Below are 144,179 nucleotides of genomic sequence, written 5' to 3'. Positions count from 1 at the left end.
TTCCTATTAAGAAGGTTTGTGACCATGGTCCAAGTCCTCTACCTAAAGATCCCTTAAGTAAAGTTAGGCTCGATTCTGTGGGCCGAGTCTCCACCCTACTTCCTGAAATTAGGAGCAAGGCTGGGTCATGCTTCCAGGCTCTCCAGTCGAGTTCCTTACAAAACAGTTCAGGCTTTGTGCCAGGTCTCTTAGTGCCCAAACTATGTTCTCTTAGCAGGAGAAAGGCTTGGTGCTGTAAGGTATGGTCACCTTTTCATAATTGTCTCAAAGGAAAATTGATGACTTGAGACCAGGTTGTGCTGAATGTACTGTTATGATGACACAGCATTAGTGCCATCGGCCTAATTTCTGTTGTCAGTGGTTAAAGGCAGGACAGTCTTGGAGTCACACATCGAGTCCTCCATTCTTCCTCCTCCTAGGAAATGGCAGCTTGGTTCTCAAGGCCAAGGTGTCCAGAAGAGTTTTAGGTAGCAAGGCCCAGGCTGGATGTTTGTGGGTCTTCAGACTGGACGTTGTTACCAATTGGATGGTCTTGACGTTATGTGTCTGGGCTTTAACTACTTCCATTTACATGGTTCGGGCTTGGTTCAGATTTCCAAAGTCTCTCTTATTTTTTCTTCTATAAAGAAAGCTTCTGCTTGGAGCCTCGCACTCCAGGCAACATTTGTTTACAGAGAACAGGTTTGGGACTATGGGCTTACGCCACCCTTTCAGTGCATGTCGGCAAAAGTTGGAAGAAATGCAGAGGGCTAATTTCTCAGATCGACTTCCTGGAAATAGGGGTAAGGATTGGAACTGAAAACCAAGGTCAGCACACTGGTTCCTAATAGGAAATACAGTCTAGGGACAAGGTCCTAGGTTTCGAGATAAGACTCAAATTACATGAGAACAGGTTTGCCCTCTGGGTCAAGTTCTCCTATCCCCTAGTTTTCAGAGAGGATAGACTTAGTGCCTTGGGTCCCAGTCTCCCTTCTACTTTTTGTTTGATAAAGACAGGCCTTATACCTTGGGCCCATGTCACCAATCCACATCCTCAGAGAGAAGTTGATGTAGTGCTCCCTTTGCAGTCACGAGTGCATGTCCCTGAGCAAATTCACTGCAATACTGAAAAATCATTAGTATGCATAGAACAGAAAGTGGCCAAGACAGACTCCATACTGACCTCCGTTTGAATGTCATGTCCACATGACAAATCTTATTTGAGGTCAACAGTATATGCAGCAGTCAATGATCTCCAACTGGCCTCTAATTTTGTCTTTTTTTTTTCAGGAAATCTGCCTTATGTCCACAGAGGCAACAGTTGCACTTTGGCAGGCTTGATAATTGAGGCTGAGTGTGCTGTGAGGAAGCAACTGGATAGAGGTGAAAACTATAGCCGCCATTTTGCTGTCTTATAGAAAAAATGCTGTCATTGTGAAGATACCTCTTGATTATGGAAAGTATGACTGCCTCGGAATTTCTTGATAGCAAACTTCAGACTACAAATTTTGAAAGGGACTGCCTTAACCGCCAAAGGAAGGAAACTGAGATATTGACATTGAGGCTGTTCTATCAACATGTACTAAAAAGGCTTGTTTTAGCTGAGCAGAGGAAAATGAGGTGGAAGTAACCTGGAAATCTCGTAACAAGAATTAAGGAATCTCGTGAAACTCATGAGGCTTTCGGCTGGATTCACGCGCCCTTCAAGAGACAGGCCTGAGGGCATCACAGGGAGATCACATGTATTGGGTTGATAGTGTGGCACTCACTTTGGAGTGATCCTTCTACATTCTCTGGTAAAATTCAGATAAGCACTGAGAAAGTACTTGTGTAACACAGCAACCTAATGTCCCTTCAATCGAAAGGTCATGTCTGCATGAGGAAATTCACTTGAGGACAGCGGCGTAGGGTAAAAGACAATTGCTGTGGGTTGACTGGCCTTTTTAGGTTTCATCTGTAGCCAGGTAACCTGCTTGAACAAAATTGGAGTGACTGTTGAACATTACCTACATCAATATTTGGAGGCTGAGAATGCTTGACGAAGCTACTTTAGAGCGGTGGAAACTGTAGGCGCCATTTCGCTGTATTGTAGCAAAAATGCTGAGTCATTGTGAGTGTAACTCTGAATGGCTTCATGTGGGTCTCTCGCACTATTCTTGAACGTGGACCTTAGGCATGGACCTGCGTGGTGCTATGTAGTTATCTCACATAAACCGGGTTGAAATTAGGAAGCTGAGTCTGAATGACGAAGCTATTTTGGAGCATTGGAAACTCTAAGCGCCATCATCTTGTATTGTAGCAGAAATTCTGAGTCATTGTGAAAGACCTGTGTTATTCTTGTAGGTGGACCTTAGGCCACTACTCTCGAGAGGCAATTTTTAAAGGCCAATGACTCGATACTGAAATATTGAAAATATAAGTTTATGAGACATGTTTCGAAAACACTTGTTTGAGGGTAAGGGAAGAGGAATCAGATGGAAGTCACCTGAAAATAACATAGTATACAACAGGAAATCTCATGGAGGTTCGGTGAACATATCGCAAGATTCACGTGGGTCTCAAGGAAGACCTCGCAGGAATCTGGTATCTACCAGATGACTAGTCTTTTTGCTGTCACCATAGGATTTCACTTTAATTTGTAGAATAAACCAGACTTCAGAGCGTGAAACATTTTGCAAATGAGTTTACCTTGTAAATGAGACCGGTGTAGGGTTATGTTTTCAAACATCTACCCAACTTATACTAGTTACAGCAGAGGGCTACATCCTTGGCCATGGACTTCCATTGATGTTTTATTTTTTTATCAAGGTCTTGTTACTATGTGCCATGTCCTGTACCTAAGAATTTGTTATGTAAATTAAGCTAGATTCTGTGGACCAGGATCTTCAATCTACTTCCTGGAAAATAGAGCAATGCATGGCTGTGCTTTCAAGCTCCCTAATTGAGTTCCATAAAGAAAAGTCCAGGCTTTGTGCTAGGTTTCCTAGTGTCCACAGTACCTTCTCTTAATGGAAAAGGCATGATGCTGTAAGTTATGGTCACCTTTTAATAACTGTCAATAAAGAAAATTGGTGACGTGAGACTAGGTCAGGCTGAATGTACTGTTAAGATACACAGGGTTGGTGTCATCAGCCCAATTTCTATCTTAAATGCTTTAAAAAGAGGACCGTCTGGAGTTGAGCACTTAGTCTTCCATTCTTCCTCCTCCTAGGAGATGACAACTTGCTTCTGCAAGCCAAAGTGTGGGCAAGAGTTTCTGGTAGAAGGGGCCAGGGAGGGCGAGTGTGTCTAGGTCTTCAGACTGAACTTCGTTACCAATTGGATCGTCTTGACGTTGTGGGCCTGGGGCGGTCAACTAGTTTAATTTAGATGTTTCAAGCATGTTGCATTTTTCCTCTATTTGTTCTATTTTGTCTTGCATAAAGAAGATATTGCCGTGAGCCTAGGACTCCAGCCAACATTCGTTCACAGAGAACAGGCTTGGATCTGTGAGCTTATACCGCCCCTTCCATCTATGTTGAGGAAAGTCAGGAGAAATGCTGTGGTTTAAACTCTCAGCTCTACTTTCTAGAAAAAGGGATTACAACTGCAAACTAATGTCAGAACACTGGTTCCAAATTAGTAATGCAGGCAGGGGATAAGGACCTAAGTTTCACGATACTACTCTCTTACATGAGGTCAGGGTTGCCCTTTGGGTTAAGTTCTCCTATCTACTTGTTTTCAGAGATGACAGGCTTAGTGCTTTGCATCCCAGATTCCTTTCTACTTTTTGTTATGAAAACACAGGCTTTGTCCCTTGGGCCAATGCCACCACTCCACATCCTCACAAGAGGAGAGAGTGTTGCTGATGCAAATAGAAGCCTTTATTTTTCTTTTCTTCTGTGATGCCAGTTTTGATTGTGGGTCATGTACTCCTCATGACTTGCTATGAATAGTGGATATCCTCGGTGTAGTTTAAGTAGTTATTTCATCTAGTCTCTTATAAATTGGATGGTCTTCAACTTTGGTGCGTGGGCCTGTACTCTAATTTTTATGAGGAGGTCAGGCTTGATATCACAGGACTGTCTTTATTCTCATTTCCTGTGCATAAATATGGACTTGTTGCTATGGGCCTAGTACACCTCTCAATTTTCATTCATGGAAGACAAGTAGTCAATTCAGTCTCTGTTAGGAAAAGACAGAAGAAATGCTGTGACTCAAGGTCTCAGCTCAACCTCCTGCAATAGGTGAAGAATTAGACCAGCAAGCCAAGTCTTCATTCTTGCTTCTAACAAGATGTCTAGGCCTGGAACCAAAGATCTACTTCTTCAAAAAATATAGTCTTTACAGAGGAGAGTCTGGCCTTGTGTTTTAATGTTTCCAATATTCTAATTTTCAATGAGAACATGCTTTTGTCTTTCAACCAGGGCTCTGTTGTATTGGTGTTAGAAAGAAACCAGCTTTGTCTCATAATCATCTGTCCCTCAGTAAACTTCCACAACATGCTAGACATGATTCCCCTCACCTTTCTGTCTCATCTGTCACATTCATGCCCCACCCACCCCACCCCCCTCACCCCCACCGTCTAAACATTGAAGATCCCTGTGGGGAAATAAGAATACCTCTCACTCTCATTTACACATCGATACATGCAGAAGACACTTGATTTCTCTCAAGCCAATTGGCCCTCACATTAGAGCAGACACACAACAGCCCCTCATCTGCAAACACACATTAAAGCACAGAGCGACAGTCATAGTTATTTTCACAGACACATGCATACAGACACTCACTCATTTACACATGCCTGGACAGCCACTGCCAGGCAACTCATTCACTGGACACACCTAGTGCTTTTTTGAAGTCAGTGTTCAAGACTGTGAATGTGGCACAGCTGTGCAATAGCCATGGCAAGATAGGCCATGAAGGTGGGCCATGGCTGTTGTCCCTGTCTGACACAGTTCCATCAAGTTGCCCAGAGTCAAGCAGGCTTTCAGGCAGGCACATCCTCACCAGAAGGATTTCTCTTCAAATTACTCTTTGACACTACACGTCACACACAGTGGCTTTCTGTTTTCCTTGGCAAAGAAAGACTGTATAGGAAAGCTGTTAGTGTGCCGCTACTGCAAACTACAAACAAGCTGCCACTGTATTCCTACCTGCTCACGCATTCTAGGCAGATGGCAAGATCAAGAGCATGGATGTCAAGACCATTTCCTACCAGCTCTTTGGTACTGAAAACAGGACATGTCAAGGCAGATTTGCAGTTATGTCAGACTGGGATTGAGCATCACTCATGTCAAAAACAATGGGGATAAGAATTTGCTCAAATCAAAAATGTATGACCCAAAGTAGAGGTAAGAACTGCAGTTCCTTTCTGTACATTATTAGAGTGCTGACTTACTTCACAGCATACATCAATACTAGCACGAAATCGTTGACTTGCGCTTCTGGATTGCAAAAGTCAGGCATTCAAAAATGAGTTTCCTTTGCATGTGCTGCATACTTTCTCTAAAGTTTATAGTATTTCTCTTTCTTTTTAATGGCAACATGTGAACTGAAGTATTGAAACACCATACCACATTGTTAATCGCAGCAGTCTAATGTCTTTTCAGCATATATACTCTCTTCTAAAACATGGCAGCCTGAACCCACTTCGTCGAATTTCCACTATGAAAACTGTCAGTTTTCCCTAATCGCTTTCACACTATGTAGATGTTGGAAAAGTCCAAGGTTGCTTCATACACTGAAGATATGAAATCGCCACTTAGAACATACAACAAGCTATTCAGATAATCTATGTATATCTTGCATATAGGATGTGTTTGGAGCACTACACAAAAACAGAAGCCTGCAGCGTGGAAGCGGCTGACCTCAAAGCTATTGCCTCATGCATTTTTGCTTAGACTGATCTAACTTCATGATTGAGCACATTCGTAATCCAGTTTTAAGGCTCCATCAGTGTGTCAGCACCTCTTCGGCACCATCTTTGGGAGACGGTTTCAATTTCCATATGCATTCCACAACACCTTTAGTGTTAATTTATGGAAGGGTGTTCCTGAGGACACAGATTATAAGCATATTCTCACTGGAAAGATTTCTCATCTCATTCACCTGTGACACTACATGCAAGACACAGTGGCTTCCATTCTCTTCGGCAAGGAAATACTGTATAGGAAAACTCTTAAAGAGCTGCTACTACAAACTACAAACAAGCTGCCACTGTATTAGTTCCTGCTATGCAGCCTGTGCAGATGGTAAGTTTGAGAGCATGGATTTCTAAAGAGTGTTTCCCACCAGCTCTTTGGGACTGAAAACAGTTTGCATCATAAACAGACTACAGTTGTGTTAGATGAGGATTGAACTTTACTCTGGTCAAGACACTGGGGAAAAGATCTTGCTCAAATCAGACATGTATTACACACATTACGGGTAAGAACTGCAATCTTTTCTTCCACATTGTTCAAGTGTCACCTTAGACTTCACAGGATACAGCAATACTAGCATCAAATCATTGTCTGTACTTAAAATTACAGAATACAGGTATATGAAAAATTATGTTTTTTTTGCAGGTGCTGCGAACCTTTTAATGTTTATAGTATTTCTATCTTTTCTTCATGGCACAAATGAATCACAGTATTGAAACCCCATTACAAATTATCGATCACAATGTTTTCAGGTCTCGTCAACATATACACTTCTTTTTAAAACATGGCAGCCAGAACCCGCTTCATACGAATTTCCAATATGAAAAATGCAAATTTTCCCTAATCACTTTCCATTTTGTAGATGTTGGAAGAGATCAAGTTTGCTTCACAAACTGCAAATGTCAAGTCACCTCTTAGAACAATATTGCAGGCAATTCAAATTATCTATTGATCACTTGACATATAGGACATGTTTGTAGCACCAAGGTGAAACAGAAGCTTGAAGAATGTAAACAGCTCAATGGAAGGCCATTGTTTCAAACATTATTTGTCAGAGTGATCTAACTTCCTGATTATGCATATTTGGATCCTAAACTTAGAGCTCCACCAGTGTGTCAGTGCCTCTTCTGAAACATCTTTGGAGATGGTTTCAATTTCCATATGCATTCCACAACACATTTACTGTTAATTTATGGAATGGCATTCCTGAGGACACGGATTACAAGCACATTCTCAACACAATGATTTTTTATCACTTTTGCCTCTGACACTACACGCAAGACACAGTAGCTTCCATTCTCTTCGGCAAGAAAATACTGTATAGGAAAGCTCTTAAAGAGACACCAATATAAACTACAAGCAGGCTGCCACTGTATTAGAGCCTGCTCATACAGTCTATGCAGATAGTAAGTTCGAGAGCATGAATCTCTAAAGAGTGTTTCCCACTAGCTCTTTGGTACTAAAAACAGGTCTCATAAACAGAGCTACAGTCATGTCAGACCGGGATTGAACATTACTCTGGTGAGGACACTGGGAAAAGATCTTGCTCAAATCACAAATGCATTACACACATCAAAGGTAAGAACTGTAATCCATTATACTACTTTTTAGTGTACCACCTTAGACTTCACAGCATACACCAATACTAGCACCAGATAGTTGCCATAAAATACAGGTATTCAAAAAAATGTTTCCTTTGCATGTGCTGTGGACCTTCTCTAAAATTTATAGTTTTTCCATCTCCTCTTAATGGCACAAATGAACCACAGTATTGACACAATGTACCACATTGTATATCACAATGATTTGAGGTTCCTTCAGGATATACGCTCCCTTCAAAAACAAGGCAGCCTAAGCCCACTTCGTACAAATTTCTACAATGAAAATTGACAGTTTTCCTTAATTGCTTTCACATTTTACAGATGTTGGAAGAGTCAAAGTTTGCTTCACACACTGCAGATGTCAGTCGCCGCTTAGAACAATATTGCAGGAAATTCAGATTATCTATTTATCACTTGGCATATAGGATATGTTTGGAGCCCCATGACGAAACAAAAGCTTGCAGCATGGAAGTGGCTCAACTCAAACCCATTGCCTCAAGCATTTTTCCTAAGAAGTGTGTTTGCATCCAAGCTTTGAGGCTCCACCAATTTGTAAGTGTCTCTTCTGAAACCTCTTTAAAAGCTGGTTTCAATTTCCATATGTATTTCACAACAGATATACTCTCAATTTATGGAAAGGGGTTTCTGAGTACACAGTTACAAGCACATTCTCACCAGAAAGATTTCTCCTCACATTCGCCTGTGACACTACATACCAGACACAGTGGTTTTCCATTCTCTTCAGCAAAGACACACTGTATAAGAAAGCTGATAAAGAGCTGCTACTATAAACTAAAAGCAAGTTACCTCTGTAGCTACATCTGCAGTCTAGGCAGATGGCAAGTTCGAAAGTATGGATCTTTAAAGAGTATATCCCACCAGCTCTTTGGGACTGAAACAGGACACATCATAAACAGAGCTACAGTCATATTAGACTGGGAATAATCTTTGCTCTTGTCAAGAATGCTAGGAAAAAGAGCTTGCTCATATCAAAAATGTATTCTAAGCATTACAGATAAAACAGCAATTTCTTCCCCTACATTGTTAGAGTGCCGCCTTAGACTTCACAGCATACACAAATACTAGCACCAAATCATTGACTGGACTTCAGATGACAGAATACAGGTATTCCAAAAAATGTCTTCATTGCATGTCCTATGGAGCTCCTCTAAAGTTTATAGTTTTTCTATATCCTCTTCATGACAACAGATGAACCAAAGTATTGAAACACCATACTACATTGTTTATCTCAATGGTTTGAGGTTTCTGCTGGTTTGTCCTAACTGCTTTCACACTTTGTAGATGTTGGAAGAGATCAACATTGCTTCATAAACTGCAGATGTCAAGTCGCCCCTTAGAATAATACTACAGGCAATTCAAATTATCTATTGATCACATGACACATAGGATGTGCTCATAGCACCAAAATGAAACCAAAGCTTGAAGAATGGATGCAGCTCAATGGAAAGCCACTGCTTCAAACATTATTCATTGGAGTGACCTAACACACCAATGAAACATATTTGAATCGCTGGTGCAAGACCACACCAATGTGTCAGAGTCAGATCTGGAAAATCTTTGGGAGAACTCCTTCAGTTTCAATATTGATTCCACCAGTCTATTTCTGTTCATTTTGGGGATGATATTGTTGAAGAAACAATTGCAAGCCCTTCCTCACCAGTAAGTTTGCTCATTACATTCACACATGATGCAACAGGCGAGATAAAGTGGATTTCTGTACTCCTTGGCAAAAAGACACTGGATCAGATGGCTGTTAACATCTTTCATCAATAATAAAGAGACTCCACAGTGTTAAGACCTGCACCTGTGGACAGTATTGATGATAAGTTCACAACGATGAATCTCTAAAGAATGTTTCCTACCAGCACTTTGGTACTGAAGATGGGTTGCATCATATGAGACTGGGTGGAACTTCATTCCGGCCTAGAACACAGAAGTCAAGAGCTTTTCCATATAGAAAATGTATTACATGAAGTCTAGGTAAGAACTGTAATCCCTTCCTCTGTATTTTGTAAGTGCAACCTCAGCCTTTCCAGCATATAGTGATACTAGCAGCAAATCATTTCCTAGATTTCTGGATTCGCAAAAACAGGTATTCACAAACCTGTTCCCTTTGATGTGCTGCTGCCTGTCCCTAAAGCTTATGGTCTTCCATTCACCTCTTTTAGGCAACAAAAGAATCATAGTGTTGAAAAACAATACATTTTTTAATACCAACTAATTGAGTTCTCTTCAGGATATAGGTTCCCACACGGCAGCCTGAACACGCTTCGTATGAATTTCCGCTGTGAAAACTGCTAGGTTTCCGTAGCTGATTTCACACACCGTAGTTGTTGGATGATTTCAAATTTGCTTCAGAAACTGCACTTCTCAAGTGGCTTCTTAGAACAATTCTTCAGCCCATTCAAAATATCTCTATCTCACTTGGTATACAGGGTGACTTTGGAGCACTGCTTCGAACAGAAGCTTACCAAATGGAAGCGACTCAATTGAAAGCCTTTGCTGCCACCATTCTTCGTCAGAGTGATCTAATACACTGAGGAAGCGTATTGGGTTCTGGGTGATGGCTTCACCAGTGTGTCAGTGTTCACTCTGAAAAGACTTTGGAGAAGACCTTCACTTACAATATGCATCCCACCAATCACTTCCTTTTCATTTCTGGCATGGAGTAGCTGAGGACATTACAAGCACATGTTCACCAGAAAGATTTCTCATGGGGTTCAACAGTCTCTCAACTGGCAAGACCCAGCAGATTGCTGTTCTGCTCGGCAATGGGACACTGCAGAGGACTGCTGTAAAGATCTGCTCTCATACATGACAAGGACACTCCCACATTATTACTACCTGCACATGCAGACTGTATGGATGATGGTAAGTCATGACAACTGATCTCTAAAGAATGTTTCCTACCAGATCTTTGGTATTGAAGACAAGTCACAAAATAAAAAAGCCACAGTGGTGTGAGACTGGATTTACACTTTCTTCCGATTTTGAACACGAGAGCAAAGTGTTAGTTCAATTACAAAATGTATTTCATGAAGTACAGGTAAGAAGTGTAATCTCTTCCTCTATACTGTATATGTGCTGCCTTAGACATCCCAAAGTACACCTATGCTAGCAGCAAATCGTATGCCAGACTTCTAAATTACAGAATGCCACTATTCAAAACCCGGTTCCCTTTTCACGGGCTGCTGAGTGACTGGACATGGTAGAGTTATCCTATCGCCCCTTTGTAGCAACTAAAAAAGCACAGTGCTGAAAAACCATATCACTTGGTGTATTGCAACTTTTTGAGATCTCCTCAGCATATACACACCCTTCTGAAACATGGCAACCTGAACCTGCGTCTTCCAAATTTACACCATGAAAACTGCCGTGTTTCCTGTAATCAATTGCGCACTTTACAAATGTTGGAAGATTCCACATTTGCTTCAGAAAATGCAGTTGTCAAGTCGCTTTCCAGAACACTACTGCAGCCCATTTTTTAATATCTATCTATCACTTGGCATACAGGATGGGTTGGGATCACTGCTACGAAACAGAAGCTTACAGAGAGAAAGTGGCTCAATTCAAAGCCTTGGCCTCCAACGTTATTCGTCGGAGTGATCTAACTTCTGAATTGAGCAAATTTGGATCCCAGCCTAAATGCTCCATCAGTTGGTCAGAGTCCCTCTGAAACATCTTTGGGAGATGGTTTCAATTTCCATATGCATTACAAAACATTTACTGTTCATTTATGAAACGGTGCTTCTGGGGACACAGATTTCTCCTACTCCCACAAAGAGATAAATCAGAAGGTCAGTCTAAAATCCTTAAGAGCACAGATATGCAAGGACATCTTTATGCAGCATAGTTTGCTGGAATACGTTCATATAATAAAAGAGAGGTGACATGTTTCATTACAAAAGGGAATTGGTTAATTCTATAATCATAAGTAATTTAAAAAATTTAGTACGGCCATTTAAGCCAATTCCAGTGGATTGGAGAGTAATTGTTATCATTACTGTAGCAGCTAACATTTACTATGAGCATCCTGTTTTCCAGGCACTGTGCTTCTAACCGGCAAAGGATACTAACTCCCTTTACAAAACATTACCCACTGTGAAATGGGTATACTAGGTCATGAAAATTTACTTACATCAATTTTCCCAGTTTTTACTGGTTTCATGCTTACCAAGTTAACTTCGGATTGTGATCTGGCCTCATATAAGTGTCCTTAGAGGAAAAAATAAGTAACGACCATATGCAATTCAAGTTTTCCATTTCCCTGGATAGGGATGTCTCGTGGGAAGTATAGAAAATGACTTTGATGATCATGTGACTCATCATCTAAGAATGCCTATATGAAATGAATGTGCTGGTTAGTCTGGTCACCGGAACAATAAATTCTTATTTTTAATTAACAAATTGGCACTCTGCTGTCTACCTCTGTTATGCATGTATTTTCGTTATTCATCCCTGGACATTAACAATGAGTGTATGGAGCTTCATGGCATTGAATCAGGTCTAACAGTCTTTATCACCACCACGTTCATCTATGAAGTTAGTTTTCAAAGAGATATCATAAAGGCAATATACTAGAGAAAAAAATGGCATAGATGACAGAGGCTCTGTTCATCCCTCTGATGACCAAATCAGAATTGTAACCGAAACAACGAGCAGCAGCAAGGAAAAATTGCCCGAGATCAGAGAAACAAGCCATACAACTGTGAAGAAATCCAAGAAAGCACCCTGCAACGGCAGAAGGTAGGATGGGGCAAGGATGCAGGGCTGCCCGGTCCCAGTCCCGAGCGGCTGAGTGAGATGGAGGCTGTGGCAGCAGCAGAAGCAGACGTTTCTTAAAGAGGCTGCATCCGCGAGCGAATTTTCTCAGCGTCGGACCTGCTGGCTCTGAGCACCAGTGCCTATTCGGCTGCACGTGGAGGCACAAGGGCTGTACAGGGAGACATTGTTGGAGTGAGGGCTTAGGAGACATTGTTGGAATGAGGGCTTAGGTGAGACGCGCTGGGTACAGAAGTGCCAGTGGTATCCACTGTTTCCTGTTGAGCCCAACCCCTCCCAGTGCAGGGATACAGCATGGCCATAGCCACGACATCATCTCACTGGATAAGAGAGGTCACTCTGCCCAGAGGATTCCCTGAAGCCCCGCCTCTCCCAAGTCATGGCCCCACCCATGGCACATCCAGGTGTGTCCTTGGTCAGACAGGGGCTTCTTGCTGAGCAGCGCCTAGACTCATACTGGAGGCAGCTGGCCTCGGTTTCTGGTGTGGCCTTTCGAGGCAACTATAAGCACAGCATCTGTGGATCGCTTGCTGAATCTTAACAGGTAGCCCTGGAGGGGCAGAGCTTTGGGCTAAATTTGGCCTGCAGCCGGACCCCTCTTGGGATGTGCCACTGGACACTTACTTCACAAATCCACACTAATAAGACCGGGAGACTTCGGAGCTTTGCTTAGTACATAGAAACAGACATGGAAAGGCAGGTAAAATGGGAAGACAAAGAAGCGGAAACTATATAAGAAAACAGAACAGATATACAGAAATCATGGAGTCAAGCAATATAACAGATGCGGAGTTCAAAAGATGCACAATGAATTTTTGGGAAGTGTAGATAAATTGAATGAGAACTTCAACAAGAGATAAAAACCATAAAAATGCAAATGGAAATTATAAAAGGGAACCCGTCTGAAATGAAGAACTCATTATCTGAGATGAGAAGTATATTAAATGGAATAAACAAAGTGAATAAAGAAGAGGAGCAAATGACCTATAGAGAGGATGGGAAAGCCAAGGACACTCAAATAGAATGGCAAGAAAAAATAACCCAAGACTATAATAATAATTTAAGGAGCCTATGGGACACCATTAAATGTAAAAATATCCATGTCACAGGGGTATATGAGGGAAAACAACATGTTGAAGAGATATTTGAAGAAATAATGATGGAAAACTTTTCTAACCTGGTGAAGGAAAGAGATATAAAACCCCAGGAAGCTCAGAGTGTTCCCAACACCAGGAACCCAAAGATGCCCGCACCAAGACACATCATAAGAAAAATGCCAAAGCTTAAAGACAAAGAGAGAATCTTAAAAGCAGTAACTTACCTGCAAGGGAGCACCCATAAGACTGGCAGCTGTCTTCTCAGAAGAAACTATGCAGGACACTTGAATATGTTGCTTGGCACAACATATTCGATGTGCTATAAATCCAGGATCTACAACCAAGGATACTTTATCCAGCAAAGCTATCATTTAGAGTTGAAGGACAGACAAAGAGTTTCCCAGAGAAAAATAAGCTAAAGGAATTTATTACCACCAATCCAGTATTACAGGAAGTATTGGAGGAACTTCTTTAAGAAGAAAAAACATGTATCAAAAACTGGAATAAAGACTGTTAACAACTATATTTCTATCCATAAGTGCCTCGATGGAAAAGAATTAAGTACTCCAACCAAAAGGTAGAGTGGATGAATGGAAAGGAAAACAAGACCCTTACATGTTGCCTATAAGAGGCTCACTTCAGATTAAAACACACGCACACAGACTAAAAAGAAGAGGATGGAAAAAGATATTGCTTTGATGGACCTAGAAACTATTTAAGTCAGACAGAGAAAGATAAACATATGGCTTCACTTATGTGTGGAATCTAAAGAATAAAAAGAACAAACTAATCAAAAACAGACTTACAAATACAGTGGACAATTTGGTGATGGACAGAAGGGAGGGGAGTTTGAGGGGCTGGGAGAATAGGGTGAAAGGTTAAAGAAGTACAAATTAGTAGCTAATGGATGGTCACGAGCATGGGGAGCACAGCATAGGGAATGTAATTAGAATGAATACATTGGCTAGGTGGAGGATGAGGAGGGGAAGGAGGGAGCAATTAGGGGGATCATTTTACAAACTGTATAGACGTCTAACCAATGTTCTGTATACTTGAAACTAATTAAAATAATTTTAGAAAAAGGCTATATACTATATGATTCCAACATTCTGTAAAAGGTAAAACTGTGAAGACAATCAAAAGATCAGGAGTTAGTGAGGAAGGGAGAGACCAATAGCTGGAGCACAGAGGATTTTTAGAGCAGTGAAACTAATCTGCACGATACTATAATAATGGATACATGTCATTACACACTAGTCAGACCCACAGAATGTATAGCAGGAGTGAACACTAATGTAAAGCATGAACTTTGGGTGATTATGACATCTCGTCGTAGGTTCACCGATTGTGAGAAATGTACCACTCTGGTGCAAGATGTTGATAGTGAGGGAAGCTACGGGTGCCCACGGGGCAGGGAGTGTATGGGGATTCTCTGTGTCTTCTGCTCAATTTTGATATGAATATAAAACTTTTTAAAAAGAGATTTGAAATTTCCATGCTTAAGCATAACTTAACAGAGTTTTAAAAATCTACAAAAAAAAAAAAATCAGACACGTGCCTGCTATGCTGACTGCACTAGCAAATGCACAGTTAATTCTATTAGAAGCAACACAAGATTGACATCATTATGCCAAGATTCAAGATGAGGAAGTGTGGTTCTAAATGTTAAATATCTTGCTCAGAGATCACACAGCAATAATAGGATTCAAACTAGTCTGTATCATTCCATAGTCTGAGCTTCATTATTAAACTATGCTCTTTGAATAGGAAATGTAAACCTCTGGCCTTTCTATGACTTGCCCTACTAACTGTGGCCACTCACCTCACTCATGTAGAATATTTATTATTCATGAAATGTTCATGATCTTTAATGTTTGAGATGGCTTATATCATTTAGTTCTCCACAATCCTAGAAAGATTAAATTATCTGTCCAAGCTTGTGTTTCAAAACCAATGTTATATGAAGTCAAAGCTTCTTTCAAAGTGATACATTTCTTGTGACACTTGAAAGTTGTCTAGTTTTTCCATTCATATCTTCATATCCACTTAAGAGGTATAAGTTATATAAATTGATATGAAATCATACTTTCAAGTTGCCATTTTTAGTCTTCATAAATTTCACCTAATCATAGGGAAAGGGGCATCATGATTTTGCTTGTATGAAGTTTTTATTAAGTAAAATGCCTTGAGTGCTTTCTGTCTAACTAGAATTATGTCGCTGAAAAATAGATTTCCTAGCCTCGTGGAGCTTAAATTCAGTAGAAATTTGACACATAATGAACATATTAGATAATGCCTTGAAGAAAAATAAAGAAGAATAAAATTTAGAGGTTGAAGAGAGTATCATCTCTTTTGGGTAGAGTAATCAAAGAAAGCCTACCCCAACAGATGACATTAAAGCAGCTAAGACATAGGCATAATTTTAAAATTTTCAGGTGTAATCAGCTATTATTTTTATGTGAGTTAAACCACTTTTGAAGATGTGAATAAGACACTGCATGATTGATATTCCATGCACAAATATTGATAATCACCTCATTCACAGGATATTTAATGTGACAGCCCAAGCTTAAATTTCATAAAATGCCCACAAATCATTGTTATAAAACACACATGCCTTTATTATAAGTGAATCACTCCTCCCTTCGTCAGTGTCTATTGTATTTTATTTGACCCACAATTACTAAGAGGTTAGTTATCTACCTGCAACTTCTCCCCGCAACTCAGAAGTGGGAGATCTTTTGCGAGAGAGAGGCAGATAAACAGAGACAATTGACATCTGTCAATCTGAACTCAATAAAAGACAGAATAATAAATAAATACCAATATAGAAATTGTGAAATGATAGCGGGCTAGGTTAGGGTAGTTAAGAGTGCAATAGTAAAGATATTTTAATAATCATTGATAGCATTCAGAATATGTGAGAACAGGTAGCTTAATAAACAATCACAACTTGAGTCGACAATAATATTCTCAATCGTGTTCGATGTAAACAGTTCAAAGGCAGAGGGGCATGGCACATATTTTAGACTAATTTAAAAGATATATTGTTTAAAATTTATCATCTGTTTTTGAAAGAATAAGCTTTAGGCATCTAGATACATCACTTTGAGAAATAGCATTCTTTAGACTAGCTGGGTTGCTTAGATAATGAGCTATTGGAAAAATATGGGGGCGCAAAAATCATGACTTATACTCAAATAATTAATGTTATGATTTATTTCTTACATGCTACAGTTGAGGTTATATTGATGCATCATTCAAAGCATTCTGAAGAATATCTTCTCACATCTAATTATCATTCCTATTAGAAAGTATTCTCAGAATCTTCACATATTTCAAATAAAGATATCTTTTCTGAAAAAGAGCAAGCTAGCTAAATTATTAAGACAGTGTTTTAAATTATGTTTCATCCAAACATTGTAATGACTTAAATGATCTCATCCAATAAAAAATTATAGCCATATGAAAATAAATATATAATTCAACAAAAATCCATTACTCGGCCAGATCTTCTTTTCTCCACTAGAGTTGGGGGCACATTTGAAACAATGATTAGCAGATCCAGCGATTGACTGCAGAGACCAGAAAGAAGAAAACAACACAATTTTTTTTGGCTTTTTTACTCATTAACACTTTTATAATTAAAAATAACTTTTATTTCTTCCCTACTATGCATAGACATTTTTAAATTTAGGAATAAATGATATTTTTGGTTACAATCTCCACTAGATGTGGGGACATGTGGAGAATGATCAACTGTTGTTACTTTAGAAGTTACAGATCCCTAAATGACTTTGACTGTTTTAGATTTTGGTGTTCGTTTCCTTGGTTATTTACTAGGATATGAGAGAGGCGTTTTTTGTTTGTTCTTTAACATGTTCTTTAAGCACACTCAGAAGAATGAAAAACACAGCCTTTAGATTTTATAAATATCATGAGATCTTTTATTCATTGTCACTAGGAATCTGGGATATGACTACTTAGAATAATTCATTTCATGTAATCATCATAGATAGTCTTTATGTCTGCTTTAGCTAACTTTATGTATGTGTTGATAAAGAGATATGTACGTAGAAATTTACATATGAGCTAAAATAAATGTCAACAGCTGTTTTTGAATTTGTTCTATTTATTTAACATCTACAGCATTCTTTCTATTCTTATTTAGAAAAATGAAGAAACTAAAAGCATTTATTCCCTGCTCTCAGCATACCCTTTACTTTTTTCCCTCGATATTCTACAGGCTTTAACTCATTTAATTCTAATAATTACCCTTGGAGTAGTTATAATTATTATTCCAATTTTAAATAAGAAAACTGATTTTTTAAAAAGTAGATATTTAGTAACTTGGATCCAATTAGCACAGGCTGTCTAACTCAGAACATGTATTCTTTCCTATTGCCCAATATGGACTAAAAAATATGTAAAGTGAAATCATATATTGTCCTGCATGTACTTGACACACTATTAAAATTTCATAAATGCATATACGTCAAGACCATAAATTGACTATTCTAGATTAAAGATATTTGTCACCCTATAGCTAAACATAACTTATCCTAGGGGATGATTTTATGTTTACAAGTTTTTTTGATATAGCTGCTCAGAAATTCTCTATCAGGAGTCACAAACTCAGTGTCTTCAAAAAAGGTACCACAGTACAATGTTAATAATTCTCCATTTCAATATGTCCTTTAGTATTTGTACAGTTAAGTAAAAGTTGATATAATTCAGAAATATTCTAATCAGCAAAATACAACTTTGCATAGAAACAATTTAATAATAGTATGTAGAGACATACAACATAGTTAGAAGGATAAAGACCTTTATAGAGGTTTTATTATTATTTTATTATAGTTACAATTTGCCAGAATTAAGAGTTAAGTAGAAGTAAGTTCACTCTTAATTTAAAAAGTGGTGTCAAATATCATGGGATAATATCTATTTAAAAATTAAGAAAAAAAAACTAAAAAAAGCAAAATGTTTCTTTTATTTTTTAAAGTTATACACTGAAAGAGTCTAAAAGAAAGCATGACAGTTCAAAATAAGAAAAACTTGCATTCTATAATAATTGATGCATTATTAAAATTTATTTTTCTTTACTTATAAAATATTTTGGAAAATAAATATTATTACCTCATAAAATATTTGTTTTGTTCTTTTCTTCATTATTGCTGATATAATAACTCATATTGTATTCTTCAATGATGCTTTAAAATGAATTCTGAAATTATTTGTTTGAACTCATTCATGTGGAAAAGATATAAATTGTGCTCTATTCTACAGAAATAGTAACAAAATGTATGTATAATTTGAACCCTTTAGTTGAAAGGAAAATTAGTTTTTAATCTTGATTTTGAATAAAAAAAATTACAGGTTTTGACTGGAAGCTTATTTATTATTAAAATGTTTAAGAATTTAAAAATTGAACTAATTCTGTAGTTATAAATCCTAAATCCTTCGGTATTCAAAGCAAATTAAATGACATGCTCACAATTTTTAACTCTCTTGTTCTACTTAGTTACATTACGTTAGAGCAATACAAACCAAATTTGTTTTTTTTTTTTCCTCAGCTCTCACCCTCTCATCTCTCTTCAGGCTACTGTACTTGTTCCTCTTTTTGTATTTCCTTGTCTTGATAAGGGCATCACCATCTATGGACTGAACTAAGCTAAAAATTGCAGCATCCTCTTCAACTATTTTATCTCACCCCTCGTTCTCTGTTTCCAGTTCATTAGCAAGCCTTCAGCATCCTACCACTGCTATAGTGCTCAGTTCAGTGACTATCCATCAAGTTGATGTTGCCCAATTTCAGGCTCTCATGTCTCTTTTTTTCTTACACCAGAAATAGTTTTAAAATAACTGATAGCTTCCTCAAGCCAGAAAATGGATGTTAAGACAAGTCCATTAAGTATTCTTAATGTGATGCCAAGTTACCATTCCAACTTCTTGCCCTGTAGTTACTGTTTCCTCAAACGATATTATCTAGTTTTTTTTCTGAATAATCTATGTTCTTTCATGATTCCAATCTTTAACACAAATGGATTCTTCTACCTTAAAATATTCCTTGTCTGTTGGCCAAATGATGTCTACTCCTGAACTATGCTATGGTGCTCACACATGTGTACATGCACATACAACCCCCAACACACAAACACGCTGGATACATGTAAAATACTGAATAAAGTAATTAAACCTCAGGTTAAAACACTCCTTTTCTGAAAACTGTCCTGACATCCCTAGGGAATGCTGCTTCCACCTACATGTTTTCAGTAGCATATTTTATATATTTTTACTATTGCATTTATGTTGTCATATTATAGTATTTATGTTTAATTACACACAAAATTTGTTCCTGATCATTTTTTTTACAGTAGTATCATGCTCAGTAAATGGCCAATAATGTTTGGCTCGAATTTAGTAGAAGAAATGTCATTGATAAATATTTAGAAGTAACAAATGTGAGATTAGTTCTATCCCCTATTAGCATATGAACATGGGAAAATAACTCTTTATGGCTCAGTTTCTTATGTGTAAAATGAGGAAAATAGGACATCCTGAATAGGCAGGCTGGGAACATGCAGTGCGTGGTACAAATTAAACAATCAAGATGATTTATTGTTGTAACTAGACTATTGCCATCTTCTCTATGAGTAGTTTGTAGCCAGTTAGCTTACCAGGTTTGCATGTGATGAGGACATATCACTTTCGACCTTTTGCACTTGACTGTAATTCATTGGGAGCAGGACTATTTTCTAATTCCTCTTTCTATCTCATAATTGTAAGTGGCCAGTGCCAGCATATAAAATGTAGCTAGGATATATTTGTGGAAAGATTAAATCTGGCACTCAGAAAGTGTATTTATTAATGTCTTTTCAATGAACACTATACTTTTTTTTTTTTTTTACTAATAGCAAAGTGAACGTATCTAAATACACAATTTTTGTCATATTTTGTTAATTGCTATAAAATTGTGAGAGATCTCCAAAGTTGGATCTCCCAACTTTTGCCCATAGTATCTTGAGTCTACCTCTACATTATACTTATGTTATAATGATGTCTCTTTTATCAAACAGTGAACTCCTTAAAAACAGCAATTCTATTTCTCATTCTTATAATTATGTGCCAGGCCTGGCTCATGTTAGGTACTGAATAATGTCTGCTAAACAATAACGAGTGTTTCCCAGTATATTATACTACTAATAGAAGTATTTCAGCAAATATTATCACTTTATTATATTTGAGTATTTTATTAAACATAAAAGTAAATCAAATAAATGGAGTCCTCATCTAGCATGTCTTAAGAATTGAACGCACAGGAATTGTTTTCCTAAATCAAATTCCAACTTAATTGTGTAATCTATCATTGTCATCTAAACTCTCCATTTTTAAGCTTAAAATATTTTATTTTATATATGACCTGAACACACAGCCTCCTTCCACAATCATCACTTTTAAGGAAATGTTCAAGAAGTAACTGAATGTGTTGGCTAAATTTTCTGAAAAGCATCAACTCACATCACTAACGATAAAAACAAAATTTTGATTATTGGCAGATGTTCCCAAACATCCAGGTAGAATAGAGTGATGCTTTTTGTGCCCTACGGGGCATATTTTATGGCCTGCAATAGAAGCAAGGACAGCTGTGACAATTTGACCTTGAGGTACAGTTCTTTAGCCTCTCTAAGCCAGTTTCTTTCTCTGCAAAATGAGATCAAAACACCAGCCTCACAGTTTTTATAGCTAAAGTTAACACTTTTGGATGGTTCTTTGTAGTATAGATTTCTGGGGCTTTCAACAGAGTTCCAGGATTTAAATAGATCCATTGTTGCAGTTCAAGAAAAGTCATAACCCTCTCTGAAAACTTCCTTCTTAGTGAGGTGAGATATTCCATTCTGTGGGAAAAAATACAACTCCATTTCTTTGCTGCCCACTGATCTTGTATCCAGGACATTTAAATTAATCTTCAATCAACAGCACAGAAATCCTTCATTTCATGTTGTCACTAGTGATGTAGCTACAATACAGACTGTTAAAAGCTTAGCTGATAATACGGAAAAGTCAGCAGGAATTGCATAAGGAACATAATAACCATTACACTCTGTGGCTTTGCTAATCATATCCATCCTTCAAATTCAAATTCTAGAAATTTATATACCTCGATAGACAATACTATTCTGGCCACCTGTAAAAATAACAACAGTTCATCTGTACAGTTGTTTTTGAGGGTCAATACAAGAAAACCTCTTGGATAGCAGTATATTCTTTGTTTTTGGTATTATCAGGAATGCCATCCACCATGTTATTTAATGTTCTTCTTATACATTAGCGAAGAACCTTGAGATGGCAGACCCATTAGTGAATATTTTGGTTAAGTACAAAAGCTCCTGAACAGGATCGAGAGGTATCACAGAGGGAAAAATGACAAACTGTGACAATGAACATTACTGAATACTTACTGTGTTCCAGATGGTTTCTGCAGAGTGAGATCTTGACTATTTATAGCTCATGATACCTTTAAAAACTAGAGAAGGTAAGAGATGGATGTAATTTGAGTCTGGGGACTTGCACATGACAGTTCAATTTTGGACATATCAACTTTGGTGAGATATGATATAGGAAAGAGGACCCAATAACTTTTATGTGCCAGCTCACCCTTTTGAACTTCAAACCGTCTCCACCAGTAATCAATATTTATCAAGAATAGTTGAAATTGATATTAGGATACAGAAGATACATATAAGATAAGTAAAAGTACCTGCCACACATAGATATTCAGTTATGTTTTAGTTTCAATTTCTACAAATCATTCTGCTAAAGGAAGTGGATCTTGCTATGGAAATAAATTCTTTTTCCAAAGACATTTATATGTTTATATGAATTCTATATTGTACTTATCATTTTTAATAAATTTAAGGACAGCAAAAATAATGTTAAGATTATCGGGAATAAATAACTGTGAATTTAAGACATTAATTACCCCAAATTATTCCATTAGAGATATAATATTCGAATATTGATGTAATATCTATTAGACTATTAACATCTTGACAAAGTCATCAGAGACCTCCATGTCATTAAGTCCAGTGGATGTTTATCAGTCCTCTTTTTACTTAACCTCTCAGGTTCGACAGTCAACCTGTTCTTCACTCTCCTTGAAACATTCCCTGTTCCTAGATTCCACGATACTATATCCTCTTCCTAGTTTGTCTTCCTATTTTTCTTCACTGCATCCATTGCAGACATATCCTTCTCTCCTTGGCCTTTAAACATTGCAGCTACTTAAGGTTCTTTCCTAGGACCTCTTCTCTACTCACCTCTACTCTCCTCCCCGCCAGCAATCACACCTGTCTCCATGAAATTATCATCTCTAATACTAATGACATCTAAATTTCTAGCTTGATCTTAGACTTCTCCTAGTATATATCCAATTAACCATTCAACATCTCCACTTGAATGTCTTAAAGTTACCTCAGATTCAGTGCGTCCAAGAACAAACTCAAATATTATCTTCTTCCAGTGTCCCCCATATCAGTAAATAGCTGCACCATCTTTCCAAGTGTGCATCCCAGAAAGCCATTCTTCTGACACATCCCATATCCAATCTATTACTTAGAACATTTGGTTTCTCCCTCCCCACTTATGCCTTTCTCGTCCATCAATTTTTATCCATTGTTACTATCACCATTTTAGCATGAGCTAAACTCATCTCTTACCACCAGTAACTGGCTAACTGCCCTTCTTGTATCCATCACGGCTCCCTTCAATTTTGTTCTCCATGCTAGAACCAGAAGAGTCTTTTTAAAATGCAAATCTTTTAATGTTAACCTTGCTAAAAATCCTAATTGATTTATCCTCAACATGTCTCAAATGTCTCTGTCAATCAATAGGCCCTTACAGACCCTCTCTATATAAACTCTTGTACTTAGTGTAACCCTTCTGCAAGTCACCAGGATTTGCTACTTACATATCTGTTAGTTTCTTTTGCTTTCAATCTCTGCCCCAAATTAGGGAAATTCGTGGAGATGCCAGAAGATTGGCATCAATTATTTAATCTCCATGTAAAGTGATTAGAAGAAAAATTTAAAATTTAAATGGAAAATGTTTTATTTGCCCCAGTTTACATTCTATACAGAGTATCTTACAAAAGGTACAGAAGCCTTGTCCACTTTATGAGGCCAGATCAAAGCCAGGTTCTGTAAGAATAAAACAAGTTCTATGTTAATGTCATCAGGAGCTCATGAGCCCTTTAAATGATATTTTCTTATGCAATATTTAAACTTTATAGGTTTAAAGATAGATTGTCAGGTTGTCCCTTTCTAGTACATAATGAAGTAGCTTTAGAATTATACCAGGTGACTTTCTTAACATCTCTAGCACTTATTTGTTTGATATATAAAATAGGTAATAGATTACCTATGACAGTTGTTTTGGGAATTAAATAACAGAAAGTATATAAAGCACTTAACACAGTGCCTGGCACATAGCAATGATCAATAGGTGCCAGTTATTTTGTTTGCAATGGTTATAAACCATTTTAAGGAAGCTCTTTTAAGTTAGATTTCTTTGGAGGAAAGGAATACTAAGGATTTAAACAATAGTTTTCTTGATGCAAATCACTGTATTATTGATTTTATTCTATCAGATAAATACACTTTTTACAACTGAAAGGTTAAAATTAATCTTACGATTACTCCTCAGAAAAGGAAAATATACACATCTTCTCTTACCCGGTGTTATTGTAAACTGATCATATGTCTGTCTTTCTGTGTCTATCTGCCTGCCTGTCTGCCTGTCTGTATTTTTGTCATATCATTTGCAGATCCTAGAATAATATTGTCATACTGGGAGTACTCAGGCATGAAGTCTAGTGCACCATTTCTGTCTGTGAGATAATTTCTGATGACAAAGGCTCTACTGTCCCCTGGTGGCATCTGCTGTCTCCCACAGGTTCAATGTTCTAGCTCAGAAAACCTCCAATTATCCGTAGATAGTCATACATTTAGCAGGGAGAGCCTGAGAGTTGCTTTTCCATTCTGATCTGTTTGTTTTGTTTAATTTTTTATTTTTATTTTTGACACTGGAAAGCTTTGCTCTTACAAAAGATGTTTTGTACAAATCTCTTGCTATGCTAGGGGTCTTTAGTTCCTGTAAAGCAAAGCCTTTTGCAACAGTAAAGTTAAGAAGAGGCTCCTTTTTTTCCCCTCTGGTGTGTGTGTGTGTGTGTGTGTGTGTGTGTGTGTGTGTGTGTGTGTGTGTGTGTGTGTGTTTGTGGTCACATCTTTCTCTCAAAACAATATGCACAGAATGCCTAGCTGCTTGGTGGGATTGGGTGATGGGTAAAGTGAATACTGGACAGGGTGATGATCTATTAATATTATCCCACCACACTTATGAGGAATGTACAGAAATAGCAGTAACAATAATAGAGCTCTTAGAGCAAATATTCCTCTGTCTAGCCAGATGAAATCATGTTCTTAGCCTTAAAAAACTGCATGGTCTTGGTTCTGTTCCTTGCTACATATGGGCAAAAAGACTTCAGAACTCAGAAGCCTTGTTTTAAGTAAGCAGACTGACAATGGTTGTCTTCTAGAAGGATCTATCTTTTTACTAGAGATCAGTTCTGGAGTGGTTTTGAAAAGTATGATTCTATTGTTCAGGTTGGTTCTAGGAATATGACAGTTTACATTACTTTGAAAAATCTAGACACAGTGAGAGTAACATTTTGTCTTTTACACCTAGAATCCTGTGTAACAGGAAGAATCATGTTATATTTCCTAAGAATGCAGAGGCATCTTCAAAACACTTTTCCAGTTTTAACTTTCATTTTGAAATATGTTGATATTAGTAATTATTATAACAAAGTGTTAGCTATTTATGATTAATAATTGCTTACTAACTTAGTATACTATGCATCAGATACTAAAATATCTAAATAATTATTCATTTAATCCCTATAAAAACCTTAAGATACATATAATATCCTAATTCACATATGAGGAAACTGAGGTACAGAGAAGCTAAATAACTTGTCCAAAGTCACAAGTTAGTATTTTTTATAGACTGAATTTGAAACCCTGAAGTCTATGGATGAGTAGAAGTGTTTAACTATGCTGCCTATTTAATCATAATGATATTAATCATGATAATATAGTTAGGAGGTTATGGCATAAAAGTGACAATTCTTGAAACAATAACTTAAAGGCTGATTATAAACTAATAGATTAGAATAAAAGTTTTAACGTGAATTTTTCATTTGATATTTGTGAGAGAAAGTTTTAGTTGCCAGTTTGCAGCCTGGAAATGAGACTGGTTTAGAGAACGATTTATTTTGACTCTTATTGGTCAGGAGACACAAAGGTTATGTGCTGAGCAGTCTTAGATCTTCAGGAAGCCACAATGAGTAGCACCATGGACTTGAAGGGCATCAACTCTTAAGAAATTAACTATTTATATTAATTTTAATTTGCCAGACTTTGAAAGGATCAGCACGAAGAGCTGATAATCTTCTCAAATTATAAATAAAAGACAAAATGAAATAAAATTTCCTGTTAACATTCTTTTATAAGCATTCTTAAGGCTATTAGCATTCTGTATAACTCATTCATTCAAAATATTTATTGAGCACCTACTATGTGCCAGATGGAAATACTGGGATAGAGCAATGAAAAAAAAAAAACAAAACAAAATCCTTGTCTATGTGTAGTTTAATTCTAATGGAAGAGAGATGAAATAAATAAGTAAATAAACAATTAGAATGTTACAAAGTGCTGAGGAACATACCACTTTTATCCAAAATTAGGTTTTATGGAGAGGTGAGTCATATATATGGGTTAAATGTTTACACAAATTCCAGTAAGGGAAAAATGGACTACGATAACGCAGTTTGTCAGGAATCAAAATTGATCTTTCTTCCGAACTCTCAGCTTCAGCTGTCCGGAGCCCTTAGCCCAGCCTCTCTCTTACTGTTAATGGATGATCAAAAAATAACAATACAGCAACGGTAATATGCAACTATTGATTAGCTACCACCAGGATGTTTCAAGCATTGTGCGAAGTGATTTACTTCTTTAATTCTTAAAACCACCCTGTGAGGTAAGCATTTTCATTCTCATTTTCCAGATAAGCAAACTGAGTTTCAGAGATGCAGTCAAAAACCAGTTAGTGGCAGACCTGAGGCTAGAATGGGGACGACTGTCTCCAAAGCTCTTCTACACCTCGATGGTAGGAAAAGCGATGAAACGCAAGCGAAGAGAATAAAAATAATGGAGGCTGCAACGTCAGTGAATGAGAAATGTAGGAGAACCTGAGGACAGAGAACACAGAGACGAAGGCGCATCGGCTCAAGTTCAAGGAAACGCCCCGAGGCGGCGGCGCCGGAAGTTGGGCTGCAGCTCGCGAACCATACGCCGGAAGTGACTCATCAGCGCCGCTGCCAGGTCTTCGCCGAGAGACGTGTCGTAAGTTTTCAGCTCCTGGAGGCCACCAGGTACTCTGAGACCGCTTCCAAACGCGACTGCAAGTCAAAATGTCGCATCCTTCCCCCCAGGCTAAGCCCTCCAACCCAAGTAACCCCCGGGTCTTTTTTGACGTAGACATTGGAGATGAGCGAGGTGAGCGGAATCTGATATTTGTGGAATGGTCCCCAGGAGGTTGGGCTTCCCGGGAATCGGGGGGGCTCGGAGGGTGGAGTGCCATTCGGGCCGAGGTCTGCTCTGTGGCTCGGAGGGATGGCTGCCCAGACTGGACCGCAGGAAGAAATTCAGGCGTTTAGGGTTGGGTCGAACCAGCGCTCTTGTACAATGCCACAGATTGTGCGGGGAAGTTTCTGGAAATTTTTGGTTCGGGGATTGTGGCGGCCTTTAGGTTTTTCTCTCCTGATTTGGTTGCATCTCCCCGCCACCTTGCACCATCAAGATGGCATAAAAATTAGTTTATATTTGCAGTGAGAGATTCAGAAAACCCATGGAATATGCGTCAGTTGGGCTCCAGTCGCGCGGTGGCTTGCCACGTGAGCTTTATCAGCAATTATAAGGTTATTTATAAATTAAAGTGACTTTTATTTGTTGCTTTTAACTTATTACTGATTCTTAACTTAGAGATCCAGTCAGATTGGTGATCATTTACTCTGTTTTGGCTCGAGGAAAATGACTTAAGGGTAGCAGAGCGGTTGCCTAGGCTACTAGTAGCAGCTCAGAAGCTCCAAATTTCTTGTGGATTAGCATATTGCTTTTTAAGTAATTTGCTGTTGTTCACAGCAAGTTAGAATTGCTGGCCAGGCTGTGTGTTTGAATACATATACATCAAGGTTCAGGGAACCCGTGGATTGTATGGACACACAGACACCCCTCCCGCCCCCCACACACCCACGTTTATGTATACATTCCCTTTGTTTTTACCTGCCTTAGGAGTTATCTAGAATGGGAACGTTGTCAGCTTTTGCTTCAGAAGCTGTACCAGGAAGTTTCCACAGAGCACAGATACAGCTATATTTTAAAACACGGCCAACCTGATCACTCAAAAGATTTTTAATTTTCTATTGGTTATTTGGTGATTGAAAATATTGAGTGCATGTTGAAGAAATTATTCAGAATGTCATATCATTTTACTTCATAGTGTCCCTTATATGGTACTAATCATCTGGCTACGGTATTTATGATTCATTTTAAGATGTAGAAAAATAATTCTCAAATTCATCTAGATGCATGACAATGTTAGGTAAACTAAATTTGAATACTAGAAAAATGATCAAAAAAGAGAACTTGGAGTCTTAGTCACCATAATTTTACCCACTGTCTTTTTATCATTTATTTATATGATTGTTTCACATTCTGACACTATTTTATTTTATTTTTTTTAAGTTGGTCGAATTGTCTTAGAATTGTTTGCAGATATTGTACCCAAAACTGCAGAAAATTTTCGTGCATTGTGTACGGGAGAAAAAGGCATTGGACCCACCACTAGGAAACCTCTCCATTTCAAAGGATGCACATTCCATCGAAGTATGTGTAAATTTTCTGAATCTTATTCTCCTTATAATCAAATCCTGTTCTATAGGAATTAGGGAAGAAACACTATGAGGGTGAAGGTTAAAAATTACTGCCAGTTTCCAAGAAGACGCTTTGACATCTGAGGTAATAGCTCAAGTTTATTTAGTTTGGGCTGTGAAAAATGCCATTAATTATAGGAGGGTGCAAAGGTTTTCTAACAGAAATGGACTCCCTGAGCCTCACCAATCCTTTTACTCTTTACTCCATTGTGATTAGACTGAGAAAAAAGGGTGTGGTTTTGATAAATAAGCAGACCTCAGATAGCTTGAATGTCAGGTGACAAAAAAGTTATACCTACTTCTTTAGCAAGATTGCTTGGGAAGGCTGCAGCTGATTTAAAGATTCAGTGTCTTGGATACCTGTACCTGGGGTGATAAGTAAGTAAAAGATGACATTTCACACTGCGTATCACATTTCATAATCATACTTTTGTTTAGTGATTAGTTAATGGTTCCCCCAATAGACTGTAGGCTCCATGAGCCAGGACCTATATCTTATCATTTTGTCTTCAGCATCTAGTATAGTTGAATAGGTACTCAATAAATATTTGTTCAATGAATAAACAAGTAAGTTAAACTATAATCATATGAGTAGTACATTTTTAAAAACTTGATTAAGAATACTGATTTTAAAATATATAAGTTGTTGATTTACTTTCACATTTAATGGAAAACCAAAATATGCTAATAAAGTATATGCAGAAAAGAGTTAACATAGCAGGCCTGAGACTGGTGTCTTTAGAAAGTTCTCCTTTGTTAAGGTGGCCTTTGTCTGGAGTTTGGGAACTCAGCACTTGAACCGTTCTCTAAATCAAAAGGTGGTTTACTATGCCTAGAATTTATGCAGATAATTTGATTTATGCTGAACACCTGCTTTCTTTTTGGTAGTCTGGAATTTTGGTATATAGTCAGCAGAGTGCTTGCATGATTATCCCCAATAAAATCTCTGGGTGCTGAGGCTCTAGTGGGCTTTCCTGGGCAAAAACATACACATGTTGCTGCATTTTCTTTGGTGGGGGAAGAATGTGCTCTATGACTTTTCATGGGAGGGCAAGAGCATAAGGAAGCACATGGATTTCTCCAGACTCTGCCTATGTCTTTTTCCTTTCTCATCCAGCTGTGTATTCTTATTATGTAGCTGTAATACAACCAAATGCTGAGTCCCTTGAGTCATAGGGCATCTCTAAATATGGGGGTGGTTTTGGGAACCCTTGACACCAGGTGATCATATTTGCTGAAGTACTCCCATTATAGTATAACAAATCTACTGGGAAAAATTGGTCCTTATTTAGTAAACATTATGGAGTGACTAATATGTGCCCAGTCATGAACATAGTTACAAGGATGAAAAACAGTCGCTGTCCTTAAGGAGTTGTTTGCTGGAAGAGAATATTATTATGATATGTGTTATAAAATGGAGTTAAAGCGAAACTAGTTGGGGAGATAAATTAGGATATCCAACTTTGGGGTGCCATTGAAAATTTTATTGGGAGGTGCCATTTTAACTAGTTCTTTGACTGTTAGTGGGGTATCAGGCAGTACAAGTAGTTGGACTCAGATTGTGAAAAGCCCTTAAAGAGTAAAGTGGTGGGAAAAGACAGGAGAGTGACATGATTAGAATTGTTTTAGAAAGTTGTCTTTATTATGTATTCATTATGTAACTTTGCTGAAGTCATCCATATCTTAGCTTCTCATAGCTATTTTCCATTTTTTTTTTTTTTTTTAGTTATTAAGAAATTTATGATTCAAGGTGGAGACTTCTCAAATCAGAATGGGACAGGTGGAGAAAGTATTTATGGTGAAAAATTTGAAGATGAAAATTTCTATTATAAGGTAAAGTAGACAGAAATGCATGTTATAATAAAGGCTATTTGGATATTTGCTGGGTTAAGACACCAATAAATGTCTCAAGTGTGTTTAGATTCTCTTTTCCTAAAAGGTGTCATATTTGTTAGTATGCATTTTTGATATGGAAAAATTTCATCCAGTAATGATTTAGCAAAAATACTGTTTCAGTGTGGTCCAGGTTTACATACTTCAGTAAAGCCAATGAGTTTTTAAGTGTAGCCACCATATGGCAAAATTGTTTCCAGGAAAAATTTTCTCAATATCAGAAGGATGGTAACTTGTGCATCTTTATGCTTGAATTTGAAGAGCAACAAAACCATCGCTAATATCCAAGATGTCAGGGGATTTGCAAACTAGAGGACATGGTTAATGTCCAAGCTCCTAAAGGACATTAGTGGTGCCTGTGCCTTCTTACCTTCATTGTCCCAAGATGTAATCGGGGTATATTGCATCATTCAAGTTATAAGAATGGACATGTAAGTACAAAAGTAAATGGTATTTTTGGAAATGAGGAATATGAGGAAGGTAACCATCATAACTTGAAAAGAAAATATCAGTCTTTAAAGGAGTATTTATTGACTACAACTATGTGTGTTTAGTATTGTCACTGGCACCAAAGGGTTTATAAAAATGAAAGGCCTTGATGACAAGGAATTTATAATCTTACCAGGAAGACAAGATTAAAACACATGTGACCACTGGAGAATAATATAATATGCAAGTAAATGCAAAATTGAGATTTTTTGTATATACTATATAAGAAAGGTATGATTTATATGTTCCAAATTATTAAAGAAGATAATGAGGAGGAATGGGTACTGAAGTTGGCCTTGCAAGGTGGCTGAGATTTAGTTAGATGGAAGCTAAAATATAGATGCCAGTTTGAAAGAAAGATGTGAGGGAAGACAAAAGCAGTAGGAGGCTAGGAAATAAAATATTCGATTTAATACCATGGAAAAAGCATCATACTTTTGAAAGGGAAAAAGGGAAGCTACCAAAAGGATGAAAACGTGATTATGTGATGATCACGCTGATCAAAAGAAAGGAGGCCTATTGAAGGGACATGTGCTTCTTGTATTCTACAAACTTGGTGGCCTTGAAAGCTGAATTACATTTAGATTGGAGGGGTGAAAGGCATTTTACGTGGAAAGCACTGTTACAAGTTACAGTGCTTGGCTCAAAAGGAATAAATTTAGAAGGCCTAAGCATAAAGTGGAAAGGTGAAGAAGAAATTGGGTTTTCCAGAACTTTTAAACATTGATGCCAAGGTAGAAATTTGGTTTCAGTGTGTACATATGCAGTGGTTTCTTTGAGGCATTCTTTGAAGAAGTGGTTCACCTGGGATGAAAGCCATATATTTGGAGTCCTTTGAGATTAGGGAAGTGTACCTAGTTGAATGTCCTGTCTAAATTGAATAACCGATCACTGTTCCCAGTTTACTGACATGAGAAGAATTATAATGCAGGCCCATAAAAGTAGGAAGACTGTTTAGTGCTTCTCAGAAAAAAAAAAAGCATACATTATAAAAAAGGGCAAAGCATAATTATTAGATTTCCTTAATGTAGCATTCTCATCTTAAAGATGAAATATAAGCATTTTCTCAGTATAGCCAATTTAGAAATATACCCTGCCTCCATTGTTTGTTACTTTATTTGGTTTCATAAACTTAAAGTTTAAAAATTAAGTACCTTACCTTTTGTGAATTAAAGATTGCAATTTATACCAAGTAAAAGTACACTATATTATTCAATCTAAATGGTATTACAGTCTTTTACTTGAAAGAACATTTCAGACTAGTACGTCTAACCTTGGTTTTACTTTAATGATTTCTATTTCTACAGCATGATCAGGAGGGTTTGTTGAGCATGGCAAATGCAGGCTGCAATACAAATGGTTCTCAGTTCTTTATCACAACAGTTCCGACTCCTCATTTGGATGGGAAACATGTGGTATTTGGCCAAGTGATTAAAGGAATGGGTGTGGCAAGAATTCTGGAAAATGTAGAAGTGAAAGGTGAAAAACCAGCCAAAGTAAGTAAAAAGTTAGAGTGAAACACATTTATTATCTTAGTTACCATCTTAAAGAATTAAGTAAAAGGATCAAATTGTTAGCTGGAAAAATGTTAGAATGACTTGGTATATAGAAGCATGGATCTCCCACTTTTACTTTTAAACTGTTTTCTACAAGGAAAAGATTAGAGTTGTTAGAAGGTTATTATTTCAACATCAGTCTTGGTGATGTAAGTCTTCCTATACCTGTAAAACTTTGTCAGAACGTGTCCTAGTACATAGTAGAAAGAAGACAGGGAATGAAAAATCCTGTCTGTATACATTCCGCCATTTACTTGGTGGTTTTGTCTTATTTAAGTTTCCTTATCCTATATAAATTACTTAAGGGTTTAGACTAGATTGCGTTCTAAATGCCTATGGGTCAAAGTGCCCATGTTACTACCCATCCCAGTTGGTAGAGTTGCGTGTGAGTAGGTATTTGTAAGGAAAATTATTTGGAGAATAAAATTTCAGCTTATTTTGTGTACACTGAGCTGCTGAATATCAATAAAATACTTTTGTAAAATAGTGATGTTGTTGTATTATGTGGAAGTATGAAAGGCTGTTCTTGTAATTAGAGCAGATAGATGAGCCTTTTAATGTCAATCATTTTAGAAGTGACTTGGACAGTGTTGCGTGTGACTTGCAAATGTATATCTTTTAAACTCAGACTTTTTTTACATGTATCATTAATATAGTAGTGCAATTCTACAATTTAGGATTATTTTTACAGTTGTGCGTTATTGCAGAATGTGGAGAATTGAAGGAAGGGGATGACTGGGGAATATTCCCAAAAGATGGTTCTGGTGACAGTCATCCAGATTTCCCCGAGGATGCAGATATAGATTTAAAAGATGTGAGTACTTTCAGATCAATTTAACTTTAATTTCTTAAATTACTAAAAATACTTATTTAGCACTAAAAGTTTGAGGTTTTTTTTGTATTAGTCTTTCTAATGATAGAACTTAGCATTAAACCATGTTACTTATTAAAGTCTGACATATTTGTATTTTATACAGGTAGATAAAATATTATTAATAACAGAAGACTTAAAAAACATTGGAAATACATTTTTCAAATCTCAGAACTGGGAGATGGCCATTAAAAAATATAAAAAAGTTTTAAGGTAATATTTTTAATAAATTACACTTAAGAACTTCAAAATTGAATTATGAAATAAAATTCAAGAATTGTTTATTGTATTTTTGGCATACTACTTGCAGAGTAACCAAATGTGTTGAAATAGTTGTATTTTTGTCACCTCCAGCTTATTTGAAAAATTTCACGATACAGAAAAGTTGAAATGAAAAAATAATACATAAAGACTACTACTCATGTATCCTGACCTTCATTCACTAGTTAACTTTGCTATATTTGTTTCTGTAGAATCATTTTGAAAGGAAGTTGCAGATACTATGACATTTCACCCCTAAATATTTTAGCAAGTATTTCTTAAGAAACAAGGACATACTTCTAGGTAACCTCAGTACCATTAAGACATCCCCAAAATAGCATTGATACAATATTATCTGATGTAATCCATAATCAAATTTCCTCAATTATTTCAAATATTTTTACTCCAGAGTCTATTGTTTTGTTTTTTGTCTCTAGCTTCCTATAATCTTTAATAGAGCTTAAAAAAACTTTACTTTTTTTATTCATTTGCATTTTGTAGAGTCTTAAGTAGGTCGTCTTATAGAATACCATCTGTATTGGATTGCTTCTTCAGGATTAGGTTTAGTTTAAATATTTGACAAGAGGACTTACGTAGGCGATGTATATATTTCCTGTGGTATCACATATTGAAGGCACATGTCAGTTTAGCCTATTTTGAGTTCTGGCACTTGATTCAAGTGTCAGCCAGATGTCTGTTATAAAAGTACCTTTTCCCCCTTGTAAATAAGTATTCTATAAGGTGATACTGTGAGATTGTATGTATATCCAGTTTCTAACTTTTCATTCAGTGGTTTTATGTCATTAAAGATCCTTGCCTGTATTAGTTATTACATTAATGGTTGCAGAACTGTGATTTTCTAATTTTATCACTCATTCAACAGTTATTAGCCAGCATGCTTCCCCTCTTCTCTCCTTTTTTAATATCACTATAAACCTGTAGTTTTTTTTTTTTTTCATTTCAACCTATTATTATACTGTTATCATCGTTTCTTTTGACACTCAAAGGGTTCCAGATTTTTCCAGTGGAAGCCCTCTTTTCTACATCCTGTTGACTTGTTCCTCTTAGTTTGTGATCACTTGACTTGCTTTCTGGCACAGGATGCTCCAGGCTCATCTTACACCTAACCTTGTTTCCAGATCCGGTATCAGCATTTTCTCTAAGGAGCCCTGATTCTTTTCAGTGGGGAATAGATTTAGGAAGCATATTCTGAGGGTCAGGTATGCTCATTGTTTCTGAGCCCCTTTCAGTGGACAGAGCTAGGAACAATATTAAATTACAATTGAAAACCAAAACTACAGAATTCTTCCCCTACATTCCATTCCCTCACAGTGAGAACCTGGTTCTAAACATAATTACATTGGGAAGTGCATAACAGACCTGGTTTTCAAAAACAAAGTGCGTAATTATCTTTAGATTGGGGATTATTCTTAAATCTACCTCTTTGAACACGGTGGGAAAAAGTTGGAACAAATAAAAAGTTATCTAAAGAAAATGTAATAAAAATATTGTGATCATTAAGAATATTAATATTAGTATTTGATGAGCATTTTATATCAAGCATAACACTTGACATAGTTAAGAAGCAGAATAAGTCTTATGTAGCATTACATGCCACTTTCATTACTGTGTTCTCCAGATATGTGGAAAGTTCAAAGGCTGTTATTGGGAAAGCAGATAAGTCGAAGCTGCAACCTGTAGCTTTAAGCTGCATGCTGAATATTGGTGCTTGTAAACTGAAGATGTCAAATTGGCAGGGAGCAATTGACAGTTGTTTGGAGGTAAGTCTGTTTGATGTCTAACTTTTTGAAAGAGATTAATATCAACTTGAACAAAAGCAATTTTATATACATTTTATATCTTATAGGACCTAATGAGACTCAAGGAAAGATAATGTATGTCATTTTATCTCTAAATATTTTGGACCTTCAGTTCTTCTTAATCCATTTACTTAGCTTATATTAATATCTATGAAAATACAACTTTTTCTTAAAGCACACATATCAGCTCATTCATTTAACATATGGAACCCCTATTATGTGCTAGGCATAGAAGACAAAGCCAGGAATGATTAAGAATGTGGGTTGTGGAGTCAGACGTGGTTTTTTTAATTAGAAATATCATACACTTAATATTTCTTTAACTTTGTGATCTTGGGTAAGTTCCTAAATTTAGGCAATATTGATTTTTTTTTTTTTATATGTTAAATGGAAATAATACTTGCCTCTTGGGATTGTTACAAAGATTATATAACATAGGTAAAACATTTAGTACAGTGTTGGGCACATGTTGAACACCTAACAGAGACTAGATATTTTAGTTAAAAGAAAAACCTATACCCTCAAGGAATTTTTTATTTGGCTCTTATATTTGGCTCTTTAAAGCCAGAAAGGTGGTAGCATTACCTTCCTTAAATAGAACAATTATGACTCTCTCCCTCTTGTATAGTTTGTTTGAAAATTTTTCTCAACTAAACTTTGTATTTTAGAAAGACCATCATTGTGGGATTCACTGGAGTGTTTAGAGAGGTTGCCTGCAGGGAGTTGCTATGTGCTGTTGACAATCTCAGTGTAGGAACCTAGTAAGAGGAGTTTACTGGAACCTGAAAGAGAAACAGCTTTCTCTTCCTTGTCCTTTTTGCACCCTCTACTGACAAAACTTAACTGGCACAGGAGAGAGATTTACAGGCCCCAGCTCCATTATCATAGAGCAGTGAAGGGTTGATATGGAGCTGACAGGCAACACATTGAAATATAACATATATTTAATATTAAGTATTTAGAAAAAATATTTTTATAATTTTTGTAGGCTCTTGAAATAGACCCATCGAATACCAAAGCACTGTACCGTAGAGCTCAAGGATGGCAAGGATTAAAAGAATTTGATCAAGCATTGGTAAATTTTGTTGTAAACTTCAATATTTTAAAATACATAACCACCTTCATAAATCATACACCTAATATTTCTTAAAAATTTTTTTCCAATTAAAGGCTGATCTTAAGAAAGCTCAGGAGATAGCACCGGAAGATAAAGGTAAATTGGTAGCTTTTGTGATAAAAATTCATTTTGTCCTTTAAGAATTCATCCTTATGAACCATTGAACTCATTGCCACTTAGATATTTATTTGTTCAGCAGATATTACAGAATGCCTGCCATTGGGCCAGGCACCGATCATACTGCATTGAGTGAACAAGTCAAGATCCCTGCCCTCAGAGAACTTCCACTCTAGTCCCACTCCTGAATACCATTCGATCTGTATCATTTCAGATTTGGTTTCTAATAACAGCACTAAAAGAGTATGGTACATTCATTGTTTGGGACCATTCCTTAAACTGAATGTGGCCATAACCTAAGTATTGTAGCTAATAGATTTATGGTTTTACAAAACATTTGGGAAGCTATGACAAAAAAAAGCCTGTCTTTCAAATAAACTTAACTATAAATAGTGATACTAGACCTAGTATTAAAATATGTCTTTGGTTTCTTTATTGCTAAAGTAAAACAGGAAGCACTTAACTGCCCTCTCTAATGGAACAGGAGAAGGCAAATCTGTGTAATTCAATTTAAATTCTCAATTGAGTCTTCTAAAATTATGCTTCATAATTTTTGTGTTTGATTACTTTCTCAGAGTATTCTGTTAATAGGGCTCAGTTACTTTATGGAGAAGAAAGAGTTCTTTATCATACTAAAACATCAGTTTGTTGGTCAACCTAACTTTATGGATAGTTTGAGAAATAACTAATACTACATATTTATTTTGCAGCTATCCAGGCTGAACTTCTGAAAGTCAAACAAAAGATAAAGGCACAGAAAGATAAAGAGAAGGCAGCCTATGCAAAAATGTTTGCTTAAATAAGGAATTCAATTTTGCTTAAATATTATACATTGTATAAAGGCAATAAGAAAACTTAAGAAGTTTGGTCTACTACTATATATAATCCCTAATGTGTTTCCTTTGATACTTCAGTTCCCCATTGTTGAAAGTTCAGGAATACTAATATGGGTTCACTCCTAATAAAAGCATTACAAAATACAGTGAAGCTCTTTTTTTTTTTTTTTTTTTAAGGCTTTCTGCATTATTTACAAAGAATACTGGTGTCCAACCTATTTTTAAACTCCTAAAAACACATCTTTTTGAATAAACAGATGAAAGTTTAAGTCTGTATATTGTTTTCCTCAGGTTTTTGATGTAGCTCTCAATAAACTGTGTTTGGCTTGTGCTGGTGCGTTTTATACTTACAGATAATACAGACATACATGTTCGGGTATCAGCATACTTTCTCTAAGGGCCAGAGAGTAAATGTTAGGCTTTGTGGACCATTGTCGTCAGCCACTACTACTCATTTCTGCAGTTGTAGCCATAGGCATGACATAGCTGTGTTCCAATAAAACTATAAGAAAAGTGTCCTGGATGCCAACCTCTGGTCTAGGAAGTACATTTATTTTTATACTTGAAGTTTTGAATTTGATGAATCAAATGTACTTTAAAGGCCAATATAGTGTATTTTGCTGCTGGTACTGAATTTTTGAAGAATTAAAGAGGTATGTAGATACATCACTTACAAAATTTTATTTAAGATAAATATTGATAATTTTTTATAGGACAGTTTTAGGCACAGTATAAAATTTCTATTTCCCTGATAATTTATGAACATTCTGATCAGTAATATGCTATAAGATATTTTGACACTTGTTAACTTCTTAACAATTTAAAGTTAGAGTTTACCATACATTTTAAAGTGGCTATCAAACTTGCCTGCAAATGAAACCAGTTGCAGTTTACATTCCATTGTAAGCAGGTCCTCCACCACCTTCAGGTACCACCCAGTTAATATTCTGACTTGGGTCTTTAATATCACATGTTTTACAGTGCACACAGTTCTGAGCATTTATCTGTAACCGAAATCCATCACCTTGTTCCAAAGGTACAAATTCATAAACTCCTGTGGGGAGAAATAATAATATGAAATACCTAATTTTTTTTAACTTTTGAAGTGCAAACAGGAATCGAAGTCCTGAAAATAGTAGGTATAGAAACCGTGAAGGTTTGTTTTCTGAATGTTTATCCACAGAGACCCCATATAGACACACACTACAGCTATAATAGCTGAAAAGACAGATCAGCCCTTACCCTCAGAGTTCATAACCCAGTGCAATGTCAGAAATGATTAAGAAATAAAGTCAAGTACCAGTGCTCAAAGAGCTTACATTCTGATCCCTCTCTAGAATGTACTGATTTTTACATATCTGAACACTTCTAATATTTGAAATCAAGTTATTTTAGAATTCTAGTTGAAAACTTAGCACTAAAAGATAACAGTATGCATGATGAATTTAAAGTTTGGGAGCATTTCTTTGAGCGAATGTGGTTATAGCCTAGCATTTTAGCATCTACACACATACACCGTGTGTGTGTGTATCAGCAGCCATAACAAATGATTTTTAAAAAGTCATGGAAAGGTATTCTTTGCTCTTCTATAATCCTTATCTTGGTCTGAGGTTAGTCACAGGCTTTTTTTTGGGAGATGTCATCTGAATTAGGCTTATCAAAAATCTCTATTTTAACATTGCTAGTTAGAGTAAGAACCAAAGGAAGCTGGATATAGGAGTCATAATTTCCAAGCAATGGAAGGAGACATTTTTTTTAAAGCACTGAAAGCATATTTCCAACACTTTTAAAGCAAATATTCATAGTTCAAGAGTGCATGGAAGTTAATTACTGACCTGCAGGGCAGAATCGCTGTTCAGGCCCATCATATATTGACAGATTTCTTTTTACAGGTACACTGTCGTCCTTTAAGGTTAAATGTGCTGGCTGGTCATGTTCGTGATTGGTACCACTCAGAGCCACAGATGACAAAAGGTCAAAACTGATCTGTCCATCAGGTTTTGGATACTCAATAGGTGTGCACTCCTTGGCTGGCTTAAGCTGATCAGAGTCAGAACCTTCAAAAGTTTTGAGGAAGATTTTTTAATAAAAATACAACCAATTTTAAAGTAGTTTAAAAAATATTTTTATAAAAACTTGAAAATATACCAAAGAAATAAGACTAGCCTTCATACTATAATATCTCTTAAAGATAATGAATTTTTAATGTCTCTTAAAGATACTGAATTTTTCATTTCTCTAAAGCAAGTTTAAAACATTTTTAAAAGTTTACTTTCTCCACTAAATGGATCGCATTCATGAATTTTTAATGATTATAACATTCATATTCTCAAACATGCTAGAATTACCTTCATGTTTTAGAGTCCATGGCTCCATTCCTCTAAATATCCAGTAAAAGATTGCAGTGTAAATCATCCCTCCGTACACCCCCAGGATTCCATGGCAGGACGGTCTGATATTTCTAACACTGTACAGCTCTTTCCACACCCATGATTTCTTCAAATTGTCCTCATACTCAGGTACATGGAGTCCTTTTATTAAAAACATGAAATGTTAAGTGTGAAATTGCCTCAAGGAGTATAAAATACTGTATCAAGTTATTATGCTACTGAAATACCTGATGACTGAATCTTAGGGAATTTTAAGAAATGTGGTCATAGAAGATCGCACCTGAATGGTTCATGTATAAATGTTGGCATCTTCCAAAAAGATAACCCTTTATTATATTTGTTATATATTTCTTATACTGATAGCATGGAAAGTTGTTTCAAAATTCAGCTGAATTTGAAAAGGAAGCTTAAGATAAAAGTTTATGCTACCTATGAAACACTTCTACCTGTTATGGGTTGACTTGTGTCTCCCTCCCTCACAGTCCTCCCCCTCCAAAAAAAAGGTATTTTGAAGTCCTAACTTCCCAGTATTTAAGATGGTCTTAAAAGGGTTGCTGCACATGTAATCAGTTAATGTCAGGTCATATAGAAGTACAGTGGGTCCTTAATCCAATGAATGACTGGTGTCCTTTTGACATAGAAGATAGGTAAAGATGGAGGCAGTTATTCTGCTGTAATCAAAGGAATGCCTGGGGCTATCAGGAGCTGGGGAGAGGCAAGAAAGGGTTCATCCACAGAGACTTCAGAGAGTATGGTCCTGCTACCACCTTGATTTCGAACTGCAAGCCCATGGAACTCAATAAATTTGTTGTTTTAATCCAGTTTGTGGTACTTTGTTGTGGTGGCCGTAGGAAACTATAACAATACCTAAAACTTGGTGCATTCGTTTAATATTTAATAGGACAAATTGGTTCTTGTTAACTCTGAGAACTAGTGACTGTACTCTTTCCAGTCACTGTTTCCTGTTCTGGCTCTATCTCCTTTTCCTTCAGGCTTTAATCTGGTCTTTGGTGATCTACTTGCTCCAGTACTGTCTATATGTATACTATGTGCAGGCAATAAGATGCAAGTGTGACTGGTGGTCCCAACAGGAAAAGTGCTTGGCAAGAAAATTCGGAAAAAAGTTACTACTCAACCATTAGGCTCTGTCTTGCCTCTTCCTTTCTCCCTCAAGTACCCTCTTGTTTTTTCTATGTTTTACCTTAATCTTCCTTCTCCCATACCCCAGCTTCCAGTCCTGCAAAGATATCTGAAGGCATAATCAGGTTGCATACTGGAGGGACATTTGTCATCTAGGATTCTAAGGGAATAAGGCTTATTTATTAAATATCTATTAAGTTGCTACTATGGTGCCAGGTATTTGGGAGTCCAAGTTCCTCTTCTGGAGTTTTCCAACCAAGAGGCAGGAGATAAAGCTGATAAATAATTAAATAGTATGCCAAAAGGTGGAAAATAGTATAGAAAAAAAGTGTGTGGGGGGGGGCGGGGTTGAGAATGGTGTGTGTATGGCAAATTGTTATGGATGATGTAAGGCCACTGTGAAACTGATATTTGAGCAAAGGTGAAGGCAGCAAGGGAGTCAGCCATGAGCAAGGACCATGAGAAGGGAGTATGTATGGCATGTTTCAGGAATGGTGAAAAAGTCTGTGTTGCTGGAATGGAGAGTAAAAAGAGAAGAAGTCAGAGGAGTGAGGAAACTTTGGCTTTTACTCTGAGAAATACTGAGAATCACTAGAGGATCTTTTTAGACTAAGGGTTTACTGAGGTCTAAATGCTATTTGTTCTTCACCACAGTGGAAGGGTAACATATACACTTGTGCCTGCCAAGCCTGCTAAGGAATAGCTGCTTGACTCTGGAGTTTGCAAAGCTGTTTTGTTTTCAGACTGGAGATACTTTAGCATTTGTAAGGTATCTTAGCATGTATATATTACATGTATTACAGTAACACAGTACTATCCAATTTGAAATCTTTTTCTAAGTAGGACACTATTGGTACTATTCTACTTTTAATATGAAGAAAACAAAATTGCTGTAAAAATCTCAGTAATTATTATTAAGAGTGGGTCATGTAGTTTTCTTTGCACAGCATACATCTTAATGCTTTGTGAAAAGGAACAAATGCTTAATGCAATTGAAATATACATTAAAAACCTAACTTCTTTTTAAATCTCTCAGTGAAGAACTTGACAATTTTCTATATTTGAATAGGAAGTTCTTACCTATCTTCTTCGACTGGAGATTTTCACTAGTTAGCTGATTAAAAATAGATTCTGCTGCCAAAGTTCCACTCTTCATTGCTGTATGGGTACCTTTGATTTTGGGAACATTCATGAAACCAGGGCTGCAACCAATTAGTAAACCACCAGGAAAGGTGAGTTTTGGTATAGACTGAGGAAAGAAACATTTAAAACGCATTTGTTAGCTCAAACTAAACAAGAAAAACTGAGCACTCTAAATTACAGCCTCTAAAAGTCTTCTAAAGCTCTAGGGAAAAACATTTAAAAAAAAATGAAAATGAATATACTGAAGGAAAAAAGTCAGAGTGAGGGTAGTTTTTCCCCCTCCCCTAAGAATGAGGATTCTTAAATAAGGATTCTATTGCTATTTTTCTAGTCTTTTTCCTTCTCCCTCCCCATGACTAATCTACTTGAGACAGATTTCAGATGAGAGGATTAACATATTTAAATAAACTTTTTATTTATACTTATCATGCCATAGTTAAAAATATTCCCTAAACCTGAATGACTATTATCTAAATTGTAATCTACTTTTAGATGTATTCCTGGTAACACATGATTTACAAAGGATGTTATCTTAACTCTATATACTTTTTAAATTTTCCTTTGAATATATTAGGGATGGAAACCTAGGTTCTAATCATGCCATCACCACAATTACCTACCCCTTAAGTACATTTTAATTAACTTAAGAAAAGTTGAATTTCCAAACTAAATTTTAAGATAGTTGTTTGGGCCTCAATATACAATTCTAATGAAAAACAATGCTACCCTATGTATAGGCAGTGTTACTGGTCCCGGCATTTTCTTAAGGAACTAGGGAACAAGGAAAATTTGCACTGAGAAATGCCGTATTCCGGGGCATTCATTTAATTAAGGCTACAAATAGAAATCCACCAGAACAGTGACTTTTTGGTATAGACTGAAGAAAGAGAAATAAAAAAAATCATGTAATATTTGTTGGCTCAAAATAAAATTGAATGTTCCAAATTAATGCCTCTTAAGAGTCTTCAAAAACTTATGGAAAGTAAGTTTCTGAATCTTTGACTAATTAAATCAGAATATTTAAAAAGTGTGGTCATCCTGCCAATCTAAAATCATCCGAGCTGTTGAAGCACACAGGCAGATGTTTTTAAATGAGAATCTGTATGTATGGTTGAATATACCAAAACCTTTATACTACATATTAAAAAGAGCAGACTTGGACTGGCAGTAGGTATTATGGACTTTATTCAAGAGTTTAAATGGACTTGAATAGTTAAGCAATTTAATAAATATTTGTTAAAATGAATTGCTACCCTAGAAACAAAAGCAAATGCACGAGAAGTAATTCCATTGCAAATGAGCTTAGGGTCAGTGTTATATTAAGATAAGATTCTAGTGATTAAATTTATAATTTAGTGATTAAATTCTAGTGATTAAATTTATAAATTTATAATTTATAATTAAATTTATGATTTTACTTGACTTCATGGATTATTGATACACTAATGAAGTATTTAGAACTTGATTTGAAAGATTAAGTCAATTATCTCCCCCACCAATTTTCTATTATTTGTTACTTTTACAACAGATTTTTTTTAAAAGATGCACAATTTCTAAAATAGTTCTAGATTCCTCACACATTAGACAGAAGGGGTCATCTTTATTTTGTATATGATCCCTTAAGACCAGAGAAGTAACTTGCTCCAGATCATTTGGCATGAGTTTTAGAGCTGGTGTTTTAGATCATCTTACCTGTCTAATACTATTTCCACAACAGTACTAACGGCTTTATCATTGTAAGCTATCTAGGTCATATTTCATCGTTCGATTAGTATATAATTAATACATTAACTGTATTTGATAAAATTTATTTTGAACATATACTAAAATTGGACAATTAAAGGTAAAATCTTAACAGAGGCCACCTAAAAGGCATGGGTGTCACCAGGTAGTTGGGATGAATTAATCACCTTTGCCGAAAACCTAGTTTGCCTTTGAGTTTCCTGCCAGCCAAGGAATAAAGGGATATATCTGAGATCACATGGTTTTAATTTTCTGGTTAAAAACAAACTAACGAAATAAAGCCTGTGAATTAACCTCTGGAAGTCAATTTATTCTTAAAACTAAATTCATGGTGTAATTTATTTAACTACAGTGTGACTCAATTTTTATAAACACTTAGGTGCTTTACTTAATTACCTAAATTTTTTTCAAAGAGGTAATTTTCTATTATTTATCTAAATGTTACATTATATTTTCAATGTTGAATAAGGAATAAAAAAGTTGGGAGAGTTACCTGAAGGCCACCTTCATTCAGAGCTCTGGCTCCATATGCAATTCTTTTCCCGCCTTCCAGCGTTGGCTGAATGCTGGCATGGTGTTTCCACCTCTGGAACTCTCTAAATGGACTCAGGTATGGATTCTGATAGTCTAGACCAACCTTACAAATTTTATATTTAAATGTGTTATAACTATACAATTAGATATTTTAATTTCAAATTATATCAAGCTAAAATGTGAACAATATTTTTCAGAAAACATATACATTAAGTTTCTTGTGATCAAAGTACTTGGAAAAACATGTACCGTAACCTAGACTTAAATAACTAAATAAAATGTTTGGAAAAGAAAGAGTAAACAAAAGATACCATGTGTTTATAATCAGCAAAACTTTAAATATTTGGAACATATTAATAAACCTTTGTGCTCTGTAAATCAAAGTCCAAATCAGAAAAATATTTGAACGTATGTTTCTATAAAAGGAGTTGTAATTATTTATTATTCATTTATTAATAACAACTCTAGAAATAAGCTATATATAGTATTACTGACGCAAAAATGAGTAGGATAGAATCAAACTCAGAAAAAAAGAGGACCAAAAATATTGAAGGTTATATTTTATAAGGCATTACCAAAGTGCCGAAATTAATAGCCTAGCCTTTTTTGCTTTGAAAAGGTTAAGTCACTAGAACAACTACACAAAGGTGATGCATTGAACACTTGCCTGGGTGTCAAATTTAACAATCTACCTAAGCAGATTTAATCATGATATTAAACTATGAAGCACCAATTCCAAGGTGCTGACACTCATTATTTTTCTGTTCCCTGTAATGTTCAAGATGTAATGTAACTTACTACAAAGACGGAAGTCGCCAAAAACAGAAAAAATGCCCATGTTTTTTAAGTTATAGGTTCAAACCCAGTGCTGATTTCATTTTCAGTGGCAGCATGCCATAGTGGAAATGGGCAATGAAGTCAGGTTCAGGTGTGAATCCTACATCTGCCATTTAATAGGTATATTTGAGAAAGTTAACTTGTTTGTTTGGACTTCAGTTTTCCCACAAGTAAAATAAAGATATACCTATTTCTTAGAATGTTTGTGAAACTTAGAATTCTCAGTGAAGCACCTATCACAATGGGTGGCTTGTAGTAGCTATAAGTACTAAAGCTATGTGTGTTTAAGTAGACTAATGTCTATAATAGCCATAAGCACTTTACAAATTGATAACATTAGAAGGTAAACTTAGCATTTTACATTCTCCAGATTCAAACCCCTCGTTTTATAACACTGATGACCGAATGACCCTAACAGTAGAACTTCATAATGGGCACACAACTTACCACAAATCCAAGAGCAACCAAGGGTTCACCTTCGTTTAAATGATAGAGGAAAGAGCCTCCGTAAGTATGTCTGTCCAAGGGCCAGCCAACAGTGTGATCGACTCTCCCAGGTTTCCACTTCTTTTCATCAATAATCCATAGCTTAAAAAAAAAAAAAAGTCCTAGAGTATTATTTAAATTTTTATGTCACCACAGTGTCTAAAACTTGCCAAGTTTCTCTTATTTATAAAAAATGACAAGTGAAAAACTATAACAACAGAAACACACAAAAAAGTACTTCAAATATCAAAGAAAATTATACCAAACTGCAGCATGATGAATCAGAGTAAATAAACAGGTCAGAAAAATTACAAACTCTTTAAGACATAAGATTCTCAAATCAATAAGACTTTCATGAGATTACAGGAAATGCCACAGAGAGATGAGGGAAACTTCTGGGGTGTTGGTAATGTTCTCTGTCTTGATCTGCGTAGTAGTTACAGAGGTGTGTTCACCTTATAAAAATTAACTGAACTGTACACTTAAGATCTGTTAAAGTGCATGTGTTATTCTTCAATAAAATATTTTATTGCTGCCTGCACTCTTTCCTCCTCAGTTGAAGTAAATTGTTCATCCTATTTTCAAAATGGTAAGTTTAAAATATTTAAAAATTTCCAGCTGAAATGTTATCTAAAAATCAGATATTATGTACAATCTACCAAAACAATTAAGTCCTTATTCACAATATAATGAACTTAGCAATACATAGAATTTGAGCGTTCCTGAGCTTTGCCCTAAAAATAAACTTAAACAAAAGGATTATAAGGAAACTTTTATACTTTAATAAGCCTAAGATGAACTGAGAAAATATACAACACTTAAACTAAATTTTAGGTTGCAGATCAATATGTTATGTCTGTGTATGTTTCGTAACTTAAATTATCTTCATATTATAATTCTAAAAAAACAATTTTTGTAGGACATGGTCATCCTACAAACAGCATATGAATAACAGGTCAAATCCTACTAGGGCAGATGGCATCATAATGAAAAAAAAATGTTACAAATATTTTCAAGTTCAAGACTTATTTTAAGCAACATTTGATAAAACAATTACAACATAAAGATACAATTTAGATAATAATAAAAATTGATTTGTAACATTTTCTCCTCTTGAAAAATATCCAAAATATTGTCACAATGAACATTTCAAGTTTACGAAAACTATAACTCTAAAATTAAATCAATATAATTACATGATAATACAAATGACTTTTGCCATTAAACAAACCAAAACAAACCAGGATACCTCCTTCAGTCCAATTCCATAGGTTTGGGGTTGGCAACTGGCCCTCAAATCAAACTTCTTATATAATTGCTTGGCTAGATGTCCATGGCAACCCTCTGCAAAAATTGTAACTTTGGCATGTAGTTCTAGTCCCCTCTCAAATGTTGTCTAAAAAATAAAAATGTTACATGGCAACACATGACAATTTAAAAAATTTTAAAAATTTTCACATTCTGGTCAGCCTCAAATTAAACTATGATTTAGGTATAGAAGAGTGTGCAAATATATCAAAAATAAAACTAACTACTGTTATAAGTGGAATTTAATTTGTTTTATAATATATCTTGTGTCTGTTATATACGTATATAGTTTTTACTTCGAAAAAATGGTAGTTTGTAAGAATTAAAAAAGCAAATAAAGTCTGCTCATGCTAAAAAAATTCTCTAAAAATAAAGAGAAAGTGAAAAATGAAAGATTGATTCCTCACTGTTCCTGGTTTTACCAATCCCATCATCTGAAGCACAAAACACTTTTAATAGTTTTCTTGTGACTCACAGAGCCTATTTATAACCTTCAAAAAAAAAGAAGACCATACTAAACATACTCTTTGGCTACCTTCCTTTTTCACTTTAATTTTACCTGTTCTCTGCTGAACGTATATTGTAAAACTGAAATTTTTCAAGGAAAAAAAAAAGCTACAATTAAAATCATTTCTCTTTCACTTTCTATATTTTTCACTTATGCCTGGCACATGCTAGGTACTCAATAAAGTTACTGAATAAAAAAATATTGAATAATCAGGAAAGTCTAATGAAATATATCTTTCCTGATACGTCCCTATTCACATATTTACATATATGTATATATGCAGACACAGTCATACAAAAAAATAGGTTGAGACTGACAATCTGTTTGTAACAGTTTTCGTATTATATTATCAAATAATTTGCATAAGGTAATATATACCAAATCAAGTATTCATTTTTAATCCTTAAATAGATTCCCCTAATTTTCCAACCAATTCTCAATAGTTGGACAGTTAGGCTGTTCCAGGGTTTCACTATTTTAAGGATTGCTCAGATGAATGTCCTTGGTGCCAAATTTTTCAGTCTAAATAGTGAGAATTATTTCATCATTAATTTAATATCTTTGGTTACTAGAGAGTTTTGAGCATCTTTCACAAGTTTATTGGTAACTTCTATTTTTTTCCCATATAGTGCTTATTCATGTCATATGTATATAATACATATATACTGCACATGCACACACATCCTACAAATAACTTTAATCAGTACCTTTCTATTTTCTTATCTCCATCCTCTCATTACACCTCACTCATCCATATAAACCATGTTAACAACCTAGTTTGTACAGTTCTACCAGAATATATATTCACATGCACATATGGAGATACAGATAAGCTTTTTGGTTTACATAGGGTCATATAATACAAACTTTTCTGAATCTTTCCTTTCTCACTTAATATTACTTCATGGGAATCTTTACAAGTCGTTGTATAGCTCAAATCTTTCTCTTTATTGGTACTGAAAATGCTATAGGTTACTCAACTATTTTGCGAATGAGTAATGGCATTCACTGTTTCCAGTTTATTTGCAACAATAAACAACATTATAAAACATTCACCTTTGTTTATGTACATATATCCTTACAATATGGGTGCTTTTATTATTATAAGATAGATTCCCAGGAGTGGCACTGTTAAAGGGCACAACTATTTGTATTTTATTAGATGTTTACCAGATTGCCTTCCAAAAAGCCTGAAGCAATATTTCCACCAGCAGTGTATAAGACCCTTTTCCTTATAGTCCAGCTAGTGATAGATATAACTTTCTTTTACATTTTTGCTCAGTGTAGTAATACCACTGCTATTTTAATTTGCATTTCTCTAACTACTGTTTTCAGCATCCCTTTTTTGTTTCAGAAAATATTAAACGAATACTACAATGTTCTAAGTTCTATGCTAGACACAGGGAATACAGAGACCGGTAAAAAAAAAAAAAAAATGTCCCTTTTCCTCAGGCTGGTCACAGAGTGATTAAGGGCTATGAAAGAAAGTGCTGGGTGCTATGAGAAATGAAGAAAACTATTCTAAATGAAGTAGACAGGAGAGGCCTTTGTGAAGAAATGATATTTAAGCTGTGGACTCTTGAAAAGTGTTTAAGATTAGTGATCATCTGGATTTGCTGCTCTGTGAAATGTCAGTTTTTTAGATTTTGCCCATTTTTCCATTGTGTTGTCTTTTTTTCTTATCAGTGTACTAGTGCTCTTTGATACTATAGTCAGAGTTTCCTCTGATCTACTGTTTATCCACAGACTTTATAGTATCTTTAGATACCCAGAATTGTTTAATTTTCATATAGTTAAAAAATGTCTGTCTCTAATCATGCTAAGTGAAGTAAGTCAGATATAAACCTAAAAGCAATGAACAAACATGACAGAGACTCATGTACATGGACAGTGGACTAGTGGTTACCAGAGGGAAGGGAGGGAGCAGGGAGGTAGACGGGGTAAGGGGGTTCAAATATGTGGTGACAGAAAGAAATCTAACTGTGGGTGGTGAACACACAATGCGATATATACATGTGGTTTATTGTTCAATTATACACCTGGAACTGATAGGATGTTGCTGATCAATGTCATCCCAATAATTTTTAATAATAAAAAAAAAATCCTAGTAAAAAAATTCTGTCTAGATTTTTAATTTCTTATTAAGATGGTATATCCTACTCCTAGGTTGTAATAATCTAGATTTTTTTTTCTTTCTGATTTTTTTTTTTTTAATTAAGAAATCATTAGTCTATGGCCCTGCCACCCTGAACAAGCCCAATCCTGTTTGATCTCAAAAGCTAAGTTAGTACTTGGATGGGAGACCACCTAAGAAGACTAGGTGCTGTAGGCATAAAAAATAAATAAAAAATAAAGGATTGTAAGCTGACAAAGTCCTTGAAATCTGTGAGGTCAATCAAAGGTTGCCTCGCTTAAAAAAAAAAAAAAAAAAGGAAAGAAATCATCAGAATTTTTTAAAACGAAGATCCAACTCTATTTTATTTGTTTTGGGGGGGGGGGGTCCAACTCTATTTGCTTCCAGATAGATATACAGTTTTCCAAGCACCAATTATAAAATAATTATAATGAACTAAATACTACTTAACATATTTCTGTTTCTTCTTAAAGGCAAAACATGCCCTTCAGTGTTCAAGGGACAGGCCCTGGAGCTGCAGTGCCAATATTCAAATCCCAGCCCAACCACTTAATATCTGTCTGACCTTGGGTGACCTCTGAAACTTAAAAATGTCCAAGTTAGAATTCTTACAATAAAATGCCTATTAGACATGGCAGAAGAGTTATTGAATAAACAGGAACACATGATTCTGAAAGTCAGAAGAGGTATTTAAAACCATGGACTGGATGAGGTCACTATGGAGAAAATGTAGATGGAGGACTCCACACTAAGCCCTAGAGCCTCAATATCTATTTAGAGGAAAGAAGAGGAAAAGCAGGCAAGGCAACAAGAGGAGGGGCCAGAGAAACACGAGAAAAACCAAAAGAGGTGGCGTGAAGAGCCAAGTCAAGAAAGTGTGTCTACAAGCAGAAAGTTATTCAATTGTCAATGCTGCCAGATAGAAAGTCAAGTAAGAAAGGACAGAGAACTGACTACTGAATTGACAAAATGGAGGTATTTGTGACTCTGACAACAGCTATTTCAGTGACATGGGAGGGAAGAAAGCCTAACTGCAGTAGGTTCAACAGAGAATGGAACAACAGAGTGAGCAAAATCCTTGGCTGCCCCACTCCAAACTTTTGGCACAAAAATAATTATTTTAAAAACTCAGATTTTGCAGCTCAAATTGTTAGGACTCTGTTGTACTTGTCTATGCTATTGTATCTATATAAATACAATATATAAAATGTAAATGTTTCTACAAATACAGAACACAAATATACGTTTGAATAAGAGAACACACAAAAAATAAAATATCAAAATGACAGAATTTGTGTGCTTCAATTTTGTTGTAATATTAAATATAAACATTTTAAAGGAATAACAGAATTTAAAATTAAATTATGACAGTATAGAAAACAACCATAACACAGAATATAAGAAAAATAATATTATTTTCCAAAGAATCTTACAGAGTGTGAGATAGACATCCTAAGAGTTTTTCTTTTCCAAATTCAAAAATACAAGGTGTGAAAACCTGAAAACCATCCAGGCTTATATCTGAATGACAGGAAGACAATCAGGTTTATATCTACAGAAAGACATTACAATCAAGCAGAAGACTCTATCAGTATTGCTGATAGTGATGCTGATGACTCTTATCCACAGAGAGGACAACTGTGGGGGTGGCAATGCAGGTGATGGCTGGTTTCTGAATTCTCTTTGAACTGGTTATTAACATCATACTCATTCCTTCCTTGATGAATGAAATAAAATCTTTGACACACATTTCTTTTACATTTGTATGAGTCATATTTCTATCTAAAAAAAATTATTCCTAAACATGTTCAAAGATGCCTCTGTATTTTTTAATGAGAGAAAAATTCTAACATACACTTAATGCACAGCAAGACTAAATTACTGAGTTTAAAGCAATTCTTGTTTTGTTGCTTTAAGTACACAATTATTAAAATGTTTACCTTTGGTGCACCATCCTTTTGTATCCCTACATCGTTAGTGGCAATTCCTTTTACACTACCGTCTTCATGAAAAAGGACCTAAAATGAAAACATATTTCATTATCACATTAAGATTCATAACTACCTTGAAAAGAAACAAGAAACAGCCTTAGAGTTTTTTAGAAAGTGAACATGTTTCTAGAGTATAAAAATATAGGCTTTAAAATGTCCAGGCAAAAAGAGACATGTTTTTAAGATATTCCCTTCCATAGTATAAAAGAACACAGCTCAAACAGTTGGAAATGAAAAAAATGCCACAACTTTAATTAGGAAGAAAATGGGAAAGCTACTAGAGGTTGCTCAAAAAACCATTAAGGTTAACCCAAAAGTTCTTTGAAGAGTTCAGATATCGCAAACATGTGGGCAGAACTTGAAATAGGGGGGTATAACTAATGAAGAACATCGTGGTGAGTGGAAAGAGAAGAATGGTGTCAGGAAAGCCTGTCCCAAATGACCTAAGATCCCCTACACTCCAAATAAACCCCCAAAACAAAACAAAACCAAACAAGAGAGGTTGAAGACAGCCCATAGGTGATTAATGTTTATCTCTGCAGCAAAAAGGAAGGGGGAAAACTGGTCAAAAGTATAATTCTGAGGATGAGAAGTAATTCTCTCTAACCTGTACCTGGTTTGTTTCCTCTCTAGAGGAAAATGCCCTTTGGATAGGAAAGTACAAAATGTACACTTGAATCACACAACAGAAAGCACATGAGTGGAAAGGTATAACAAAGATTAGTAGCAATAGAGATTAAAAAAAGAAAGATATAAGTGTTTTCCTTGATACCTTGAAAATGAATCAAGAGTAGAATGTGGCTATGAACTAGAACTGAAGTCTGGCTCAGAGTACCAAAAAACTGACAAACAAATCATTAAACTATTGATGATGACCTTTAAGGAACTGAAGAAAAGAGGAGGTAAGACAGACTCTAAGTGTGTGTGTGCATACACTCAAAAAGTGAAAATCACAAATTCTACACATGACCAATATGGGATTCTGACACTGATCCCAGTCAAAACATTTTAACCAGGAGAAATGTAAAACCGCACTCTTGGGCACAAAAACCGAAAGCATATATATGGGCTAGGAAAACAGAAATTAGTCCCAGCAAGTATAATGCAGGGTCCTGTTTGCTTTATTTAACTTACATATATGCTGTAAGGGTAAAACCATAAAAAATTTTTTCGATTTTTCCCTGGTGCCAAAGAGAACTCCCCTTCCCATCAAGACTCTTTCAGCATTTTCTTTAGGCAACTTAACTATGAACTATTTCTCTGAGATATATGGGAATCTTTTTAAAAGTTAAATAAAACTCTGCCAGATTTGCATCTCAGAAATGTGTTTTTTGGTAGGGGAGGAGGCCTCAGGGACATATTTGAAATGTGAACATCAAGGAGAATGGCATCCTGTCTCCCTGTCTCAGTGGGTGTCTGTGCTGGATGCTGCTTGTCAAAAGACTCAAGAAGTTTTATTTCTCCTTTGGTTACACACAAAATGTACATAATGAGTTGTATCTGCCTGGAGATGCAAAAGGGTAGATTTCTTTCTGTCTTGGGAATCTTCTTAGCAGGCTGCTGGTGACATGTACTGCAATCTTGTTTTAGTACTCATTCAATAACAAAACTGCCTTTATTCTTTTTTATAATTTGTAGAGGTGATTTTTCTGGGTTAGCAGATTTTATGTTCAATAATTTCCCCAACAATACTAGTGAGAATCAACAATAAGATATGGTTGCCAAAGTAGTTATTTTGAGAACATTAATGGAAAAACAGTTTCTAGAATGAAGAAGGTAATAGACCTGCTCTACATTAGGCTTGAAGTTGTGTATTCATTCTGGGTGCCATCTCATAAAGGGAATAAAAAGGGAATGCATTCAGAGGAGGGCAATGAGAATGCTGAAGGAACTCAAACTATGTAACATGAAAGGTGAAAGAATCGAGAATATTTAACCTGGGGAAGAAAAGAAAGCAGGGCACAATTATAATTGGAAAGTTGCCCTTGAAAGAAGGCATAGATTTGTCCTATACAGTATAAAACAGTAAATAAGTTTCTATTCACTATAAGGAAGAGAGTATTACCAACAATCCAAATATCAGAGATTTTTTTTCCCATCCCTGATGTGGTTTGATCATAAGTTTGCCAATCACTTGATGTGTGTACAAGGAAGTCTAATACGTCTTTGGATTAGATCTTCTTAAGAGTCTCTCTAAAATACATATGTAGATAGACAGATAGACAATCAGACAGACAGATTTAAGATTCCTTCTAATTGTGTAATTCCAAAATCCTATGGCTTTTCTAAAATATTTATTTCTTAACCTTTGTACCATTCTTGGTTTATTTTCAAGAGATTACGTCCCACGGATATTAAAAACAAGTCTGTACAAACCTCAGCAGCAGCATAACCAGGGTATACTTCAACGCCAAGGGCTTCTGCTTGTTCTCCCATCCAGCTTACTAAGTGTCCCAAGCGTACAATGTAATTGCCATGATTATTCATTGGAAGACCTATAAATACATGCTTAATTTATAAATCTAACTTTTTATTGATAAAACATCTCAAGAATACCTAATTTAAAAATTCTAATCAATGTATAATTTCTGCATAAATATACACATTATCTTATGGTAGAAGTTTCAATTTATTTATAATTTTGGTCTAGAGTTCTAATTATTAACTTAAAAACAACAGTAAAGCACTAAATTAGAAATTCCTGGTTGGCTGACAAGGCTATTTCAGTTCTGCTAGACTGGAAGACAAAAGAACTGGGTTCTAGTCCTGCTTTCCCATAAGCTAGCTGTATAACTTTGGGTAAGTCCTTCAAATCTCTGGGCCTTAGCCAGCTCATCCATAAAAGGCAGGGATTTCAATAGATGAAATGTAGCTCCTTTCGGCTGTGGAATTCCATGATTCCATGAATACTTATCATATCTTACCTGGAAGAATTGGCACAGGAATTCTATATTTCTCTGTTAAAATTCCAAATCTGTCTTCTGTTACAGGAGTATTAAGTGGAGCCTAGAAACAAAATAAGGAAAGAGAAGAAAAGTTTTAGTTCACTTTTGTAAGGGTAAATTCTAATTTAAAAACTATATCAAAAAACAAAGAAAAAAATAAAAGAAAAAAAAGAGTAAAGGGAAACTACCCTCACTTTTCTTTCATCATTTTCTTTCAAAAACTTGGACTGTAAATCCTGTTTCTTTGAGATGTATAGGAATCTTTTTTAAAAGCTAAATAAGCCAGTTTTGCATCCCAGAAATGTCTTTCTTGGGGACCTTGAAGACATTTCTGAAATAAGAATATCAAAGAGGATGGCTTCCTGTCTCCCTGTCTCCCTGTCTCTGTGGGAGTTTAGCCTAGGCACTTGCTCCAAGTTGTAACTTCCTGCTTGATGAAACATAAGACAAGTTTTATTTTTCCTTTGGATAAAGACAGTTAATATGTATGTAATAGAATGTATTTGCGTAGCTATACAGGACTTTGATACATGAAACTTTTTCTATTAAAATTGATATGTCAATAATCATTCAATGATATCTATTTCTGATGTAATATTGAAAAATGAAAGTTCATAAGGCATAATTAAAGTATTTCTAGTTTAAAGGAGGTTGATATTTTAGAAGGAACAGTAGAGATGAAATTTTTGGAATTTAATTTATTCCATATGGAAAGAATACAGAAATATTTACATAATATTTTACCTTTGCAAAGTATATTCAGATTTTAACCCAAAGGGTAGGATAGATATAACTCATCTTACATAAAAAAAAAGAATCTGAGATATGTAGAGTGTAAGATTATAACCGAGGTCATACAAATTATAAGAGCAGTAAAACTAGCATTTATTTGGTTCTCTGCATATCATATATTCTCTGCCTTTTCTGCTTTGGTTATGGGAGGCCATGTTAATTTATTTCTTTAGAAAATTATATTATCCTCTGGCTTCAGATATTGCAATACCCCAGAAAATTTATATAACATTTTCTTAAGAACAATGATATAAACACCTATGGAAAAAGAAATACTTTCAAAGTCAAAATGCTGTATTTTATTCAGTACAAATTTTCAAAGATCTTCTCAAGATAATGCCTTCTCATAAATCTAGTACATAAATATACACATAGAAGGCACTATATAAAAATGAGTTAATACCTTAAAATTATGACAATATTTGATATGATTCAATCTCTTTTTGGCCTTTTTAAATTAAAAAAAATTTATCCTCTGAAAGACAGAATTACATGAAACGGGTTTCCCATGATCCAATAATTTGGAAACAGAGGTAAAGATTACAGTTTGCATGAAAAACAATGTTTCATACTCCCTTCTCCTTCCAGTCTGGGAACAGTTCTTCAAAAGCACGTGGGTCAAGGCAAGCCCCCGAAAGAGTATGAGCTCCTATCTGAGCAGCTTTTTCCACGAGACACACACGGATGTCCTTGTCATGTTTAGCAGCCAATTGCTTTAGACGAATAGCGGCAGAGAGCCCTGCAGGGCCTGCACCAACTATTACCACATCTGCTTCTTCTGCAAACCTTTCCATGCTCACTCCTGGGATGAAAAAAAAAAGTTTTAAAAAATACATAAAAGTCTGAAGTGAATAGGACCTGACGAAATCACATACTGTGATACAAATATCCACTGTTTCAGAGCATTATCTATAGAAATTGTCCCTTTGAAAGCAGACAATTCTCATTAGTTGGATGGTCTCTTAGGATCTGTTCTACTGTGTATCTTATTTTGGCTTCCATAAACCAACCTTTGGCTTTGAAATTTATTATTATAAATTTAGCAAGTACTTGCTTTTCCAAATATTAATATGTAATAAATTTCACACGTTAGATGTTTTTTACATTATCATGAAAAATATATTTCCCTCTACAAAATGATACAAAGTATCTAGAAAGTCTCAACAATTTTACACAAATTATTACTTACCTTCCCATCGCTTATCCTTATCTCGGGGATAAATAGTATAGTGGGTAGTAATTTGAGGTACAATGGAAGTTGAAGACCATCTTGTAGCATGCAGAGGTAGATAATTTTTCTTAATTTTTAAGGCACGAAGGCACTGATATGCTGCATAAAAATTATGAACAATATTATTATTTTTTCAATTAGTTTTCCTCAAGAGTAGACAGGAAAAATGTTTTTTAAAAAAATCTAGAATAGGGGATCAGAGTTGGTTTCTGGTTAATTTTCTTTTAATTAGCCCTAAGACCTTAAATAAATCACTTAACCTTCCTTGATTTGTTTCCTCATCTAAAAAAGTAAAGAGTCACTAGATGATCTCTACTTTCCTGACCTGAACATACGTGATTTCACGTGAAACCTTGTCTTTGGAAACCTGTTTATATTCTGACCTATCAAAACTGCAAACATTCGGTGGATAGGTAGATCTATGCTGTACAGCCACTAGTTGTGATATGGCCAGAAACAGATTGTAGTCTTTCCTAGAAGAACAATTTAGTTAGCTTTTTCTCATAAAGCGATGTTTTCAAATGACATTTTAAAATATCTAATAAACTAATTTATTAAATTTAGCTCATGTCAAGCTTAAGCTATCAATAGAATGACCATATAATCTGTCACCCAAACTGGATACTTTTGAAAGTAATAAGGGGCAGTATAAATGATTATGTTGAGACAATGTGGACAACCTGGGTTTTATGGTCAGTTTCTTTTTAAATTAAGTTGACTCTCCCATATGGCAATGTTTCTTTGAGTTAGAAAATAGAATTTTATGGAAATAAACAGAAGTGTGATGATTTATCTGCAAGAATGTTCATTAAACCTCTATTGCCCTTAACCTTCAATTCTATCTCCTTCCTCCCTTACCTAGAGCAGATACCCTAGCATACCAAACCTCACAGAAACATAAAAGCAATTAGGTGGGAACTTTCTCAATTCCTTGGCAACAACCTCCAAAGTAATCATGTTTGTGTCCATTCTTTGCTCATTCTCTCCAGTTATAATAGAAGAGATATCTTTTCCCCTCACTTATACTAATCTGGATGAGAAGGCTATCTTCCTAGGGCCATTTCCTGATCTGATATCCTCCCTTCCTCCATTATCTTCAATTTCTGACTCCCTTCTCTGGTATTCTCCTCTTTGATAATCTCTCATCATAAAAAAGGGAAAGAAACTCCTCCCTTGGAACTAGCCCTGACAGATATAAAAACTTGTGTCTGGAGCTATAATAATTAAAGGGAGAAGAAATAGAAAAATCAAAGGAAAAGAATAAAGAGTTCAGAAATAGAAGAACACAAGGATTTGGTATATGATAAAGATGCCATTTCAAATCCGAGAGAAGAGATGGTTATTTGGAAAAAAGCATACCTCCCTCCTTTATCAGCAACAAGATATACTGGTATCACCCATTTACTCCCTGATATGATGTGATAAGAAGGGCTATTCACCTCTGTGGTATACTTCCCCCAAATCTATTACCTCAGTCTAAACATGAGAAATCAACAAACTCGGGTTGAGGGACATTCCACAACATGCCTGGCCAGTCCACACTAAAAGTGTCAAGGTCATGAGAGACAAGAAAAGACAGAAGCACTGTCACACTAAGGACACATGGCAACTAAAAGCAATGTGGTACCCTGGATTGGATCCTGAAACAGAAAAAGGAAATCTGAACAAGTCTGTAGTTTAGTTAACAATATTGCATCAATGTTACTTTCTTAGTTTTGATAATTATACTATAGTTACATAGAAGCGAATCTGTGCTATCTCTGAAACTCTCTGTAAGTCTAAAATTATTTCAAAATAAAAAGTTAAAAAATAAAGATTATGGTGATAAAAAATTAACTCTAAAATGATCAAAGACCTAAATATAAGAGATAAAATAATAAAATTTTTTAGAAAAAATGGTTGTAAATCTTTGTGACCTTGGAACAACGATTTCTTAGCTATGATGTTAAAAGCAGAAACAACAAAAAACAGGTAAATTGTATTTCATAAAAATTAAAACGTTTTATGCTTCGAAAGATACCATCAAGAAAGTGAAAAGATAACCCATGGAATGGGAGAAAATATTTGCAAATATATATCTGACAAGGAACTTGTATCTAGCATATATAAACTCATTTTTAATAATTAAAAAACCCAGTTAAAAATCAGACAAAGGAGCTAAACAGACATTTCTCCCCAGGAGATATACCAATGGCCTGTCTATAAGCACATGAAAAGATGCTCAACATCATTAACCATCCAGGAAATACAAATCAGAACCACAAAGAGATACCACTTTATATCCACTAGGATGGCTATAATCAATCAGTAAGGCAGACAATAAAAAATGATGATGAGCATGTGGAGAAACTGGAGCCCTCATATACTGCTAGTGGGAATGTTAAACGGTGCAGCCACTTTGGAAAACAGTCTGGCAGTTCCTCAAAATATCAGACACAGTTTCTCTATGACTCACTCCTATGTATATACCTAAGATAAAGAAAAACATGTGCACATAAAAATTTGTACACAAATAAATGTTCATAGCTGTATTATTCACAAGTCAAAAAGTTAAAAACAACCCAAATGACCATTAGTGAATTGATAAATGGAAAAATGATATATCCGTACAATGGAATATCATTCAGCAACAACAACAAAAAGTGATATACGCTACAACATGGATGATCCTTAAAAAACATTGTGTTAAGTGACAGGAGCCATCCACAAAAAAAACACATGTATTATATGACTCCATGTATATGAAATATACAGAACAAACTAATTTACGGAGACAGAAAGTAGATTAGCTGTTACTGGGGCTGGAGGGCTTAGGAAATGACCACTATTGGGTACAGGGTTTCTTTTGCGGGTAATGAAAATGTTCTAAAACAGGTTGTGGTGATGGCTGCACAACTCTGAATATACTAAAAACCACTGAGCTGTACACCTTAGATGGTGTAAACTGTTATTAAAAACATTTAGTCACACACAAAAGGTTATAGAGAAAAAGCTGGTAATTTTTTTTTTTCTTTTTAGAATCTTTGATTTGGAAAGGTTTTTCTAAGTATGGTAAAAATCTCAAAAATCATACAATCATTTGACTGAAAAGTTAAAAACCTACATGACCAAAAAATGATATAAACGTAAATGTCTTGCTTAGTTGTCTGAAATTCCCAGTAGATAGCATAGTTCTAAAATAACTGTCTTTTCTTTATTGCATGCTAAATCCAGTATTAGTCTATAGATAAAGGTATAAAATATTTGTTGATTGAATATTAGTTCTATTTATACTCTCCTTCATTAGACTACTCAGTTACTATTCACTCACGGTCTTATATAATAGGCTAATGCTTTTTTTAGCATCTTTCTTTGTGAAAAGGCAAGCTAAACTTATAAATTAGAAGCAGTAAAAGAACAACATGAAGGAGTGAAAAAATAAAGCCATAGACTAGGAGAAAATATCTGTAAAATGCGACACTGATAAAGGACTGGTATCCAAAATATACAAAGAACTCATAAAAGTCAAGAAGAAGACAAAATCAATGAAAAATCAGCAAAAGATCTGAACAGATACCTAACCAAAGACATACAGATATACAGATGGAAAATAAGCATATGAAAAGATGCTGAATATCTTATGCTGACAAAGATGTGGAGTAACAGAAACTCTGACTGCTGGTGGGAATGCAAACTAAAGCAAAATATGTTCTTAACACATGATCCAGTAATGGTACTACTTGGTATTGACCCAAATGAATTGAAAATTAATCACCCCAAAACCTATAGTCAAGCAAAATGAAAAAGCTCTAGAAATCTATTGTATAACATTGTATCTATGGTCAACAATAATGTATTATACAGTTCTAAAAATTGCAAGAGTATATCTCATTTTAAGTGTTCATATCATAATAAAAGACAGAAAATACCCGATTAAGAAAAAAAAACTTCACATGAATGTCAAAACTCAGAAGATGTCCTTCAAAAGGTAAATGGATAAAAAGACTGTGGTGCATCCATACAATGATATATTATTACTAAGAACAACTGAGTTATTTGCTATGAAAAGATATGGAGGAAACTTAAACGCATATTGAAAGAAGCCAATCTGAAAAGGCTACATACTGTACGATTCCAATTACATGACATTCTGGAAAAGGCAAAACTAAAGAGATAGTAAAAAAAAAAAAAAAATCAGTGGTTGCCAGGCATTCAGGAAGAGAAAGGGATGAATAAATCTCTCTCACTCACACACATACACAAAGAATATATCAAACACAGAGAATTTGGGGGGGCAGTGACTATTCTGTATGATAATGTAATTAATGGTAGACATTTGTCATTATACATTTGTCAAAATATAGAATGTACAACACAGTGAACTCTAATGTAAACTATTATTAATAATAATGTATCAATATTGGCTCACCAGTTGTAACAAATGTACCACACCAATGCAAGATGTTAATGAAGAATGGGGGAAAGTTATATGGAAACTCTGTACATTCTGCTCAGGTTTTTCTTTAAACCTAAAACTGCTAAAAAAAAAAAAAAAAGTTTATTAATTAAAAACAAAAACACAAAAGGGCAACATGGAAAGTCAGTGGTTAGATGCACAGGCTTTGGAATCTGTCTACTCTGTGTCTGAATTCATTAATTTTAGCAAGTTATTTAAATTGTCCCTTCTCCATCAGGTCTAAATTTTATAGTCAGTCTTTATCTAGGAAATATTATGGTGTAGGATCTCGTATATGTTTTAACACAAAGCAAGTTTCTAATTTATATTTGTTAACTGGACAGGGACCTTTTTAGTTACAATTTCAACTTTCATCCAGGAACCTGAAAATCTCTGGTTTAATTTCCTAAAATTAATTCCTGGGTTACAGGGCAATAATAAGGCCTTTCCTAATTTTTTTTAACTTGTCTCTTATAATGAAGCATCTACCTAGAAATGAATGTTTCTAAATATGGACTATAACAAATGAATAGCAGAGACCAAGACTTTTGTTTGGATTTGGAATATATAATAAAATTTAAACTTTCATGAACATACTGAACAGTTAAGAATTTTTAATTTTAATGCCACATCTTATCCTTCATGATCTTGAGATATTTGTGGCAGGTGCAACCCCTGTTTACAGGAGATGAATATAAATCAAGATGATCCCAGAGAAGCTCAGTCTTGATCTTTCCAACATTAGTCAAATTCTGAGATTACAGTTGGATTTGAAATAATCTCTGAAGTAACTGAACCTGAGCTATAGTGAAAACAAGTTTTTTTCTTTCTTTCTTTTCTGATTAAATGGAGAAATTTTTATTCTTTAGAACCCAACTGAAGAATTAACATATTTTTGTTTTATTCTTTCCAGTAAAAGTATTCTTTTTAGAAGGGTAAAAACCTAGCATCGGACAACTAATAATTAAAGATTATGATGAATGCAGGAGGGGAAGAGATTTGAATGACTGAACTCTAAAGCCTTTTAAACACTAAAAATCAGTTTTTGATAATCACTCAAAAAACAATAGCAAGTAAGCTAAGTTTCTCTACCTAAAAACTGTAGTACTGGGAATAATTTTTAAAACCTTAGATAATCCTTTGCATATCATAAATCTTAGAAAATATATAAAATACATAAAGACATTATAGAACGGCACCATTCAAAAGCAAATTTTAAAATATTTTTAAAATATTAATTTACATTTTATTAAAAGATATTAAAACCTTTTAGGTTTTATGATGCACTTTAGTGTATAGAAATTATCATTTGCTTCTGAAAACTGATGATTTGGTATCAGACAAAACTGTAATTCCATTGCTAATACAGCTAATGAATTTCTTGTGAATATTTGGAACTGGGCTGTCTGATTTCCTCTTTTCTGAAAACAAATCTGACATTTCATTTTAAAGATCTGTACAGTTAGGCACCTTGGCTGAAGTGAGGTCAAAAGTCAACTGAACTTATAATACCACCATATCGAAGTCACAGTGAAAGCACAGGTGTGTCTATCTCTTCCTTGGCAGTAGTACTAACACCAGGCTATGAAAATGGCAATGATTTAAGCATCCAAGTAAAACGGAAATAGTAATTTTGGTGGGATTTTGTTAGCACCTGGACCAAAAATGACTTCAACTAAATTAGGCACTAGGGCAGATGACATCTATTTTGAAATTCCACAAAAAAAGCATCTTTGCATATTTGGTGTAGTATTACATGTACGGATAGCAGGCACTTTAAACAAAGTTCTACTTATTTAACATATGGTGGCCAGATATGACAAAATTCTACTTTAAATTTACATAAGGATATCCTCGGATTTGCAACATGTATACTTATTCCATAACCGCAAATTAACTTAAATAAACTAAAAAAATTAAGCCAGTTGTGAGGGAATTCAAGGTCTTGAACTTTTTTTGGAATTTTAGAATTTATTTTGTTTTCAAGTGAAACAAAATATCTATCTTCATTATTCTATTTTTTTTAAGTGAAAGTAGAGATGTTATTTTCACAAGTCACCGTGACCATTCGAGTAACACTCATAACACAGTAAGCCCATACAGTTAATTTTAGACAATGTGGAAAAATCCCTGTCTCCATTTATAATCTGGTGACTTGGGCATCGCTTGAGTGTTAATCATGACGTGACTTCAAATTCCTAAAATGCACTAGGATGGCTGCAAAGACGCGAAGCAAGTCAGGAACAAGGAGAAAAACCTTGTTCATGTTCCTTTCCATCAATGCAACAGAAAACACCTCGGCTTTGAGATAAGGGTCAAGACCAAGATTTTACACAATTCAGTTCAGGGTGCACCAGGAAGGCGTCTTGATAAGTTTCCTTCGCTCATGACCTTTAGCCTAGTTGTCAATTCTTCCCATCTGGACGACCAACCCCAGGCGCAGACGGTGTGACCTTTGTCCTAGTTTAGCCGACGAAATGAGAGCCGGGAGAAGAGAGGCGCCTATAGGCCCCAAGAGCGAACCTGTCTGTCGTTTCTGACCTCTCGACCTTCCTCCATTTATCCCTCCCCGAAGTTCCCTCTCACCCGGGCAGGACAGCTTGGCTAGCAGAACCAGCATGTTCACTGTAACCAGGACTGTCGATCGAACACAGCGGAAAGAGTACTGCCTGTCGCTCGCCGCAGGCGCTATACTTCTAGGCCTCGGAGGGTGCCATCACCTGTCTGGAACCACCAAACCCTGCGCTGAAGTTTGTCAACCTGCTCAGCCTACAGATTGACTACACAGAGTTCCCGCCCCTTTCTCGCTCTGCGCCGGCGCTACACATGATGCAATGGCCAGTAGAGGCTTCCCGTCATGCACCCAAGGAGGAAAAGGAAAGGGACTCGAAGCACCTCCCGCGGCTTCGGGTTGAAGACTGGGTCTACGTCTCTGTGTCTCCTAGGCGACGGAGTAGGGATGAGCCTATAAATCCCATAAGGCAACGCGCACATGGCAGATGGGAGTGGGAGGTGGAGCGACGCGTGCGGAATCCTGGGAGTTGTAGTTGGCTGACGAGCCTTCTGAGCTTTGACTGGAGCTTTGCGCAGGAGCAGTGAGCTGCTCAAAGTGAATTGACTGACGTCTGATTGGTTGCCCCGAAAAAGGAACCATCTTCGCGGAATTGAGCAGACAGCCTCAAGAAGCCCGGGCGGGATTTCGAGTGGGAGGAGGCGGGGTTTCTGGGTTTGGGGCGGGAGCGGTTGAAAGATGGTGTTGGTTCCGCTGCTAATTCTGATTTCGCCGTCCCAGCACTTCTACATGGCAGACTCTGAGGAGGTGCGGGTTTCTTCGCAGCCACCGCCACCTCCCTTCTCTCTCTCGTCTTCAGACGCCTCTTCAGCATCTTCCCCAGGCGTCCCAGTAAGTTTGGACTGGCCATTTCCAAGCAGGAATAGTGGCCAAACGGTGGACCCTCTGGAGGAGGTGGAGCTGCAGATTGGAGACGTGAGTGTCGCCGAACAGGTCCTGCGCCGCATCCCCACTCGGCGCTGGTCTGAGGACGGACAGTGACGGGGACAGGGAGTCCGCACACCCGGCCTGGCTTGTGTAGCCCTTCTGCCCCCTGAAGGTGTGGGCTGGGGTGGGTTGAGAGAAGCCCGCGACCGACGGCTCCTTCCCCCGAGAGTTCTGCCTTTAGATTTAGTGTTGAAGAATTAGGGGTTATGCCTTTACCTGCCCCATCCCTCCTTGTTTCCTTTTTGCTTCACCTTCTGGTTTGTCATCCGCTGTAACCTGAAACCACGCAGCCCTACTGCTTGGGCGTGTGCTGGATCTGTCTGCCCTCTCATCCTCCCGCCTTGCTATCTATTGGTGTTTAAGATCAGGCTGTATGATTCTCGCAGCGGGACTTAAGAAGAGCCCGTTGTTCTAGTTGGGCACCTGTCCAGAGCCAGCTGAAAATGCTAATGTCAGTCTTATCGCTCTGCACCCAGGTTGGAAGGGTTAGTCGCTGCCTCCGTAATCCCGGTAGGTTATATTAACCGTTTAGTCACAGACCTCCTCCCTAAGGTTGCTAGAATGCATTGTTTTTGTTGAATCTCGAAGTCCCAGAAACTAGTGCGCACGCGCACAGACACACTCGTCTGCAACCCTAACACACACGTACCACCGGTGGGGGTGACAGTTTCACTATTCAAGGACTCTGAGTGGGCCAAGCGATAACGTAAGTAAGGTGTAATCTTCCTGGGAGAACTTTCTGGAATAGACCCTCCTGTGCGAATTGGAAATTGGGGAATGAACTGGATTATCTCATGACTCAAGTAGTAGGGCTTTTTGTTTTGTTTTAAAGATGAAGTGCTGATACAGCTGTTTTTACTGAACAAGAAAAGACTGGTTTCAAGTGAATATGTGGAATGGCGTGCTGATGTGTTATCTAGGAATAGTGTTATTTTTATGTTATAGCTGAAGAGAACCTTTGATTTAGTTTTCCACCAAGAATTGAATATTTTCTGCATATGTTTTGATTTTGTTGATGTTACTTGTCAGAATATCTGTTCTTTGGTCTAAAGTATTCATAGGTGAAAATAGTGAACAATGCCCTTGTTACCCCAATATCAGTAAGTTGTTTATGATGAAGTCCTTAAGATACTTCTAGTACTTAGTGTCAAGGGGTTCAAGTCATCTTATTGAGCTAAGTGAGACTCCAGTGTATATTAAATTAAAAAAAAAAAATACTGTCCTGTCATGTCTCATACATAATGGATATCTTTCTAGCAGACATTTTCCTCAAAGCTTACTTTATATTAAAGAATTTCGTAGATTCCTTGAAAGAGTTGGTGTTTTATTTTGAAGATGTTTTAAAGAAAATAACTTTGGCAGTGATTTTAAGGTTTTAAGCTATTTTAGACTATAAAATGAGATGAGAATTTAAAAATAAATGTTTTTTTTTTTTTTTTTAATTTCAGGCAGCATTTTCATTATCCAAACTTCTTGAAGCTACATCTGCAGTATCGGCTCAAGTGGCAGAACTTGCCTTCAAATGTACAGAAAATGCACGTTTCCTTAAAACATGGAGGGACCTCTTGAAAGAAGGCTATGATTCTTTGAAGCCTGACAACTGATTTGACAACTCATACTTTCTCATTTATATTTGCACATGTACCATATGTATAGGAGAATCTCCAGTAGTTCTGTATAATGAAAAATTTCAAAACGAAAATTTTCTTGGTTTTCTTCACTTATGTGAAAGCAGAATACTGATATTATTTTTGATGCTGGCTGGTATTTGTTTATCTTAAATACTTTCTGTCCTCGAAACTTTTATAGAATCCTTTATGAATGTTAATTTCATCAGTAGATAATACCATAGTGTTATCAGTAGTAAACTTTATAGACCATTATTCTATTCAATTTGCAAGATGCCAAGCATGGCAGAGTTTGAAGTTGACTTTCATCTTCTGGACCAAAGAAGGTGACTTTAAGGGTAGCAGTGTTAGATCCAGCTTCATTAGGCTAAGTTCCCTAGAACCAATCATTGTATCTTATTTACTTCCATATCCCCAGCACCTAGAACAGTGTCACACAACAATCACTAAAAGTTTGTTAAAGAGTTGACAACATAATTAAAATCTATTTTTTCTTCCTGTTTTTAACATGAAGATTATAATTGTTTCTTTAAAAATATTTAATCAGAACCTCATTGACTTGAAAGAAAATATTTTCTTTTATAGGGATTTGAACTTTAACTGATGACAGCTTTTTAAAATATGTGATAAATAGTTTTTGTCCTATGAGGCTTTTAAAAAAAAAGCTTTTACTTTAGAAAATAAAAGCATTCTCCAGATAATACTTCTCGCATTCAATGTTGTTATATCTTTATTCTCTTTAAAGTGCTTTATCACAGTTATGGCTCTGTACTATTGGGGTTTTATAAGTAACCTAAATTCTAAATATAATTCTAAAGAAGTTACTTAGTTTTTAATGCATCAAATTTAAATGCTGTGATTGTTTTGATATTATTTGACCTTATTGACTATGTTCAATTTTACTTGTCCTGTATCTTGTTGCTTTCTGCGTGTGTGTGTGTGTGGCGGGGGTTGGGGAGGCGGGGAAGGCAAGGTGATTTATGTCATGTGTCAACAATTAAGCCAACTAATCTTATACTATTTAACTCTGCGCATTTTTGATATTCCATCTTAATTCTTTGTAGATATGGAGATGTACAGAACTATATCTAAAGCTCCACAATGGGGCTATGAAAGGGGACAAATGGAAGGGCAAAGAATAATTTTGTTTAGCATATTAGGTCATAGTTCTTGATTAAATTTTTAAGTTAAAGATAATACATATGGTATGTTCCTGTAATAAAGAGATTTATTTTGATATTAGAAAAATATTTTACGTGTAATTTTTTAAAAGGTACAATTTTTACAATGTACAAAAATAAACTTGTTGAAAGCAAACTTTATTTCTATTTTTTGGGGGATTCATTACTCTAAAACTTTTCATTGAAATATTTCAAACATAACAGGATAGCGAATGATTTAAAGGACACCAATGTATTTCTGCCATGAACATTTAATCAATGTTAGCTTGGGCTATATTTTCTTTTAATCTATGAATGTATGGAAGTTACTCTATTTGGGGAGGTGGAAAGATAGAAGAGTGAGTGAATTGAGTAGATGGGAAACTAAATGGCTTTAAGAAAGCCATTTGAAAATATTTTAGATGCTAAAAAGTAGTTTCAGATGTATATTTTGTAAATTCACAGCATTTCTAAAACCCTTAAACATAGGTTACAATTAAGAGTTTTGTAGGATTACATTTTTTCTGCCCTGTCTTTATGACTACTGCTTTTATTTTTAAAATACTCTTTAAGAAAAATAATTTTCTATTTAATATTAGTAGTAAAACTTAAGATAATAAATCCTGAAATGATCCTATAAAAGAATTTTAGTGTATTTTCATTTTTGTAAGCTTTTTAAAAATTATGGTCTGACTAGTTAAGAAAATTAAATGTTATAAACAAAATTATAGCTTTCTATTCTGATTTTTATTGAAAGTATACATTCCTCACGTAGAAAACTCATTGGAAGCATCCCAAGTAAGAACAAGGGACTCAAAGCAATCCATATTTTTCACAAATTTTGGATAATTTATTTCAAAAGAAATAAGTACACTTTTATACTCAATAAATATGTTTTTGATTCCAGTGTTTTCATGTTTCAGACATTTTTGGTATATTTAAAACTACTTGAAAACATTTTATGAAAGCAAAAAAAATCCTATAGCTCAGAGTCCAGTAGAATAGCTAAAAAAATAGTATGACCTGATTACCTGTGAAAACGAGGTAAAGCCATCTCGAAGACAACTGCTTTCTGTTTAAAGTAAAACAGGTACATATAGACCTTTCCTTCCTGAAGTTAAGTTCCTAAATGTGTACATTCTAGCTCTTCTTTTTCCTTTTAATGGTTTTATTGAGATATAAGTCATATACCATAAAGTTAACCAAACTTAAGTATATAATTCACTAGCTTTCAGTATAATAGCATAATTGTTTATCCACAATCAATTTTTGAACTTTTTTTTTTTGTCCAAGAAGATGCTCTCCACTTCTTAAGCATCACCCTCTCCACCTGCTCACACCCAGTACACTAATCTTTATGAATTTGCTTATTCTAGATATTTAATGTAAGTGGAATCATACAGTATTTGTCCTTTTGTGTTTGACTTATTTCACATTCACCATGCTGTAGCATGTGTCAGACTTCATTCCTTTTTATGGCTGAATAATATCCCATTGTATGCATATACCACACATTTTATCTGTTCATCAGTTGATGGGCACTTGGGTTGTTTCCTTCCATCTTTTGATTACTGTGAATAATGTTGCAATGAACACGTGCATACAAGTATCTGTTTGAATCCTGTTTTGAACTCTTTTTGGACTTATATCCAGGACTGAAATTGATGGATCATATGGTAATACTAGGATAAGCTTTTGAGGAACTACCAAGGTATTTTCTACAGTGGGTACACCATTTTACATTCAAACCAGCATTGTAGAAGGGGGTTTCAATCTCCATCTACATCTTTGCCAAGACATTTTATTATTTAAATTACAGTCCTTATAGTAGATGTGAAGTGTTATCTCATTGCGGTTTAATTTGCATTTTCCTAATGGTTAGTGATGTTCAACATGTTTTCATGTGCTTATTGGCCATTCATATATATTCTTTGGAAAAATGTTTGTTCCAGCCCTTTGCCCATTTGTTTTTATTGGGTTGCTTGTCTTTTTTGTTGAGTTGTAGGAGTTCTTTAAATATTTTGGATATTAAACCCTTCTTAGATACATGATTTCCAAATATTGTCTTTCATTCTGTAGGTTGTCTTTTCACTTTTTTGATAACATCTTTCGATGCACAAGAGTTTTTAATTTAGATGAAATCCAATTTATGTTTTTTCCCCCTTTTGTTGCTCATGCTTTTGCTGTCATCTAAGAATCTATTGCCAAATCCGAGGTCTTGAAGATTTACTCATATGTGTTATATTTAGATTGTCGATTCATGTAGAGTTAATTTTGTATATGGTAAAGGTAGGGATCCAACTTCATTCTTTTGCATTTTAATATCCAGTTCTCCCACCATCATTTGTTGAAAAGACTATTCTTTATTTGATTGTCTTGGCATCTTTGTTGAAAATCAATTGGCTGTAAATTTGAAAGTTTTATTTCTGGACTCTCAAATTAATTGAAATGTCAATCCTCATCCTAGCTTTCTGATTCATCACTTTATAATACTTTTACTATCCTTTTTCAGTACCATATGGCAGTTCTCATTTAAAGCAAAAAGACAACAGGGCAGAAAGTGACAGAGAAGTGCTGTTTTGAGTTTATATCAATATATATTTTTTAATAGTAATAAATATAAGCATTGGCTCTAAAATGTTCAAAGACTTGAAAAGAGTTAAGATGCATTCTTAAAACAGAACATCTGTATTTTGACGTTCAGAATTTCTCTTGACGGTATTATAATCGAGTAGTCCCAAACCTTAAAACTTCGTTCAAAGTGTTCATGATTCTTATGTTTGCTGATGTGCATGACAGACAAAGCTCTATCTTAAACTGGAGCTGCAGATGGGCTTTGTATATTCTGTTGTAGTTAAACACAATTTAATATTGAAAATTGAAAAAATTCTATGCTGTCTACTTCCAGGAGTTTACCGTGGTGCCATGCAAATAGTGGGTACTTAATAAACGTAAGAAAAAAAGAAGAAGAATGAATCTTTCTGAAGTAGATCTCTCTTAATTTCTAATGCAAAATATTTGCTAGTATGTACACATTACCAATATAATTTATTTCCCATTATATGGGAATCAGTCACTTTGAATTTCCCCAAATAACCTCATGTCTTTGTAAGCTACTTTCTTTTAGCAGATGGGGTTCAGAGTCAGTTATGAATAGGAATTGAGTCCAGTTGATTGAGAAACTAGTGACAATTCATAGGGGTCTGTGAAAAGAGCTGGTGTCATTAACTTGAATGGCATCTCCTGCAGTGACCACATTTCTAGTCAGGGAAATGATGGAGCACATGTTTTCTGACTTCTTTTGCTGTCAATAGATCTTCTTTGTCTGTAGTTATACCAAAACTTATGGATCATTTCTTTGAATGGTCTTGTGGTCAGAGTATAGAGAATTGGGTTTAAAGCACTGTTTATAGGCAGAATAAAAATCACTACCCAAAGTTGATGGTATCTGGAAGAGAAAAATAAAATAATTCTGGTGTTTACGGATGTTTGCAAGGTATAAAACACTTTTCCTTGTTTCTACCCAGCCTTCTTTTGAGTCTTTATTTTTCTCTCTTTGATGTCATATTAAGTAAGTACCAGGTCTATATGTGTTTCCAGGATGACTTTCCAGGGAGCCAGAGTTTGAGCCGATGCTGCAAAATAACAGTTTATTGCTAAGTAGCTTTTCTTGAACATATTAAGAAAAGTATTCCGTTAGGTAGAAATATTTTCCACCAAGCGAATATCTATTATTATAATATGATTCCATTTGAGGAAGCGCAATATTGTTTAGTATTAAATCATACCTTTTCAAATGTTTTAATGACTAAACAGTACATATAGTATTGCTTAACATATATAGACTTAGCTTTAATAAATTTCCTTTTGGCTATTTATTTGGTTTTAAAAATAGGGATACATTTTTTAGGTTTTTGACTAGGTATTTATTTTAGTAAAAACATCTTTGGTAACCTTATAAAAATCACTGTAGTATGTATACAACTACCGAGTACTCAGATCTTTATTATAATTTAATTAATGCTATTTTTCTTTCTTGTTGTTTATAAAATGTGAGATATTACCACTACTAATCGTGGGATAAAATAAAATTAAAATTGTATGTTTATACATTTTTTAAATGTAAATATATACTGAACTATACATACAGTTAACAGGATTTTGCACCTTTAAAAATTGTGGCAAAATGTACATAAGTTTACCATTTTAACCATTTTTAAATGTACAGTTTAGCAGCATTAAGTATATTCACATTGCTGTGAAGCCATCACCACCATCCATCTTCAGAACTTTTTCATCATAACGAACTGAAACTTCATACCTATTAAACAACAACTCCCCATCCCTTCTTCCTCCCGATCCCTGACAACACTATTTACAAACTTTCTGCCCCTGTGATTTCCAGTTTTCTCCTATTTTTGTGAATAGCTTATTTCACTTAGTATAATGTCTTCAAGATCCATCCATTCATGCTGTAGCATGTATCAGAATTTCCTGTCTTTATAAGGCCAGATAATATTACATTTTGTGTATGTAACACATTTTATTTATCCATTCATCCATTGATGGACACTGGGTTGTTTTAACCATTTGGCTATTGTGAATGATACTTCAATGAACATGGGTGTGTGAATGTCCACTTGACTTAATGCTTTCAATTCTTTTGGGTATCTACCCAGTTGTGGAATTGCTGACTCATATGTTAATTCTAAGTTTAATTTTTTGAGGAATCACCACACTGTTTTCTACAGCAGCTGTGCCATTTTACATTCCTACCAGCAACATATAAGAGTTTCAATTCTCTACGTCCTCACCAATACTTACTTTCTCTGCTTTTTGATAATAGCCATCCTAATGAGTATGATGCACATTATTTTTAAATGTCAAGAGTGCTTTCTTCTATCATCTCTCATACTTTGGGATAATGTTCTTTGAATTGTTATGTATTCTGGGAAGAAACATTTCTCACTTCTGAAATAAATGAAGTAATTATTTGATAATCATTTTGACCTATTTTTGTTTTTCAGGTCACCTTAAGCATGAGATTACCAGAACTTCAACATATTGAGTGTAATTTATTTGAGTAATTATTCCTTTGTTCCAATAGTAATTACGTTTTTAGGCATTTATGGAAAGAACTGAACAGCTTCATCCCTGTAAACTTTTTATTAAACAGAACCTCAAGTACATATAATTCTGACTTAAAATTCTTAAAACAAGTTGGTGTTAAGGACCTTAATTTTCTCTCTTAGAGAAACACCAAAGAAACAGATATTTCTTTACAGAAATTTAAAAAAAATAATTGTACCTGGTATTTCTACCTGAAGCGATGAAAGAAATTTCAGTACAAAAATAGGTATCCAGCATAATGCATCAGTAAATACAATAAAGAAAAACTATTTGGCAAGGATCATCTCTTTTTTAACTTGATTCCGTATTTCAGTTGCTGTTATGGCACTTTGATGAACACTGTAAAACATGCTTCCATAGGAAAAAACTATGATGATAAATGCTGCCAAGTCAATACCTATTTAGAACCCAAAGGTTATTATTAATGTATATAAACATTTTTAAAAAGCAAACAAAACACACCTCTAGCTATTGTTATTAAGGAGAAGATATGAGGACCATAAAATGTTTTTTGTTCTTCATAAGAATTACTAAGGTACACAAAAATCACAAATTTTTAAAAACTTTAAGGATTGCTAAAATAATAAGGAATGATGAAATGTTTAATTTTAAAATGGCATATTAAAATGAGATTATAGTGATTCAATGACTATGCTGGGCCTATTAAATTTGACCTTTCTAGTACTTTTTATACAGCAGCTGTGCCATTTTACATGTAAAAACTTTTTTTTATAAGAGAAAACACTTGTATGTCTACTCTCAAGCCAAAGGCTTGTATGGTTACTTTGAGTTTGTTCATATTATAAAAGCAAAGAATTAAAATATACTTTGCTTAGTATTAGTAGAGTGAATTCATGAAATACAATTGTTTAGTGATTGTCTTTTATTAAGGAGCATCACATTGGAATTTATGATAAAGAAGAAATTTAGGAAAAGAATCTCTTTAGGGGAATGTGATAGACTTTGCCTCAATGACAATGGCAAAAACTGGTTAGATGATTTGAAATAAAAATTTGTAAATATTAGAAGGTATAATGAGATTCATGTTGTGATTTACTCTAACATTTAAATAAAAGAGCTTATAATACAGAATTTCTTACCAAGAAAAATTGTCACTGAATAAATCTGGGCTCCAACACTTTCTGTATCTTCTGAATGAAGAGGGAAACATACTCCACTGGTGCCATAGCAGTTTTTGAAAAATTCCTTATTGCTCAATGGAACAAAAGCCACTATAAACCCAGTAATTCAAATGAGAATCAGAACTGTAATTGTTCTGTATTTTCTGGGTCTTAAATATCTAAAAGGATACACAATGCAGATATATTTTTCTAATGTCAGAAATGTTAAAAGTAATATTGATACTTCTGTGGACAAAATGGCCAAAGATCCCACAAGCTGACAATGAACACTCTCCATCCACAATTGTGCATGCTTGTTGTATTCTCCAGATGACATGATCTTATATGTAGAAAACCTTAAAGATTTCATATACAAACACATACAAAAAAAAACTGTTAGAACTAATAATTTAGCAAAGTTTCCAAATACAAAAGTAATGCACAAAAACCAAATTCATTTCTATACATTAACAATGAACAATCTAAAAATGAACATACAGTAAAATATACACATGGCATATTATTGAATTATATACTTAATTTTATTAACCAATGTCACCCCAATAAACTTAATTTAAAAATAAATAAATAAAATTAGGAAAACAATTTCATTTGTAACAGAATCAAAAGGATAAAGTACTTAGGAATAAACTGAATAAGGGTGAAAGACTTACACTTTGAAAACAAAATGTTACTGAAAGAAATTAAAGAGGACAACGATAAATGGAAAGACATTCTGTGCTTATGAATTGAAAGACTTAATACTGTTAAGATGTCATTAGAACCCAGAGTAATCTAAAGATTCAGTGCAATCTCTATCAAAATCCCAATATATCACTGCAGAAATAGAAAAATCTATGCTAAAATTCATATGGAGTCTCAAGGGAGCCTAAATAGCTAAGACAATCTTGAAAAAAGAACAAAGTTGGGTGTCTCACACTTCCGGATTTCAAAACTCTCTACAAAGATACAGTAATCAAACCATGTGTATTGGCATAAAGACAGATATATAGACCAATGGAAGGATAGAGAGCCAAGAAATAAACTCTTATACATATATGATAAATAATTTTTCAATAATGGTACCAAGACTGTTCAATGGAGAAAGGGCAGTCTTTTCAACAAATGGTGCTGGGAAAACTAGATATAAATCTACGTGCAAGAAAATGAGCATAGATCCTGACCTTATACCATTTACAAAATAAATTCAAAATGGATCAAAGACCTAAATATAAAAGTTAAAGCTATAACACTAGTAGAAAAAAAATACAGGGGAAAAGCTTCACAACATTGGATTAGGCAATGATTTCTTGAATATGACATCAAATACACAGGCAACAAAAGAAAAGATAGAAAAATTGGACTCTATTTAAATTAAAAACTTCTGTGCCTCAAAGGATACTATCGACAGGGTGAAAAGGCAACCTACAATTTGGGAGAAAATATATGCAAATTGTATCTGAAAAGGATTTAATATCTAAAATAATAATTATTTTAGATATTAAATCCTTTTCAGATACAATTTGCATATATTACTCAATAACAACAGCAAAAACAATTTAAAAACGAGTAAAAAACTTGAATAGATGTTCTCCAAAGATATACGAATGACCAATAGCCCATGAAAAGATGCTCAACATCATTAATTGTTAGGGAAATGCAAATTAAAACCACAACGAGATAACATTTCATACCAATTAGGATAGCTATTATCAACAAAATAGAAAATAAAAAGTGTTGTTGAAGATAGGGAGAAATTGGAACCTTTATTCACTGCTAGTAGGAATATAAAATGGTGTAGCCACTACGGAAAACAGTATGATGTTTCCTCAAAAAATTAAAAATAGAATTACAATGTGATCCACCAACTCTACTTCTGAAGCTATAAACCAAAAACATTAAAAACAAGGTCTTGAGTTGATATTTGTACTCCACATTCACAGCAGCATTACTCACAATAGCTAACTGGTGGAAACAACCCAACTGTCCATCAGTAGATGAGTAGGAAAACACAATGTGGTGTATACACACAATTAATTATTATTCTGAGAACTAATATTAATTTATTAATTTTAAAATTACATAAATATAATTAATGGATTAGTATTAGTATTTAGGAGAATAATATTCCAAAATTCTGACACATGCTACAACATGGATGAACCATGAAGATATTATGCTAAGTGAAATGAGCCAGTCACAAAAGAACAGATGCTGTATGATTCCACCTATATGGAGTACCTAGGCTAATCAGATTTACAGAGACAGAACACAGAGTGGTGGATGTTGGTTTGTGTGGGGGAATTACTGCAGTAGGTATAGAGTTTTAGTTTGTGAAGATAAAAAAAGTTCTAGAGACAGATGGTGATGATAGTTGCACAGCAATGTAAATGTACTTAGTGACACTGGATTATACACTTAAAAATAGTTAAAATGGTAAATTTTATGTTGTATATATTTTTATGATAATTTAAAATATAAAATAAATGTAAAAATAAAGAAATGAAGTGAGAAAACTAATATGAATCTTACAATCTTGAGAGCTCCTTCAGATATCCTTAAATATATGCGGTGAAAGATTTTCAATTTTCAATTTACTTCCTAAATCCCTAAGGAGATAATTGCAAACATGTCATATTATTTTCATGAGACTTTATTGTTCTGTAATTTATTAGGAAACCATTACGCTACGTTTTAACAGTGCTATTAATGAGTTACATTAATTACCAGAAGTCTAAAAGTTTTTAAAAAGGGAGTAAAATGGGAAAAGATAAAAATATTTTATACCATTTCATCACTCCCTCAGAGACAAATACTTGATGGTATTTTATCTGGTTCTAATAGGTACAATTTTCTAATTCAATTAATATATGTACTATGCTCCTCCTTTTCCTTTCTTCCTTCCTTCCTTCCTTCCTTCCTTCCTTCCTTCCTTCCTTCCTTCCTTCCTTCCTTCCTTCCTTCTTTTCTTCTTTCCTTCCTTCCTTCCTTTCCTTTCTTCCTTCCTTCCTTCTTTCCTTCCTTCCTTTTTATTTCCTTCCTTCCATGTTAGAATAGGAATATGGTTTAGAGCTTTACCTTTTTCTTTTGCTCGGATTTATTATAATTTTTAAATTGAAGTAGAATATTACAGGAGCAAGTTTCTTTCATAACTTAAATACGCTGGATCACATATACTCCTGGGTCAGGATATTTTGTGTTACCTCACATATGTATAGAGGTTAGGTTGCGTGGTTAACATGGCATGACCCTGTAGCTTAGTTATAAAAAGATTTTTGACCTCAGTGGCTCTTGTGGTAGCTTTGACAGTGCCATCTCTCATGAGAAAGGCCTAAGATTCTTTTAAACAAGATAATGTTTCAATAGGCTTGAATTTGCCAATGTGATCAAGAGGTACTAAGAGAAAGCCTAACCACTTTCCCCATGCATCTCCAAATCTTCTTAGTTGCCATAAGGTAAGATAGGAGAACAGATATACTTGTTATGTATATTCAGATAATGGTTGCAAGTAGGATAAAATAAAGACTAGTATGAAATGATTCAACTTTGAAGGGCAGGATAGTTTAAATGTCTTTGCTGTAAATGTTTTATTTTCACACTGTAAATTGAATCTTGAGACTATATTCATTGTTTCCATACTTATGGGTGAATTGTCTATGAGATAGATTGTTCTGATTTGATAACCAAAGGGATCTTTCTAAAATTTCATCCCTTTCTTAAAATCCTTCAATAACTCACTGTTGCATAAAAAATAAAATAGAAACTGCACAGTGTGACATAAAAAGCCTTTAAATATCTATTACCTTGCCACTGACTATCTTTAGTTTTCTATCACTTCTCTTCAGTCAGGATGGCTCTCATCATGGCCAGAATGGAACAAACCACAGTATTCTGACCTCCGTGTTTTTGCATGGGTGCTTCCTTCTGCCTGTGATAAGCTTTCCTTCTTGTCCTTCTGGTGAACTCCTAGTCACCCTTCAAGATTGAAATGTCACACCTCTGTGACCAGAGAGGTTAGATGATCTCTCTCATGTTCTCCCATAATACTCCTTATGCATACTTCTATCATAGCACATATAACACATTATATGTTATATAACATTATATTAAAATTGTTTCTGTACCTATGTGGTCATCTTCCAAAGACTGTGAATTCTTTGAGTATGAAAACTACATCTATTCTTCTTGGGCTATCCAGTATCTAGCATAGTTTTATCTAGCTTTTCTTTTAAAATATTTTCTTTTTATTAAAATATCATTGTCATACAATGTTATATTATTTTCCAGTATATAACACAGTTGGACTGGCTATTCTTTCTGTAAGGTAAACACATGACAAGCTGAGAAGTTTTAAAAGCAAGCCTTTATTGGGAGAGGGCTCCCGGGCGAGGTTCACTGGTCCGGAGAGGAAAGGGGCCAGAGAAGTCACGCCCTGGGATGGGAGGGCATAGTTTTTATAGGGTTATATGGGGGTAGGGTATAGAATGGGGGATGTCAGCTGAGCATCCGGATTAGGGTGCTGGTGGATTAGGGCAGTGGTGCCAGAGCTTTAGGGGGGCCCTTGTCCAGATTCCGATGTCAAGCTGGGAAGCCTCCAGGCAAGCCCCCACCAACCTAACACTTTCTATCCCCAATTAGAAGACTATTACTAGACTGAATCTGTTTACTTCACACTTAGGTAAAAGCCACAGCACAATTCCAGTTCGTTATATGGGAAGCCAAGTAAAATATTGGTCATATTAGTGAGATGATGTGAAAAACGGCTTTAGAGTAGCCCTCTAGGACATTAAGACTCCATATATCATGTCCCACAGTTTCTGGTGGCAGTGCTGATTTCAGTTTTCAGAGCAGATTCTGACATATAGTTCTTACAGCATGAATCATACAATGGGATACTGTTGGCCTAGATCCTAAGTGACATGTAAAAGGATCTTTTTTTTTTTTTTTCAGCTCAGGAAAGTTGGTCTTAACTTAATTGGACTCAAGATCCATGTCCGAATGGGCTTTAAAAGCACAAATTAATTCAAGCACATGGCAAAGATTTTCTGCCACCAGAATGACTTAAAGTCTACTGTGACAAGCGAATCCTGATTGTTGCCCATTTATGTGTCCTCGTTAATTCCGTTGGTGTGATCAAGGCTCAGGGGGCACAGAGTGTAGTCCAACCCACTCTCAAAAGCTGAATTATCTTCTTATTTTAGATCCAGACCCATCCATTCAAAAACATTGCTTCTTATAAAACATGCCATTTTCATCCTTGTAAATCTGATTTTTTAGGCCAATGTTTAATATGAGATTAGGCAGGCTTTAGGCAGAACTAATTATTGGCCATAGTTACCCTCTCTGCAGTGAACTTGAATTGGCACTGGTTATGGACTAATGTGTCTGTGTTCCAGGTTCACTGGTGGTTACTCATACTCACATAAAACCTGCACCTTACTGTTACCATGAAGGTTAGGATTTAGAGGACTTGCCTGCTTATATTCAGATAATGGTTGCAAGTAGGCTAAAATAAAGACTAGTATGAAATCATTGATAAATGAATACATAATGACTTTGCATCACCTAACTGAACCTAAGGTTTATCCTGATGTCCACAATTACATACTAAGGGGTGTAAACATTCTGCATTATTTTTTAAAAATTTTGATTGTAATTAATTCATTCCTCTACCCCTGTACAGTCTTTACAGTAATGATTTGCAAAGGATGAACATTCTTATAGATTAAAACTTTAACACAATGTTTCTCACACTGGGATTCAAAGAAAGATTCTAGGTGGTCTACAAGAATTTCTTTCCATTAAAATGTGTATTATTAACTGAGGAAAAACATGTCTCAGATAATGGCGTCATTGTAATGATTCATGTATGCTGTGAAGCTGTAGCTACTCTTAGTTTTAACTTTAATAATTTTGCCCACATCCTTCAGTTTCCAATAACTTCAAGAGTGAACATTTGCCATAATTACTATGCATGTTTATGGTACCATCTATGGACATAAATGATTCATGTTGTTTATAAAGAGATATAACATTTGAAAAGGGTAAAACATTACTTACAAAACAGTTCAATTGCTGCAGAAAATAAAAGTCATATTTCTTAAATTATGGATATGGTTGCCTTCAAAGTCCCTGAAATATAAAAATAAAATAATAAAGCTAAATTTCAATTATAATTAAATAATTATAATTATAAAAAGAAATAAATTGGTTGAGAATTGTTTTCTAATAAAATATTTTTTCACATCTTCTTTATATAGATTCTTACATGTAGCCATTTATATAATAGCTAAAATAAAATTTATACACATTTAATGTTTCTTTTTTTGTGTTAATAGTAAAAATGGTTTGAGTCACATCTGTATCATGTGTTCATATGGGCAAATATGTTATCTTGAGAAATGTGAAGAGAATAAAAAGTCAAATTAATAATCTTTATTATGGTAAAATACTGGCTTTATTAAGAAATTTAATATAAACTGTATTAAATGTCTATCCAGAGTTACCAATGACATTTCTCTAAGTAGTGTGACCTTATTTTGCTGTAGCTTTCAGAACATCCTACTACTGCTGCAGAAGCTACTGCCAAAATGATATTTAGCCTCTACCTCCCTTGCCTAAACAATCCCTAGAAAAAATTCTCAATAGCCTTTACCACTGAGAATATCCTTATTTACTTTATTATATTACCACACTAGCTGGTGGAGAGGAGACCCACAGGCTGTCCATGGCTGTCCACTCCATTCGGGGAGCTACCTATAGACCTGAATCGAGTTCCCCTGCTATGTGACACTCTGTCACCATCAGAAGCCTAGTCTGAGCAGCAAAGTTTGTTAAAGATTTTGTTTTATCAGTCTCTTTGTCATGGTTATCATGAAGGTATTCTTTGCTCCCCTTTTATCTTATATCTCATCTTTGAGTTTATGGTGAAAGGTTGTGGAATAGAGTTAGCTTAGCTTAGGGACATACTTTCAAAAGTAAATGCTGGTCCTTAAATCTACTCAGCTACCCCAATGCTTAGTTTAGTGGTTCACCATATAATACAGAGCTATAAGAATAACAGCAACTCAAATACATGAGCTGAAGTATGACGCAGCTCCTACAATCTGTAAGGGAAACACTGGTGATGTTAATAGAAGTGTCCATGTTCTGATAGCTAGATTACATTTGAGATAGTCAGTTTTATTTTGGGCACTACAATTAAAAATAGATGGTGACAAATCAAAGTATATCTGGAAGATTTGGATGTAAGGGGTTTAAAAATCAAGTCAATTGAAGAAAAGGGTATAACAGAAGAGCAAAACAAGAGAGAGATACTTCAAGTCAGGCTATAGAAGATATTGTAGGGTTTTTCTATGTTGTATCTGATTGCAAAATTAGATTTACTGGTTAAGGACACAAAACATTTCAAATTTAAGCCCACAGTTTATGGTGACCAGAGAATAAGGTGCTTACCTCTACAGGTATTTAACAGAGGCAATATACCATAACTCAGAAATTTCGTTGACAGAATTTCTGTACTACATGGAATATTGTATTAAAATCTTGTCTTGATTCTAGATCATACTTCAAACAAAAGTTTCTATTATTCTATTAAATTGGAAACTAAGCACTTATAATATTACTTTTTTTTCTTTCTTTTTTTTTTTTTTTTTTTTTTTGGTCATTAGGTTTGGCCAAGGCTTTTGGTCTCTCATAACGTAGGTTGTCAATGAAAGACTATTTCCTATATTATCACTGTTACCACAAATCTACCACCAGGTGGTGATGCTTTCCTAAGCTTCAGAAAATATCCTTAGGTGAGTTGATGTTCTTGTTAGCTACTTATGTAACTTTTTTTCTGTTAAGCTAGCAAAAACATTTAAGTTAGTATTAATTTAGTATTTAGTATTAAATAAGTAGGAGGCACACATTGAGACATAAATTAGGGACTTCTGATTGAATCATTAGTTTGATTTCATTTTCAGTTTATTTTAACTTCGAGTTGTAAATTTGCTTTGGCTTTCTTCCTAAAATTAGAGGTTTTAATCCTTGATACTACTAGAGATCTGGTTTGCAGCACACTTATTAGCTGAGGCATACAAATCCGCTTCCTGTTTCCTAGCTCCAAATTTTAAGGAAGCTGTTTATCTTACCTTTGTCTAGACTGCTTTTGTAGTTTGAAAAGCCTCTGAAGCTAACCATTTATTTTTCCCTTTCTAGATGGCAGAACTGGCTATAAATGAAAAATTTGGTTCTTCTATCTTGAGAACAGCAATAACAAAAACCAAAAATACCAATAATCTTGCCTGTTCCTTTTCAACTTCCTCTTTTATCCTCTAGTGACATTCTAAATACACAAATCTCCTTAGCCTCCACTTCCCCGCTTATATTTTACACATTTCTGGCTCCTATTTCACAGAGAAAATTGAGGTAATCAAGGTAGGAAAAGTCCTTGACTTTCTATACCACAATTGTAAACTTACCTCTAAATATGCCTGGTCTCCTTCCTGGTCTCAGAGGAAGAGACGACCCTTCTCCTGCTCTAGGCTACAACTTCCATTTTTTTGGGTTTGTTTTGTGTATGTGTATGTCCTAAAATACGTGGTGAATCTTGAATGTTCCTTGGGCATTTTTTGTTTGTTGGTTTATATTTATTAGGATTAGGTACAGATACATATAATAGAGATCCAACTATAACAGCATAACTACACATAATTTTTTTTTTTTTCAAGAAAAATAATCTAGAATTAGGCAGTCCGGGGCTAGTATGGCAGCTTTACAAAGTTGTTAGGCATCCAAGGTCTTTCACATTCACTGTTCAGATGTGCATGTCTTTATCGTCCAAGATGATACTAAAGCTCAGCCATCAAATCTGTTTTTTTTTTTTCTGGATAAGGAAGAAAAGGAAGGGTCTACCTTTTTCTTTTAAAGGTGATTCCCAGAAGTTCCATACTACATTTCTTCCACCTAGTGCTTAGTCACATGGCTATATCTAGATTAAGGGAAGTCTAGGAATACAGAGTTTTAGCTGCACATTGTTGTTCCAAATGAACCAGTTCTGCTATTGAAAAGGGACATTGCAGTTTGATATACATCAATTAAACTCATTAATTACATTATTTACTTCTCCATATCCTTTTATGGTTTTACTTGATCTTTCATGGACCGAGAGAGGTAGATTCTTATCCCTATTTTTTTTTTGTTTTCGTTGTTATATGAATCTATTTGGTGCGTATATAATACGTAATACCTTTCATTGGAAATTTCATACTATTGCATTTAAATGTCCTTTTTAACATTGTTTAATGCAAATCGACCAGAATTCTACATGGATAAAAATGTGATTGCTGCTTCTTTTTGTTTGCATTGGCATGCATACTTTTGACTAGTCTTTTATTTTTAATATTTCTTAATCACTTAGTTATGGTTGTATTGTTTGTAAATAGTAGTGAGTTATGTTTTGCTTTGTGAGCCAATCTGAAAATATTTTTAATAGGTAACTTTAGCTCACTTATGTTTATTGATATGTCTAATATATCTGATTATTGTCTGCTAATTTGAAAATATTTTTACATGATTTCATAGGTTAAAAACATTCAACAAATGATTTGTTTAAAAATATTATTTCTTTTAATATTTAAAAAGATTTGTGTACTCTATTGGTTACCTTAATAATTAAAACTTTACCTAATATACTGTATCTTCTTTCTCAGAGAATAACTATACTTATAACTTCCTATGATGAAATTAGTATATATTGTTTTCCTTTCTGCTCTTCTACTCCTCTCCCACCATATGATTTTGATCAATTATCAGCTTTTTATTAAAGTTCATCTTAGGAATGTCAAATATCCACATATTGGTGGATTTGTTGGTTTTAAATGACATCTGTTGATTCGGTATTTTTCTCTATAGTTATATTGTTGCCACTTTATTCATTCTGAAACTGCTTACTCATTTAAAATTATTATGTCTTCTTGATGAATTGATCCTCTTACCATTATGTGATGTCCCTCTTTATCCCTGGTGATAATTCTTAGTCCTTCTGGTCTATTTTTTCCAATATTAACCTAGTTCCTCCAGCTTTTTTTTTTTTTTTAAATTAGTGTTGCAGTCCTTATTTTTACAGTATATAATATCTCTGTTTTCTCTGGTTACCTTAAGTTTTTTTCTTTATCTTTGGTTTCCAACAGTTTGACTATTATTTGGCTAATATTTTTTTCCACTTCTGCTTGGGTTTTTCTGAAGTTCTTAGATTTTTAGTTTATTGTATATTTTGGAAACTTCTTGGCGATGATCTTTTCAGATATTCCTCTGTTGTGTTTCTCCCCTTCATCTTTTTCTGTGACTTTATTTACACACTTGTTAGACAATTTTATATGACTGTGCAACTTTTGTATTTTCTGTTCTGTCTTTATTTTACTCTCTTTCCTCTTCTTGATTCAAATTGAAAGCTTTTTATTGACTCATCTTCAAGATCATTGATATTTTCCTTAACTGAGTTCAGCTGTTGCTAAGCCTATTGAAGTAATTCTTTGACTTTCTTTAATAGCTTTCATCTTTTTGCTGACACATCCCATGTGTACATGTATATTGTCCATCTTTTCCACTATATCATTTAATTATTAATCATCAGTATTTAAATTTCCCTGTTTGGTGGTTGTAACATCTAAGTTATCTCTGGGTCTGGTTCTGCCGATTGCTTTATAATTTGACAATGGATTTTTTTTTTTATTCTTTTAGGGCTGTGGCTTTCTCAGCATTCCTGTTACCAATACCTCAGAAGCCCCAACCCAAGGGAGCACTGCTCACTGCTCTGTAGTAGTGCAGGTCCTGGGCTGGAGAGGTTTTTCTGCCCCCTTTCCTGGAGCAGGCTGCTTTTGCTTCCATATCTCCTTTGGAAGCAGACTATGGTCTGTCATATATCTTACAAGCATATTACCCTGGGCTGTCAAATGTCTTTTTATTTTGTATGGATTTTTCCACTAAATCAGAGTTAAATTTTTTTTTTTGCCAACACATATACCAGATTTTCTAGTTTATATTTTGATAAATAAAAGTCCACATACAAGATAAAGATACTGTAATTTGTTTTAAAAAATGAATACTTATAAAGCAAAAATTATTAATACTAACATTAAAATTGGGATCATTGTCCCTATCAGGAATGCATATAGAAATTTTTAAAAGTCTACTTCTTTAGTAAAAAAATCTTAACCATTTTAATTTTTATTGTATGAAATGTCTATATGATTGCCTTTTTAAGGCATAGGAAAAATTTACTCTTATACCTGCATAATATCATTTGCTTCTGGTCTCAATGGATGAATTTTTATTTGCTAATTTATGTAAATATTAATCAATTTTACTTTATTACTAAGTTTGGATTACTGACCATGTAATTACTGTTAATGCATTCATTTGAACCAAAATTTAGTTATAACGAAAGATATTAAACTTAATTTCCCTTTCCCTAATGACTTTAACTTGTCACAAATGAGGACACTCTACTCTTATACCAAGGTGTCCTGTGGACTAAGTAGTGACTTTTGAAATTTCTGTTTTCCCCTAAATTGTTCTAAATTAGTATGTTTTGAAATACTATGTCTGCTTTTTATAATATTTCCCACTCTTGCTTTATTCAGGTTGATAGCTGTCACCACTAACTAAAATCAACGTTTTTACTCTGCCTCCCACCTCCCACTTTTAATATGGCAATTTTAATTTACTGTGAACTTAGAAATTAAACACAACTTTTGAAATTTCCTACAAAATGAGAAACAGAGGAAGTTTTCATACACTATGTATGCTGTTTACTGATTAAATTTTTTAATGATTATTTTGGTATTTATTTCTTCTTTTTTACTTATATTTTAAAATAGGGAAATTTACTAGGTAACTGAGTTCTGAGTAGGTAGAATGATACTTATTACCACAAAAAAGCTACTATGTAACAAATTCCATGAAACATATTCTACTGTGATTAGACTTCAAAAATAACTTTTAAATATAGTCTCATTATGCAGAATTTATGAACTTCATCTTTCTGTACCAAATTAATAGATGACTAGGTCAACACAGAGAAGGGGGGATATTATATAGATACAATGACACCCCTTCTGTCTTCCTTCTTGCCTCGAAGTTATTTATTTATTTATTTTTGAGATGTGTTATTTTGGTGAGAGCTTAGAGGAGTTAGTTTAGGTAATGGGGATACTTAATAATAAAAATGCTAAAGTAATTTGAGGAAATGTAATAGGATAATAATAATTATCATTTAAAAAACCCTAATATCCAAATGAACTAGACAAAACTAGAAAAGTTAGTTGATTTCTTTAAGAAAAGAGCAACTTACAGCAGTCCTGGCATGTGCTGACAAAGAGGTTTATCAGGCAAACGAGTAAAGACATTATTCATCAGCGTTCTGAAAAAGAGAAGAAATTTAAGAAGTCATATTTTTATAATTCTTTTTTTAACTTAAGTCAAACATAATATTATCATTATCCTTATGAAAACATGACAATCTATTAAGTTAGTTGTTTTCTCTAATTTCTTTCTGTAAGTGTTTTATATTAAGTGCTCATTAATGACAAAATTTGACAAATAATAGTTGTCACTGGGAGGAAGCAGTAATATTAGTAATGGGAAAAAAGCCTGTTCCCTTCAATAGTAGGGTAAAAAGAAGATGATTTTAAATAAATAATTTTCTTTACCAAGATTGATATAGGGTAGTAATGGTGTACTTAAGGATATTTCAATAAAATATGACAATGAGGCTGTATTCAGTTTTGATGGGCTGGCATTGTAGAAGACAAGATCTTATGAAAATTGTTAGAACTACAAAATAGCCTCATAAAATATAATTAGGAAATGGTTTTTAGTTGAAAAGCCTTTTTTAGGATTTTAACAATTTCAAACTTAATACTATTAAACTTAAAGCAGTAATTTTTATTCATGTCTTTTCTTTCAATTAAAGCATTTGCTTTAATTTTAGTATTTACAAGAGAATAAGAGAATTTGGTCCATAAAGTGTCAATGGGGAAATTCGACTAAGGTGGTTATCTTCAATTATCCTGCCAGGCAGAAGAAAAAAATGATTCACGTATATATTTTTTAGAACATCAAAACTAATAGTATAAAATGCCACATATATCAAACATACAGCCATTCTAGATTGTAGAGATCTTCAAAACACCTGGCTTCAAGAAGGTTATTCTGTTACGACTGAGATACCTGAAAAAGGAGAAATGACCACAATAAATTTGTGCTTTCTTGATCTCTTACAATAAGAAAGGAAAGACAATAATCATCCATCTTAAATTTTCTTGTATACTTTTCTCATCATGCCATTTCCCTGTCTTTGGATCTCTAAAAGTTCTTTATCATTTGCATTTTTATGTTTTGTTCTTGATTTCCCCATAATCAATCAATAAACCAATCAATCACTTATTCATCCACCTATTTGTTTAATTATCAAATTGTTTTGAGCACCTACTCTATGGCACTATGCTAGGTAGATCATCCTTTTGGTTGGGGGACTTTGAGTCTAGAGGGAAGACGGCGTGTGGAAAGGTTATTATAGCAACATAGGGAAAGGAGAGGTGTATAACGTATGGTCCCTCTGACATCGCAGAGGAGAAAGCACCTGCTTTTGCCGGGGTGGGGACTGCAGAGCATGGAATAGTGAGCAAACAGAAAGTCTTTATTAAAGGAGGCACAAATGAAAAGATTCTTCAATGAACGTATGTCATTCACAAAGCAAAGAATGGGTAGGAGTTATTCTAGGTAGAGAAATTGCTTAAGCAAAAACAAGAGGTATAAAGAGAGTAACAAGTTGAGGGATGGCCAGGTTATTTGGTGTGGCCCCACCACGAAGGGGTTGTGAGGAGAGGCAAGAGATGAACCTGGGAGGAAGGCAGGAGCCTGTTCTGGAAAAAAGGATACTGCATACCTTCGCTAGAGTTTGGCTCCATCTTACCTACCCAACTTCACTTCTCACTCTTCTGCAGAAGGAACCAACTCTCCTACTATGTTGCTCTCTTCTCACCATGTTTATTTCTATCTCAATCTCAGCAATTCACTCAAGCTGCTCTGAATCTGCTGCAGACAGCTTTATTCCTAGCTTCGTTGCTTTGTTATTTATAGCCTGACCTTAAGCAAGCAATTAACTTCTGAAAGCCTCGGTTTCCCCATCTCTAAAATAGAGACAGTATTAGTACCTACTTCTTTGGGTTGTTGTAAAATTTGAAGCAATGCATGTCATAAGCACTCAGTACATATTATGTATTATAATCATTTCTGTACATGCCTCCCACTCCAATTTCTTTCCTCTTCTTTTTCCTCTGTCTATGATTTGTATACAAGTATTAGTTCAAATTTTACTTCCGCTGATACATAGACTACATTGATTTCTTTCTTTTCTTCACTCTGTCAGATCTTAGAGTTGACAGCCTGTAAAATTTCTCCTACCAGGAAACTCCTCGTCCCTCACCAAGTTGACTTTTGCTTTAGGGGAGTGAGGGATGACGCCCTGTAACACAATCGATTCCTTCCCTCCCTTGCAAACCTGGAGCCCAACTGGGCAAAGGAAGAGGTGAAGAATAGCTTGAGTTCTTCCCTAGGAATACCTCAGGGGGCTCTCTTAAAAGTCAATGGAAATTCCCCGGGTAAAGACATTTGATTCACCCCTGCACCCTCTGCTCATCTGCTTAGCCCAGTCCTTTTCAGAGCCATTCCTCACTGCTATGGACCTGACATGGTGACTCCTTTCACTGAATCATAATAGCAGTTTTGGCCTGAATGACACAGGTATAGGACTTAGTTAAGTAATCTCTTTTATCATTCTCGATTGGGTGTATGTAGGTATTTTCCTTACCCTAGATGATAAGCTTCCAGAGAGTGAGAGGTGTGCCTCTCCCCAGTGGCAACACAGGGGTCTACCTGAAACACTGAGGTGTGAGCTGTTGGAAAACGGCATGTTTGACTTACCTTTCTGTGCTGAAGGACTTGCAGACTGTAGGGCTAATAAAAATTTATGGATGAGAAAAAAAAAAAAAGCAGGTATCTAATGATTACCTATGAAAAACAGGAAGTCTATGACATCTTTAGTACCCAAATAATATTCCAGTTTTTTGAAAAAAGATGGGAAGAGATGGGGGACACTTTTAAATTTACTCTCCAGGTCTGTACTACCTTTTACTTCCATTGACCACTAAACCAAGCAGATGCTATTTACTAAGTTTTGAAGAGTCATAGGGGAGGGAGTGAGCTGGAGAGAACAATAGAAGTCTGATGAGAGTGAGTTCAATATGGACTTTTGATAATTTGCTATGGTACAAAGGAGCAGGGATGGGATTAAAGGGAAGAGAATGTGGACAACAAGCTTACTATTAAGGCTCTCAGTCTCTGGTGGCCTTCTATCACTTTGCTGATTGATTAGATGGCCTTGACTCAATCCTCAAAACTGATGCTGCAAGCTAGGAATCTGACTAGAGTGAGTTTCCTGGGTTAGAATATAAAGCAAGGGGGGCAGAAATGGAAATACAGGGAGTTTTTTATTCATATGATGTTTGCTTATGTTTCCATTCAATAACTTCTTCTAGGGTGTTAGTTTCAGATGCTTGGCAAAATGCAATGAAATGAAACTTTGAGAAAGCCTATTTTAAGAAACTTTGGTCTTAACCATAAGATACCAGTAAGATGGCTGTTATTAAACAACAACAACAACAACAACAACAACAACACCCCCAGAAAATAACAAGTCAAGGAAGATGTGGAGGAAATGAAACCCTTGCACGTCCCTGGTGGGAATGTCAAATGGTACAGATTCTATGAACAACAGTATGGAAGTTCCTCAAAAAGACAAACATAAAATTACCTTATGACCCAGCAATTGTACTTCTGGGTATATATTCAAAAGAATTGAAAGCAAGGACTCATGAATATTTGTGTACTCATGTTTACAGCAGCACTATTCATAATAGCCAAAAGGTGGAAACAACCAAAATATCTATTGATGGATGAATGGATAAATAAAATGTGGTATATACATATAATAAAATATTATTTTGCCTTAAAAAAAAGGAAATTCTGAAACATGCTGCAACATGGATGAACCTTGAATATATTGTGCTATGCAAAATAAGCCTGGCACAAAAGGGCCAATAGTATATGATTCTACCTGTATGGGATACCTTCAGTAGTCAAATTCATAGAGATAGAAAGTAGAATGGTGGCTGTCAGGGGTTGGGAGGAAGAAGGAATAGTGAGTTATTGTTTCATGGGTACCAGGTTTTAATCAAGGAGGATGGAAAAGTTCTGGAGATGGATGATGGTGATGGTTGCACAACAATGTGAATGTACTTAATGCCACTGAACTGTATACTTAAAAATTGTTAAAATGGTAAATTTTATACCATGTATATTTATCACAATAAAAAAGGCTTATACTCTTTTAAACTTATAGTGATTTATATATTCATAAAAGCAGGATTAGTAGGAAAATAATAACTGGGGAAGTTTTTGGGTTTTCTCCTTCATAGATTTTAATTATCACCAGGCTTTCTTATTTTGATTACGTTCATTCAATTATTATTCCTGTCACCATGGCTAATGTATATTGCATTCTTATTATGTGCCAGGCACAGTGTACCTAATTCTTCCCACGCATTTTCTCATTTGTTTCTTACAACACTGAGGTAGCTACTGTTATAATCTGTATTTCATAGTAGAGGAAATTGATGCTTAGGAAGGAAAACAAATTGTTCAAGTTCACACACCTAAGTGAATGATGAAGTCAGGACTTGAAAGCCTGTCTCACTCAGAATCCCATGCTCGTAGCCTCCACATTATGAGGCCATTCAGCTCTTTGTGGGCAGAAGGGCTGGTACAGAGTGGAATGGGTCAGGCTGACCACTGTGGAATTGGCAAATTAATCATTACTGGTACTTATAGTTTAGTAAGATTGTACAGTCCTCAGAAAGCATAGATGGTTACGGATTTAATCTTATTGTTTTGCAGGCACCTGTGAAATGATTATTAAAAGGAAAACGTAATGAAATGGATTTTCAGTTTTGCAAGATAAAAAGAGTTCTGTGGTTGGATGGCGGTGATGGTAACACAGTGTGAGTGTACTCAATGCCTCTAAATGTACACTTAAAATTGAATAAGATAGAATATTTATGTCATATGTATTTTATCACAATTAAATTTTTTAATTAAAAAAGTAAACATAATGAAACAATTTTGTGCAGCTGGTTATCATAAAACTTTGTTTTGCTATTAAATTCATGTATGATTAGGCCAGTTTTTATTTAGAACTATCAGTTATAAATGTGAACAGGTACTAGCTAAAATTTAATATTTTAATTTTCTATGAATGAAACTTCAATTCGCAGTAAGGCACTCACTAATAAGACAGGCCTAGAAGTCAGATTTTTTTTTTCTTTTTCTTTTTAGCATTTCCTGCTATAATTCTTCAAAGATGTTGATGGCAAAAGTACAAGTATGTGACATCTTTAAGGTCCCAAAATACATTCCGTTTTAATCACAAATTTGCCAAGCAAATCAACTTTAATTTTATCAATTTGACTCCCCCAGTCTTGACCCAAAAAGCATTTGAGGAAACTTATAAGGAGTATACATGACAGAGAAAAAAAACAAAAATAAAAAGAATCAAGAGTAGGAAAATATAAATTCGATAGGACTGTCAACACAGAAATGCAGGCTTACATAGTTAATTAAAGTCATCCTGGAAGTTTGGCCCCTAGTCAACTGGAGATCAAAGGGAATGGAGCACAAGCAATTGCATCATATTTACCCAATGAAGCTTTCCACTTCTAAGTGCGCTGGCCCCAGGTGCTGAGGAATAACCAAGTAAGAGCTCCAAGCTTGATTTCTTGCTTTGAATACTGGTTACTATTGTTCTTTAGAGTGTTCTGAGTTTACCTGTAACTTTTAAAAACTTTTTGGAGCAATAAGGTAGATACCAATATGAATAAACTCTCAATTAATTAGATATTTTGACTGAAAGAGATTTCCTATTTTTCCAACATGCAAGAAAACCTAACTTTGATTGTAAAATGTTATTATTAAATTTATTACGTATTTAATAATTTCACAGAATATGCTGTGGCTCAATCATGTAGTAGGTAATGTATCTTTCTCATTAATACATAGAAAGACTTTAACACATATTTATTTGTTTTTAACTACTGTAATGAGCAAGCAATAGACTGTATTTCCTGGAGTCTGAGCCAAGCTACTCTTTTAATAACCAATTAGAATTTTTTCTTTTTATAATTAGGCTAATTTGATCTTTTATTACTTGAAACAAATTGGCTGTTCACGAATTAATTTAATGTTCATTGTTTAAAAGTGCTAAACTATTGTGTTATATAAACCTGAACTTTGATATTTGGATTTGAAGTACTAACTCTTTTTAAAAACGTGAACATAAGGTGGTGCTACAGATCAGAAAAATTCTTCACATTCCAGAAATCAGAAGATAACATTTGAAAGTTATCATCTTGGAGTTTTTATATCACTCCTGATTTTGGAAAGCTCTTTTCTGTTAATTGATAAATGTCCAGAATAAAGTTCTAAGTCATTTTTATTGGAATTTTTATTTTTGAATATGAAATATATATATTTTTGCAGATTATCTGGGTTTTGAGAACATTTCATTGAAGTGGATTAATTTTTTCTTCTGATTCTGCTTTATTTCTATTTGTTATTTTGAAGAAAAATATACACATATATATCTATATACCAGGTTTCTCTAATGTAAAACCTAGACTAAAACCAATACAGTTATGAAAATGAAACTAGGAATTCTGAGATAGTGTTTCTAGATAGTGTGATTCAGGCACAAAATATTTAAACCCAACAGACAATATTATTTAGTTACATGTTGAGCTAGGTTAATGTCACCTGGACCATTATGGGTTTTGAGCTCACACAGACCACCCTAAACTGAAGCGAAGCTAGTGTGTCAGGTGCTACTTGAGGCCAAAATAAAACAACATGCAAGGCAGATGTGACAATGGAATTAAGTAAGCCACCCAAACAACATACACAGTAGTTTTAAACCACAAGGATTTGCTATCTTAGGTGGAGACTGAGTTTGAAAACATATGGAAGAAGATTCTTCACTATCTCATCTTGACTGCAGATGTGGTAAAAGGTCTTCGCATCTTTCTCTAAGGTGGGTGTTATGGTGACCTACTGTAGAATAACACAGAGAGTAAAACCTCCTGAAGATCCTCATTTTGGCAGCGTGTGGCAGGAAGATTCACAGTGTACATTCTCTAGTTTCTTTGGGGATAGGTATCTGAGATTTTTCTAGAATGGTTTTAGTACTGCTCAAAAAAATCACATGGTAGTCTCCAGCTAATAGCAAAATAATTTTCCCAAGAGGGATTAGATTAAAACAGTGGTACCGTGTTGGTCTCCACAAAAGTGGGAAGAAACAGATATGCTAAAGAGTATTAGCTAATTTTAATACCAGGAATTACATTTTTTCTTACAGTTTCTGAAGGTCATGGTACTTCTTGAAGCCATTAGGATGAAATTTACTTATTAAATTCCACAGTGGTGACCTGAAATAAAGGTAAATTTTGTTCTTACTTAAAGCTTTTTCTCTTTATTTTTAAACTATAACAAATGGAAAATTATAAACTTTACTTACTTTAGTAGCAGCTTTCAGGAAATATTTTGTTTCGTAATGTCACGCTCATATTCATAGTATCATTTGAAATAGATTTGTTGACTCTATATTACTAAAGACATTCTCTTTTCTTAAATTAGATTACAATATTATAATTCAGACAAAAATTTTAAAAATAGTAAAACTGTGAAAACAATTTTTAGTTATGGTCTCATTTTTTATACTTAGCAATCATTAGTTTTTTAAAATCCATTAATTAATTAGTTAATTATTTTATGGTGACATTGGTTAATGACATCCAATAAGTTTCAGCTGAATCATTAGGGTTTTGAGTGACAATAAAAATAGGATTTTTTTTTTGTTTAAAACACATTCGAGAATTCAAATGTTTATATTCTTCAATATTTCATTGCTCACATTCCATTACCTTTGCTTCCTTTTAAAATTAGTTATAAAGGAAACTATTAATTGGTACATACAACTGAACCATCTTTATTCAATAAGCGATCCTATTTCAATTTTTAATAAATTCTATAGAAAGATTTTCCCTTGTATCACAGTTTGAAAAGCAGCTTGACACAGACCAGGTCCACTTAATTGTGGTTGGCTCTAACTCTCAAATGTTTTTTTTTTTTTTTAAGCAAAGCAAGGTAATGTAGTAGAAACAAAATAAAACAAGCGAAAAAAAACCCTAAACCTTTGCAGCTGGGGTCCCTTGTAATAATATGATGCTATTATTATATACTATCATTATATAAGATGGTGGAACAGATGCTCATTTATAAATGAGCAATGGACTGCATTGTCTGGAGGTTGAAAACTGCAGGATGAACACTTGGAAATACTTGATTGACATAAAGGACTCAGGTTATGACAGGTTCCTTTTTTCTAAATGATGTCAAATATTTTCATAAATAGCATTCTCTATATTTTCATAATACCTCATTGAAATGGAAAGAGGTAGATGTTATTATTCCTCACTTAATAGGACAAACCAAAATACCTTTTAATGTAAAAGATTTTAAAATTTAATACTTCAAGTTTGACTTTGTAAAGTGAAGTGTGTGAGTAAAAGAGAACAACTGCTAGTTTAATTATTATTGTCAAAGCTAGCCCTAGTTTTTATAAGAAAGCTCTTATTATTAGATTATGTAGTTTTATTTTCCAGAACCTTAAAGTCGGCTCTCACACAGTCAAATTTAATGTTTAACAAGCTAAAACAATGCATAAATGACCATATTTTATTTATTTATTTATCTATTTATTTATTTATTTATTTATTTATTTATTTATTGTTAATTAGTACTTATGTGAAACTGTCAAAAAAACCCAACTTCAATGAATATTACTTGGGTTATTGGCTTCTTTGATACTTTATTTATATGTGATTTAGTCCATTCTGACATTTACCAATGATAGTTCTAACTCAAAACAAGGGATGAATTCAGAATAAAATTTGATATTTACTGTTCTAATGTATTTGCTGTAAAGCCTAGAGTCTCTTTTCCCTATGTAGTTTAACAAAGACTGGAAAGGAGTATGAGGCTGAGTCACTGATCTGCAGAGAAAAGTAGAAATAGACGACCTTAATCAAACTGCTTAACTGAAAGTGTAAGAAAATGCTATTTTTAACACAAAATAAAATAAAATGAAATAAAATGTTATAAACTCCTGAGCGTCATTCTCACCTTTCCAAATGTCCATTGGAAATTTCTATGGAGTGACCTGTTAATCTCAAAAACTGAAAGAAATCCTAATTGTTCCCATTTACTGTCACCAGTCTCCCTATTCCTGGATCATTCTATTACTCAGACTAGAAACCTTGCAGTCATCTTCAACCCCTCCTTCTCCCTTATCTTTCTGAAGCCAATCATTTATGAGGCAAGATCCCAGTTTTTTTCCTTATACCAAGGGTCAAAAACTGATGGTTCACATGTCTGCAGACATCTTTTTATGTACGTATGTATGTATGTATGTATGTATGTATGTATGTATGTATGTATGTATGTATTGAGCCAGAGAGTTTTTTCTTAATGGAATCGGAATGCCTTTAGGTGGACATATACTTTCTACTTAGTCATTGCCTTATCCTCCTTCATTTCTCCAGCTCTCCTCTTCTGTTCCTCTTTTATAAAGGTCAGCTAACTCACTTAAGAATGAAATAAAATTTTACTTGTGGAAAATGAAAAATCAGATTGGTAGCATCAGGGTGTCCTTACTTGTAGAAAATGAAAAATCAGATTGGTAGCATCAGGGTCTGGAATTTCTGGTAATTTGATATAAGTAGCGGGGGTAATAATTTTTTTCTTTGAAAATAAAATGAAATTATCATAAATTTTATAACCCGCAGTTCTAGTCAGAATTTAAATTATGGAAATTCCCCACGGAACCTCAGATGTTTTTTGGGAGGCATTATTATTTTTTTTCCAGTAAGACTAATTACTATAAAAAAGAGAGCTATGGTGAGTTGCACATAAAATAGAATTCTATCTTTACTTTTCCTTTGGAAAAGTCTCTGTGGTTCACCTGCTGGATACTCTCAGCTCATTATCAATCTGGGTAAACTCCCTAAGGTGACTATCAATTGGGTAAACTCCCCAGGTTCTGTTAATTTGATGGTACTAATATCCCCATAACTATTCCCATCCCTTATATATGCCAAGCATATGAGTTGCTATGTTATGTGGTTTGGGTTTAAAAAGGCAGGACTTGCCAACATTTATAAACTTAAGAATTATTCCTATTTTGTTCTCATATACCCAAAAGTCAGAGCCATAAGGCACCAAAACGTCTGGATAAAAACAAAAAACTTCAGTAAAAATATTGAATTAAAATATCTATTCTCTGTTGATTTCTTTTGAAAGTTTCAACCAAATATGCATGTGCTTGCATTGCTGAAGTTTGTTGAATTCTAACTAGTACTGGATCAACAAACCGCTTATTATGAAGATATATATATTTTTACATATATAAATTTGAGTTACTTAGGGAAAAAAACCCACATCATAGTCTCTGAGTCAAATGTGATTCGGAAGAGTTAGATATTAAATATGAAGTTCTCGAATTATTTTATCCAGTTTATTTTACTTTTTTTTATTTATACATATGAGTGTATCAAAATTTATGTCAAAACAGTCTGAAAGAGCTTTCACAATATGTGTGAAGTAAAAACTATGAAATTAGAAAGCTCTATATAATAGTTTAATTGGCAGTCTTTTTTCTTTAGTTGTGTATATAATTGATAAGTCTTGTTTAGATAAAATATGGTGATACTAACTACTTTATAGGATTGTTATGAGGAATTAAATAAATTAATACCTGGAATAATTTAAATAGGAGACTGCATTTAATAAATGCAAAATAAATATCAGTAATCATTATAACTGACCATGGAACGATGACATCATCTTTGAATAAAAATGCATTATTAATAATGACAAGGCCTGAATTATGATACAATTTTACAGGTGCTCTTCTGGCTGTCAGGATGAAGCCATTCTTTTCCACTTACATTACAGCCACATTTGAAGAAACTGATGGAATGGCTCATAATTTGGTGTCATCAGTCAAGCTTTAAACCTTGGCAAAGACATTGCATAGGCACAGAACAAACCACTGAATAAAGAAAAGCTAGTAAGGAATGAGGACAGTGAGGGGCCAGGAAGAGGAGGGTAATGAAAAGAAAGAAAGAAAAAAGCTATGAAAATTATTTTGTACAAGAGTATGTCATGTCTTACCTAGGCAATTAGGGCAATGCTTTAAGTTTCAATCATAATAAAAAAAAAAAAAAAGAAGAAGAAGAAAAGAAAAAAAAATGACGCCCAGTGCTCTCCCACAAAAATTTGCTTTTAATTTAACATTAAAATGATGCTAGAACATTAAGATATAAAAATATACAGATTTACCACCCCATGCATTTTTTTAAAAAAATAGCAGATTGCTCTTCTCTGCTGTTTTGTAAATGAACAAAGTGGTTGGCTCTTACTAACCCTGGGACAGAAGGTATTTCTGAGGGTTACAGGATAGTTTGTGATGGGCTTTAACTTCCATATTAAAGCAGCTACTTAAGAATAAAGTATTTATCAATAGCATAATCAAAACTTTAGTGAAGGACTAAGTCATTTTAACTGTCATGAAAGAGGACTAAATACTAAACTACAGTGTTGGTAGATTATTTTTTTCTGGAAAACTCAGGAGTTTTTCAAAGTATTTTCAAGTAATCTTCTGGCTTATGTAGGGATGTAAGGATGCCTAAAATTTCATCTGTGGGAGTGAACATTTTTTACACATGGTTATTCTATTCTTATAAATGGGTGTTGTAGGAAAGAGGGAGAATGGGGTGTATGCCTTTGGCCACCATGTGGGGCACTAGGACAGTCTTGAAGATGTGATCCAATGTTTCTAAAGCCTATGAGAGATTTGCAATAATGCGTTCATATAGCCAAATGGTAAAATAGGATTATTATTAAGCATTATAAATACAGTCTGATTCCTGCCTCTAGAGATGAGGAATAGATGATTACTGAGAGCAATGAGGAGTGCTTCCCCTCTAAATTTACTTAGAAGCCATAAACTGTAGAACAGAGAAGTTCCAGACTCAAATGTCTACAGGGAACAGGCAAAGTGGGTGTAGACTGTGTCCAGATGTCCCAGTGGAACAGCTTCTCCCTAACTGTTGCTATATTAGGATAGGAACATGTGTAATTAGTTCAGTCAACCAACTTCCTTGGAGGTGCTAGAATACAATATTTTACACATAATTACCTATTTTAAAAATGATAATATCTAACTTAACATAGGACAAACAAAAATTTCTATGAGAATTTTCCACTTGTAGATTTCCAATTTTGACTTTTAAACAATTATTTTATTTTATTATTTTATTATTTTATTTTATTATTTTATTATTTTATTTTATTTGTGGTGACATTGGTTAACAAAATCCACTAAGGTTCCGCTGTACACTTTAACAGCAAGGCACATATATATCTACACTGTGTGTTCACCTTCCATAGTTAGAATTCTTTCTGTCACCACATATTTGAACCCTTTACCCCGTCTACCTCCTTCCTCTCCCCTACTCATTGGTAATCACTAATCTATAGTCCATGTCCACGAGTCTCTGATTGTTTGTCCTGCTAAACAAGTTTACAGTTGTAAGTAACAGTTTTGGCTATGGACCTCTGAAAATTGATCTGCTTCTTTATATAAAAGCCATATCTAATGTGAATGTTTATTTACATTGCAGGGAAAAGATGGTGAGGGTTTGAAAGCAAGGTGAAATTCCTGAGAGTAAGAAGGGTAAAAACAGAAGGTAGTAAGATTCCAGTGTGTTTTTTTCTATCTATAAAGGCTGAGTTAAGGTAATCCATACATACTGATTACAGGGTTACCTACGACAGGGAAAAAACAAACAAACAAACAAAAAACTAACACTTAAATATCCAACAACAAAAAAATGATTAATCATTATGTCACTTAAAAATATAGGTGACAATAAGATATTATATGCTTATAAAATATAAATAGTATTATCATGCTTTTCATATTACAAAAATGCTAATTGAAAATATGCTAAAAATATTTTATACAGGAAATTTTAACTATGTTAAATTAAAAAAGGATGAGTACTGCACCAGCTGGTCAATGCTGGTAGCCTCTGAAGTCTGAAATTATGGTTGAGTACAGAATGCTTTCCAAATCTCTGTACTTTCCAAATCCCTCAAATGTAATAATCGGCCGGAGGAGAAAATGATCGGCTGGAGGAGACGAGAATGAGGGTGAAATTGAGCCAAAGTGAAGTATAAAACAGGCTTTATCAGGGTCTGCGGGCAAGGTTCACTGGTCCCGAGGAACGGGGCCAGAGAAGTTGCACGCATCTGGGGTATAGGTGTGGTTTTTAAAGGTTTTGGCCCAGGATGTCAGTGGGGTTACAGGGCGGGGACTTTTCTGTTTGGCTGATCTCGCCGCTCTGGAAGTCTCTGCTGTAACTTTGGTCGTGAGCCGTTGGCCATCTTAGGTATTGAGCCACCTTCCTGCTGGCGTAATGGCGCCCATGAGCAACCGAACACATAAGCTTTATTAATATATTAGTTACCGGTAGATATAATGTTTTCTGTGATACTGTTCTTGAGAAGTGACTTCATAAATGTGAATTTCTCACATTCTTTCATTCAGCCAAAAATGATTATAAACCATTGTCAGAATAATTTCCAATATATCCTTGTAATAGTCTGATTTAGATAAAGTGGCACAGTATCACTCCTGAATTTTATAATACACATTCTATCGTATTTTTATACTGCTTTTAAGTTTCAAAAAGATATTTAATTATTGCCATTCCTCCTCCAATTGTTTTTCAAAAACTCCAATTAAAAATTAAATGTATGTTCTTTACTATATACCAATAAAAACATTACCTCTGTATTTTGTAACAAATTTCTCTCAGAGTTCGGGATCAGGTAAAAATTTATTTCTCTTGCTGACTTGACCTATTTTCCTCCCATTTGTTTAATTTTACTTTACAAACCAGACAATGAGAGTCATGTAGCCCCTTACTTTCCCTCTTTGATCTAACTACTCCAAAATTCAGAACTAAGCTTTAGATATAAAAGCTTTGTACCCTTTTGAGAATAAGATGAGATATAAAAAGATTCAATTAAAATTTATGACAAGTGTATACAATAAAATGAAAAAATAAAAACTATATTTTGAAATAATGTGGCTTAATTCATTAATTTTTTTCCCATCACATGAGCAGTTAAATTATACCTGTTAACTTTTTTCTTTCCCCAAAGCTTTTAGCTTTTCAGTGATCAAGAAATACGGTCTTCACACTCTGGAAGACAACGTGAGATCGAGACAGAATGCTGAGTAAACTGAGATTTACAGGAGGAATGCACCCCCCCTCAAACTGGGGATTATTAGTAATTTTTATTAATCTCTTTTGAGTAATACAATAATAACAAAACTAATACAAATAATACCAAAAATTTTAACAATTAAAACAAAAGCTATAATTTATGTAAAAGAAAAATGATAGTAAAGTATTCCTCCACCCATTCTCTGCTTTTTAACTATAGTTTTGAAAAGCTAAGATCAAATTACAGCTCCAAGGTATAAATTTACATTTGCACAATTTATTAGAATAGATTAAATTTATTTAAAAGGAATTACTTACATAGATCTTCCTGATCCAAAATATTATAATCTTTGAAGTTGTACCCTCCCATACTCTCTTCATCATTTTTGTAAGTTTTTGGTATATCACTAAACATCACAGGTTATAATTAATCAGGGTTTTTTTTTTTGTAGTAAATTTTCTAGTATAGTTTAGACCTCAGAAGATTTTTAACTTACAAAAATTAAGATCTGAATAGCTTTTCTGCTCTTCTGTTTTCACGGTTTCCTTTATATTAGAGTTTATTGTGACTCTAAAAAGGAGACATATAATATAGCAACTCTGATTGACTGACAGTAATTTTGTTCACAAACCTGGCATGATCTATTACTTTTACACTTAAGATCCTTGAGTCATTTCTAAATAAAATTCTCAAATTAAGACTGCCTGTCTAATAGAATTTGCAACAGAAAAACTATAACTAACTTTAAAAAAAAAAATAAATATGTTGGATGCAACTTTTAAAGACATGGTGTCCTATGAAATCCTGGAAAAGGAAACTCAACCCATCTGATTACTTACGGCATTCTGATATTTTTGTGTCAAAGTAATCTGGGGAAATCATTTTGAGGCAATTGGCAAAATATTTATTAAATTGCAAAGACCATCCATTGTTGTTTCCTACAATAAAATTTAGAGCAGAAAAGTTCAAGAAAACATAAATTTTCTGGTTTGCTGGGGGAAAATAGTTTCTCGTTTAAAAATAAATGAGTGGTTGTCAAACAGAGTGAGATAAACATTATCTGGGAGTTTGTTATGAATGTGGATTTCTGGGCCCCACTTCTAGAGATTCTGATTTCATGCATCTGAGATGGGTCTCCTAGTCTCCATTTTTAACAGGTATTCTAGGTCATTCTTCTGCAAGCAGGGTTTGGACCATACTTCAAGAAACAATACTTTAGATACACTGAAACAAACATATGGTTCTTGGCACATTGATTATGATTTCCTCCATCTTATTTAATATTAAAACTGATGTTGGAGATGTATTAACATAGATAGATGGTTATGATAGCTAGAAAACAAAGAAAACAGCTTGAGTTGAGAGGCAAATGCATGTGGATGTTGAGTCACCAAAGGGATAGGTTCTGAGGGACATGGCCATTGGATTGGACAGCTGCAATAAACCCAGAGTGGATACTGCAGACTGATTCACAACCTCTATTCAACTTCCCCGTAACTAGTGTGTTCCTGTAGGGCAGAGACTGAAAAGCTTATAACAACATTTCACATTTTCTTTATAGCTAGGATTTGGGTGCACTCATTCATATTTTGGTTGGTAGAAGGGAGGTAGAGGTCATTTTCCTACAGCTAAGTGTAAAACAGAGGCATTGTATTAAAAGGCAGCTGTGGCAGTGGCAGGACATTTCAGCTTTGTGGGTGTCAAGACACAGTCATGCTGGTGGTAGGGGCAGCAAGATCAGTGGCTGTCTCAGATTTGGGATTGCAGTTATGGGGGAATGCTCTTAGACCTAATGGCTCCAATGGAGGCCTTGCTGACTCCCACTCTTCTGGCTGTTCTGAAAATTTTGTGGTTATCTAATTTCTGTTTGACATACCTAGAGTGGGTTCTGTTTCTTACATTAAACCTTGATAGATACAGAGACCTACTGAATTATTAGATTACAGTATGGTTTAAATATGATTGGCGATTTAGTTAATTTGGGGAGCTTGAGTGGAAGCTCATGGATAAGAACAAAATAGTACATTTTTTTCTAAACCCATGAGTTTAGTGGTGTGGTCTCTCTTACAGGAATGTTGGTGACAGTTTTTAGCGTTTTCCTGCCTCTCTCATGTGGGTTCTGGAGATAGAGTAAGGAGCCTTACAAAGTGTTCTGCTCTCCTAGGCTCCAGAATCATCTATTTGTTTCCTTGGTTGTCAGTTTTTGAAGTTTTTGGCATTAACCTCTCTCCCTTTCCTGATTTAGCTGATTTGTTGACTTTTGGCACAAGTTTTTACTTTTAAAATTGGTTCATATCTTTAGGTATTAAAAAAAAGAATATTGTGAGAAATTTTAATTTCCCCATTTTAACAGAGAAATTGAAAATTAGCACTTGGCATCTGAGAAACCTAACATGTAGTAAGTACCTGCTATACTGTTCTGGATACTTTGCTTTGGCCTCATAATTATTCTATGTGGTCATTATTGTCATCTCCATTTTCAGTTGAAAAACATGATTCTGAGAAGTTTAAGTGATTTACTAAGAAAAGGACTTACTGAAAATAACTAAAGAATTAAAACAATAACATCTTTGGATTTTTATTTTCTAGGCCAAAGAAATGATTTAATCAGTTTATTTTCTAACTATATAATTCCAATTTTTGTGTGACATCACACAAAAATTGGAATTATATAATTAGCTGTTACAATTTGTCACTTATTTTCTGTTGTTTGTTTCATTCCCATTATAGAGGCTCTTACATCAGAATTATGTAATTATACAAAAATTTATTTAAATAACAAACAGTTCATCATTATTATTATCATTCATGGAATTAATGAAAGTATTACAAATCATTAATGTGTTACTAAAATCTTTTTAAAATATTTTTTATATTGTTATAAAATTTTACACATTGATAAATATTATAAATAATGTATAAGATAAGTCATTTCACTCTGGATATGTTGAGGCATTGATTATTTTTATAAATAATTTTTTGTATACCTACAGAGTAAGGGATTTTGAAAAGTGGGCTTGCAAGTGTCTGAAGGACTTAATCTTGCATGCTGCCAGTGCCTGCTGCACTCTGTGAAGGAGAAGGTGCACTCACGTTCATGTTCATTTTCCTGACATATCCACCTGGACCTCAGAAAATAGCAATGGAAATTAGGTGAGGTGATGGCATTTCAGAACACAGGCCTGTTTCTGTGCTTCACTGCTGCTGTGAAATTCATCTAAGGAGGAGTTGGGTGACTGCCAGATTTTGATTTTCTCTCACTCTGCTTCTTTAGCAGGCCCTATGTTTAACTGAACTTTTACAAATGAACTGTTTTAATTGACTGAATTTTTATCATTAATAGTGCAGTCCCTTGCCTAATCCTTTGTCCCCAGCCATCATGTTATTTCTCTTCTCTGTCTTTCTCATAATCCAGCTCCTTTTTCTCCTTTTCTACCTCATCATATCTTGTCCCCCATCCCAGATGAAGAAAAGAGGGAAAGGAAGAGAACAAGAGGTGTTGTCAGAAAGGAAGTGGGAAATTTTTAAATGCAGAAAAAAATAGGACAAATCTGCTTATGCTTCTCCAAGTCACAGCATATATTATGTGGGGAAGTCTCTTTTTAAATAGCAACATCTTCAAACAAACAAGCTTTTTAGAAATTAGTTTCTACCTTCCTTTCTGCCTTTCTAAAGCACTTTCTTCTTCCTACTATAAGACAGAAATATATAATACAGAAAACGTGGCCAAAATTTCAAAGTTGGGAAGTTAGCATTTTTAAGGAAACAGCTTTTGATCTATTTCTATATTCTAAGTCTGTATTTTTCATTTTTTAAAGATGTATGGGGGCAGTGAGTAGAATGCTTTTTCACACTTCAGTAACAATCACACTGAAATTCGATTCTTTAAAAATTTTTTTGGCATCATAGGGTAGTGTAAAAAGCACTGTACTGAGAAAATATTATTAGGGGATTTGCTTTCCAGTATATTTTGGTAGTGCCGTACAAACAGCATTAATTAAAAAATATGTAACTTACCAAACACATGTTTTTTAGCTAAAAAAGGAATATAATGACATAGATTAAGAAAAATCTGATCTTGCATGCTGCATGAACTGAATAGATATTGGCTAACTGAATGAATGGATGAATGAAGAGGTTCTGTCCTCAAAGATGCTTAGAGAAAACCCAGTCTCTCTCATTCTACAAGAAAAATTGGGAGGTGCTTATCAAAAACATAGGTTTCTAGGTTCCTCTATTGGAGGTTCTGATTTATTTAGTTAGGATGGGGTCTGGAGATCTATAGTTTTTATAAGGATCCTAGATGAGCCTTAGAATTAAGTTTTAGAAGCACTGCATTATGAGATTCACCCCGATCAGGCCTAGAGCTCTTCTCACATTGCAGTGGAGGGACAGTTAGTTAGCTTTAGTAATAGAAAAGTCCCATTAACGAGAAGGAGCATATTTCTTTTCTTTAGCAAAGTTGTTGATTTTGTTAATAATCAAGTAGTCTGAAAAACTCAAATGAGATTAATGCAAGTAATTTATCATTTAAAAGCACTTTGCTTTTATCTCTTTTATTATACTTAACTGTAATTATTTTGTACTATGCTTATTTACATACATATATTTACCTTCTTATGAGAGTAGGAAAGGACATAACCTTCTTAACCTATGTATTTTTTATATACCTCAGTGACTACTAAGGTATATAATTATACCTTAACTATATTAAGGTATAATTAATATAATTATAATTAATATAATATAATTATATTAATATAATTAATATAGTTAAATGTGGCTTTCATGAAGTGTATAAAGTATATAAAATACTAAAACATTATTTCATTTGCGCCAAGTATTAGTTGTAACTTAGCTTTATGGAAAAGTGGGTTAGACACATCAATTCAAATACTGGACAATGTATCTCCCTCTCCTACACAATGTACCTCCCTCTCCTATGCTTTCAGATTCCCCAGACATTGGCTTGCGGGGTGGGGTGGATGGGAGGTTGGGTCTCAGGAATGTGGTCTGAATGGGAATGGGAAAGATCCAAGTTTCCTGCATGCACTTAAGTGTCATGATACTATATTAGGCTTTTCTCAAATAGTTTCCCAAGATTCTCCTTGAGAAGAGGGTTCTGTGGGGAATGCTACATCCTTTCTATGTCCCACTTGGAATTAATAGTACATGCCAGTGTGACTAAAGGAGAACTCAGGCATTAAAGAAGTATCTTTACTTTTGCTTAACCCTTTTCTATGAGCTACATACATTTTAGAGATGTTTGCTTTTGCCAGGACCAGCAGAGGCAGCATTACTTGGAAACTACAAAGAAAAGCAAATTCCTGGTCTCCTTTCCAGAGGCATTGAATCAGAAACTCTGTAGATGGGGCCGAGCAATCTTTTAACAAGCCCTCCAGATGATTTGATGCCTACTAAAGTTCGGAAACCACTGCTCTAGACTAATTAATCCCTTTCTCTGTGTTCTGAATTGGGTAATAAAACTGTTTGCATTAGGAAGTGAATCATTTCAAAACTTTAACAGGTGTGATGATAGTCACCGGTGGTGTTTGTTAAAAATACAGAATTCTGAGTTCCACTCCTACAGTACTGGATCAGGATTCAGCACTTTTCTTTCATCAGCCTCCAGGGCACTTTGCTATGGCTACTCCCAGAGACTGGCAGGTGCAACTCCTAGGTTCCCTTGATCTTTTTTGATCTGAATAATCAAAAGTTAAGGGACTCATACCTCTGTCAGAGAAGAGGTCAGAACAAAGAAGGGCACAATAATACTGTGTGTTAAATGATTTCTTATTTAAATGAAGGCATACATCTTATGGGTTACAAAGTATACATGCTTACTGATGAACGAATGAATAGGTGGTTAATCTATAAAGGTTAATTTAATTTATGCAATTTATGAATCAGAGCATTCTAAGATATTTACTCAATCAATTCTCAGTACCCATTCTTGGGACACTGTATGGAGCATCTTTTCTCAGAAAGCAATGATTCTGAGATGAGGTGCCCTGGGCCACTAGAATAACTTTAAAATGCAGCCTAACCAGGCAGAGCAATTCATCAAATTAGTTATTTGGAATGTCCTTGAATTAGAACGATAATAGCAGTTTGCTGGACAGAATGCATTTGCCTCTTTTGGGGCTCTTAGTACCTTTGGAGTCCACTCTTTGAAGAAATTAAGAAGTGCGACATTATTCTGGGCATATTTTAAAGAAAACCAAGACCACTAAAGAAACTGTATTTTATGTCCTATCTAGTAGGAAGTGTCCTGAGATGGAACGTCTCTGTGGAGTTATCCCAAACCTCATTTAAGCATTATCGGATAAACACAGCAACATGTCTTCAGTTCAAAACATGGTTTGTATTTATAGAAAAGTCAAGAGTTCAGCTACCTAGGTTATTTCCAATACTATTTTGAGAATAATAAATAGGAAACCAATCATTTTTAAATGTACAATGCATGGTTGTGTATACACATTTATGACCCATGTCACTTTTCTTCCTGTGTTTTTAACCTAAAAAAAGATAAAACACCAACTTTAATGGAGTAATCTGAAATGAGAAGAGCTAAATTCTATATCAAACACCTGTCATTGCCATCCTCCTGATAGCATTATAAAAAGCTGTATTTGGGAAATGAAGGAATATTCAGTGTTCTAGAATTTTAAATGCAGGCACCATTAAAAATTAAGAGTCCTTGAATATACCTCATTCTTACAATCCTACTTAAAAATATTACATTATCATCATCACACTTACACATAAATACTGTTTATCTAATTCTTATAGATTAGTAAGTGCCAAGCCAGCGACAGGAAAACATGCTGGGGTATTAACAAAGTTTTTCTTCTCTTGAATTCCTTGCACTCTCTGCCCATTTTTCTATAGTAGGCAGAGTGTCTTCCACCTTTGTTGCCTTGGGGAATGAATGACGCAGAAGTTTGCAGATAACAAGGGAGTCAAATTCTTAGTATGTGGTTTCCTCAGGCCTAAGTTTGGGCATTGATAATAGAGTTGAAAAAACGAAAAAGGAGAAAATGGGCTTTGCTGCTTCTAGGCTAAACAAGAGACACATACCAGAGACAGAGAGTGGAAGGGTCTTCTTTCCCTCCCTTCTCCCTGGGCTGGATCTGCAGGAAACCAGAAACTCCTTACCTTCATTACATCTGCAAGACCTCATTTCCATGTAAGATAACATTCTGAGGTTCTGAGTGGGCATGAATTTTTAGTGGATATTAATCTATCCAGTATGTATTAAAAGAAGTTTTCATTTTCCTATGAATTATGGAAATACTAACATGGAAACAGGGACCAAAGTCTTCATCCTTTTCCTGTAGACAAGGCTGCTAAAGTGCACAGCAGGTGAAGGAGGTTCAAGGAGAGTCACAGAGGGGAGGTGTCAGAATTCGGGTCTTCAGAGTGGAACCTGCCTCTAGCAGAGGGATGAGGTTAAAGTTGTGTAACTGTGCCTGGGAATCCTCTTCATAGAGCCATCTGTTTATAATACAGGAGAAATGCTAGCAAATTCTAATCTGGAAATGCACAGTTACTTTTAAAGAAAAATCTAGATGGAGTGAATAAATTCCATAGCATCTGAGAGTTTGATGTTATGTTAGTATTTTATTTTTAATACTGAGTTTGTGCTCAGTTTAACATGAACATAAATGATTCTTAAATGAGAGTCCTTCCTTTTTTTGTAAGCAGGTTTCCTTGGTATTTACTCAGATATATTTTCCAAAGTGTCTGAGAATTTTAGCTGAAAAGTAAAAGGTCCCTCTTTATGGTTTGTTATTGTTTCATAAAAACTGCTCTAGTGAGCTTCTACTTTGCATCTGTGATAGTTCTGAGATGAAACTTAGCGATACATGGCAAAAATGTATGAAAATAATATGGGAATTATATCAAATGGCATAACTCAGGGAAAAATTATACATTTACACATAGAAGTTTAACAGTAATGATCAAATTTATTATAATAATGGTATAATCAGTTTTGACATATATATGTCCCTACATGCATATGAAATCTGTATTGTGCAAGTATTTTAGAAAGAAAGGCATTATTGGGGATTCAACTGAAAACTTTAATTTCATTGCTTTTGCTTATATTGTGTCCATGAAAAATGTTTGGTGATTTGATATCATATGCTTTTTCTATTAAGATTTTTTATTTTTCAGTAAAGTGTTTTATTATAGAGAAATTATGGATTTTCTAAGAAAACCAGGAACTTAATACCCAACTAACAGTACTTGTTTAAGGTGCCTGTGATAATATAAAAGTAACATTTCTTTCTGAATATAATTAGTTCATATTATAGGTCTATATATGAGGAGTCAATTTAATTTATTAGATGGTGTTTCACTTTTTCCGTGGTTCCTCTAAATTTTATTAATACTATTTCCATTTGATTTATTTCTCTATTTTAATACTTATTATTGGTGTCACTGTTTAAATGGCTTAAGAAAATAAGGGAGAGGTTTTTAAAGCTATGTTTTAAGATGTATTTAAAAGGTCTAATTAAGGAAAAAGTCCTATCCATTAGGAAAAAAATTTTTTTATTTACCATATACATTAAGTTATAAATGATCATTCTAAAAGTGATTTTTAACTGTGTGTTTTTCTTTTATTTATATATTAAGATAGTGTATTTTGCCCGATTGCAAATATATTTAATGTTGTTATTCAAATAAGCCCAAGGTTTCCATATTCTAAAAATATAGAAACTATTAAAAATTTTTGACTTAATTTAAGTAGCATTGAACAGAATTTAAATATGGATATCTTAAATATGAACAGCCTGGGGAGCATAAATTATCCATCTACTATAAAATGAAAGAAAAAATCCTACAGCTGGTGAAGAAAATTAAAGCAATAAAATACAAGAAGAAATAACTGCATCTTATAAATTTTTTATTTCCTGGAGTCTAAAGACTGCAGTGAAATTCTGCCATTCTTACTGGGGAGTTCCAATCTTCTCGTGCATGGACCGTAAGCAGCAGCATGTCAAGTGGCCATCTTTGAAATTTTGAGCAGAGTTCATTTTTTGTATATTTTCAGATGACTACTACTAGCAGGGTGTCAGTTTTTCTTATAGAGACTAAGTAATTTTAGATAATTGATAATAATAGAGTTTGTTAGCAAGTTGAATCACTTGAACACCATGTTGAAAACTTGATTCAAGTTCATTTCTGCTGTTACTATCATTTTTCATGCGTTCTCGATTTACTAGTCACTTGGGTTTAGGTCAGTGGTTCTCAGAATCTACTGTGCACCAGAATGACACAAAGAGCTTATTGAAACATTGCTGAGCCACCAGCAGAGTTTCCGATTCAGTAGGTCTGGGTGGGGCCTGAGGATCTTCATTTCTAACAAACTCTGGATGATGCTGATGGGTTTGGCCCAAAACTACATTTGGAGATCTGCTGTTTTAGGTGTATTTCAAGAGAGTGATATGATTCTGGAATAAGAAGACCAGGAACAGTTTAACATGCTATTAGTTACATAAATATTCTTTATAAAGGTGGTGGACTTGGTTTGAAGAAGAAAAAAATAGAGAAAAAGACAAGTATGATATAGGAAAAAAAGTTGAGAGAGTAAAAAAAAGGAATGGAAGACAGAGAGGCAGAATGGAAGTGGGGAGACGCAAGAAAACAATGAGACGGAAAGACAGAGAATGGCCCATAAACCTACAGGGAGTGGAAAAAGCATTGGGAGAAAGAGAAGGTCAAAGAGGTAGGGAAAAAATAAACCATATGGATAGATACATCACTAACCTTATTTTTGTTCCAATTAAATATTGTTTTCTCAAAAGCTAAGCCCATGCTTGTCATCAGAATTTAATTCTAAGTATGAAGAAAAAGACCTCAATATTTTCTTCTAGTGTTATATTCTCTTTATTAAAATTTACCAGGATTCAGAGTAATGAACATAATTAAGGGACAAATATATACATCTACATAATTAATCTCTCCTCAAAATAAACTATAGTTATATTTTCAAGAGATATAGGACAACTTACCCACCTTCTCACCATCTCAGAATCAATAGGCTACATACACACACACACATACACACCATTACATTGACATAAAACTACAAAATCAAGAGTGTTGAAAAATATCATTCCTTCAAATTTCAGCTACTGTTTCAATAAGATAAGCAAAAACACAAATGATGGTTGTTCCTGGAAATATTTAAATTCCTTGAAACAGGAATTCCTAAAGTCATACAGGTGGAGACTCTGAGTCAGCGAGAGTTAACATTAATGTTTGTGGGGAAAGCAATTATAATAGCAACTGTGGTAGAATTTGTGCAATTGCTGCCCTCCCTCTACCCAAGCCCCTTGCATTGGGACTTTGCAGCTCCTCTCAGCAGGAGGAGGGGTTGATTTCACTTAAAACAGGTCTGGTCTTGTGATTTGCTTCAGCAAGGATGTGGTAGAACTGGCAGAGTGCCATTGCTGAGCCTAGGTTTCAAGAGGCCTTGCAGACTTCCACTGCACTCCTGGGTGCCACGTCACTACTATAAGAACAAGCCTGGCATAACTGCTGGAGGACCATAGCTGAGTTACCCAGTTGTCTCAGTCAAGGTCATAGGCATGACAACAAAGCTGATGCATAGATAACTGCAGAAGCGTGAGAAAGTGCAACTGAGATGAAAACTGCACGGCTGATCTCAGACAAATCCAGCTAGAATTTCTAGTTAAATAAATAGTCACTATTTCTTAAGTCACTAAGTTAGTAATATAGTTACAGCTAACACTATTGAATGCTACCCTAACATTTACTGAGTACTAATTGTATGTTAGACACTCTGCTAAGCATCTTAGAGACATTATCTCATTGAATGCTATTAGCAACCCATGGATATAGACATTCTTGCTATCTCCATTTTGCATAAAGAAAAGAGCCATTTTTATACTTCTCATAGCCAGAATTTATACCCAGGCCTCCTGAGCCTGATCCCTACACTCCAATGCCGTTTTGCCCCCACTTGAATTTGTTGGTTGGTGAATCTTGAGAAACTTATATAACTTTAAGAATGATTACTTCTGTTACTGGTCTCTTTAAACTTAGCACTAAGGCAAGACTTCCCAAAACTTTTTCACAGAGAAACTACTTTTGGAGAAGAATTTTCTGCTTTCACCAGGTTCCTTTTCCTGCTTCCCGCCACTGTTTCCATTGGTGTGGAACTCCCAGGTCACCCCCTTCCCCCATCTGAATTGATAGCAAGTTGAGGGTCAAGTGGCTGGCAGTGGGCAGAACACTTACCTCAGTTTTTTTTTTTTTTTAAATCTTGTGTAGTATTAACAAGATGGTATCTATATTTAAAGAAGAGACTACATATACATTTAAATCAAAGGCAATTGTAGCTTAAGCTCACCAATTTAGATGGCTTACTCTTGAGTTACTACCACCAACTAGAAAGATGTTCTAACGCTTAATTTCTTTAAGGTGGTGACTGAAAAAATCTGTTATACTTGAGGGAGTGATAACAGCAAGGCCTCTTCAGTGTATCGGTTATTTACACCACACTTAGAATTGTTGTATATATCTTTGTCTCCAAAAATAGTACCTTATTTTCCCAGGAGTAAGAAATCTCATTATTTTACATTATTAACCAAAGCTCATTTTTTCCCAGTGAGTCAGATCCAGCCAATTTAAGTTCTTTTATAACTTTGTGTTTTTGAGGCTTCAGACACTTGAACAAATCTTAACTGAAAGCCTAGTTTTCCCAGATATTCTAACTTGCCAGAAGCTTTCCTTATTGGCTTTATAGGGTCCTAAATATGGTTGTTGGTTATGGTACTTATTGCTTTTTTTCTTTTTTAGGCGGTCTCATTTTTTCTTCATAATCGTAGTAAGTAAAAGACAAAAAATGAGCAATCGCAGTAACACTTTAAATAGTGTCTGCTGTATGCCTGCACTCTTAGTCTTTTACACTTAATCTCTCAGTATAGGTACAATTTCGAACCCTTTTATAACATGAGAAAACTGAGGCAAAGAGAGGGTAAGAAATATCCTCAAGTTTATATAATTAGTTATTGTTTTACCTGAGTTCCAAACAGCTCTGGCTCCAGAAACCATGTTCTCAATTCCTACACCATTCTGCATGTAAAGATATTAACCTAGAAGGTTTGCAGGTTAAAAATTTCAGTATATGCACAATCACTACTTTCCTGAAATATTGGCTGTGACACCAATATATAGAAAAAATGGATATTTTTAAGCTAATGAAATAAATGTAAGATTTCCTCAAGTGACATATATTTTGTATTTCAATGTAGTTTTCTCTGTTCCCATTTCTCTTTTTGTTACAAGAGGTCTCAGTGACTTCACCTACAGTCCCTTTGCCCCGTTCTTGCTGTGACTACAGGCGCTTCACTCACCACAGTTGTCCTTGTCAGCCTGGTTCCCGCAGTCGTCCACACCGTCACACTGGAGAAGCTGAGGCAAGCACTTGGTGATATTCCCACAGGGGAAATAGCCAAGGGAACGCTTGACATCCTGCCCACTCCCCTGAGAAACTGTGATGAAGAAAGGGGAGAAAAGGTTAATATAAAAGCATTACGAAAAGTGGTTTTCCCTCAGAATTCTATAACCATTTGGTCTTCTCATCCTGGCCTAAACAACTCTCTGCATGGCAGCTTCATCTTGCCTACTCGCCTGACACCAACTATTTTCCAAGAACCTCCACTCCAATACAATGTTCTTTTCCACATTCCCAGAAGATGCCAGAATTCTCCTCCCTTTGCCTTTTGTATACTGTTTCCTACCTGGAATATCCTTCCCATTCCCTTTTTTGAATGAAATGTCTGTCCATACTTCACAGTTTAGCTCAATCCTGCTCCTCTCTTTCAAAAAGTTTTCAGCCAAATATTTTAAAAATCAGGAATTTATTGCATTCTCAGATTCAAGGCTGGTCTGGTACCAGAGGAGGAAGGAGAGAGAGGATATCAGGAATGTGTGTGCCATGTGCTCATTCATATATTGGATAGTTCCTGAGTGTGAGGCCCTGTGCATGTGCAGTGAAAAAAACAAAAAGAGAGTTCCTGCTCTTTTTAGATTAGCTTCTTTCACTTAGTAACATGCATTTAAGTTTCTTCCATTTCTTTCATGGCTTAATACCTCATTTATTTTTAGTGCTGAATTATATTCTGTTGTCTAAATTAACATAATTTATAATTTATTTATTCATTCACCTACTGATGACATCTTGGTTCTTCCCATATTTGGGCAATTATGAATAAAGCTGCTATAAACATCTGTACGCAAGTTTTTATATGAACATAGTTAACTATGCCATTTTAAAACCTCAGATTTATGTAATTTCAAAGGTTAGACTGCACACATAATTTTGTTGCTTATTATCCTTACCAAGTTTGTAAATTTTTTAAACTTTCTAGAATGATTTGCCAATTATATAGAAACAAAAACAGAATAGTTTGAACAGTCGGTAAGGCTTATTATGTAAAAATGTATTGTTGCCTATCATTAAAACATGAAAAGAATAAAAATATTTATTTCCTTTGTAAGATACAGTGGATCATTTTAATAACAGAACAAGTGGCATTCTCATAGAGAAAAAATTTATTTATAAAGTTTTGACTGTATTTAGTTGTTTTAGAGCATGTAATTTGATGAAAGATATAGTCAAATCTATGTAATAATGAGCTGTGTTGTAAATAGTGTTCTCAGTTATGAAATTATCTAAAAATTATTTATCAAATTTTTTCAACAAATCGATCAAAACACAAAAAATTTGTATACCACAGGATATCACTGGTAGACCATCACAGATGTCAGAGGCCTCAAGTATACACATAAATAAATTGATCTGAGTTGAGACTGACTTTTTATACATTTATTAAAAGATTATCAGAAAAATTTATGGATGAATTGTCAGTCTTCAGACATAGTTACTGTTTGAAGATGTTTTAACTAGACATAACTGCCTATGTTTTCATGCTTCTGTTTCGAAAATTCTTCTCTGAGTAATTTACTTTCATCAATATTAGGCTTTTATGTCCTGTCTTAAATTTACATTTAGAAGTAGATATAGCTCTTCAATAATTGTGTCATGAAATTAGTCCTCCATTTTCATAACATATAATTCAGCAGATATGGTCTAAACCTTAAATAGTAAGTGACATTTTTAAAATAACTTTTTTATTTTCAGATGATCCCAAACTTAAATAGAATTTGCAAATGCAGTATAAAGAATGATTCTCCTCCCCCAAACCATTTGACAGTGAGTTCCTGACCAGATGCTTCATTGCCTCTGAAAGCATTAGTGTGTATTTCCCATAAGCAAGGACATTGTCCTGAATAACCATACTACCATCATCAAAATCAGAAAATTAGCATTGATACCTTACTACATTTAAACCTCAGAATGCATTTGAGTTTCATATTACCCCCCAAAGTCCTTCATAGTAAAAGAATCTAATTCACAATCATTCCTTGCCTTTAATCATCACATTTCTTTAGTTCCCTTTGGTTTGGAATAGTTTCTAAGTCTTTCCCTATCTTTTATGACTCTTGAAAATTGCAGGTTAATTATCTTTCCTTTACACTACGGTTTGTCATGGAACTATGTCTTTTAGAATAGCAATGTCATATTGTAATAGCACTAATAAATAAAAAAATGATATCGAGTCTCCCTGGAAGAGTATACCCACATAGTCATAGGAGTAATAGTTCACAGTAGGGCAAGTAAACATGCTGTAGGCGTGAAACCCAGCTATACTACTACACCTGAGTGCTGTTTTTATTGTGTGTTAACCCAAATATTTTAACGGTTGAAAGTTCTAAAGGGTGAAAGAAAAGAGTGTGTTTCAATGTGAATTATTTAACTGTCCTCTTCAGACTGACACTTTTCATACTTTCCTGTGGCTTGGGTGTCAATGGTGATTCACCGTTTCTGCCTCCAAGCAGCTTCCAGCCTCCCTGGCTGCAGCATTTTTTGGCTTTGGATTTCTTGCAACTCTGTTTCTTAGATCATTCTCGCACAGAGTAACTTAACCTTTCCCAGACATATGTACAGCCATACTTAGAAGTTCACATCTCCTTGTAAAGCAGCAGGAATTATAAAGAACAATTAAAAATTTCCCCCCATAAGCTTTTCCAAAGGGTTACTATGTGAGGCACCATTAGTATATGGGATGGAATACAAAAATATATTATAATTGAAATTATTTCTCTTATTATGGCAAAATGCACATTATATACAATTTACCATTTTAACACATGTGAGTGTACATTTTAATAACACTAAGTACATTTACATTGTTATGCAACCATCATCACTATCCATTTTGAGAACTTTTTCATTATCCCCAACTGAAAAAAAAACCCACTAGATGCCACAAAGTTGGTGGTAATGTCTTAACCTTAAATGCATTGTTTAGGCCTTGGGGACTTTTATATCCTTACCAAGGGGAGTGCTAAGTTTCTACCCTTTTATACAATATTTAAACATTTTCTTGAATGACATAATCTTCTAATTATTTCTCTGGTCCAAAGTTGCCATGGTTATTACTACCTCGCTTTATATTATGTATTCATACATTAAACAGTATAGCTGTTCTCACAAGACTACCTTACTGAGCAAGTTCTACTTTGTTGAGCCTTTACAGTTCTTCTCTGTTATAAAAAATTATATTTTGCTGTGGTAAAAACACTTGATGTGAGATATGTTCTCTTAACAAATTTTTAAGTGCACAATACAGTATTGTTAACTACAGGCACATTGTCATAGACCAGGCCTCTAGAACATACTAATTTTGCATAACTGAAACTTGTCTCTACTCAATGATGAGCAACTCCCCATTTCCTCGGGCCCCCAGCTCCTGGCAACCACCATTCTACTCTCTGCTTTCATGAGTTTGACTATTTTAAATATCTCATACAAGTAAAATCATGAAGTGTTGTCTTTCTGTGATTGGCTTATTTCATTTAGCATAATGTCCTCAAGGTTCATCCATGTTCTCATATATGGTAGAATTTCTTTCACAAAGGGGTATCGTTATTTGAATGTTAGAGGTTACTGGTTGCTTTGGATGAGATCCTTTAGGAGTTGTTGAAATGTCAACTTTTGAATAGTTTTGTATTTGAATTGGCACATCTATGGGCCTATAAAGGTTGCAGGTTGGATACAATAACAAAATTGGTAAGAACAGACCTAGATTTACTCAGAGCATTGAATCTCGATAATTCAGTAACTGTGTTTGATAACTATAGTTGAAACAGAATGTACTGGTGAGAATGTGCCTTTGTTTACTGACCAGTCAGTATGTGATACTTAACAAACCCAGGAGCATACACACACACTGGGAGTTGAAAATTTATTTCATAACCAAAGATCACAAGATGAAAGAGGAAGAAGCTAAGCCCATGAAGTTTCTGTGTTGTTCTTTGAATGTGTCCTTAGTACGTCTCCAGTGTTGTGAGTACAGGTAGAGTCAGAACAAAAGCAGGAGATACTCAAAATCCATTATACATTACAATATTTATAAGGATCGTGGTCCTGTCAGATGGAAGGAGTAAGAAAAGAACAAAAATTTCGTGTGACAGAGAAGAGATTAGTGAAGGAAGTTAGCTAAACTTTACTGGAGTACAGAACTCCACCTCTGTGAATTAGGTCATAAAATGAAAGAAGTTACAGATAAAAGAAGTAATGACATCACAGGAAGAATTATGAAAGACTTTGAAATGGACAAAAAATGTAAGGCTCATTGGGCCAGGTTATCTCTACTTTACATTGTCTTTGAGTTATTTTACAGCCCTGTAAATTGCAGAAAATTTATAGTAATGCAAATGATTTCTGTCCACAGAGATGTAGATTGTGTGTGCCAGAAACAGATTGTAAGATACACTGATTAATGGATCTTGGTCATTTTTGCATGTGTTAAGCAAATTTATTTCAGCATTTTTATTGGCCCATATATGCGTGTATGTGTGTGCTGTGAATTCTTTGAATTGGTTGTAATATCTTACTGGTTTTTTCATTAGTAAATAGGTTAAATAAAGTCTTTGAGATATTTTAATTTTATATTTATATGAGTCATAATTTTATCGTCTCTTTCCACTGTTTTTCTTCCTCTTTCTTCTTCTACTTATTTTACAAATATTAACAGGTATGGGAACCCATTTTGAACCTCAGAGCTGGTTATGAAGGTTATTTTAAGCTGAAGACATCTGAGAATCAACAGATGCAGAAAGAAGCCTTCTGGGATCACCTCTTTTCTGAGTAAAAGTAGAAATTTCTGGGAAATGAGGCTGCCCTAAGTAAATTTCCTTTAACCATTTAGTAAGCTAGCTTCCCTGTTAGCTCCTGTTGGGATGCATACAAATAAACATTGTTTCTTGTTGATCTGTCCTTTGTCAGTTTAATTCACAGGCTCCAGGTGTTAAGCCTAAAAGGGCTGAGGAAAATTTTTCCTTCCCTGAGTAGGTCTGACTAGAACACTGGGGATGTGAACTTTCAGACCATCTGCCCCTGAAGGGTGTGCACTTGGAGTTCCCTACAGGTAGAGCTTCAGGTACCATCATCCTGGATGTAGTAAACATCATATACTGTGTCCGGATAAAAAATTTTCGGCCCCAAACTAACTTCGGCTTTTTTGAGATGAAATCTCTGTTCATCAGGTACGGTGTTAAGGGTGGAAAATTTTCAAAGTGAGCCAACGAGCTAAGTCAGCTACAGGGAAGAAATATCTTTAGATACCAAAAGTTGTCCTACTTGCTTGGGTGTGGTTTTAGGAAATGTATAAAATATGAAGATGGCCAGTATCTGTTTCTGTAATCTGCTCACTTATTAACCAGAGTATGGTACAGGTGATGTATTTGTATTGTGTTAATGGTCAACTTCTGCTTTCTGTAAACTGCTTACTTGTTTGATGTAGTTTTAGGCTTTATGAGCTGCCTCTTTTGAGAATGTAAGGGTAAAGACTTCCCAGTAAATTAGTAACGAGGTGATTCCTCTAGGCACCAAAGCCCCAGGAAGAGGCGCAACATTCTAGGATACAGATAACAAAACTGTCTACCAGACTATGTTTGATCTAGCAATTCCCCAGATACATTTATCTTTGTAAAGGACATTAATGGTTAACTTCTGCTTTTTGTAATTTCCTTACTCTCTTTGTTCTAGGATACGGTCAGAGGTTTCATAAACTGCTCAAAGACCCCGGGAGTTGTGGTGTTCAAATCTAAGACCCACGGAGCCAATTGAGATTAATTACGAGCCTTTATTAGCCGGCCAGCGACTGACCCTCCCCACTAGAGAGTCAGCCTTCATTAGCCAGCTGGCGACTGACCCTCCCCACTAGAGTCAGCCCCGAGCCTCCGGAGGAGGCAGCTTATAAAGCCCGAAACTATGTCCTGATTGGCCTTGATCAAGCAAGCAAGCAGATTACAAAAGCAAAAGTTAGCTGTTAGCGTCTAGCACAAAGAAGTATGGTTTCTTGTGGACAGCTATGTTATCTGTACTCCAGTGGCAATATTGTTTTATTTTTCTTCTTGGGAGCCTTGGAGCTATTTACTCCTAGGCAGCTGGCACCTGGAGATATCACTCCCTGCCCTGTCCTTGGGGCTGACTTACTTAGGAATTGATACCAATAACCATAACAACATATTTTCCAAAGTAGTAACGGCTGGAATAAAGAGGGGAGATGTGAACAAGGAAGATGTTATTGAAATGCATTTTTTACACTGTTACACCAGGCTGATCTCTAACCCTGCATGGTAGAGAATCAGTCGCCGGCCGGCTAATAAAGTCTCATAATTAATCTCAATTGGCTCCGTGGGTCTTAGATTTGAATGCACCACAACAATGGTAAAATTCTCCCCTTAATGGATAGGTATATTTTCAATCATGATAAATTTCAGAATTAAACATTGAGATAATGAAATTAATAAATGTATAGTTTTGGTACTGTGTTTTAATGTAGGGATAATCTGTGCTTATTGGGAATTTAAAGTGTTTTTAAGAGTTTTAAGAGTTTTTAAATGTTTAAGAGAATTGAGCAGTTAAAGAATAACATTAACTTACTATTTCAATTTAAATACACATAATCAAATTTAAACTTTTGATTTTTTTTATCAGAAAATTTAACTTAATAAACAGCATTGAAATATTTAAAAGTTTAACATTACTATATCAAAAATATATTTTATTAGATTTTCTAGCATTTTTAAACAAGCATTTACATATTTGAAATAAAATCAATTATAACATTTAGAGTGCTATTTAAAATAGCTTGAATATTTAACTAACAGACTTCAATGGGACTCATTGTTAAAAGGAATTTGGTTTATTCAACTTGAGTTAAATATAAATGAAGTAAAAGCAAAGGGGATTGCTTTTATTTTAAATAGAATAGTAAGGTTTGTAAACTGAAGTTACAGGCTTAAGGAAACAAGGTTTTTGAATTTATTGCTATAATAAACTAGCATTAATTTAAAACCCAAGTATGGTAGCCACGGTTGTTTTGCTGATTCAATAGTAATTCCCAAATCCTTCTAAGAGCTTGCCACTCTTCCATTATAGCGGATGGAAAAGCAAAATGTGTTCTTTTCTAGCTCTCTTGGTTTGGGTAGCTAAAGGGCACAGTTCTGGCCAAGAGACATGGCAGCAGCCTGCTGAGGAAGTCCTGGAGGTGTCAGCTTTCCTGATACAAGAGATGGAAGGAGCTGTGTGTATAAACCACTAAGCACTTAGTTTGCTTCTTCATTTATACTTTACACGGCTATGGCTTTTCTGTATCCCTAAACTCTTTTTTGTGTACATGACCCACAGCACCCTTGTTACAGTAATTTACTACATGTGGATTGTGAGTTTATTTGCCCTTGTGTGAACTAGATTTGAATTATATTACATGTGTGTAAAATGGCTCCACTAATGTTAAACCTTAGAAATGTAACCAACTTGTTTTGCTGAACTGAAGTTGTTTACCCCAAGAGTGAAATTGTTTTGACCAAGAGTGATAACCAGACACCCGTGCACCTGGCTGATAAGACACTGAGACGTCACCACTACACATAAAATCTCCAGGACTCTCTGCCTGAATCAGAGCACTCTCTGTCTCACAAGAGTGTGTCTCTCTGTCCTTTGATTTCCTTCTTGGCCCAAGACTCTGTCCGTCCGAACGAGAGGCCTCTTTGCCGACCAACAGTGATAGAACGGCAATTACACCAGCGCAGAATCGGTGTGCTGTTCCTGCTCATCATGTGTCTGTCTCAGCCAGCATCGCTGGGTGATCTGCTAGGACTGAAAACCATCAGGATCTGGTATGAATAAACCCTAGCATGCTTGCAATCTTATTTGCTTGTGTGTCTGCATCCTTACTTAGCTGTTGTCTCGCTGGGCTCTTCACATTTAAGTATATTAAGCAAAGTGCTATCGTGGGTTCGAACTGGCTTAAGAGCCTTAAGGAACAAGCAAAGCCACCTCTGCATAAGTCCAAGAAGGAGAGTGACTTAGACAACCCTGTTGTAGAATTCATATAAATTCAAGGTTTCTCAAACTAAAAACCTATGCCCAGTTTTGATGATCACAAATATTTTACAGATTTTTGGAGCAACTTGGAAAAAATCTTTAATGATTTTAAGAGCAACAGTAGAAACATTTTTGATTAAGCACTTATATCTCTTCCCTCTCCTGAAAGTCCTTTGAGATTAATGGATGGAGAAACAGAGGAACAGTCATGTACGCTGACTGCCAAGGGAGACACAAGTATCGAGTGCATATCAGGAACTTTTTTCTGCCAGAGAATGAATCACTGTCAGCTCTTTATGTATTTTGTATAAATTTCTAGCATCTGTGTGAACTGTAGTGCACAGAGAAGGGAAAAATGGTTTAAACTTTGAGCAGCTATTGTAACTCTCTTTGACTTAATTGGGTCCCAATGTAATTTAAGGGCTGAAGCCAGAGAGCAAGTACAGTGAAGAATTTTTATAATGTGATTTTGAGGAAATTATATACTTTCCATACAGTAAGGCAATTATGCTGTGGCTGGCTATTATTTTTTTTTTGGGGGGGGGGGTGGGGGAGGCAGACATGATTTGACCTGGGTTAAGTCCAAACTTTAAATCCTTCTATGAGAAGTATAATCTTAAGTGTTTCAATAAACGTATCTTAGAATTTGAGTTCCTACTGATTTATCATTAATGGAATAAAACTTAGGTTTTACTTGTGACAGATCTCGACAGAAATGCACAAGCACTTACAATTATGTCTAGGGAACTCATGAAAACACCAACTCAGTGAAATTATAAACCTTATTCTGTAATAACATTAAATGTTAAAATGAAAAATTTTAACATGGCTGCGCTGAAATCAATGCAGTCACTGCATCCGAGGTAGTCCTGCTCACTTAAATTTAAAATAAACTTGATTGAGTACACTTAATTAAAATATTTATAGTGATTTGGTATACCAATTATTCATGTGAGAACTCATATAAAAGTTTTCATTGGATTCTATAACTTATTTCCAGCATTTGAAATCCTTTTTACAGTCTATGAAAAATATGTGATATTCCTATTTTATTGGACAATTACTCACATCACCAAAAATACAGTGGCGATTTGCTAAAATACCTTGTTAGAAAAAACCCTCAAATTCCCTTCCAAAAGATACCAAGACAAACTTTCCCTACATTTGACCCATTTGTTTTTAAAGATAATATGTATCTTAAGTGATGACTATCAATAACTATTTCAGATATCTAAAACAAAAACAAATGAAATATTAGTTGTAATAGAGGATTGTTAATTCATATGATATAATTATAATTTATATTATGGTATAATATAAATTATATATTTATATATATAGTTCAACAATTTGAAAAGTGAGGTAGATGCACATCTACTAATATAAGATATTCAAGAGATATCATTAAGAAAGTATGTTGAACAACAGTCTATATATTTTTATCTTATTCGTATAAAATAAAGGATATATAATACTCATGTTTATAAAGTTATGTTAACAAGAAACTGTTAACTGTGGTCATTTTTGGGAAAAACAACCAATACAAGAAAGAAGAGATATTACTCTGTAGTTTATATCCTTAGGAAAATTTAGACTTTTTTAAAAAAGTGAGTAGTGCTTTAATAACAAAAATAATCTGAAGTTATTTACAGATAATTCAAATGTGTGAAAATATGGTTTCTTAAGTATAACTAAAAAAAAACTCCTGATTTGTAATACTAGTTAGTTTTCTTTAGATTTTTTGAAGCCGGGTAGGACAAGGCCAGTGATTCTCAATCAGGAATGATTTTGCACCCCAGGGGACATTTGATAAAGTCTGGACACATTTTTATTGTAAGGACTTTGGAGAAGCTAATAGCTAGAGTCCAGGGATGTTGCTAAACATCCCACAATGCACAGGACAGCTCCCCAAAATGAGGATTTATCTGTCCTGAAATGTCAATAGTGCCCAGGCTGAGAAACCCAGGATTTAGGCAGTGGTGAACAATCAACAGGAAACCTCTCCATGCTGGCTGACGACTGACACATACATTACTTGTGGGACAGACAATGAATTCCTTCAGTGGCTGTTTATCTTCTAGTGAAGATTTTCTAATTGATCAAGAGATAGTGGAAGTCGATAGACATTACCAGAGGAACTCATGCAGCTGGTATATCTCTTGAAAGGTGGTGATTATTGTTGTTTTTGACAAGTAGTTTGGGGAAGAGGTTAAGTTTATGTCTACTAATGCCAGGGAGGATTTCACGTTAGTTCTAAGAAATAATTTCTTAACTACAAAGATTATTAAACAATAATTGGATTACTAAGACAATCTCTAGGAAATTTCAAAAAATTGGAAAGATGATTTAAGTACATTCTGCCAAAAGTAAAGAAATCAGCTATAGAATATTTTCAGGATGCTTGAACTAGTTCCATGAATATATGAATAACATAGCAAATGTTTAAAAGAAGCTATCATTTAAATGAAAATTTTAGACTTTAAATTTGAGGTTTTGAGATATGTATACTCTGTATAAAAAGAAACCTTGAAAAAAATTCAATTGTCTATATACCTCAATACAACTGAAAAAAAAGCAAACAAAACAAAACAATTTTCCTAACAAAATTCAGACACTCAATATCTTTTCATGATATTGTCTCAGTCCAGTTTCTCTTTTTAAATCTATTACATTCTTTCTCATAACTTAATTATCAACTCCAGATAAAATTGGAAACCTTTTGTGCCCAGAATTATGCCTTTCTTATTGACTATCCTGATTTCTGTCTAACTTACTTAAGGCCCACACAGAACTGACCCAAAGACAGAACTCTTGCTGTTCCCAAACGTGCCATGCATTTTGCTGCCTTCTACCAATAAAATGGCAGTGAGGTGGGCAATGTGGTTTTCTTATTTACCTGCCATATCCTATGCTTTCTTCAGGATTCAGATATCATCTCCTCCTGAAAGCTTCTATTTCCCCCTGAGCCTAAATTATATGCCTTTTTTCTATTTTCGTAGTGTCCTACACTAATCCCAATTTAGCCCCTTATTGCACTGTATTGTAATTGCTGTCTACTTGTGTCTCTTCGGTTGGCTCTCTGAGGACAGAGACCATGTTTCAAAATCACCCGTGCAAAATTCCCTGTGCTTAGCATGGTAGTTTGTTTGTTCATTTATTTGTTTATTATTTTTCAATTGCAGTTGACATTCAATATCATTTTACATTAGTTCCATAGCATGGTAGTTTAAGATGGCAATAAATACTTATGAATAATGAATGAGAATGAAAAATATGTGCTGAATTGAATAGAAATGGATTGATTTCTCATTAGCGCTCTGTACTCATTGTTACCAGCTTAACTTAGGTCCATGCCATAGTCCATAATTATTCTCTCCATATTTTTAGCCCAGGAGAACATAAGGACATGCCTGTTGCAAATAACTTCCTATGAAAACCAAGCCAAAAGGGAAAAAAAAAGTAGAAAAGCTAAGCAGAATGTGTTAAAATTTAATAAGTTCATATCTCTGATATCTTTCTATTAAATTTTATCTGATTTTTAAAAAATCTTGGCTCATATATGGGCATCTGATAAGCTGGTGGAATAACATTTGAAGATAATGACTGAGGTTTTCTTTTCCTCTAAATTTTTTTGGTTCCGAGACCCTTCACTCATTTATTCTGTGATATTCATTGCTTCATAGCTGAAAATCAGGAAATATATTATTACCTGAATTAATTTATAAACTTTTAGCTGAAGCGATATTGAAAGCCCAGATTTCCAATACAAGGGCCAAGCTTTTTGGGAGATAATGTTTCTTTTTCTTTAAGCTCAAAAAGGTTGACTTGTCTGAAGGTCTTAGAACATAGTGTTTATAGATAAACAGAGTGAAAAGAATGTGTATGGGATGATTAATTTTATATGTCAACTTGGTTAGGCTATAGTATTTCTCAGGTGTTACTGCAAAGGCATTTTGTAAATGTTGTTAGCATTTACAATCAGTTCACTTTAAGTAAAGGAGATTACCTTCAATAATGGGGGTGGGCTTGAGGGTTCCCTGAGGAAGAAATTCTTCCTTGGACCATACTGTCAGCTCCTTCCCAAGAATTTCTAGCCATGCCTCACAATCAAGTAAGCCAATTCCTTGAAATAAATCACTCTATATCTATATTTACATCTATCTATCTATACACATATATGCATATACACATACATACATACTTATGTATAGATACATAAATAGTACAAATGCAAAAATCACTTCTTATATATGCATGATTTATTTCATATGTATATTTCATATCTATATATCTATATCTGTATATCTATCTCCTACTGGTTCTGTTTCTCTGGTAGAACCTTGACTGATTGAGCATATGATAAGATAGTTTTCCTGCCCTCAAAAATAAAAGAAGCCACCAGAAGGCAGGAAGAAATGGATTAGAGGAAACCTCTATTCCTCTGGGCTGAGACCAAATGGATAACATAGGGAGAGGTTGAAAAAATAGTAGGAAACTATGCTGGGTGAGGAAAAAAGGATCGCGAACCTCAGTGAACATTCTCTGCTCCCGGCACACGGTGCAGCCACAGCAGAGCAGAAAAGAAGATGTATATATAGGACCAGAGACGGAGAGCCCCTTTATACACCGTCTTATTTTATAAAGTCTTGGACTGGAATGGCAGAATGTCCAGAAGTTTACCAGGCTCCCGAGAGGGGATGGAAATTGTCCAGAAAGAGCTAGCCAACCAGGAGAAGTCTCATGAGTGGCAGGAGGAAGATGCATACTGACCTACATGATGTAGGCAACAGGAGAGTGTTGAGGAGCAATGGATTTGACAGGGACAGGGAACTAGGAACTAAGGATGGGTGGTGTGGTTTCCTGTGTAGAGGACCCAACAGTGGACACAAAAGACCAAAAGTAGATGCCCTTCCCACCAAAGCCTAGATGACATAAAAAACATGGCCTAACTTGGAACACTTCTGGAGAGAAGAGACACAGGAAGTGAGTGAAGAGGCTTGAACTGTTATATTAACCCAAAACATAGTGAAGGATAAAAAGTAGAAAGAAAACAGAGATGATTGGATTACCTAGCAGTAGATTAAGTTTTCTGCTATTTGGGAAAGTGGGCATTCAAGTTTATTTTAATTATAGAGAAATAAAGGAAGTTCCATGATTTTACTCCTAAGTTCCTGAAAGGAGTTTTACTATTTCTGTTTTACTTGTGTCTAAATTGTATATTTTTCAATATGAATAGTTTCGGCCACATTGTAAAAATGGCATATTCTATTGCAGGTGCTTATTAAAAAAAATTAAAATCAAGCATTGTGGATCTCAAAATAAATTTTAAATAGGTTGCTTCCATGACAGATTACTGAGATGAATTCCCACCTTATCCGCTCAAAGGCCACCAAGCTGCTGCCAGGTAAATCCTTTCTGGAGGGGGTCACACTTCCAGGGTCATACTTCCGGCAAAGTAAGCATGATTAACTCATCTGGCCTCACTGGGAAGAACTGCTTGGTTTATTCTGCATGCTCAGTGATGGCTTATATGAGTTAATAACTGGATCTTAAAACAGAGTAGTTGAGATTTATGAATCTGCCTTTTTTCCCCAGCATTTAAAACTTGCCCCTTTTAGACTTTAGTGGCAAAGCCACATCTAACTGTTTACATCTAACTGTTTCTCCCAGACCTGCACTGCTATGACTAATCTTGGCAAGAAAAAAGCACATGATTCATTTCAAAACTATGAGCCAAATTTAAGAGGGACCTTAATGCTTATCAGCAATTGTTACTACCTCTTTCATATAGTCTCTCAGTCTCATACATGATTATTTTATTCCTTCTCTCTTCAAATTTCCAGCACCTTTTTCCACACCCACCTATTTCAGTGATAAAACCAAGGCTATCAGAGGAACCCCACAAATCCGCCAACACATTGCCCCATGGACCACCCTCATGTGCTCTGCCTCCCACCCTTGCTGCAGATGAGCTGGCTGCCTTTGCTCTGTCAGATCAGCTCCAGGTTCTATCCCCTTTCCTACTCAGGATACATTCCAATGGTTCTCTCTCCTCTCAGCATCATCAATTTTCTTGGATCAGTCCCAACTGAAAACATGCTGTTATGTCTCCCTTCTAAAATGAATGAATGAATGAATGAATGAATGAATGAATGAATAAAGATGAAACAAAAGAAAAAACATCATTTCCATACCAGTTACTATTTCTTGTCTCCCCTTTTAGCAAAACTTGTCAGAAGTTTCTATCCTGGTGTCTCCGATTGAATTTTTGGGTTTAGCTTTACTTTTAAAGTTTTGGAAATCTATTAAATACAATATTAACATTCCCTTGTGAATTTGGGTTATCACGATGATGCCTTTAGGGTCTTTTGAGGGGACTCGTGTCCTATATATTTGACCACAGACTCCTGTGCTTTTAGAGTTCTGTCATCTTTTAACAGTTTTTCTCCACAATTCTTCGCTGTCACTTCAAATATCATCAATTTGCCTTTGTAATTTCAGTACTCCAATTACCATTTCTAATTTATTTTTTGAATCTGCTGTAGCAAAAATGCAGATACTCAGACACAATAAACGTCTTTGTAAAGAGTGACCTATGAATAAGGACCTGAAAAAGAAGATGATTTTCTTTCGTCTTCTTCTTTTTTAATGTCTGGTTTTCAAGAATGAAAGTTTTTGATGCTCTAGAATAAGTGATCTTCAGTTAGCTGTGATGTTATTATAAACATTGCTTAGGGCTTAGTATTCTGCCATAGTAAGCATTGTCTATGGAACCTAGAGGAAAAAAGGGAAAAGTTTTCTGCCCCTAGAATTTCCTGCTTTTATGATATATCCAAATATGCTTCCTTCCTGGTTATTCCTTTTTTATCCTTCTACCACCCAAATTAGGTAGTTAGATTATACTTCACTGTCCAGAAAAGGTAGAGCACAAAAGAACCTTTCTAGAATAGTCAAATTCTTGCCTGGGTTCCAAAGCTCAAAAGTCATGGCTTTCAACTGCAAAAAAAAAAAAAAAAAAAAAAAAAAAAAAAAAAAAAAAAAACAGATGCTTGAAAGAGAATATTTTTCTTTTTTAAAAAATTTTTTGAATTTTACCATCTTAGCTTTGAATACAAAGACCATATACTGTAGGACACAGAACACTGAGTCAGCCTTTCACAACTTGTAGAAAAGCTTAAGTATGTGTGATGACCTCAAAGCAATTTTTCTGAAATGGTGAGAGCTAAATGTGAGAACAAAACATCTTGTCCTTTTGGAATCTAAAATTCCTTAGAGTATGGAGTGGGAGGAAATCACCAAGAAAGTTTGGGGGAGTTGCCCAAGCAAAAGTGATTCTTATCTCAAACACTAATATGCAGCCCAAGGAAAGGGCAAGTCTGTAGCACAAATCAGATGCCCTGCTTGATGACAGGAGCCCCAGTAGCTGTGGTACAGGGGCAAGCCAGGGTCTGAGTCAGCCCTAAATCTCCCTTGGATCCTGACAGGTGAGGAAGGACTTGTGAAGGTTTCTTATGCTTTCCAAAGAAGGCTGACTATGAGTTGTTGTCTGGATGAGAAGCATCCAGATTATCTAACCCTGGTAGCTGGAAAATATGGAAGTGTTTACATACTTCAATAGTGCTGATGCCAACACCTGGAGGAAGAAGTTAAATGTCACAAGAAGCTGACAAAATTGCTATAAATCATCTTTCTACTTGTCCCTCCACTTTGACATTTCAGAAGCTGCCCCGAATCTAAATGCTGTTAAGCAGAAGGGGGAACGGGTGAAGTAGGTAAGAATTTTTAAATGATTAAGACTGAATTTAAAAAAAAAAAAAAGGGCCTGGTTTTTAAATGAAGATACTTTGAATTAGCAACTCTAAATGTCTATCATTTTATGTAGGAGTCATGAGTTTTGACTCTAGTCATGGAAATGTAAAATTTCATTTCTGCATATCTGAGATTTATTGTTTAAAAATGTCAATTTTTTTTTTTACCAAATACTATATCTAATTTTAATATACTTAATATAATGATGGGATAAAACAATTAATGTATGTGTGTGTATGTGTATGCAATAGTTTATAACATTTTCCTCCAAACTCACATTTCACGACAGAGAATGCTGGCATTGTCTTTTTAAACTTCTTCTCCGAACTCTTCCCCAATCCTGTGCTTTCTGAAGAAAAAAAAAAAAAAAAAGGACAAAATCTGAGAGGTGAATTCTCCTGAAACAATTAGTTAGAATAGAAAACAAGCTTTGTGCCCAAGAAGACTGCAGAGAGGGGCAGTTTAGTAAGGAACGCATCGGGAGTGACGGGGAGGTGAGGCAGACAGGCCATCCACACTGTCTCGGATCAAAGAGAGAAATCTTGTGGGCAAAAAGAATCAATGGTTCCTGGGGCTCAAAGACTGATGGAGAAGATAGGAGGGCGTGGAACTTTATATATTTTTTAAAATTTAATTTATTTTTATGGTGACATTAGTTAATGAAATCCGATATGCTGTACACTTTAACAGTAAGGCATATATATATATATATATGCCTTATATGCATATATATATATATATATTTACACTGGGTGTTCATCTTCCATAGTTAGATTTCTTTCTGTCACCACAAATTTGACTGCTTTTAAGGGTGGAACTTTGAAAAAAGATGCCTAAGAATCAGCAGCACTACAAAAAGATTTGTACAGATTTTTTTCCCATTAAAATGCATTTGATGGAGAAATGATTTGCCATATTATGTCAGGTCAACACTGGGGATAAATGCTCCGTTGCTGAAAAATGTTATTGAATTTTAACAAACAAAAACAGTCCTTCTTTACAGGGAGCATAAATTGTGCTGTGAGCTCAAAAGATCAAGGTTAAGGACTGCAATCAGAAGAGCAGAAATAAAGATCTAAATTTAACTTAGCCAAATGAGCCACCTCTCTTGGTTTTAACACAAAGAGGGAAGTTAGATGGAGGTTAGGAGAAACCAACAGAAAGCTTGGCTGCTGATGTCTTCTTGTCTAAGTCTGAAATTGTTAAGGGTGGAAAATCTTCAAAGTGAGCCAACTAACTAAGTCAACTACAGGGCAGAAATATCTTTAGATACCAGAAGTTGTCCTACTTGCTTGGGTGTGAGTTTAGGAAATGTATTGTATAGGATATGAAGATGGCCAGGGTCTGCTTCTGTAATCTGCTCACTTATTAACCAGAGTGTAGTACGAGGTGATGTATTTGTATTGCGTTAATGGTCAACTTCTGCTTTCTGTAAACTGCTTACTTGTTTAATGTAGTTTTGGGCTTTGTGAGCTGCCTCTTTTGAAATTGTAAGAGTGAAGACTTCCCAGTAAATCAGTAACAAGGAGGTGATTCCTCGAGACACCAAAGTCCCAGGAAGAGGCACAACATTCCAAGATACAGATAACAAGACTGTCTACCAGGCTATGTTTGATCTAGCAATTCCTCAGATACATTTATCTTTGTAAAGGACATTAATGGTTAACTTCTGCTTTCTGTAATTTCCTTACTCTCTCTTTGTTCTAAGATGCAGTCCAAGGCTTTATAAAACTGCCTTATACAAAGACCCGGGGCTGATTCTCTTGTGGGGATAGTCAGTCGCCAGCCGGCTAATAAAGGCTCATAATTAATCTCAATTGGCTCTGTGGGTCTTAGATTTGAACGCACCACCACAAAATGTGTGAGAAAGTGGAAACATTTATAAATGTTGAAGCAGTTTTGCAGTTTCCAACAAATCAGACACAACCAGTAAAGTCAAAATGACAAATTTTGTGAACTACTGAAAACGAGTCAAACATTTCTAGCCTGCTCTGGGTGTGTATATGTGTGGGAACCTATTAAAATATCAAAAGGCTGGAATGAGCCATGGAAGATGAGAAAAGAGGATGAAAAAGAAAGATAAGGATCAGAGGTTTTGTGAGGGGACATAATGGCAGCCTGAATAGTGTTTTATCTCAGAAGCCAATGCCTGAAGCATCTGAGAACTTAAACAGTTATTATCATTAATTTATATTTGCAATATGCAGCCTGGATAAAAGCTTCCAAAAAAAAGTTTTATGGGGCAGCTTATTTAATTTCTCTCAGTAGACCAGGCACATACATTTATAAGTTTTCGAAATTGACCAATTCATGTTCATTTGCATGTTTTAATCTACAGCATTTTAACTTCAAATCTGTAAAGTAAGATTTGCATGTTTAGAAGGCCACAACTACAGAAAACGTCAGAGTCATTAGTTCCTCACATTGTGAGGACCTGATTTTGGAACCATCTTGCTAAATACTGCAAAAATTAGTCAAAATGTCCATGAACCCAGGAAACCACAAAATGGGTGTGTATGTGCAATCTGCATATAGTATATTTAATAGGCAACTATTTTCGAAAGTCCTAATTTGTGAGGAGGTAATACTAGGGAAAAGAGGTGAGTAAAATAAGAATTCTGGTTGCAAATTTTGGGACAGAGAGAGGAGAGATCCTCTGTGTGTATTATGTGAAAAGGTGTGGTGAGACTAAGAAATAGAGAATGGTTAAGATAAAAAAAAAGACAAATCAAGTGCTAGGGCAGAAAGAGGCACTGGTTGATGAGAACTAAAAATCAATGTCTGTAATGTAGGGAGGAGGCAAGAGAATTGAAATGTTAATCAAGCTACATTCAGAGACTGTAATATGCTGATCAGCCCTGCAGCCAGGCCAGGAGGACACCTGCAGAACAAAGGAAGAGTTCTACTGGGATTGCTAACAATCCATTCCCCACACTGTGAGGGGAAACAGAAGGGGGAAAAAGAGTCTTTAAGTTGTGCCCTGCAAAAAATAAAATCATTCATTCCCTATAGCTAAAACCTCGGGAAACCTATGGATTTAGGCTGGGAGGAAGTTGAAAAAATAGTATAGACAGGTTCCATTTACTCTTCACCCTGCTTCTCCCAAAGGTAAAATCTTACACAACCATAATACATTTTTGAAACTAAGAAATTAGCATTGGTACAATATAGACAGAGGAAATTTTTAATAATGAAAAATTCTTAAGACTAAAAGGAAACCTTTTTTGAATCTAATGTCATACCTGTCTGTGTGTACCTGTCTCATTGGTAATTCCAGAATAACTTTCTGTCTTTGCCACTCTACCTGGCCGGGGCAGGGCTCATGCCGTAATCACCATCCATTCCTACTGCATATTAAAGTAACTGGCATTCAGTAAGTATTTTTTTTGGTTGAAAGGGTGAATAATAATTTTTTAAGTCTGTAAAGGACTGTACATTTTCAAAGCCCTTTCATACACATCAATATTATTGAGAATATTCATGGTCTAAGGGAAAGAGCATAGACTTTGGAAACATTCGAATCTTGGCGTTTATTACCTTGAGACTTCTCACAAGGTACTGAATGTCCTTGGGCCTTGCCTTTCTCGCTTGCTTAACTGTATCTATATAATAGAGTTGTTTGGAAGATTCAGGGAGGTAATTTATGTAAGAAAATAACAAACATAGGAGATCCAGGAGGAGGTAGGGTAAAAGAGATTTTATCACTATTTTACAAACTAAGGCTCAGAGAAGGTAAGTCATTGTCAAAAGCCATAGAGCTAGTACAGGCCAGGACTGCTAAGCATCTTAGGTCAGTTGTATTCCATGACAGCTGTCCACAGGCAACAAGGAAGTGGATTAAAAACAAACTGACAAATCCCCTCTGATCTTGGAAGCTAAGCAGGGTCTGGTCTGGTTAGTACTTGGATGGGAGATCACCTAGGAAGACCAGGTGCTGTAGGCATAAAAAATAAAAAATAAGGAATTGTAAGCTGAGAAGGTCCTTGTAATCTGTGAGCTCAACTGAGGTTTCCCTCGCCTAAAATAAATAAATACATAAACAAACAAACAAATCATAAATAAAAACAATTAACAATAATAACAAGAACCATGGGGTAGTTATAGAGATTTGACACTTTGTTTTTATGCCACTGTTAACTTCTTTTGCTGAGTGTTCAGAAAATCTCTTAAGTGAGGCTGGGTGATGAGATAAACTAAAAAATGAGTCATGGGGTTTGGTTGCTATTTCAGGGGTCCCTGTCAAATGTCCCATCCACTCTATCCAAGTGACACCAAGACAGCCAGGCATCTTGCTTGCCAAACTCAGTACCTGATATTTATGCCCGCATCTTGTGTGGCAGGAATAAAAGGATAGAACTTGCAGTTCTCCAATATTTGCAATAGCATTTTCAAAAAATTTTAATTAAAAAAACTTAAAGGGTTTTGACATTATCATCATCATCATTATTATCTATTTTATATTACCTGCTCTTGAAAATAATTTTTTATTAAGAAAAGAGAACATGGATGCATGAACTTTTTTTTACTAACATGAAATGTCTGGTAGCACTTGAGCCAAAGCTTTTCAACCTGCCCTGAACATGCATAGATACCCTTGATTCCTCATACTAGAATGCCTATTTTGGAAGTATTCCTTGGCTTATTCAATTTCTTCATTTCACTAAGTGGAAAAGGAGATGGCAGAATCTGTTACTGATTTATGGGGCTATTGGTGGCAATTAACTTCTGGTGAAGTTTTGCAAATTGATCCCCTCCCCACCCCGTTTAAAAATGGGAATGTCAGCAATCAAGATTAGAGATGGAAAAGCTAGGAACTAGAATGTTCCTCCAGGACTTTGAGTCATTTTTTTAAAAAAAAATTTTGATACTGTCTCTCACCTTTGACCATTAAAGTGAAGTATACTAGTGGTCAGGAGGAGAGAATGAGAGAAAGGAAAAAATATAACTTTGGTGTGGCACATTACATCAGAATTGGGAGAGTTCAGATTGAAATTTACCCTGAGCCATTCCTCAAAAGGTTATCTTTGTGTAAACAAACTTCTGTAAACTTTTAAGAGATAGAGAAATATAAACATACTTGCAAAGTCTAAATTTGTTAAATCTTATTTATTCCTAGCATCACAAGGTATTAAAGGTACCCAGAAAGTTTTCCTTCTTGATTCTCTTTGACTTTCTAATTGTTTATTACTCAAGAAACAAAAACATTTTATTTCTATTTACATAAAATAATTTAAAAGGGTTTCATGTAGAACTACTCTTTCCCTTGATTAATGAAAATTCTGAAAAATAACCTATGGCACACAGAAAAAGCAAAAATTGTCATAGCCAAAGTAAAATGTCCATTTAGGTTTCTCATGAGTCTGTGTTTTTCATTGCTTTGTGTTTTTTCTTGTTTTTCTTTTAAGAGACAGTGAAAAATCTTGCTAATTAAAAAAGAAGTTTTATGAATGCATCTCTCTCTGAGGAGGCATAATTATGATATCAAATCACAAAGGACCAGGACAATGGAATGATACAACTACACAAGAACTGGAACAAATGCAGACTTTCCTTGACATTTCAATGGGCATATTCCTTGAATTCAATCTCTTTAAGGGCTACTCCTGTTGAAATATTAGAAAACTAGTTATAAAATAATTGTTAATATCAGTTAGACAAATTGGTTGTTATGAAGCATAGGTTTATATAACATGCTAGTCATGCTTAACTACTGACTCTGAAAATAAAGTCCAGTTTCTAATATAAATCAGAAATTTATTAAGAAGAACTCTGAAGTGAGATTGCAATTTTGTCAGAAAAAGCATTTTTATCTTAAAAGCATAAACATAAGTAAGAAACACTTGTACCTGTGATAATTTCATAAATTACTTAGGTATACAAAATTAAATATGAGCATACTTACAATATTTTCCAAAAATCAAGATGTAGAAGAGGACAGGACCAAATGTCATTTTCTTCTCTCTGAGTAACTGATTATAAGAAAAGTGAATACAATTTAGTCTTGGTTTCTGAGTCTCATACAGCTCACAGTGGTTGTGTGCTATTTCTGTCTGCAATCTTAGCAGCTATCAAACAGTCCTCCCTCCTTTCTCTCTTTTCCTCTCTCTCTTTCTATTCCCTCTTCTTTTCTTTCTCTCTTTCTCTCTTAGAAATTCTCTTTCCCATCCTCCTCTAAAGTCTTAATATTCTTCTTTACACATACAAACACACATACACACACACACGCATCTGAGCAGCAAGGAAAATTTTCAGAGAGAACATACAGCTCTTCTCGTTGATGCTAAACATCTTGTTTCTATGTCCCGTGACATCTACAAATGAGGGTGTGTGTGTGTGAACATTGACAAAGTCACGCTACTGGAAAAAAATTGAGCTAGGATATATTACAAACAAAAATATATTTTCCCCCTATGACTTGGGACCAGAAAAAGAATAGAACAAAACAAAACAAAACAAAAACAAGGCAAAATGCCTTTATGGAATTAAATGTAAGGCAAGAATTAATGTCTAACTACAGCAATCTTTTATGATCCGAGCTTAGGCATTTAAATGATAGAATCTTGTTCAAAGAAAAATACAAAGGAATAGAAAATAAATCTAATTTTCTTGAGTTTATGTGTTTTACTACAGTGGAGACCATGACCTGTCATTGGCTGTGGAGTAAGGCCCTCCTGGGTTTGAATTGTAGTCTGTTACTTTAGAGTTGTGTAGTTGCTTATTCTTAGCTAAGCTTTGGCTTTCTGGAGGAAAATATTCATCCAGCCAGATAGATAGCTGTGGTAATCAGCACAGTGCATACTGATTGTCTGGCCTAAGTGCTGGTGCATCATTGGTGATTACTAAATGGCAACCATTCTCATGACAATGATTTTTACTATTTTTATCAGTGGGAAAAAGCATGTGAATGCAAAGAACATTTCCATAAATTGCATTTTCTTTTAACCAGGCTATATAATTCTTAGTTTGCAACTTGATAATTTATTGCTAGGACAAATGGGTAGCATGTTGACAAGAGAAATTTGTTTGTGAGGTTAATGCCTCCTAACCATTCTACATGTAGAATCTATTTAAATTACATCATTGCTTTCAACATAAGAAGTCTGTTTTTAAATGGTGGGTTAAAGGTAATATTAACACTGCTTTTCTTTCTTCTCGTAGAAGTAATTAATACCATGAAAAGAAAAATGACGTTTAGTAATCTTCCTAGGTTCTTATTTATTTGTCAATAGTTTTATTTAATGAAAGCACTGTTCTTTTGGTAAAAATGTTTATGGTTAATTGAATTTAAAGGCTCATTTAATGTTTAATAAGGGTTCACTAAGCATTTATTATTTATAATAATATTTGAAATTATTTAAGTGGTTAATGATTTTTTATTTATTTTAGAAATAGCATTTCTTAGAAGGATGCTGTGAGAAACATCAAGGGCAATAACTAAAGAGGGGACCTCTAAGAAGCTTCTCAATAATCTCAAATTATCAGTGCAAAATGTCAAAATAACTTCTCATTTCACTAAGGCTATATTAGATTTTGCTAAAATAGATATTTATCTAAAGGAACAATTTTAGACATTTGTTTTTTTCATGACACCACTTCTTTCTTGTTTTTGGCAGAGACAGTGAATGGGAAATATTAGTTTTATATAGATATATTGGTGGAAAAAACCCAGGAAGATATGTAGAGTACCCTTTCCCATACATTGTAGCAGGCACTATTGGTTTTTGTGCCAGTGGACTTTTTATTGTGAAGTGCTGTCCTTTGCATTGTAGGATATTTAGCAGCATCCCTTCTCTTTACCCACTAGATGTCGATATCACTCTCTAGCTGTGATAATTGTGTCTCCAGACATTGGCCTGTGTCCCCTGGTGGGCAAACTTGTTCCTGGTTGAGAACAACTGCATTGTAGCAAAAGACTTCCTTGAACAGTGTTTAAGTATTGACTTTTACCACATAATTAAAATGGAATTCTTCTCACTCAAATTTTGAATTGAAGTGTGTTTTCTCATTTTCTTGTTTTGCAGTTTGAAGACATACATTAAAGAGTTTTAAAAAGAAACAGATGATGTATGTTCCTAGCCTTCTCTTTCTGTTCAATTATAAACTTGCACCATCGGCCTGATAGAACCTGTGGTCTTATTGCCTCTGTTTACCTGAGCACTGCAAGGTTTTTTACACTAGATTTGGTGCTGGCTCAGGCTAAAAGAGATTAATTCCCTTTCTTTTCTTGAAACCTCTTCTGAAACCTTGTTGAAGCTCTCTAAATAATAACAAAACTTTCTATTTAAAAATTACTTCTCAGAACAATCTAGTGAGTCAAGTCAGACGAACATTATTAACCTGTCTGCACTACCTAGATCCAAGTTTTTAATCTTGTGGTTTTTACATCTCACCACCACTGAAAAACACTACTACGTTCTTTGGCATCATATTTTAAAATCAGGTAAAGACACTTAAGGATTTTTATTCATACTTCTGAACTTACTTGCCACCAACATTTTCAACAGTAGAAATAGCCATTTTTATTTAATGTTTGATTGTAGACCTGGGAAAATCTCAAAGAAAGGGGTTGGTAAAATCTCAGAGTCTCATGACACAGAATATTCATAAATTAAGAATCAGTGCAATCTAAGGGTTAAACTGCATGCTGTCAAATTGTTCATCCTATGGGTCCATTTCTAATTGACGCCTGTCAGTCAGGCAACACTCTTGAGATAGTCATCACTTCGAAGTCACCCCAAAAGACAATTTTAACTAAACAATTCTGAAATTAAATGACTTCTTGGAAATAATATCAAGCAAAATGTGCAACTGTGACACAGCAATGAGTAAGTACAGGTATTTCAAAAGGTATTTTATACAAAATCTAAACAATTTCACCATAGGTGCAAGTGATCAGAAGCTATTACATCATTTTAGCAGAAAATTAACCATTAAATGGTAAACCAAGTCCCGTATGGATTCATGTGTTGCCTTTGAGGAATATAATCTATTATATAATAGAATTATGATCCTCTACAAATTGATAGTGTGAAGATGAGGACAGGTTCAACAAGCTCATCTCTCTCTGTCTTTCTGTCTCTGTCTCTGTCTCTCCCTCCCTCCCTCTCTCATGCTGTAAGTACCAGTTTATGGCATTTGTTAAGTACGAACTATGTGTAGAGCTTAGTATTATCTACCTTGTCTTACTTAATTAGTAAACTATTATAATGAAAGACATTCATGTTTCAGGCTCATTCTATCTAGATGGAGCCTACCTAGTTCAAGACAGTATCAAAGGAGCAATATGGTTTGCAATTGGCCCAGTGGATGGGATCTAGAACCTAAACTTGATGTTTTATATCTGGCAACCTGCTGTTCTCTGTGCAGACATCTTCCTTCTTTCTGGACAAATCCATTACACACGCTCAATTACTATAGTTAGGCTTCAGCTTCTTCAGATGTCTAGATTTCATTTCAGCAGCCCTGTAATGATAGGAGTCTGCCTCTATCCCCTGCTCACTCGCCTATGATTTAGCTTGCTCTTTGTCCCATGGGGTCAACCCTACAGGAGATTCATTGCTCTTAGCTCTAGCCTAATAATCCAGTGTCCTCTGCTTTAGGTACTACTAATCAGCTGCTGATGCCTCTGCATGGCTCAGTTGAGACTACTTGATTTATGCAAGGGGCATTACTTATATGCTAGAAGACTAAGTTAGAAAATTAAAGGTGCCTTGTTCGAGTAGTACCAGTAGAAGATGGGGAGCTCTAGTTCCAATTTTGCCACCGATTACTCATGTAACCTCTGACAAGTCACTTAAATGCTCTGGTCCTCAGTTGCCTCACTTGTAAAACAAATACTTGATCTTTTAGATCCATTATTGAGCTATCATCCTATGAAATATAATACTCTGCTTCAAAATAATTTATAAATTAGTATAGAGCTAGAATGCCACATATGAATTATCTAAAATATATTTTAATGAAATCACTCAATGAATACAAATTCATGCCATAAAGTAGTAAAGGATATATGAAAAGGTATCAAGGAGACTGGTACAGAGAACTATGTGGAGCCAACTGTGGAAGATCTTTTAGGGGAGAAAATCTGTGTAGTGAACGTGAAAGAGAAGGCCATGTCATGAATTGACAGGGAGTAATAGAAACAACACTGCACTTTAAAAATAGGTGAGTATAAAAGATAAACATGTGCGAATAGTAGGTCTGAGTTGGTCTAGGCCAGAAAATATAAATAGATGGTACTGGAAAGCTATGGGGTAATCAGCTGTTGAAGAGTGTCAGACATTAGGTTGATAAATTTAGATATAAAAGTTGATATTAAATTCTGAACAATGAATTGATAATAATCAAAAGGAGACTAACAAAGAGGACTAGTCCCATGACCATGTGCAGCTAAAAATGAGAAACAGCAGAGACTTTAGTCAGGTTGATGAGGCTACTGTGTAACAGATGTAGGTCAGCTATTATGGTTTGGTGTGCCCGCAAAGGCATGGAAACAAGCCACTGTCAGAAATAGCATGAATAATCATGGTAATCATGAATATACTTGGACTTTAGAACAGGGATGCCCAAAATAGATACAATGCAAGCCACCTATGCAATTTAAAATTTGCTAGTGGCCACATTACAAAAGTAAAAAGAAACAGGTAAAATTAAATTTAACAATACATTTATTTAATATATCCAAAATATAAAAATTGTTAATGATATATATATTTTTTACTATCTTTGAAATCTGATATGTATTTTATACAGGCAACACATAATTTGTACTAGCCACATTTCTAGTGCTCAGTGGACACGTGGCTATTGTACTGAACAATGCAGCTAGACAGTGGTGCAAGAGGTTTCTTCTTTAAGGCTCCATCAGGTCACATTTTATTATATTAAAAATAACCATAGGATATTAAACCTAAAAAAGATCTATAGTCCTTCAGTAGTTTCTAGATATGATGGTCAAACAAAAAACAATAGTTTCATAATTGAATAGAATTTTAATTAACAGCAATGGTGACAACCTAAAGTTACCAAACTTAATTTTGTCAAGTAAAAATATCATTAGGGTAAGAATAAGGTAACATGGCAAATTGCACACTGGCTCTTAAAGATTCTACCTGGAATTGACACACATCATGTCTGCTCACATTTCACTGGCCTACTTTCAAAGTGGTACAGAACGGGCAATCCAACCCTGTGGCTAGAAGGAGGAGAGCAAAAATATTTTGATGAACTGCACTGATGACAACTTCAATCTGCCTTTTTGATCCATAGTCATAATATACTACTAACCTCTTTCCCAAGGGAGACATTCCAGAAGTTACATCTCTTATTATAATGCTCTTCCCATTTTTGTATTAGTCAGGACTCACTGGGGTGCAGGTGACAGAAATCCAGCTCAGCTGAGGTCAAGTCTCTCTCTCATTTTCTTTTGTTTCTCCTTCTCTCTGCTTTATTACTTTAGATACACTTTCTCTATGTGATTGACATAATGGCTGCTGTTAACTTCTGGTTCTTATCTTTTCACATTCATGATCCTCAAAGCAAGGAAACATTGTCTAGGCTACTTTAAAAATCTATTGGTACAAGAATCCAATTTTAGGTTAGATGTTTGGCCTTGAACTAAAAGTTATATCTAGGGAAACAGGGCCTAATAATTATCTCAGATTAGATTATGTATTTATCTCAATGATTACAAGGTGGTATAGTATACATTATCGGATAATGGAGAATGGGTAGGATTGGTGAACAGATCCAGAATCTACCATAATCCAGAAGTTTCCTATGCCAGTAAGAATAAAAGAAAATAATACCAAGGCTGAAATGCTTAGGCGAAGTTCAGAATTAGCAATTAATTATAGGTAATAGGAGAATGGGACAGGGGACAGGGGTGAAGACTGAGGAAAGTCTGACAAAAGAAAAGACAGTAAATAAATGTTATTAACTAATGTAAGTTAAATGAGAAGATTTCTAAATTGGTGTATGGGTACTTGTGAAGAACATGAAAAGTAATTGCTATTATTACAAAAGTAAAAATGCAACTAAAAGATTAATATAAAATTATGCATTATGATTTTGTTATGTGAAGACAGATCAATTTTGTCGTATTACTTTCCTTCTGGCGAGATAACACTCTTTAGGCTGTGCTACTGGTATGAGAAGGTGTCGGAATAAGAAATCTTAGTTGTGAAAACAAAAATGTCTATTATTTCCCATTTCGCCTTCTTTTAGAATTACTAGAGTTCAAATCTGAGTTTTTGAGATTTTTAAATTATGTCCCAGGTAACCGGCTATTATTCATGTTAGCATGAAATACCTACAGGGAATTTCTCAGCTATTCTGTCTTCCAAGAGACTAATCAAATGTAGCATATAAATGAGTCTGGGGATAAAAAACTTAATGAAGACAGATTTTGGCAGCTCTTCATTCCTATCATGTGTATTGGTTGCTATTTACTTTTTGAAATGTGAAGTTGGGTTTTCTCCTAACTTGTCAATCTGTAAACATATCAGATAGTCATATAAATATCTTACCAGATTTGCTATAGGAGGATAAGAAATTTTCTGTGTGCAATATTGAAAGGCATGTGTAAGTGTTGGAATCATGAGGAGGTGAAGAAGAGATACTAGAGAAACTACAGCTTCAATCATGGCATGAAGGAGGAAATTATGGAATAAAGCCAAGAGGAATCATGAACATTCAAAGTGGAAACTAATAATCAATAAATAGAAAAGAAGAGCAGTGGGGAAGAGGATGAGACTCTGGAAATGAATCCTAAATGAGCCGACCTAGTGTGCTGAACCTCTTGTCTCTGAGACTATTATTACCCAGCTGATATGACACATTAGACTTTGGTGCCTGCTACCAATGTATGTCTGGTATCTGATACCTGGTGATTTCCTGCAGGAGAGAAACCTGAGAAATAGTGATGAATTAAAGGATTAGGAAGAGTAGCGTTGGAGAGACAATGAATCCGGGTACCTTATGTCTAATAGGAAATCAATAACAAACTTTATTTACTTGTATATTCTTGATGATGATGATTGGGTTCACCTTTTATTTTCGTTAGGAAAAGTAGTAATTATTTTTAACTCTAGAAATTTACTCATCTTTGTTAATTTTACCCAAATTTATAAATTAATTTAGAATTTGTAAGTCTCCACATTATAGTAGAAATTTACATTCTTTTGAAAGGCTGGGAGAATTGGTATTGTCAGCATCATTAAACTAAGTTTCTGAGGTTGCTAAGATCATGCTTGATTATAAATAGCACAATATGAAAAGCAATCCAAAGTCCTGAAAAGTAACCTTGTCTGAAGGTATCCTTGTCATCACAAAATTCCCTTTATCTGCACTAGTCGATGTACAGCAGAAGAGCTAGTATTCAGAGAGCTGAAGAGTAAAAAGCAGTGTTTACCTATACTGTTAATTTTTAAGTTTTTCAAATAAACATAAAAACTATACAGGGTATAAAGTTAATTAAAATAAAGTTTTTAGATACACATGTTTAATAATTTGTAGTTTAAAATCTTTAAGTAGTGAATGAAAAATTTTCCTTTGGACATTAATTTTCACCATAAGTTTTGGGAAACTAATGTTGAGCATTAGTTTATTATAAGAGCTAATCTTATTTATTTTCTAATATAGTATGTATATTTAGGACTCTAAGGTAAACTGATTTTTTAATTAAATGCTATCCTTACATTACCACACAAATAATGCTATAATAGTACATGGTGCAAAGTGGAAATTTAAAAATATACAGCTCAATTTTAATGAGAGGTACAAATAATTGGCAGCAAACCACATCTATATAATAATATATGATTTTAGAAAAATTTATCTTTATTTGTAGTCAGAGTTTGTTTTGCAACTTTTGGAAAATATATAAACATATGTGAAGTCAATTTTAATTTAGTTTTGTTTTTTAACTTTTTAAATTTTGTATTATTCTGAAAGATACATATGTTCTTTAGAAAACTGTTACAAGCTAAAAAAGAATAAATAGCTGTGCTTATACTTATAAATATGAAGTCAGAAATACATATAGTATAATAATATTAGACATATTCTGATGATTCAAAAAATGGATATTTATAATATTACCTATTATATTTCTTTTCAGAAATACTGTGAAGTCATGATAAATTTTAGTTAGAAGTGTGAGTGTTTTAATTTTCTTTGGTAGTAATTTAAAAGTCATTTTTTGTAATAACTTTTGTTTCTTATTGGACCTAAAGGACAGTCTGTAACAGTGGCCCTCATAATGTAGGCCTGGGAACTGGTTAGAAACAAAGTCTCAGGCTCCAGCCCCATCTACTGAAGCAGAAACTTAGGCATGAAACCCAGAAATCTATTGTTTAACAAGACTTTTGGGTTCATACTCAAGTATGAACCCCTGGCCTAAATGAGATCTTTATTATCTCATTTGAGAGATAAAAAAAATAATGAAGTATTTTTGTCCTCAGGTAAAGGTCCTGTTCTTTCTATGAATGGGAGAAACCAAGCGGCTAAAGAAAACCCAACAGCTCTGATTGCTACACACAAACAGAGTTGCTCGTGTGGTGGCTTTTCAGGTTGGCAATATGGAAAATAAAGCATGGTAGTAACACAGGAGGACTGCATAAAAAAGGATGTTTGTTTAATTTCTCAAAAAAATGAATTTTTGAAAGTCATTAAAAATTGTCACAGGACTTTTTGCCAGGTGCTAAAAAAAAATCAAGGTGTCCTTAAAGAAGATCATTCGGTGACCTAAAATAAAAAGTATTTTATCTTTTTAATTGTTTATTTTGGGAAAACATGACTTAAGAATTTGTAAAAAAAAAATTTAAGAATGTTAAATATTTTCTTAAATTGGTAACAGGGAACAATGGGGGAAATATGTATATATACAAGACTAGTTTTACCTTGCCCCTTCTTGGTGGGAATATAAAAATCTTGTATTTTAAATAGAATATTTGAAGTCCAGTGGTTTTAGAAAGTTTTTCTAGGAAGACCTAAAGCCAAGCTCTGTTGTTAGAACCTAACCTGGACCTGTCGTATCTTTAAGTTAAACATCTGTTCTGAGATCACATTTGAAGTGCAGTGAAGCAAATGTAATTGGGAAGGTCTTTTGTAGGAGGACTTTAATAATTATAAGAGTCAGGAATATTGCCAAATGTCATGTTGCATCCCGATAAAATATTTAATGAACTAATTTACATAAACTAATTTACATTATTCAAAAAATATGCGCAATTCTTAAAGAATCTCCAAGTTAATGTATGGCTTCTGCTGAACTACTAAAGTGATTTTGACTGTATGAATAGCATGTGGTTACCAGATGAACAGATTTTCTTTGTTTAGAAGCAAATGATATAAGCAATAGTTACTGAATGTCTAGTGTACAAGGAAGTTTATCCTTGTTCAATTCTGAACTTTAAATACCTACCTAGGCTATTTAAAAGAAGTTTCAGAATTTTGCAGTTAAAAGAAATTGCATGACTTGAGATTTAAGTTGAAATTGTCTAATTTGAAAAGTTAAGAATAGACATAGGAAGACAAAATAAGCAGGTCACATCTGTGACTGAGGAAGTGTGGTACTCACAGACTGATAGGCACACTTTCCTTTCAAATCAAAACCTGCAGGCAATGGCTTCTGAGAAACACCAACAACCCGGGAGTTCCAGCATACCCTTTCTTACCACTGTATACTTTCTTACTGCTGTATACTACCTAACCATATACTCTTAAAATCAGTACATAGAAGGAAAATAAAAAATAGGGTGACTCATAGTTCCTTTTCTTTTCATTTTTTCCATATTTTTCTGTAA

General features: G+C 34.9%; 4 protein-coding genes and 1 non-coding gene across 8 annotated transcripts; 2 read left to right on the top strand and 3 right to left on the bottom strand.

Annotated features, from left to right (window-relative positions):
- Positions 1 to 26,799: 26,799 nt before the first annotated feature.
- Positions 26,800 to 37,544, top strand: PPID (peptidylprolyl isomerase D). 2 transcript variants are annotated; one of them, XM_016138689.2, is made up of 10 exons: positions 26,801 to 27,002; positions 28,251 to 28,391; positions 30,165 to 30,271; positions 32,128 to 32,316; positions 33,068 to 33,190; positions 33,354 to 33,460; positions 35,148 to 35,289; positions 36,317 to 36,403; positions 36,499 to 36,541; positions 37,273 to 37,544. In XM_016138689.2, exons 1-10 carry the CDS (start codon positions 26,918 to 26,920, stop codon positions 37,359 to 37,361), a joined length of 1,113 nt encoding a protein of 370 aa, XP_015994175.1. In that variant the 5' UTR covers positions 26,801 to 26,917; the 3' UTR covers positions 37,362 to 37,544. The 2 variants fall into 2 exon arrangements, with proteins under 2 accessions (XP_036089552.1, XP_015994175.1); XM_036233659.1 differs by lacking the exon at positions 36,317 to 36,403 and having other exon boundaries at positions 26,800 to 27,002.
- A 9-nt stretch (positions 37,545 to 37,553) lies between these two features.
- ETFDH (electron transfer flavoprotein dehydrogenase) lies at positions 37,554 to 63,818 on the bottom strand. Of its 3 annotated transcripts, none has more exons than XM_016138686.2 (14): positions 63,602 to 63,817; positions 60,989 to 61,097; positions 56,539 to 56,679; positions 55,922 to 56,151; positions 54,537 to 54,618; positions 53,989 to 54,107; positions 51,562 to 51,639; positions 46,921 to 47,067; positions 45,633 to 45,773; positions 44,308 to 44,451; positions 42,009 to 42,177; positions 39,747 to 39,929; positions 39,234 to 39,455; positions 37,554 to 38,452 (listed from the first exon to the last, which is right to left on the bottom strand). In XM_016138686.2, the coding sequence occupies exons 4-14, from the start codon at positions 56,141 to 56,143 to the stop codon at positions 38,289 to 38,291; spliced, it is 1,671 nt and encodes a 556-aa protein (XP_015994172.1). In that variant the 5' UTR covers positions 56,144 to 56,151; positions 56,539 to 56,679; positions 60,989 to 61,097; positions 63,602 to 63,817; the 3' UTR covers positions 37,554 to 38,288. The 3 variants fall into 3 exon arrangements, with proteins under 3 accessions (XP_015994172.1, XP_015994174.1, XP_015994171.1); XM_016138688.2 differs by having other exon boundaries at positions 60,989 to 61,094; XM_016138685.2 differs by lacking the exon at positions 60,989 to 61,097 and having other exon boundaries at positions 37,930 to 38,452; positions 63,602 to 63,818.
- Positions 63,819 to 64,100: 282 nt separating this feature from the next.
- CUNH4orf46 (chromosome unknown C4orf46 homolog) lies at positions 64,101 to 66,216 on the top strand. Its single transcript, XM_016138690.2, has 2 exons — positions 64,101 to 64,502; positions 65,963 to 66,216. The coding sequence occupies exons 1-2, from the start codon at positions 64,266 to 64,268 to the stop codon at positions 66,116 to 66,118; spliced, it is 393 nt and encodes a 130-aa protein (XP_015994176.1). The 5' UTR covers positions 64,101 to 64,265; the 3' UTR covers positions 66,119 to 66,216.
- Positions 66,217 to 69,247: 3,031 nt separating this feature from the next.
- RXFP1 (relaxin family peptide receptor 1) lies at positions 69,248 to 136,979 on the bottom strand. Its single transcript, XM_016138630.2, is given in 16 exon segments — positions 69,248 to 70,746; positions 72,606 to 72,829; positions 73,533 to 73,905; positions 76,281 to 76,287; positions 79,614 to 79,685; positions 85,891 to 85,959; positions 86,537 to 86,608; positions 86,698 to 86,728; positions 86,731 to 86,768; positions 90,487 to 90,558; positions 93,062 to 93,133; positions 96,713 to 96,766; positions 96,768 to 96,816; positions 100,904 to 101,002; positions 112,457 to 112,594; positions 134,276 to 136,979. Coding segments are annotated over 16 exon segments (1,716 nt in total). The 5' UTR covers positions 134,325 to 136,979; the 3' UTR covers positions 69,248 to 70,449.
- On the bottom strand, positions 115,414 to 115,540 carry LOC118612522. The gene has a single exon (XR_004955051.1). It is a non-coding gene; the product is annotated as a U6atac minor spliceosomal RNA (small nuclear RNA).
- Positions 136,980 to 144,179: the final 7,200 nt, after the last annotated feature.

Source organism: Rousettus aegyptiacus, unplaced genomic scaffold (genome assembly GCF_014176215.1).
Source record: "Rousettus aegyptiacus isolate mRouAeg1 unplaced genomic scaffold, mRouAeg1.p scaffold_m13_p_16, whole genome shotgun sequence".
In the NCBI taxonomy this organism is placed as follows: Eukaryota; Metazoa; Chordata; class Mammalia; order Chiroptera; family Pteropodidae; genus Rousettus; species Rousettus aegyptiacus.
The sequence above is the reverse complement of the archived record's forward strand: the minus strand, read 5'-3'. Positions and strand labels throughout refer to the sequence as shown.

What these genes read in the sequence shown, in the direction of transcription:
- PPID (XM_016138689.2), top strand. Translation starts at nt 26,918, where the DNA reads ATGTCGCATCCTTCCCCCCAGGCTAAGCCCTCCAACCCAAGTAACCCC. An exon ending in ATGAAAATTTCTATTATAAG is followed by an intron (nt 30,272 to 32,127) that starts GTAAAGTAGACA and finishes CTATTTCTACAG; the next exon opens with CATGATCAGGAGGGTTTGTT. An exon ending in AAGGTGAAAAACCAGCCAAA is followed by an intron (nt 32,317 to 33,067) that starts GTAAGTAAAAAG and finishes TTATTTTTACAG; the next exon opens with TTGTGCGTTATTGCAGAATG.
- ETFDH (XM_016138685.2), bottom strand. Translation starts at nt 63,635, where the DNA reads ATGCTGGTTCTGCTAGCCAAGCTGTCCTGCCCGG. An exon ending in CAGACTGGAAGGAGAAGGGA is followed by an intron (nt 54,619 to 55,921) that starts GTATGAAACATT and finishes TTTTGTTTCTAG; the next exon opens with GCTCCACTTAATACTCCTGT. An exon ending in ATGGACTCTAAAACATGAAG is followed by an intron (nt 39,456 to 39,746) that starts GTAATTCTAGCA and finishes AAACTTTTGAAG; the next exon opens with GTTCTGACTCTGATCAGCTT.
- CUNH4orf46 (XM_016138690.2), top strand. Translation starts at nt 64,266, where the DNA reads ATGGTGTTGGTTCCGCTGCTAATTCTGATTTCGCCGTCCCAGCACTTC. An exon ending in TGGAGCTGCAGATTGGAGAC is followed by an intron (nt 64,503 to 65,962) that starts GTGAGTGTCGCC and finishes TTTTAATTTCAG; the next exon opens with GCAGCATTTTCATTATCCAA.